Genomic DNA, 122,352 nt, shown 5'->3' with positions numbered 1-122,352 from the left:
GGTGTTATGATGTATTCCCCAGTATATATTCAAGTCATTTCTAGCCTTTTGATAAGCCAAAGTTCATTCAGTTCTCAGATCTGGTTCACTTAATGGTTTTACCGTCATAAAAAGACTAAATGTGAATTGAACTGATAACTCGATTAGATCTGGACCTCCACCCTTTAAGCATACAAGATAACTAACTAAAAGTCCTTGATCTCAAGGCATAGAAAAAAAACTTAATGTAGACTTAACTCATCTATGACAATCATTTGATAACAAGAAGTCATAATAACTTGGGGTTCAAGTAATCGGCTTAAACACACTTGTTCTACATCTGCCATACTGAGATGGCAATGGCACGCCTAAGCACTCAATTAGTTTTGATCGTGAGTCTGAAGGTCTACACCTAAGGCCCCACAAAGGCACCTTTCAGAACTAACTTTATCCTCCTCTTGCAGCATCTCGGCAAGCTGGAGCCCGACAATCAACCAAAGTGCCAACTCCTCGGGGAGCTGTGTGCTCAAGCCAGAGACCCATCCCAGTAAGATTTCCTACTCGAACATAGTTTTGGCACGCCCGGTAGGATCACAAGTCTTGTATATAAAGAAAACGAAAGAAAGAACAAACCTTCAAGATGAAGACAGAGCAGAAAACACCCAAGTGTACACCAAGATCTAGCATGACAAATATCCCCAAAGACTTGCAAGGGCCTGTCTTAATGGAAAACCCGACTCTTTCTGAGAAATCAGGAAAGAGGGTCATAAATGAAGACCTGCAGGCTACCATGATTGCTATCTTGAAAAGCATGGAAAAAAACTCTCTAGAAACGAAAGAGGAAATAAGCAGACATTGTTCCTTAACAGGAAATCTGCAAAGAAGGTTAGATCTAGAATATTCTACCCCTGAAAATGACCATATTAGAGAAATGATGAGAGAAGCCAGCCCTGTTGAGGAGCTAGTTATTCCTCTGTTTCATTTACTTGAGGAGAAGATGAATAAAACGGGCCAGAAATAAAGTTGTTGCTAGAAGAGCCACATGCTGATACAATGATGATATTGATCCCTTTCTACCGATCCCAGTAAACATGATCAACCTAACAAGGGCAGAGAAAAAGAAAGGGAAAGCCATTTGGGAAGTGAGAGCAGAAATGAGGCCAATTGAGAGACTAACTGAATGAGTTATCAAGCTGCCCGAAAAACCTAAAACTGCTATAATAAAAGTAGTGCTATACAGCAGGTATCAATGTGAATGTGAACAAGAAGTACCAACAGCAAGAACCATCCTTGATCAGGAGCTGATCAAGAGAAGGGATAAGGAAGAACATGAAAACCGTGTGAATGTCATGAGGGCAGCTAAGAAGGAAACCTCTAGCAACGTCTTCCAGAGGTTGGGAGGAGACACTCAGCCTAAAAACTTGTCAAAAGTATTTAGAAACTATGAAGTTTCAGAAGAAGTGGAGGACAATAAGGCCAAGACGCCAAGGTGGGTGGATGTGAGGCCATCCCAACTAAGTTATGCTGGTGGAGATATTAGGATGAAGGGAAGAACACAAAACCCAATCACAAAGAAAAATCTTGCCCAACTTGGGCGAAGATGGTATATAGTAGGAGGGGATGAAAGACCTGTCAATGAGATGGAAGCCTTCATGATCAGGAGAATCCAAAGGCAGCATAGGGCCCATATGAACTCGTTGAAAGTTCCCACTACTTTAGAAACCTCGGAGAATGTAAAGTTCAAAAATGTACCTTATGAAGGGAGAAATCAACCTCATTGGAGAAGTAAAAAGGAGGTGAAGAAGGCAAACAGTAAAACCGAAAAGGAAGGAGATCATAAACCACATAGCCCCCATCCTGGAAAGTATAGAATCTTGAAGAGAGCTCAGGAAGATATGATAATGATGTCGACACCTAAGTGGAGCCTGGAGTTAATCTGTTTAGGAACAATCTCACCCGAGAGAATGATACCTTCACAATTCTTAGTTAACACTATTTGTGAGAGCCTAGTGTAGGCACAAAACTTTGTCATAACTCAAGAAGAGGCGTTGCCTAAACTGATGCTGCCAGAAGAAGCACATGCTTGGTTGGATGAGTTTATGAACCACATTAAGGGCAAGGAGAAAGATTTACCCGAACCCAGTAACTTCCACGTAAGCATGACATATGTTTTATCAACCATGTTTCACACCGAGCATGATGAACATCCCACGATGGAAGGTGATTACTTGGCGACAGAACCTATAATGGCACATGTTAGTGTTCAATAAGCAGGAAAAAAAGAACCCAGCCAGGCAGGCTTTCCCGAGCAATCAATGAAGAAGCCTGAGAGAATATACTCAGACAAAATGGTATTCGTTCGCTCGAGTTTGGCCCTGGCCAACCATCTCAAGCCCATATATGTAACTGCTCACTTGGAGAGAGTACCCTTCAAGAGGATCTTGATTGATGGAAGGGCCGCAATCAATGTCCTGCCATACAAGCAGGTGAAGAGAATGTGCAGAGGTGAGAATGATCTTATCCCTACAGATCTCACAGTTTCTAGTTTCTCGGGAACTATCACCAGGACTCATGGGATACTGCCATTAGAGGTTAATTTGGGTTCGAAACAGATCATGCCGACCTTTTTTATTATAGACAATACTCCCACTTATAGGGGCTTTACTAGGCAGAGATTAGATTCATGAGAGTTTCTCTGTGCCATCTACCTTACACCAACAAGTGGTTGTCTACCATGAAGAAGGAGAAACAGAACCTGGGCTCTGGGAGATTGTAGAGGTCAAATCACGGCCATTCTTCCCTACAGCCAACGTTGCAGAAGCCAACTTCTACAATCCCAGTGTTGGGATTCTTCAATGTTCAAGAGTTGATAAGAAGGGCTGCCCAACTAAGGTGAAGGTCCAAAAGCTTCTAGAGCAAAGACTATCTCTTACAAAGGAATACTGAGATCGGCCTTTTATCATCCCAATTCCCCAACACCATTAAATGTCAAAAAAGAAAAAGAATGACCAAGTAGTTGCAGTTAGGTCCTTCATAAAAAGATTGTTGGTGTATGGGAGAGAGAGGAAACAAGAGAGGGAAAACTCAGCCAAGGAATAAGAAAAGTGAAGTGAAGAGGCTTCAAGCAACCGAGTGAGTAAAGAAGAATCTTTTGGGGAAGAGTTAAAAGCAACCATACAAATGGCTGAATGTATATATGATCTAGATGGGCCAGATGATTTACCCGAGAATCTAGAGTTGGTTGAGTTTTTGTGTGTAGAGCCTGACAAACCGGCCCCAGAAGTACAAGACCCTTTGGAAACCATTAATTTAGGGATTGAGGAGGATCCAAGACTTATATAGATAAGTGGTTTATTGGAAACCATGGATCGGGCAAGGATTGTCGATCTTCTGTAAAGATTGTTTTGCTTGGCATTACACCGAGATGCCAGGTTTAGATTCAACCTTGGTAGAACACAAAATGCCTATTAAGGAGGGATTTAAACCTGTCAAGCAAGCACCACGGAGGATGTCAAAAGAAATTGAAGAAAATGTCAAAAAAGAAATCGAAAGGCTGGTGAAGGCCGGATTTATTAGGCCTGCCAAATATGTTGAGTGGTTGGCCAACATTGTACCTTTTTAAAAAGCTTTAACTAAAGCAGTTAAATGTTATGTTGACTATAGAAACATTAATAGAGCCATGCCTAAAGATGAATACCCCATGCCTATGGCTGACCTATCCATAGATGCGGTTACTAAATACAAAGTTCTATCTTTCATGGATGGGAATGGTGGTTACAATTAGATAAAAATGGCTAAGGAAGATATACATAAAACATCTTTTTCATGACTTGATTGGCCATAGCATGCAGGTATATATTGATGACATCTTGGTAAAGTCCAAAACTGAATAGCAGCATTTGATGGACCTTAGATAAGCCTTAACAAGAACGAGGATCCATAAGCTAAAGATGAATCCAAAGAAATGTGCTTTTGGGGTAAGATCAGGCAACTTTTTGGGATTCCTTGTTCATCAAAGAGGAATGTAGTTCGACAAGAACAAAGCTCGGGCAATAATGGAGTCACCTCCCCCTACCAATAAAGTACAACTACAAAGGCTAATAGGAAAAATCAACTTCTTAAGGAGATTCATTGCCAATTTAGCGGGCAAGATTCAGCCGCTAACTCCTCTGCTGAGACTAAAAGACAAAGAAGAGTTCGAGTGGGGCCCACCACACCAAAAGGCTTTTGACATCATAAAAGCTTACTTAGCTTCTCCACTAGTGCTCATGCCACCTCAAAAAGTGAAGCCATTGAAGCTTTATATTTCTACATCTGAGAAATCAATTGGAAGCTTGCTGGCCCAAAACAATGAAGGTGGGAAAGAACAAGCCATATATTACCTCAGTAGAGTCTTTACTGAGGTAGAGACAAGGTATACTCCAATGGAAAAATTATGTTTAGCTTTGTATGTTACTGCTTGCAAGCTAAGGCATTACATGTTGCCTTGCCACATCCACATCATTGCCAAAACCAACGTGATCAAATATATGTTGTCAAAACCAATGTTGACAGGTAGAATTGGAAAGTAGATTCTCGCACTGTTAGAATTCATTTTTCAGTATATACCTCAAAGAGCGATCAAGGGACAGACAATAGCGGACTTCTTAGTCGAACATCAAGAAACAGGAGATGAGCTTATCAACATCTTGGAACTCTGAAGGTGGCTAACCTTTGGATCCTACTAAGCAAAGCCCTCTCGGGCAGGGAAGAATAGGTTCAACAGGAAGTAAAAAGGGTATCCAGCCTTTGGATTACCCCATGGAGGCTATATTTTGATGGATCTTGTACCCAAAATGCGGCGAGAATGGGGATTATCATCATTGATCCTAGAGGAACTCATCATTGTTATTCCTTCTTCCTAAATTATCAAGAAACTACTAACAATCGGGCAGAATCTGAGGCATCAATAATTGGCCTAGAGATCTTGGTAGAGTTGGGGGCAACTAAAGTCAAGGTATTCGGTGATTCAGAGTTAGTGGTAAATCAGTTGAATGAGGAGTACAAGTGCAGACACATTACCATGGCCGATTATTACTTAGCGGCCGCTCAATTGTTAAGCTATTGGGGCACTAAAATATCAGTCAGCCATATCCCTAGAGGATCAAACGCGATTGCCAACAAGATGGCACAATTGGTTTCTAGAGTACAAATCCAAAAAATGAGGTTTGAAGGGGATATCGAAATCCAGAGAAGAATATCCATTCTATCCTTGAAAGGGGATTCAATGTAGATATGTTAATTGAGGAAATAGAGATAGAAGATTAGAGAACACCTATTGTTCAGTATTTAAAAAACCCATCATTCCCCATAAATAAGAAAAATAGACAACAAGCAACTAAATACATCATGTGGGATAAATCTATGCTAAGAAAAACTCCAAACAGACTGTTATTTAGGCCAAGATGAATCAATGAGGGTAATGGCCAAAGTACATGAAAGGATCTTCCGGGCACATCAAGCTAGAACTAAGATGAGATGGCTGCTTAGAAGGTACAGTTATTTCTGGCCCAAGATGGAGAAGGATTGCAAAGTTTATGCCCGAGGGTGTAAGGAATGCCAAATAAATGGGCCTCTTCAACATGTGCCCTCAGTGCCTTTAAACCCCGTAGTCAAGCCTTGGCTCTTCAGAGGATGAGCAATGGACTTCATCGGGCAAATTCACCCATCTTCTAGCAAAGGACACACGTTCATAATCATGGCAATGGATTACTTCACCAAGTGGGTAGAAGCTTCAGCAGTGAAGACAATCACCTCGGCTGCAGTCAAGAAGTTCATTAAAACTAAGATCCTACATAGATTCGAGTGCCCAAGATGATTGTCACAGACCGTGGACCATCTTTTATTTCAAAGGAAGTGGAGGAGTTCGCAGGAAAGTTTAAAATAAAGATGATTCGGTCTAGTCTTTATTAACCTCAGTCAAACGGTTAAGCATAAGCTAACAACAAGGTTTTGGTGAACATTATCAAGAAGATGGTGGCAGAAAGCCCCGAAAAGTGGCACGAGAGGTTGGGAGATACTTTGTGGGCTTATAGAACTTCCAAGAGAGTAGGAACTGAAACTATTCCTTATGCCCTAACCTTCAGGCAAGATGTTGTCCTCTCTATGGAAATTAATGTGATTTCTATTAGGATTCAGCACCAATTCGGGCTACATAGTGAAGAATACATTCAAGCTATGTGTCAAGGAATTGAAGATCTTGATGTAGCCCGAATCGAAGCCATAGACAAAATCCAGGAGGTAAAGAGAGCTGTTGCCCGAGCATACAATAAAAAGGTAAAAATAAAAACTTTCAAGGAAGGAGAGTTGGTTTGGAAAGCTATTTTGCCTTTGGGAGCTCAAATCAGAGGCTTTGGAAAATGGAGCCCGACTTGGGAAAGTCCTTTCATTATTAACAAAATACTGGACAAAGGTGGATATTACTTAGTAGATGTGGAGGGAGGCTTACAAAAGCATCCAATCAATGTTAAATTCCTGAAGAAATATCACCCAACCCTATGGGTTGTTAGGGACTGTTACGTAGAAGAAGAAGTATAAGCGTCGCATGAAATCTAAAGTCAGTTTCGTGCTCATCATATATGGATCTCAAGAGGATGAAAGACAAAGTGATTTAAAGAAATCTTGTTCATTTCAGCGAATGTTGCCAGATTTAGCTCAATGGTTTTACATCCTTAACTAGGGAAGTTATTCGAAAAAGATGGGTTTACATTTTGCCCGACTCCTCTTAAAACATTATTACTAGTGGCCAGATATGTTTTAGTATGTCAAACCTTCATTTGTTGTCTTGACTTCTTCGAATCTTATGTGTCTTCGCCCGAAAGCCCGACCAAGTTGTGTAGCCAATCAAGTCGTGGTAGTTAATCCCTAAGCATACATATATGATGATGAAGTGACCAAGAAAGCAGAAGCTATGAGGAAGTCTAGGCTTGTGAATATCAGTGTAAGCGGGATCTACAGGTGCAATTAAGGTTGCTCGGTTACTCCTCAATGTTATAGAAGTCCTAAAGCGGAAGCGGGGAGTAATGCGCCTTTCTGAAGATATTATAAGAACTGATTTCTTATTAGGCATGTTATCTCCAACAATGATTGGGACCTGAGAAGTCCATGCAAATTCCAAGGGATGCACTCCTCCCTCTTTGAAAGAAAGCCCAGTATAAAGGCCTACCCTAGGACAATAAAGGCCATTAAAAAGGTGATGCATGGTGGAAATGTCACATCCCGACCCAGGCCCCCACCACTTCCTGGGCTCGACTCCACCGTAGCACAATATTGTCTGTTGTGAGCCCCGACCGCGCCCTCACGGTTTTGTTTCTGGGAACTCACACAAGAATTTCCCAGTGGGTCACCCATCCTAGGAATGCGCTCGCTCGAACTCGCTTAACTTCGAAGTTCCGATGGAACCCGAAGCCAATGAGCTCTCAAAATGCCTCGTGCTAGGTAGAGATGAGAATATACATATAATGCTTAGAGGATCCACTCCCCTAGGCGATGTGGGATGTTACAGAAAATCTTTTCACCATTCTCAAAGGAAAATTGGATTCATCTGGCTTCGGGTATCTTTGAGAAGAAGATGGGAAGAAAAGTTAGAATTATAAGGGTCTGAAAACGTTTAAAAGCTTTGAGAGATTCTGGGAAGATTTTGATAATTCATAAAGACTCAAATTGGTTAAAGTATTTAGCCAAATAATGGAATTGAAGGGAGTTTTATAGTGAAGGATCAAGTGATAGTTGGGATTCATGGGTTAGCGCAAAGGACCCAGTTCACAAACGGCTGCATTAAGATGGCACAAGTTCCGAGTAAAGGCTTGCGACGGTTGTTACTGAAAAGCGGCTGTTCAATCATTATTAGCACCTCAGTTTGCATGCTTAACAATGATTAAGGGGGCACTATTTGGGTTATTATTTAACTTTGGGCTTCAAGAAGAGAAAGCCAAAAAGAGCTCAATAAAGGAGATTTTGCCCGAGGCCCAGGGTCAAGGCCAGATACCCATCTTGAGACAATATGACGGCTCTCCATTTAATGCAAAGATTAGGTGCTTACAAGAGAAGTGACAACTGATGGAAATCAGTCCACCTACTATCGGCCCAAAAGCACTTTCTGAATGGCAGAACATGTAAAAATACTGATGACTCACTATCATTCAGTTGCTTTCGGGTAAGAACAGAAACAATACAGTTGGGTTAATTCGCCTATAAAAGGATGAAGATGGCCTAGAGACAATGACTCTCAACCAATCAAACAAACAAACATGTAACTTGCCTCTCAGTCAGACAAATACCCAGAAAACTGTGCTTTGTCTAGATTTTGTACCCTTTTAGCCTTAAACTCCTCTTAAAAAGACATATTTTGTTTAGTGTAAACGCTCTACTACCTTTTCTAAATGTTGTAATATCAATTCTCTTAGGTAAACCTGTTCACTACTCATCCTTCTTTAAGTACTCAACCCTCTGTAACTACAAAAAGAAAAGACCGTAAGACATTTAAACCTTATCCAACAAGGTGAAATCTTGCTCGACTTTTTTTTTTTTGTCTTTAAGTTAATAGATCTGGTGTTATGATGTATTCCCCAGTATATATTCAAGTCATTTCCAGTCTTTTGATAAGCCAAAGTTCATTCAATTCTCAGATCTGGTTCACTTAATGGTTTTACTGTCATAAGAAGACTAAATGTGAATTGAACTAATGACTTGATCAGATCTGAACCTCCACCCTTTAAGCATAAAAGATAACCAACTAAAAGTCCTTGATCTCAAGGCATAGAAAATAATTTAACGTAGACTTAACCCATCTACGACAATCATTTGATAACAAGAAGTCATAATAACTTAGGGCGCAAGTAATCAGCTTAAACACACTTGTTCTACATTTGCCATACTGAGATGACAATGGTACGCCTAAGCACTCCGTTAGTTTTGATCGTAAGCCCCAAAGCCTACACCTAAGGCCTCACAAATGCACCTTTCAGAACTAACTTTGTCCTCCTCTTGCAACATCTCGGCAAGCCGGACCCCAGCAATCAACCACAGTGCCAACTCCTCCAGAAGCTGCGTGCTCAAGCCAGGGACCCCCTCCTAGCGAGATTTCCTGCCCGAACAAGACCCATTTGGCGAAGTTTCACCAACTTTTCAGCATAATCGTCGAAATCGGATGGCCCAAACTCCCTGCAAAATACCCTGGTGAAATCCTCCCATTTAGGGTAGTTCTTGACACAATTCCTCCACTGGCACTATTGAAGAGTTTCACCCTCCATGTGAAGGGAAGCCATCTTAACCTTCTTCTCAATTAGAACTCTAAAGTAATCAAAATAGTGTTATGCCTTGTATATCCAACCAAGTAGGACGTCACCATCCCCAAATCTTGGAAAATCAATCTTCATCAACGGCGGTCACTGCTGAAAATTGGTATCTTGTCAATTCAATTGATTGGGATCTAAAGAATTAGGATTGGTTTGGGTTTCTTCAGTCGATTTGCTCAGAAAAATGACATAATTATTTTCTTGAATTTCCCAATGCAAGAGCTCATGACGAGTATCAATTTCATCTAGCCGCTCGAGAATGTTGGCGTAAGCAGCCTAAATCGCATCAGACTCTATGGCTTTCTTCACCGATGGCGTGATACCAATGTTAAAATGTGAAAATCGGTATTTTAAATATTATATATATATGTGTGTGTAGAGAGTTATAGAGAGAGAAATATAAGGAGTTAGCGAGGATTTGATACTTCGGGATTGGTATTTAGTTGTCTTGCCAAGGTTCTGATAATCGAGGTGAGTAGTTTATATAATGTGTTTCAAAATATTCTTATTTTCTGATAAATGAAAATCATGAGATTATCGTGGGTTTTGAGCTATTTTCAAATATCTATCTATTTTAAAGTCAAACATGTTGGATTTTGTGTAAACATTTTATGATGGGATATATATTGTATGTGAAATTACTTGAGATGTTTATGGAACATGAGAGGTGTTGCATTAGTCTGAGGGATAAATGTAAACTACACAAGGGGACATTAGGGTAGGAAGGCCATTTAGGGTCACATGTTGAGTTACAATTTATGAAGGATATAATGAAGACGTAAATGGATGATGTGATATGGAATTATGTGGCTAAGCTTTGATATTACTCTCATATTTTCTAGCGTGTGTAAAACGGCATCACTTGACTGCCATATTACATATTCTACTCACTGAGCGGCAGTGGTTGTTGCTCACCCCTCACCTTTATATTTTTCAAATGAGTTATTTAGCAAGACAAGTACTAGACGAGTTGAGGTTGTGATTGAGGAGACATTTCAAGATTTTAATTTATTTTGTACACCCTGTAAAGATGTTTGGAGTTATTTTTATAAAAAGAAGTTTGTTTTTCATTTTATTTTTATTCTTACTTGCGCCCGAGCGCGGAGTTGAATTTTCCATCGACCCCAGGTCCATGGCGTGACATAAAACCCAAGCATTCAACCTTGACTCATGCAAGAGATATTAACAACGGAACTTTCTTATTCACAACTAACTTTTACAATCAAATACATTTCCAGGTATATAGCTAAAATATCTCCTTAAAGTTGAGGTCAGTAATTAACAAACCAAATATCACATCTAACAACTTGTTAATTAGTGGGTGACCACTAACAAAATGACACTTGTACAACCCAGTTTCCTAATAGGATAACTCGGGACTGGCTGCAAAGAGTTAAAAGAGATTAATAAAAGGAAAATTGGGATGATTAAGTTACAGGGTTAATTTGTATAATTGAGCAATCGGATCACTACTGCAGAGGTAAAATGTATTGTATGAGACATACAAGTCTGTTTATTATTATAGGAATTAATGGGTTGGACAAATGACGTCAAGTTGCATTGCATTCATGCATTGTTACTGATAATGATTTCATACTTGATTTTATGATGCCATGACACTTAATTTAGTATTATCAATTTACGGTGGTAAGGTTATGTCCCTAATAAGCTTTTGAAGCTCATCCCTCATTGGTTATGCAGGTTTATGAATTAACAATCAAGAGGGTAAGTGGAATGAAACCGGATTAGATATGTGAGGTTAAAAGTGGTGTTTAATTATTTTATCCTTATAAAAAAAATTCTTGATTATTTGTACAAAAGGAATTTATTTCTCACCTCGTTTCAGTTTCTATTCTTTTTGTTTATTTTTAATTTTTAGCTTACCTTTCGTATTCGACTTTTTTTACCGACTCTGAGTTGGGTGCATCACAAAGATAGTCCCTTGCTTCCTTAATTGTAGCAAATAGTAAGTCATAGAATTTGCCCCCTTGATTTTCTGAAGATATACTTTCATTGGGAAAATAGAAGTTCGACGCACAGTAGAGAGTTGATCACTAAAGAGTTGGCCACTAAAAAGCTAACCACTAGAGTCGATCACTAGAAAGCTGATCACTTGGAAGAGGTGTAGTCTGTCACGTACCAAAAGGTTTCTCATTCAACGGTGACCCAGTTACTGATCAACTAGTCTTCCATCCAACGGTGATCTAGTTCCTGGTCAAAGAGTCTTTTCTCAGGATAATGACAGTGAGATTTGGTCGAACAAGAATCTGCGTTAACAAAAACAATTTCTCATGAAATGGAGAAGCAGCTAAGCGATATTAGTACATCAAATATCAAATAGTAGCTACCGTATATAATATATTTGTCACTCGAAAGGCTTGAAAGTTGGAAAATTATGGCATTATTCATCAATATGTAACTCGTTACATTCCCCAATCAGGGCCTTTTTTTTTTCTTTCATCAATGTTGTAGTAAACGCAGCCCTTGCAACAAAGTTTACCCATGGCGCCCACGCACTTTTCAAACTACAAAAATATACGAAAACCAAAAACTGACAAAAAAAAACAGTGGAAACAATACATATGTGAACTAGAAGCATATAAATAAATGGGGGTTTTGAACTTTAATCCTTGAAGAAGCTTAAAATTTAATAAAAACCTGGTGTTAAATTAAATATTTATTTTAATATTTTAATGTGTACTTAATTCAAATTCAAATTATATTTTTGTTTTAATATTTAATAGATCTAATTTAATATCATTACATTAAATTTTAAATTTATTATTATATACATTTTAATTCATTAATTTTATTTGACTTCTTCTAATTAGTGTATCTAAACGTCTGTATCATAATATATTTTACTAAATTAGTGTACCTAAATATCTGCACCTAAATATATTGTAGTACCTAAATACATTGTAGTGAATTAGTGGCATATAAGAAAATATGCAATAACATAAGTGTACTGAAAATTCCGTACCTAAATATACGATACTAAATTAATGTACCGAAAATTCAGTACTGGTTTGGTACTGAGGTGCTTTTGAAAAAAAACGAGTATAAAAAAAAGCTAGTAAACTTTCAACTTCAACTTTTTTTTCACAATTTTGAGTGAAAAAAGCCAAAAAACATAAGCAACAAAAGCTAGCTTTGAAAAACCGGCTTTTTTTGCTTCCACAGCTTCTGCGCAAACCTAATTTGCAAGAGGCACTGAGTCCCTTAATGAAACTTTCAAATACCCAAAATGGTCTTAAACAATTAAATAAAGTACACATAATACCAACTGGAAGATGTCGCCAACTTCAATTGGGAGATCATCCTCGTCGACTCCGCCACAACGCCTTTCATTCCTAACTTCAACAATCACCGTTATTGACCTTGGATTTCATACCCTACGACATCATTTCTGTCTCTGTCTTTTCACCATCTCTCGTTTATCCTCTTTCACTCCCACGCTGACAAAATCGCGCCGGGAAACACCACCATTTTTTTCGGCGATAACCAAACTTGAATTCAGATTCGATTTTGGCATCGCGGACTTGCCCAGATTTGCCAAATTGCACAGCTTATAGGAGACTGATCTTCGTATTTCTACAAATTGGGAGAGCCCAGATTGCCCAGACAGAGAAAATGAGGAAGAAAAATGCAGTGAGACAGGTGAGAGAGATTAAGGAACAACCCATCAAATACGGCATAGTCACGGCGTTGGCGCCTTCGGAATCCATGGAGATGAAAATAAAAAAGAAGAAGACGGACTAAGAAAATTGGGGTAGTGGAGGAGACTTCTAGAGAGATTTTTTTGGTTTTTGGAAAAGTCTAGTCGATGCAGATAGACAAAATAAAGGGGGAAGACTCTAGAGAGAGTATTAATAAATAAAATAATGAATAAAATTATTATTGTTTGTTTTTTATCAAATATAAATAAAATTATTCTTATTTTATATTTAATATCATAATCATTTTTGTCATTTGACATAGTCACAGCAGCTTTATATAAAAGTTTATCAAACACCCTTACACATAAAAGCATTTTTATAAAATAAAAAAGTTTACCAAACACTCAATTGCTTTATTTTACAGCTTTTTATTCTTATAGCACAGTAGAAGCAGTTTTTTTAAAAAGCACAACAATACCAAACTAGCTCTGATAGTAGTGTCTTCAAGCAGCCACGCTGTGAAGCACGACGGTCTCCACCGTGAGGCCAGGCCCAAATCCGAATAGTACACCCCATTCTAGTCCTTCTCCAGTTGTCTTTAGTCCTTTCTCAACTGACTTCCTTCTCACCTCGTCCAAAATAAACAAGACACACCCACTCGTCATGTTGCCGTAATCTGACAGCACTTGCCTTGTCGCTTCTAGTTTCTCTGGCTTCAATGCCAACTTGGCCTCTATTTGGTCCAGAATAGCACGGCCACCTGGGTGTGCAATCCAGAAGAGCGAGTTCCAATCCGAAATGCCTATAGGCTTGAAGGCCTCGTTAAGGCTCTTTTCGATGTTCTTCGAAATAAGCTCGGGAACGTCCTTCCGAAGGTGAAACGTGAGCCCTACTTCACGAAGATGTAGGTCAATAGCCCCATCACTGTCGGGGATAATGGTTTGTGCCGCCGAGACCAATTCAAACAAGGGCTTCTCGACTTCAGGCATTGGGTCGGCACCAATAATGACGGCCGCTGCACCGTCACCAAACAAGGCTTGACCCACAAGACTGTCAAGGGCAGTGTCACTAGGCCCACGGAAGATGACCGCGGTGATCTCAGAGCACACAACAATAACACGTGCACCCTTGTTGTTTTCGGCCAAGTCCTTGGCCAAACGGAGAACCGTGCCTCCAGCGAAACAACCTTGTTGGTACATCATGAGGCGCTTGACGGAGGGGCGGAGGCCCAATAGCTTGGTGAGCTGGTAGTCAGCGCCGGGCATGTCAACACCGCTAGTGGTGCAAAAGACCAAGTGGGTGATTTTGGACTTAGGTTGTCCCCATTCATTGATGGCCTTGGTGGCAGCCTCTTTGCCAAGCCTTGGGACTTCAACAACCACCATGTCTTGCCGAGCATCAAGTGAGGGCGCCATGTACTCGCACACACTTGGGTTCTCCTTTAGAATTTCTTCAGTCAAGTACATGTAACGCTTCTTGATCATAGATTTGTCACCTGAAAATTTAACATACTATTCAAGATTAACTGTTTGAAAAGAAAAAAAAAAATCAAGATCCAGTTTTCTAGACTTTTTAGTAAATTTATTGAATGCGTGGAAAATAAATAAAATTATTAGGTTTCCCAGTAAGTTCTTTTGTGTAGGGTTGTATTTTTACTCACCACAGTCACGTAGTGATAAATAAGGTGGTGAGTAAAAATGTTTCTTTTTTACAAGACAGCATGGAGTTTTGTCCCTGTTTAATTGGTGGTTTCCTTTTCGAGTTACTAGGTTCTTCATGCTGCTACTAATTTCACCAGAAAATACTATTAATTTCATTAAAGAGATTTTAATGAACAATAATATAAGCATAATTTTGAAAAATAAATAAATAATTAAAGAGACTTAACTACCAAAGAATACAATATCTAAACTACTTATTAATAAAATATTATTTATCAATTAAAATATGATGAAAAGACAATTTGGTTTTATATTACAAAATAAAATCGTGGCCACTAATGTAAATTTTCCCTAACCAAATTTTACTATTCTTTTTTCTTCATTCACCCACATGTTATTATAACATATCTCTAATTTTTAATTTAAAATAAAATAAAATATTGAAACATCTTCCTCATTTTCTCTCACCCTCTCTCTTTCATATTTCTCTCAAACTTCTCTCTTTCATATATTGTTTTACTTTTTAAATTTTTTATATTTACATACACCCAGTGTGTGGTACTTCATCTAATAACAATTCAAATTTAAAATTTAAGCCAACTGAGATCGCAAATATTAAGTTTTCTAAGGAAGAAAAAAAAATTTCTTTCAAAATATTGTAAAAATTTTCTGTTTAAGAAAATTCATGTATTGTGTTTTGTACTTTTTTTTTTATTTTTAATGAGTAATGCTATTCATACCATGTTCTTATGCCACATTTTTATGCCACCTTAGGTGGCATCTGATATGGACAGCCACATCATTTGAAAAATTTGTAAAATCCAAGAAAAGGAAGGAGAAAGACTCCTCGTATACCACAATCATCATTTAATTAATTAGTTTTTCTTAATTATTAGTTTATTAAATAATAAACTAAATTTAAAATTTTGATTAATTCAAATGATGTGGCTATCCACATCAAATACCACCTAAGGTGGTATGAAAATATGGTACAAAAACATAGTATGAATAGCATTACTCATATCAGGACAGTGTTTTGTGCTTATATTAACACAGTTGGCCACCCTTTAGATAGAAGTAGTTTACAGTGACAGAAAAGCCCTGAGCATTATTTTCAAATTTTTTTTTTTCTGTGTGGCTATATTCGTAGTTCTTCATTATTTACAAATACGATGATGTCATGAATAAACGTTAAGCTATATCCTATGCAAGATAAAGAGAGAATGTTTATCAAACACCTTCCAAAAATACATAGCGAAATCATATATAGCAGATATGCAAAAGTCATGCGTGGCTAGGCGCTAAGCGGTGAAAGATGATGAACAAATCAAATAATTATCAATGTTCTAAAAATTGATCTAGGTGGTGCCTAGGCGCTAAGTGGTGAAGGCCCGCCTCGATTTTGGGCAAATAATTTCGAAAAATCGGTCTAGAATTAGACGGCCGTCTAGGCGGTCCTAGTAGCCTAGACGTTAGGCCCCTGCCTGCCGTCCGACTAGCGCCTAACGATTTTTAAAACCTTGATAATTATTCGAAGAGAAATAAGAACAAAAAAAATATATGGTACATACACATGCGCTGGAATTTTTCTTTGAGTTCGGCTTTGTGCTCACTCTTGGTGATACGAAAGTAATAATCAGGGTATGTGGCTTGATCCACACAATTGAGAGGAGTTGCTGTCCCAATGGCGAATACCGTGGCCGGACCCTCAGCCCGTTGAGCCTTACGAACTTCCTCGACGGTCACCATATTTATTGGGTCGTCAAGAAAGATCAAAGAGAGACTAAGGAGCTAGTTGTGATGAGGAGTTACAGATGTTGCAAATTGCAATGGTAAGTAAGATAGCGGGAAGGGTGTGACAAAATGTGAAGAGAAGTTGTTAAATATATAACACCGAAAAGAGGAGAGGGCAGTGGAGGATCACGTGCCTGACCAATTCCTTGTCGGCAGTGGGCTTGCTGGCATGTGCATTTTGTGTGGTGTGCATTGCCTACGGACTTATCATGATTTGGAAGGTTTTTTAGTTAAAATGATATTATTGCATAATTTTTTATTTTGGTTTTTGAGATTTGAAATCAATAGAAATGGTTCCTGAATTTGTCTACTATTAATTATTTTAGTCATTTCTTGAAAAATCTCTATTAAATAAAGATAAAATAATAAAAACACCCTCAATTTTTGTCAAATCATTTTGGCTTATTGTTTATTAAGTTGAGGGTATTTTTATCATTTGGTCCTTCATTTTTTAAGAAATGATCAAAATGATTGATAATGGATAAACTCAGAAATCACTTTTATTGATTTCAAATATCAAAGATCAAAATGATTAATTATAAAAATCTCAAAAATCATTTTGGTTAAAAAACAGATTTGGAATGTGTCTGTTCTCTCGTCTTACCTACCGGACAAAGAGCAGGAAAAAATTCACATATTTCCCTTGAAATTTAATTTTTTGTACCTTCAATGAAGGGCAGTGATAAATGGGTGGTGCGCATGCATGCTGGAAACTCAACACTTACTGATTGTATTTTTTCTCTTGCGTTGTTTTTCTATCGGACGGATATCGTTTTGAAAAGAGTGTCACCAATAATTTGGAAGTGGGAAATGTACGTAATAACAATTTTGGGGCGGTACCGTACGTGGTGGGCAGAGTGACACAGAATAGCTGATTAGTTGGATGACTCAAGTTAGAAGGATAAAAATATTTATGGTTATTAAAAATTAAATCCTGAAGATCACATTACTTCTGTACTAAAACTGAGCGGATTTGTACTGTTCATAAACAGTGCGTGAATTATGCCCTTTCTTATTTCTGGTGCCGCGTGTTGGCCATCTTGACGATTTGACATCTACTAAAACTCAGCAGAAAAAGCAGTATTCATCTTGAAAGCGGACACTGTTCATCAACATGCCCAGCCTGCCTTCTCCATTAACTGTGGTTCTTTGGGACACTGTTCATCTTGAAAGCGGACACTGTTCATCAACATGCCCAGCCTGCCTTCTCCATTAACTGTGGTTCTTTGGGACACTGTTCATCTTGAAAGCGGACACTGTTCATCAACATGCCCAGCCTGCCTTCTCCATCAACTGTGGTTCTTTGGTTTTCAAAACTCAACCACATTTTTTAATCATTTTTTCCCTACAACAACTTTTTTTATAACTTTTTTATCTTTTTTGGCGCCACAAACCATGTGGCTGGGGTTCTTCAAACAAAAAAAAGGAAAAATAAATAAATAAATAACCATGTGGCTGGGTTTAACTTCTGACAACTTGATTGTTTTTTTTTTGTCCTGTCGAAAAACCAATGTCTTTATCCACGGGGCAAAACATTTGGTGATTGTTTTGTTTATTATATATGATTGTTTTTCTCATGAACTGTCTCTGGCTATTGCAACTTCTCGGATTTGGATCCTCTCCGGATCTCCTTTTTGGGGATTCCGAGGATCAAGGCACAAGAATCGTTCATCAAAGATCATACGTTCATAATTAAATATTTTTTACGCAAAACAAGATTACTTTATTTTTAAAAATATAAAAAATATTTAATTGTGACCACACGATCTTTGATGAACGGTCCTTGTGCCTTGATCCCCGGGATCCCCAGGGAGGGGATCCGGAGAGGATCCAAATCCCAACTTCTCTATCTGAAAGTGGTTTTCTTTCCTTTGTATCTTATTATTTTATTAGGTAAAGTACAAAAAACTACCTCAACTATTGGTGTCACGACACTTTCATACCTCATCTTTTAAAATTGACAATGTCATACCTCATCTTAATAATTTGTGTCAATGTTATACCTTCCGTTAGCATGACCGTTTATTTCTCAATTAAATGTTGATGTGTCTTGATCCGAGATCCATTTTTTATTAAAAAATTATTAAAAACTAAAAAAAATCATTTAATATTTTTTAAATATTAAAATAATAAAGAAAAGTTACTTAAAAATAAAAATAAATAAATAAATAAATAAATAAATAAACCAACATCACAACATCAGTTCGTCCCCTTCCCCCCTTTTCTCTTTTCTCCCCATCTTCATCTTCTTCCCCCTTACCTTTACATTCCCTATTCATACCATTTCCCCTTCACCTAATTTGTCTTCCTCACTTCAACCTACCATTTCCCAAATCAACCATTCTACCCCACCCTCAAATTCTACTATGACAGATCCAGAACCTACTCCCACCAATCCCATACAACCTATGAACATTCATCCCATGCAAACAAGGTCTAAATTTGGCATCTTTAAACCTAAAACCCTCACTGCCACTAAACACCCTTTACCTTTTCATCTCTTAATGGACTATATACCCAAAACATACCTTCAAGCCTCAAAGTTTCCTCATAGGCGCCAAGGAATGCAAGAAGAAGTAAATGCCCTTATCAACATAAGCATATGGTCTCTTGTCCCTAAGTCTTCATCACAAAATATTGTAGGTTGCAAGTAGGTTTTCTAAATCAAGAGAAAGCCCGATGGCACTATAAACATGTACAAAGTCCAGCTTGTTGAAAATGGTTTCAATCACCATGAAGGTTTAGATTACACTGAAACCTTCAATCCCGCAGCTAAACCGGTTACTATTAGACTTCTACTCACTCTTGCAACTCAATATGTTTGGTTTTTAAACCAACTCAATGTTAGCAATGCCTTCTTACATGGGACTCTCACTGAATCGATTTTCATGCAATAGCCACCAAGGTTTGAAGATTCCACCAAGCCCTCTCATGTTTCGTCACTTGCACAAATCCTTGTATGGTCTAAAACATGCTCCGAGAGCTTGGTATGAAAAGCTTCATGGTGCTGTCCAATCTCTTGGTTTTGTAGGTTTTAATAGTGATCATTCTCTGCTAATCAAAAAGGTTCCAAATGTGGTTCTCATCTTAATCTATGTTGATGACATTTTGGTTATGGTCCAAACTTTGCAGCTTGTCGAAATGTAATTCAGCAACTTAGCTTCATGTTTCTAATCAAGGATCTTGGCCCTCTACATTATTTTCTTGGCCTTGAAGTTAAGAGATCCTCATCAGGCATATTCATATCTCAGACCAAATACATCTTGGATCTGTTATCCAAAGCCAACATGACTGGTGCCAAACCTTGCAGTACACCACTCAGCACATCTAAACATGATCATGACTCTCCAGTGTTTGAAAAGGTCTTTGAGTATCGTTCATTAGTTGGTGCTCTCCAATACCTTATATGGACAAGACCAGATCTCAGTTTTGCAGTCAATCTTGTCTGTCAATACATGCATAATCCCAGAATTTCCCACTTTTAGGCAGTTAAGAGAATCCTAAGGTATCTTAAGGGTTATATCGATCTTAGTTTGTGGTTTTCAAAGTGCTCCACCACCCCCACCATCACTGCCTTCTCAAATGCCGATTGGGCTGGATGTGCTATAGATCGAAGATCAGTTGGAGGCTACTGTGTTTTTCTGGGCAATTTATTGCTTAGTTGAAGTGCTAAGAAACAACCAACTATTGCACGATCTTCCACAGAGGTAGAGTACATATCTCTTGCCAACACTGCCTCTAAGATCACTTGGATATGCCAACTATTGGTTGATATTGGTTATTGCTTGCCTTGTTCTCCCCAACTCTGGTGTGACAACATTTCTGCCATTTCTCTTGCCAAGAACCCTATTTTTCATGCTCGGACAAAGCATGTAGAAATAGACTATCATTACATTCAGAAGAAAGTCTTAGCAAAACAAAATTTTGTGCATTTTGTTTATAATCAAGATCTGATGGCTGATACTTGCACAAAGTCTCTGTCCAAGTCCAAATTTTTGTTTCTTTGTGACAAACTCAACTTCGAATTCCTCAGTTTCATTTGAGGGGGGATATAAAGGGCAATATTGTAACTATACCATCTAGAGATATTACTTAGTGGTTAAGAAATCTATTAGTTTGTTTGTTAGTCTGTTGTATTTGCTTCCCTTAGTGGGTCTAACATACTTGTATATATATACTAAAGGTGTAACATTATTGAGGTATGAAATGAAGTCATTTTTACGAAATAGGTTTACTTTGATGCTACTAGGCCGGATCACCGGGTGAAATTTTCATTTCGAGATGTATATATATGATCCCGACCATTGTATACGTAGGCAGAAATTTAAGTTTAAGCATTACAACTTAATGTCCATGGACAAATGATACAGATGGGACACGAATGTCAACTTTAAAAATGGCATGAGTTAAGGTTCAATTCTACAGTCAAATGTTTTCTTTGGTAATTGTTTGTCTTTTTTTCTTAAACTTAGTTGTTAAGAAAATTTGATGAGGACAGGAAGCGCTGAGAGCTTTATGGTACGCCACATTTCCTGGACAAGAGCTTAATGGTTTATATCTGATCGATGGAAAGAGATGGGATGGCAAGGAAGAGATCCGTATACCGATTTCAGGTTTTGTTTACATTTATTTGTCTATTGTTCCGCAACTTTCGGGTTAATTTCTTCTGTCAATTTGTGTTGTCATTCTCTTACTTGCTTAGCTTGGATTACCTGACAGAGGAGCTGGATTCATTTCTTTGGAGAACCTGCCGTTCTTTGCAAGGACATTTTCGGTAAGATTCCAACCTCGATATGCAACTAGAAAGTTTGAAACATCAAGAAATAGGTTTCGCATACTCTCCCAACATAACAAAAAACTACGGAGCTTGATATGCATGTGTTTTGTATGTATATTGGAGGGCTAATGCACTCGACTGGTATAAACTTAATGTTCCAACCATTTTAACTTATGCTGTCTAAATATGTTTATTTATGTTGTTGCAGGCATCTTTACAGTGTCTATTGAAAAAGCAGAGAGGAAAGCGAGCTGCTTGGGAATATCCTTTCGCTGTTGCTGGTGTCAACATCACGTTTATGATCATGCAAATGCTTGACCTTGAAGCCAGTAAGTGTCAAGGGAGCTCCTTTTGTTCCAAGTTTCGAACTTAGGATATAAAATGTTGCCAGTTTTTCAAATGACAGGTTTTCAATTTCTCTAGCACAAGCTTTGGACAGATAACTCATGCTTGTTTATGTGGCAGGAAAACCCAGGACTTTCATAAGAACAGTTTTCTTACAAATGTTGTTAGGTAAGATAACATCCGAGTTTAAATCTTACTGCACAACAGCACCACAAAAATGTTGATGGTTGCCTAACAGAGACCTTGTCATTCTCTAATGTTACTGCAGAAAATGAATGGACCTTCGACTTGCTGTACTGCGTTGTGTTCATGGTAATGGACAAACAGTGACTCGAGAGAAATGCTACATACATGGAGTTCAATGTGAGAATATCCTTGATCTGCATACCATTCATACTCCCCAAGATTATACATATACGTACCACACAGGGCTACGTATGTTGGAGTTCAAACTTCATAGGGTTTTGATTCAATTTGAATGTGTTGGAGGATGTTTTGAATTCGACGCGAGCTCAACCGGAGAGGGAGCTGCTAATGGATGATGTGTTGCGGATTGAAGACATGCCTTCTTACAGCCTTCTTTGTTGATGGGAACCAACCTAGAAGCTCCCCAAGCGCATACTCTTTCGTTCCTTTTAAAATCCATGACTAACCGAAAAATTGTACAATTTCTACCTCCCTCACTCGGAGCAAGCAACATCAATAGGGACAGTTGCGACAGTTTCACTGCATACTTGCTCGTATACAAAATTTTATGTCGACTGAAATTATTTTGTCTTGAAGGGTCCAGGAAAGGAAATTAACTGCTTGTTTCGTTATATTATTCGGAAGTGAAAGCTTAGATGTATTCGAAAGGACAATACAGCAGATTACTTGTAAACGTAGAAAGTTGTAACAAGGAATCACAGGACTCACAACCAGTATTCATAGAGGTGAAGGCGTAAAGCAAGGCGTTCGATGTCTCACAAATCTTGAGGCATTGAGGCGTAAGCCTTGAGGCGATAGGCTTTTGGAAGTCCGATATAAATTTGATGTAAAGCTGTGAGATATATAAATTGTCCCTTTGCAGCTGACATGCATAATTTGGCTGCTTTGATTCTTTAAAAAATGAAAAGATTAGTGCAATGTTTACCTTTATGGTTGTTTCCCCATTTTCTCCTTGCATAGCTAAAAATGAATACCATCTTGAATAATAGCTCCATTCTCAATATTTAAGATGGATACCTATTTCCCAAATGATAATATAATCAAATGATAATATAATCAAATAACAGCCCCATATACACCACAACAAAATGGTGTTGCCGAACGAAAAAATAGGACTTTTAAAGACATGATCAACTCCATGTTGAATAGCTCTGGGCTTCCACATAATTTGTGGGGTGAAGCCTTACTTACTGCAAATAAAATTAGGAAAACCAATGAAAATGGCTTGAAAACTTTGAGTTTTAATAATAAGGACAAAATAAAGGGTAAAGTAAATAGTACCAAGATTGACTTTTTCGTGTAAAAATGTGGTTTTTCGTTAAAGTGAACAATACCGTGGGTTTTTCGTTAAAACTCCCAATAAAATTTTGTATCGAATTCCACCTAAAACAAGAAAGGAGTCACCATATGAATTATGGAAAGGAAGAACCCCCAACGTTTAAATTGTTTAAAGTGTGGGGTTGCCTGGCAAAAGTACAAGTCTCATTGCCAAAGAGAACAAAATTAGGGCCTAAAACTATAGATTGTGTTTTTATTGGTTTTGCATCTAATAGTTCAGCTTATAGATTCTTAGTTTTTTATTCCGAAGTAAGTGATATACATGTCAATACTATTATAGAATCTATAAATGCAATATGTTTTTAGGATATATTTCCGTACAGAATGGGCAAGTCTAATTTCTTGAAAAAGAGATTATATGATGATGTATCTAAGGTTAATGACAAACCTAGAGAACATGATGATGGTTGATCCTCGTCTAGAGTTCGAGAAGAAGAAGAACTTAAACCTAGAATGAGTAAAAGGACAAAAATTCAAAAAGACTTTGGGCCTGATTTTGTGACTTTATTAACTGAGACAGAACCTCAATTATTTAAGGAGGTCATGTCCACTCCTGAAGCTCCATTTTGGAAGGATGCAGTTAACAATGAAGTAGATTCCATTATGCAAAATCATACATGGGAATTAGTTGAATTGCCCCTTGGCAATAAGCCAATTGGGTACAATTGGATCTTTAAGAAGAAATTAGAATCAGATGGTACAATTGACAAATATAAGGCTCGTTTGGTAGCTAAAGGATACCGTCAAAAACATGGTTTGGATTTCTTTGATACATACTCGCTTGTAACGAGAATTACTTCAATAAGATTGTTGATTGTTATAGATGCACTCCATAACATGGAAATACATCAAATGGATGTAAAGACTGCGTTCTTAAATGAAGACTTAGGTGTTAATTGGCTAATTTCAAATAATTGAGGGAGTTAACTTACCAAAAAAATAGTTCATAGAGTCAATTTCAATTAGGTAATAGTTCAAGAGTTAAACGGCAATTTACTCCGCTTGCAATCTCCAATTTCCGTACACAATAACACTTTGTCTTTTAAAACTATCAGTAAATTTTTTTTAAAAGGGCAAGTGTTTGTTAACCTTTCAATGCCACCGAGGACAGGAATAGGGCCATGGTTTCGTTAGTAGAACAAATCCACCGGTGTCACGTACGACTCTACTAACGCCGCACGTGGTGGGTTCTTCATGAAAATGCTCCTGCACTACTCAATACAGATATAGCGCAAATTAGAATTAACAATTTCTTGCTAATAATACAAGAATACGTTAAAAAATTAAAAATATATTTTTGTATTATTAGCACAAAATGTTATCATAACAATACAAGTCTTCTATGTGCATGGAGAGGAGTCTGGAATTATTATTTTATTTCCTTTTTGGAATATTTTGTATTTTAATTTTCGGACAAAGATGATGATGAATGGTGGTGAAAATGCACCTCGTTGTCTATTGAATTTTCTGATTTGAATTGTAATATATTTCATATCTTAGAAAGCCTTATGGGAAGGCATATTTATACACAATACAAAGAAAGCTTCGGATGCAAAAGCACACATGCAGCAACCTCCCTGCTGTCCATGAGTCAGCAATAACATGCACCCATGCTTGCCATGCTGTCTGTAACAGCACACATGCTTGCCGTGCTGTCTGTAACAGCACACATGCTTCTTCCAATACTCCCCCTCAAGCTGGATCCAGTAGGTTGATGGATCCAAGCTTGGAGAGGAGTCTTTGAAACTGATGAGAAGCCAGAGGTTTGGTGAATATATCAGCCAGCTGATCGAAGCTTTTTACATAATGTGTCTGAATCACCTGCGACTGTACTTGTTCACGGACATAGTGACAGTCGACTTCAATATGCTTCGTCCTCTCGTGAAAGACGGGGTTTGATGCTATGTGCATGGCAGCCTGGTTGTCACAAAATAAGGTCATTGGTTGAGCTGTGAACACACCTAAGTCACATAAAAGTCTTTTTAGCCATATCAGCTCACATGCGGTTGAGGCCATTGCACGATATTCAGCTTCGGCACTTGATCTAGCGATGACAGTTTGTTTCTTGCTCTTCCACGTGACCAGGTTTCCACCAACAAAGGTACAATAACCAATGGTGGACTTGCGATCGATTGCGTTTCCTGCCCAATCAGCATCACAGTACCCCATGATTTGAGTGTTGTCATTCTTTGCCATGAGGATGCCACGACCAACAGACCCTTTTAAGTAACGTAAGATTCTTTTGACAAGGTTCAGATGCTCGATGGTGGGAGAGTGCATGAACTGACTGGCAATACTTACTGAATGTGAGATGTCTGGTCTGGTGATCGTTAGGTAGATCAGCTTGCCGACAAGCCTCTGATATAAGCTGATATCCGAGAGTGGCGTGCCTCCCAAGTCAAGCTTGAGCTTGCTATCAAGAGGGGTAAGTGCAGGCTTGGCATCACTCATATTGGCATCTTTAAGTAGGTCCATGACGTACTTTCGTTGATTAAGAAATAATCCCTTGTAAGAAGATGCCATTTCGATTCCAAGAAAATACTTCAACACCCCAAGATCTTTAACCGCAATGTTGTTGAAGTGACTGTTTGAGTGTGGTGATTTCAGCAGCATTATCACCTGTAATTATTAAGTCATCCACATATATCAACACAACTAATTTGCTTGCAGCTCTTGTGCGAACAAATAATGATGAATCTGCATTACTCCTTTTGAAACCAATGCTATGAAGAACGGTACTTAGTTTTGCATACCAAGCACGTGGTGATTGCTTCAGTCCATAAATTGACTTATGTAACTTACACACCAAATTAGGCTCTTGGCTTTGAAGGTGTCCTGGTGGCAATCTCATATAGACTTCTTCTTCAAGATCACCATGTAGAAAGGTGTTCTTCACGTCCATTTGATACATAGACCAACCTTTATTGACGGCAACAGACAATAGAACCCTTACTGAGTTCATTTTTGCAACAGGAGCAAATGTTTCCTTGTAATCGACCTCAAATGTTTGAGTGAATCCTCGAGCCACCAGCCTGGCTTTATGCCTCTCAATCAAACCATCAGAATTAAACTTGATCTTATAGATCCACTTACAGCCCACTGCCTTTTTTCCTTGTGGAAGTTTGGTGATGCTCCAGGTTTTGTGTTGGTCTAGTGCTTTGAGTTCATCTCTCATTGCTTCTTTCCACACAACTTGATTATTAGCCTCATAAAAGTTTTGAGGCTCACTGTGACTTGAAATGTTGTTAAGAAAGGCAGCATGAGATGGAGTTACCTTTTGATACGACACGCAATTTGAAATTGGATGCCTCGGTTTATATGTGACAAAATCTTGAAACCTTGTGGGAGGTTGTCTATCACGCCGAGGATTGCGTCGAGGTACTAGGAGGTTTGTCTCATCCTCGTTCAAATTGTCATCAACACTTTGAGGATTTTCTATGTTGCCGTTGTCATCATCATGCACCGAGTCATCATCATGCACAGAATTATCAGGATGAGTACCTTCATTATTGACTTCAATGGGAGGTGTAGAAGTACAGATTCTTGGTAGAGGAATTAGGTCTAAGATGCACTCCCCCTGACTTGTGGCTTCATGTGATTTGCTGAAAAAAGGGTTAGCTTCATGGAATCGTACATCTTTAGATACAATTATTTTTCTTAGTTGAGGATCATAGCACTTATATCCTTTTTGTGTTGATGAATAACCAAGAAAAATACATTTGAGAGCTCTAGGGTCCAACTTATCTCGATGGTGTGACTGTATATGAACAAAACAGACACAGCCAAAGACTCTTAGATGTGAAAGGTCGATTTTTCTTCCTTTCATGACTTCAAGTGGAGATTTAAACCCCAAGACTCGGCTAGGAAGTCTATTGATGATGTACACAGCCGCCATGACTCCTTGTGACCAAAATCTCTTTGGTACGTTCATTTGTAACATTAATGCTCTCGTTTTTTCCAGAATGTCACGATTTTTCCTTTCAACTACACCATTTTGTTGAGGTGTGCCGACACAACTTGTTTGATGCATGATACCATGCTTGCTCAAATATAATGACATGATATGGGACATATATTCGGTGCCATTGTCAGATCTTAAGGTTTGAATTTGAGAGGAAAAATGATTCTTAACAAGATTGTGAAAATCCTTAAAAACTTCAATCACTTCACTCTTAGACTTTAAAAGGTACAACCATGTGGCTCTAGAGAAATCATCGACAAAAGTTACATAATACTTATAACCATCAAAAGATTCAAACGTTGGTCCCCATACATCTGAGTGAACTAGTTCGAAAACTTTACTAGTCCTAGATAAGGATGAGGTAAAAGACAATCTGGTGGCTTTAGACAAATGACATGTTTCACACGAAATTAAATCATTCCCTAAGTTTGGAAACAAGGAAGACAAAACAGGTTGGGAATGATGAGCTAAACGTTGATGCCACAATTGACTATCTTGGGATGGACTGGACTTGGCTTGAAATCCTCTGGGACTGTTTTTTGATATGTAATAGAGGCCATCTAGGTAAAACCCTTCACCAATCGTCTTCTTGGTGAGGCAATCCTGAAAAATGACATTGTGAGGAGAGAAAATGGCCAAACAATTTAAGGCATTGGTGATTTTTCCCACAGATAGAAGTTGAAATGGAAAAAAAGGAACAAATAAGGCTACTGACTCAATTTTGTCCGATATTAAGTTGATATTTCCCTTCCCTAAAACCTTAGAACTCTCACCATTGGCAGTTGAGACTTGAGACGGTTTTGAAAATTTTTCAAACTTGTGAAACTTAGAAACATGGTTGGTCATATGATTTGTGGCACCCGAATCAACAATCCACAAATCATGCATCATATTTACATTAAGAGTAGTTTTAAAAGCAGTCATGATACCTTGCATGTCATCTTGGGCCATGTGTTGTGTTTCTGTCAGAAATCCAGCAAACTTGCCTAGCAAAGCTATTGAATTTCCATATTCAAAGCCGACCGTTTGGTCACTCTTAATCCTTTCTTTCTTGCTTTGAAGATACACTGCAAACTCATTTATGAGTGCAGCTGGATTTGCAGTGAAGCTCTTGAGTGCATCAGACCTATGAGAGGTTGAGGTAGTTGCATTGTTGGCTCTATGTGGTGCACGGTTCAGTCTTTGTGAGCCCTTGTTATCCTTCATGAACTCTGGCTTTAATTCTAGATGTAAAATCCAGCATGTCTCCTTAACTTGACCAGTATAGTTGCAGTGTTGGCACTTTAAGTGTGGATTCTTCACTTTGTATTTTCTTTCGTTGGCTAGATAAGCCCTTGCTTCAGTTACACTGGTCTTTGTGCCAGTGTTCATGACTTTCCTTCGTACTTCTTCACGTTGGATTGTTGCACATACGCTGGTGAAGGAAGGTAGTTCGGGGTTCATGAGTATGTGGCTTCGTAGGTCTTCGTATCCTGAATCAAGACTTAACAAGAGTTGGAATATCTTGTCTTCTTCTGCCCTTTTTAGTAGTAAAGATGCCTCAGTTGTGTGAGGCCGATACATTTCCAGCTCATTCCACATGCTCTTCATGCTGCCTAGAAGTTGAACAAAGGGCTTTCCTTCTTGTTGTATGTTGGAAATGTTCTTCTTCAATTGAAACACACGTGCAACATTGTTCTGGCTGCCATACATCTCCTTGACTGTCTCCCATAGTTTGTATGATGATTCAGAATAACTGAATATTTCAGCTAATTTACGTTCCATGGAATTTAGGAGCCATGACATAACTAGCTGATCCTTGCAAAGCCAGATTTCATAAGTTGGTGAAGAAACATCAGGAACTTCGATGCTTCCATTTATGAACCCTAGCTTGGACCTTCCACCTAGGGCAAGACTCACTGCTCTCGACCAAGGTAAGTAATTAAACTCATTTAACAAGACCGAGCTTAATCTTTGATTTGGATTGACATCCACCTCAGACACGGTTGAGGAGGAAGGTATCTGGGAATTTTCATCTCCAAACGAATAAGAATTCTCTTCCGTCATGTCGGAGATGGAATACGATCAGCTGGAAGAAATGCAGAAGCAGGTTATTTTTCCTGCTCTGATACCATATTGAATTTTCTGATTTGAATTGTAATATATTTCATATCTTAGAAAGCCTTATGGGAAGGCATATTTATACACAATACAAAGAAAGCTTCGGATGCAAAAGCACACATGCAGCAACCTCCCTGCTGTCCATGAGTCAGCAATAACATGCACCCATGCTTGCCATGCTGTCTGTAACAGCACACATGCTTGCCGTGCTGTCTGTAACAGCACACATGCTTGCCGTGATGTCTGTAACAGCACACTTGCTTCTTCCAATATTGTCATTTGGGATAATCTTTGTTTTTTTTTTTTTAGGGGGGGGGGGCGTGGAGAATTCCACAAGCAAATTATACAAAAAATATGCATGCGAATAATCTGCATTTATATGCTAATGGTGTAACCAGATGAATACTCGGATTAAGTAGTTCCATTAAATTACCTAACTTCCTCAATAATATATTCAAGTTGCAATGGTCCCTATTAACAGAGTAAAGTAAACTTGGAGAATAGTCTCGAAGAGAAGATGGATGGATTAATCCCTATCTTACATATTAATAAAATTTTCTTTGTAAACCAAAAGATGATAAAAAGACAATGTACTTTTGTATAAATCAATTTTATTTTTTTTCACTCTCTTACCCACATGTCATCATACGGTGTCTCGATTCTAAAATATAAAAAGTATAAACATAAACCTCTCCCCATTTTCACAGTTTCTCTCCTCTCCAATTCTAATAAACTAGTAAAAAAATTGCTTCACACACAAAGAGTGTGAGGTTAGGCTAGCATAAATTAACCTATATACAACGGTATATTTATACACGACTTTCAACCGTCATTCTCTACCAGCCATATATTTTACAAAAATAAATAAATAAAACAAAAAACTACACGCACATGCAAAGACTGTGAGCCATAAATGTGAAACAGTCCAACCAGCAGCAACTATCAAATAAAAGGATAGAATTTTAATTATGACGGGAATACGGATGATATACTATGTATTTTTATGTAAGTGATGAAATTTTTTAATTTTTAAGTTATTAATCTTTTAACACACATAACTCATCATTTATATAAAAATACATAATGTACCATCTCGTATGACAATCATATTGAAAAATTTCTCCAAATAAAAATGCGAGGCCCAATCCACCCTCCGGCACGCTCTTTTCTTTTTTGGCCAAGCTGCCACCTACGCCTTTCCTCTCCCAAAATCCCAATATAAAATGCACAACGCACCCAAATTCATGTTTCACAGCTATAGAAAACTAGAAACTGAAGGAATAAAATATTTGCTCCTTTGTTGTTCACTCAGCCATGTCAGAGTCAGAAGCCAAACCAGAGAGGAGAATACTCAAAAACCCAGCACTTCTCAAGGTACACTCTCGTTTTCCTTTTCTTAATGTAACCCCATGCTTCACCTGATCAAATCAGATGCGCTTTTTATGAGAGTGACTCACATGAAACGAAAATGTTAAAAAAATTGTTTTAGATTTATCACGCATTTTAACTTGTTTTACATAGTGTTTCATGATTAGTTTGCAACACTACCATCTTTACCTTCTGTTTCATATAAATCATTCTCTCTTCCTAGTTCTTTCTCGTTTTTCAGCTTTGGATTGGAGTTTTCACCATTTTCATTCTATGTTTTTTTAATAAAAAATTTTCGTATTGCCCTTTTTTTTTAAAAAAAAGCGACATTTTAAATGTTATTTCTTTTCAAATCAGGTACTTTATTATTATTAATTTTTTCAACGAGGAAATCAGATTCTTCTTTATTTCGAAAGTATGAGATGGTCGTATATAATGATGCACAAGTGTCATGCATCATGCATGATGTACAACTGTCTCTGTAGTATACATGTTCACTTACAACTTAGAAGCTGCATGATGCACAAGCGTCTATGTTCTGCATAAAATATTTCCTTTTTCACTTTATTTTATTTTAGAAAAAAAAATTAATTCAAGAATGACAAGTTCGCAATTAATTTATTCTTTTAGTGTAGATATATGGTTGAACTTGTATCACAAGTTCAAAACAGGTTGAAAGTCAGGTTTACATGTCCACATTTTGTTGTTGAAGTAGTTGCAAACTAAAGAAACACAGCGTGCTAATTATATTTTGCGTTAATTAACAGCCTTAATTTCTCGTAATACAGTACATCTTCGAAACAAGCTGCTTTCCAAGAGAACATGAGCAACTGAAGCAACTAAGGGAGGCCACTGTCGAGAAATATCCCTTCTGGTAGGGTTTCGATATTTTAGTACTTTTTTTCCTTCGATCGTACGTGGCTTAAATCCCCTATCGGTGTACTATTTTGATTGTCTAATAAATTTCTTTGAGATAGTAGTTACTTGACCCTGAAGGATTACATTTCGTCGATTTTGAACACGAACAGGAGTCTTATGAATGTGCCCGTCGACGAAAGCCTGCTTCTCTCGATGCTTCTGAAGGTGATGAATGCGAAGAAGACGTTGGAGCTCGGTGTCTTCACTGGTTATTCTCTTCTCACTACTGCTCTTGCACTACCTGCTGATGGCAAAGTATGTAATACTCGTATATTTATTTCTGATTTTAATTTTTAATTTTCCTTGAAATAATTATAGACTTCTCATATTTTATATCTATTAGCTAGCGAGCTATACTAATATTTCAATTTTCAGATAACGGCAATCGATGTAGACAAAGAAGCCTATGAGGTTGGATTGCCATTTATTCAGAAGGCTGGGGTGGAAAATAAGATTAACTTCTGCCAGTCAGATGCCTTCACGGTCCTAAATGATCTCATTACCAAAGTAAGTTAATGTTTGTGATTTAACATAATCAATCATGTTAAATATCAGACTTAAAGTAGGTTAGGCCATAATAATACACGGTGGCCCATTGGAAGTTGTACTTGTGTGGGGTTGTAAGGAATCCATATACAATGGAGCTGTTTCCCTTGTTAGAGTACATCGCCATTAAGCTGATATCTAAGTTTTTCTCTAAATTTAGAGTGAAAAATGCAAAATTAGGGAATATGAATTGCAGTTGTCTTAAAAACAAAGGGAAAGTTATATTATGATTGCGAATGTTATTCACACTCTCAAATTGTCATGTCGCACTTCTTTTGCGACTATTTAATAAATGTTGATTCGAGCACTTAATGGCGAATTGTGAAGGTAAGAAGAATTATATATCATCTAGATATTTAGCTTAAGTAATAAGTATCCAATATCCTAGTAGACAGAATGTTGAGTTTCTACCCACACGTTCCAGATTCAAAACTTCCTCTCCTCTAAATTAATGTAACAGTTTAGAACTCTCCTCTTTTTTTTTAAGAAGAAGTACTATTAATTGATATACTATTTGATTTGGAGAATTAAACATGGAATTAATTAAGCAGGGAAAGGAAGAAGGGAGCTTTGATTTCGCATTTGTGGATGCCGACAAGGACTCCTACATGGAATATCACAAGTTGCTGATGAAGCTTGTGAAGGTTGGAGGAATCATAGCTTATGATAACACATTGTGGTTTGGGACAGTGGCGGAGCCTGAGGAGAATGTGGAAAATTTTGCAAAGCAAAGCAGAAAACATTTGCTGGAACTCAACAGCTTTCTCGCCGCGGATGACCGTGTCGAGCTAGCCGTTGTTTCCATCGGAGATGGACTCACCCTCTGCAGGCGTCTCTCTTAGCTTGCCCGCATGAAACAACTCCCATGTTGAAGTTGTCTAAGAATAAATAAGACAGTTTTATCTGTGATTTAAACCGTTTAATGTTGGGAGATTTTCTATTCCAATATTTAAAGATAAATTAAGATGGGTTTTATTTTATTTTGATTTTTGAGAAAGTTTTTGTTTTTGTTTTTTTTTTTTTTTTTTTTAAACAAGAAAGTCTGTGTTAATTAAACTTGGGAAATGCTTGTGATTTGCTGATGGCCTGTGACCTTAACACGAGGTTATAATAAATTTAGGAGTTTTTTAATTTTAATTCTTTAAGAAGCTTGAAATTTAAAATAAACTTGGTGTAAGATTATATATTGACTATAATTCCTTGATGTGTCCTTGATTCAAAATAATTAATGTGTATTTTATTTAATGTGTCCCATTAAATATTTACATGTATTAACATACAAATTTTATTTTGTTTTTGACCAAAAAAGAGTTTTTTAATTTATTAATTTTATTTAACATTCTTCAAACTTGAAATACTCAATTAATGTATCTAAATGTTAATACAGAAATGTATTATATTGAACTAATGTATTTAAATGTTAGTACCGAAATATATGCATTGAAATGTATTATATTAAATTAATGTACCTAAATGTGTGTATCGAAATGTATGCACCGAAATGTTAGTACCGAATTGTATTATATTGAATTAATGTACCTAAATGTTTGTATCAAAATATATGTACTTAAATGTGTGTACCTAAATGTATGCATCAAAATATATTATAATAGGGTAAATTACACAATATTCTCTCAGGTTTGAAGTTTATTACAACTTCATACAACATCTTTAAAACATTTCACTTTCATACCTCACTTACTATTTTATTTCAAAATAATACCTCTGTTACATTTTTCATCAATTGATCCGTTAAGCGCTGACGTGGCTGCCACATTTGTGAGCAAAAAAATAAAATTTTTTTTATTTTTTTTAAAACCTGAATCTTCTTTAAATAAAATAAAATAAAATAACTTAGAAAATGCAGAACCCACCCCCGCAACCTCTCCCCACCCCTTTTCTCCCTCCCAAGCCTCACAACCACATCCCTCTCCTCCACTATCTTCATGTCACATCCCGGCCTGGGCCCCCACCACATTTCGGGCTTAACTTCACTGTAGCACGATATTGTCCGCTTTGGGCCCCTACCACACCCTTACGGTTTTGTTTCTGGGAACTCACACGAGAACTTCCCAGGATGGGTCAAATTGTCACATCCCCACCCGGACCCCCACCACATCCCGGGCTCGACTCCATCGTAGCACGATATTGTCCGCTTTGAGCCCCTACCACACCATCACGGTTTTGTTTCTAGAAACTTACACGAGAACTTCCCAGTGAGTCACCCATCCTAGGAATGCTCTCACGCACTACTCGTTTAACTTCGGAGTTCCGATGAACTCCAAAGCAAGTGAGCTCCCAAAAGGCCTCGTGCTAGGTAGAGATGGGAATATACATATAAGGCTTACAAGATCCACTTCCCTGGGCGATGTAGGATGTAACAATCCACCCCCCTTAGGGGCCCGACGTCCTCGTCGGCACACTTCCTGCCAGGGATTGGCTCTGATACCAAATTATCACATCCCGACCCTGGCCCTCACCACATCCCAGGCTCGACTCCACCGTAGCACGATATTGTTTGCTTTATTGTCCGTTTTAGGCCCCTACCACACCCTTACGGTTTTGTTTTTAGGAACTCACACGAGAACTTCCCAGTGGGTCATCCATCCTGGGAATTCTTTCGCGCGCTACTCACTTAACTTCGGAGTTCCGATGAACTCCGAAGCCAGTAAGCTCCCAAAAAGCCTCGTATTAGGTAAAGATGAGAATATATATATATAAGGCTTACAAGATCTACTCCCCTAAGAAATGTGGGATGTAACACTTCACCTCCCCTCCTATCCAAAAACCTACCCGACCCCCACCTTCCCCGAGCCCTTTCTCCTCTTCACCCCCACTCATTTTCCCCCCGCACCCACTGTAACATCCCACATCGTCCAGGGGAGTGGATCCTATAAGCCTTATATGTATATTCTCATCTCTACCTAGCACGAGGCCTTTTAGGAGCTCACTGGCTTCGGGTTCCATCGAAACTTCGAAGTTAAGCAAGTTGCACGAGAGAGCACTCCCATGATGGGTGAAGCCTTTTGGGAGCTCACTGGCTTCGGGTTCTATCAGAACTCTAAAGTTAAGCGAGTTCACGCGAGAGCAATCCCATGATGGGTGACCCACTTGGAAGTTCTCGTGTGAGTTCCCAGAAACAAAACCGTGAGAGCGTGGTTGGGGCCTAAAGCGGACAATATCGTGCTACAGTGGAGTTGAGCCTGGGATGTGGTGAGGGCCCGGGCCGAGATGTGACAATTTGGTATCAGAGCCAATCCCTGATCGAATGTGTGTCGACAAGGACGTCGAGCCCCTAAAGGGGTGGATTGTAACATCTCACATCACCTAGGGGAATGGATCATGTAAGTCTTATGTGTATATTCTCATCTCCATATAGCATGATGCCTTTTGGGAGCTCACTGGCTTCGAGTTCCATCGGAACTCAGAAGTTAAGCGAGTTCACGCGAAAGCAATCCCATGATGAGTGACCCATTGAAAAGTTCTCGTGTGAGTTCCCAGAAACAAAACTGTAAGGGCGTGGTCAGGGCCCAAAGCAGACAATATCATGCTACGGTGGTGGAGCGGGCCTAGGATGTGGTGGGCCCCGGGTTGAGATGTGACACCCACCCTCCCTCTGCACCCACCCTTTTCCCTCCTCTACACACCCTAGTCATTAAATCCACACCCATTCCCCCCATTTTCACCCCACAAACCCGGCAATGGCGGCGTAGACGGGATCTAGGTTTTTTTTTTTTTTTTTTTTTTTCTAGGTTGAAGGTAGGGGGTTGGGGGAAGAAGATGAAGATGGGGGAGAAAATTGGGGCGGAAGACAAACTGAAGATTTTTTTTTTTCTTGGGTTGCAGAGGAAAGAAGATAAAGATGGGGGAGAACAGATGAGGAGGAGAAGGGGGGAAGACGAACTAAAGGGTTTTTTTTTTTTTTTTTTTCCTGGGTTGCAAGGGGATGAAGATGAAGATGGGGGATAAGAGAGGATAAGGAGGGGGAGGGAGGTGCGTCTGCTTGGGTCGTGGGGGGATAAGGTTTCTAGGTTTAGGGGGTTGCGGGGAGGTGTGTTTCAGCTTTTGTTTTTTTTTTTTTAATTTTTTTTATTTAGAAGATTCAGGTTTTTTTTTTTTAAATTAAAAAATAAATAAATAAATTTGCCACGTGGCACACATTTGGGAGCCAGGTGGCACAAATGTGGCAACCACGTCAGCACTTAACGGATCAATGAATGTAAAATGAACAGATGTATTATTTTGAAATAAAATAGTACGTGACGTATGAAAGTGAAATGTTTTAAAGATGTTGTATGGGGTTGTAATAGACCTCAAACCTGAGTGAGTATTATGTAATTTACCCATTATAATAAATTTAATGTACCTAAATGAAAAAGACAAAGTAAATCGAAATATATTGTATGATATATTATGATAAATGAAATAAAAATGAAAATTATAATGAAATAAAATTAATACATTAAAAATTAGGAAGAAAGAAAAATAATTAAAAAAGCAAAATATAATTAATAAATGAAGTTATTAATGTATCAAATGACTAAAATTAGATTTCAATCTTACTCATGGTTTTAATCTAAAAGTCATCTTTGTCAAGGATTAAAATGAAATTTTCTAATAAATTTATTACTCCTTTAATTTATTTTTCATATAGTCAATTAATTGTTTAGTTACAAGCTTATTTACAAGGATCGACAATTTTTTTAAAATATATTAAAATGTGGGTTGACTCGAAATACAAACTGTTTATTAATCGTGTTGAATCAACCGACACGATTATTACTAGACTACGATTATGAACAACTCGAACTCATTTAATTTTTATCACTTTTGAGTCGCATAATCGTGTCGTGCCAAAATTATTACTGATTATGGGATGGTTTGAGGTTGTGATGCTTCTAAAACAAAACAATTTATTAAAAAAATTGTAACACCAAATGTGTTTGGTAAAAAAATAAATAAATAAAGCTTTTTCTTAAAACTGCTATCAATGTCAATAGAATAGCAGAAGCAAGGTGTACCACATTATCTATTCTAAAACTAGGGAGCAATTGACTGTTCATTGGGCTACAGTCAATTGTTTGCCCCTCGATTTCACGTTATTTACAACAAAACCATCAGATCTGGGCTGGGTTGGGAAGGTAATTCCCAAAAGTTAGGGGGTAATTTTGTCCGTAGGATTGAGCCGAATGTCGACCATCGTAGAAAGGGTGGGGGATGGAAGCAAACCCGATTTTGTTCCAGAGATCTCTTCGACAAGCCCATTTTGCTCCAGAGCTCTTCAACGACAAAGTCGATTCAGCGCCTCACCGTCGCACACCTCGCCTTCCCCTCGCCGTCGCACACCTTGCCTTACCTCGCCGCCGCACTCCTTACCAGAACTCGAATCAATGGTAACGTGCCAATTGTATATATTTTTTGTCGATTTTTATCATTATTCTGGAAATTAGGGTTTGATCTAAATTTGGTGTGGGAGGATTTGTGGACGGATTTCAGGGAGAGAGGCGTGGGATGGCAGGGAGGGGAAGGGAGAGGAAGGAGTGAGGCTGCCAAAAAGGGGGTTAGGGTTGATTTTTTATCCTCAAATCAATTGTTGTTGTCGGTGATTGAACGAGCATTGGTTAGAGGGGAACTTTCATTTCCTTTGTTTCTGAACCGGAATGGGGTCGATGGGACCATGCTCTGTTGCACGTTCAGATGAGTGATTTGAGGGATTTGGGGGTAGGGAGAGTGATTTCAGGGATTGGTAATCCCATCCCGTGTTTTTCCCTCATCTCTGTCACACTCAACCTCTCTCTAATTCTTTCTCTTTCTCTCTCTTTTAGACTCTTCCTTTCTCCCAACTGTCCATCTCTCTCAACTTTAGTGCTAACCCTAATTTGTTCTTTCATTCCTCAATTTTCTCCATCCGAGCAATGAAAAATCGAACTGGGTTTTCAGATTATTGATGCTTCACGGACAGAGAATGGAGAGAGTTGATTGAGGGAGTTGGTGAGTATGGGCTTGCACAGAGGGAAGAACACAGAAAGAGAGAGAGAGAGAGGGAGAGGGAGGGAATGATTGCACAGAGACAAGGAGAGAGACAGAGAGAGATCGCAGAAAGAGGAGGATGACAAAAATTGAGGAGGAACCCATGTCTGCAGAGAGTGAGTAAGTTCTGAACCAAAGCTTATTTTCTCTAATTTTTGGCTATGCGACAACAAATTTCTGAAGCAGAAGAATCAAGGAACCTTGCGTTAGAATTTAATCCTAATTTTTTTTCTCTTTGCAGGACAAAAAACTACCAGGGAAGGAGGAGACTGCCAGGAATGTAAAACCCAGACAGGAGAAGACAAGCAATGGCGGAGGAACCAAGGCTGTAGATCTTTGATAAAAGGTATAAATCCTTTTCGTTTGTGGTAGTTTACCCTCGCCTAAAATGTGAAATTTAATATGGTGTTGATGAGTGTGTTTGAAGGCGAAAGAGCTGATCCTGTAATTTGATTGCTTTGTCACACTCGAAATCATTTATCAATTTTATTAAGTAATGTTTATATCTGCACCATCTTCTAACTTTTTTATAAATGTTTTAACCTTGATCTATTGTTTGATGATCGTTTTGTAGCACTGACAATATCATGCTATTTCCATTCCTTTATTTTTTGGTCAGTGCTCACTTATTAATATTGTTGTTGCTTTTAGTTTTTAAATTTTATGAAAAATGCAACCTTCAAACCCTGTTGAAGTCGATTTGGTATCTCAAGATTCCAAATTATTGTTTGCAGATTAGGGATTTGCATATTGCTAAAAGAGAGGAAGACATTGGCTATTGTGCTGGATATGTAGCTGAGTTGATGATTGTCGCTACTTACCTTTTGTATTCTTCACCGTTTTGTTCCTTAACAAGTGTCTTTCTTTGAAGGGGCTTCATAGATGCTTGGCAGAGTCCTAACATCAATTTTTTAGGGAATGGTGGCTGATATTGACTCAGATGAAGCCCCTATTTATATATCCTGATCATTTTTATGTTCTATCTTTTCTGACTTGGATGATATTGATCAAATGAATGAGTTAGAAACTGAAAGTTACATTTGTTCCATCAATATGTTGATCAAATGGATGAGTTAGAAGCTGAAAATTACATTTGTTTCTTGCTACTTTTTATACTGAACAGATTTTGTGTATGTATAGTGCTTTATTTTCAAGGTTATTTCTCTCAACACCATGTGAATGTACAAATAGTTCTTTCCCAATTCAACCAATTTAAAAATTGGGATTTTAACTGATGTTCGTCCATGGTTCCTTACTTTCCAGATATTGAAACATGCATAAATTCACCTGGAAATTATACATGTCAATGTCCCAAAGGATACAAACATGAAGGCATGGATGAAAAGAGTTGTATCAAATACAACAAATGGTCAAAGGCCATTCTCCTCATTATTTCATTAGGGATGCATGTTTTTTTTCTCATGTTAATATATTGCATATACAAGCTTAAATTTATTTTATTGGAGCCACTTTTGGATCCAAAATTCTCATAAAGTATGTCATTGATGAAAGTTATATTCTGGTGTCTTTTAGTGATCTTCATGTTTTTCGTACAAAATAAGATTGTTAGCTTCTATGGTAAGCAATGTTAACTATCAGGGATTTGTTTTCATATTGCATGAAATTTCCACTTTTTTCATCTTTGAATAGTCTTAAGCACGGTAAATATAATAGCACTAGAAAGTGAGGAAATCCACTTTCTTTGGTCAGGTTGGATTCTCTACTATGACTACCATTTTTATCTCTAAACAAATTTTTAATGGTATGTATGATATAAAAGGGTAGATTTAACTATTTTGGTTTCTTTGTTCTCACGCTTTAGTGCCTCGAGTTTTAATTTTTCATAGTTGTGTCTGAGTTGTTTTCCAGTTACAATTCGGGTGCCATTGGCAACTTCTAGGGGACCAAAATTGTTTTCAAGTCAAAATACAGGAACCAAATTGTAACTAGACTAGGAGATTACATTACCAAAGTAGGAAAGTTCGGTCTTGATTCGTAGTTTGGCAACATAAAATGTATGTAGGATGTTGTTTTGGAACCGCTTGGTAAGTGTTAAATATATCCTATAACATGACTGACTAACAAGCATGGCCGTTCAGATATACATGCAATTGAGATCACTGATTAAATCAGATTTCTTTTAAATGGAAGCAAATCTTGCCTATTAGGTGTTTGTGAAAATTCCCCAGAGAGTTAGAAACAAGGATATGATGCAAATCTGAATGTAGGCTGTTTTGGTATGTGTGTGTACGTATAGGGGGTGTTATATTGATATGACGTGCTGCCTAATTTATCTATTTTTCGATTGTTCGATCAAAGAAGGAAGTTCAATTTATCAAGGATCAAGGTTTGGACTACTAGACAGCACGCCGACTTCGATTTGAGGTATGGAAGTCTCGAGCTTGCAATCTTAAATTTTTGGTTCCCGAATAAGAAATATGCTCTATTTGATCCCGAATAAGAAATGACATAGGTTTGTGGCTTCCATTGTTATTAAGTTGTATCCTTTTCTACTTGGGTTCCAAGAAACCATTATAATGAATTAATCAATTTTTTTATTCTAAGGAAGTATGTATTCATCATTGTTTTTTTTTTTTTTGAACAATTTCAATTAATATAACTATGACCATTTGTCTACTATTTTATATCTTCTGTTCTTTTTCCTTTTTGTAGACTCCCATTGCCATGTTGTTCTCTTGCTGCTAACTGATTTAGTTGGGGTATCTTAACAAGAGTGCTGTCTTTACGAAGTCTTTTTTGTTTTTTGTTTTTTTTTTTTTTTTTTTTTGTGGTGTTACTTTTTACGGTCGGGATATTCCTTAATTTTTTTCTTTAAAGTGAGGAAGATTTAACAACGCGTTTTTTTGTTTGTTTTGGTGGTGTTACTTTATGAATTTTTAGTTAGGAAGATTTAACAATGCCTTTTTTTGTTTGCTTTACTTTGTTATGTCTTGATAAACGCAGGTTCAGCAACATGTTGCTGAAATGATCACTTATATAGCCTCTACTGCAAAACAATTTCCTAAGAAATGTGTATTACTTTGTCTTCTGGGTGAGCGTTCTCTAATTTAGATTAGACATCGGGACTCAAAGCTTGGTTTGTTTTCTGTGTCTCCTTCACTGTATCTGTTCTGTGGATGAACAGGTAGATGTCAACTCTAGCATTTAATGGTGTTGTGCACTTTGACAGGTATATGTGAATGGCTCACAGAGTTTTTCTGAATCTGTAGATCCAGTGGGCCCTCATGACACTGTTATATCCAAACCAAAGTTTGGCGAATTTGATATATGTTGGATACAGTGGCAATCCTGCTTCAGCTATCCATGTTACTAGAAGAAGATCAGAAGATCATAAAAGGCAAAAAACAGAAAGAAATGTTAGCTGCTTCGTTTTTTGTCCTAAAAATGCAGAAAAATCCCCTCTTTTAAATTCATTCATAGGAAGGTATGACTTTCCCCCTTCACTATACTCAACATAGTTATTGCTCCTGAAACTACCCAATTTTCTTTTCTTTTTTCTTTTCAAACTGAGACAAAGCTCACCGTGTCTGCTATCCCTTTCCTGTTTGACTCTGGTCTATCTTCCATTTTAGAAAATATTTGAGGTGACTAGATTTAATCTTTCATTTTGCTTTGTTAATTTGTTGTTGCCAATTTTGACCTCAGGCCTTTCTCAAAGAGCGAGACTATACCTACTGGTGAGCGTTATGCAGTGAATGTCATTAACCAGATTGGGGTGAGTACTATCATATATAACACTTTTTGCTTTGAGAAAGGTAACGGGTAAGGGAGGTATGGGTATGGGTTTTTAGGGCCGGTTTCTAGGGAGGTGGTCTGGTGTCAGTGCCTTCACGGGATGGGGGTGTGTGATATGGGGGAGAGAGGAGAGGGTGTTGGTTCTGAAAAAACAAAGCGACATGTGGATTTCTGTCTTTCTATATCATGCTTATGTTGAAATGTTATACCTGCCAAAACCATTATGTTGAAATGTTGGATAGGTAAACGTTTTTTGTTGTTCTGTTTTTAGGACTTCATTAATCGTTTAGAAGCGCAGCCAATGATGTGAGAGCGGAAGGGGAGCAAGCATGTGAGGTAATTTTTTGTGTTGAATTAAGTGGTTTTGAATTCAGTCGAACATTTGTGTGCAAGTTTGGTTTCTATATCTATCGCAATTCATGCTTGCAGTGATATTATTGTAACATCAAATCCTAAAATGTATTGTGTGAAGAACCACTAAAAGGAATGTAATGTGTAAGTGAGTTTGATTATTCAAATGCAAAATTTTTAATTTTTAGAATGAGAGTTGCAATTAAAATTAACGGAGTGCTGAGCACAAGTTTAATTAATTCAGTTTTGATAAATGATTGAAGGTTGCTCTATGATTCTTTTGCTGTTTTGATAATTATAAGTTTAGATAACGAAAGGGATAGAACGAAAATGAAAGCTTAGAATCTGGTGAATAATATGTTGGCATGTGTGTGTGTTCTCTTCAGGAGGATCGGTTGATGTTTTTAATTGTATAATTTATTTTCATTGGTCTAAATGCACGTCCGATTGCTTGCCTTCCCATAGATGGGTTAAGTTGGACATCCAGAAGAATTTGTTTGCATAGGAACTTTTTTTCTTCTTTTCGCTGTGATCTGTTTTGTTAAAGGTGATGATAAAGATTTATCAACATTGTTTGTTCGGAATTAGGTGGAAATTGGGAGGGAGTAAATTGTGATTCTAAACAGGACCATCGTGAGTTATTCTTTTAAACTATGATTTATATTCTTTGCTATAGTGCGGAAGACTTAGCTGCTTGAACAAGAACGACTGCTGCAGGGCCTTCTACATGTTTTTGGCTTTCAACATTTTTGCTTCAAGACTTAGCTGCTTGAACAAGAACCAAACACCATCTTAGCTGCAAGGCAAAATATGTGTGGACTGGATGTTACTTCTGTTTCTTACTGAAACAGGCGTCCTGCATGTTTTTAGCTTTGCACGTTTGTGCTTGAAAACTTTGATGCTAGAATAAGAACGAAACAGTTTTTATGTTGCCTAACCTATAGGATATATATTTTGCCACATTGACTACAGGGGCAAGATTTGTGTGAACTGTATGTTACTTCTGTTTATTAGGGAACCAAAACGTTCAGTTTCGCCCTGTTCATTGTACAATGTCTTTTCATGTCAGCTCAGTTGAATGTATATAAAAACGAAGCTGCATATCGTACTGACCTCATTCACTCATCTATCCCTTTCTTCATTTATGATTGTGTTGAATTTATTCAGATGAAATGTATCTTATTCATGTAGTTCAAGGTGATGCATTCAAGTCCCGCAGCAACGCGCGGGCACATTTTCTAGTATACTTCTAAAAAAACGTTTTTTTTCGTATTTAATGAAAATTTATAATGATAAGTATACTTCTGCATATTTTGTAAAATTACAATTTTTACCCCTTCATTATTCTCTTTGGAATTATTGTATTACGTTCAATACCTTATTTTTTTAATAATTTAACATATTCACATCGATTTATATATAAGTTTACTAAACATTGAGATATTATTTATTTTTTTGTTAAAAGCACTTTTACAAAAAAAAATAATAATAAAATTAAATTACCAAACACTCACATATTTTCACAAAACAGCAAAATCAGTTTTTTTTTTTTTTTTTTTAAACACAAAATTTCCAAACTAGTCTTATAAATAGTTGTAGTTTTTATATCTAGTAAATTGTAGAAATGGCCTCTCAACTTTAATCAAATTGAGCAATGGTCCTCTAACTAAAAATATGTTACCATTGGTCCCTTAACTCATCAAAATGTGTAGCTATGGTCCTTTTCGTCAACTTCATTAAAATTTTGTTAAAATAAGTTATGTTAAAAGGACCATTATTACAATTAGGGTCCCTCAACTCATCAAAACGTGTAGTTATGGTCATTTTCGTCGGATTATGTTGGAATGACCATTGATAGAATTGTGTTAAAGTTGAAGGACCGTTTCTCCAGTTGGATTAAAGTTGAGGGACCAATGGTAATAGATTTTTAGTTGAGAGACCATAGTTGTACGTTTTGATGAGTTAAGGGACCAATAGTAATGGATTTTTAATTGAGGATCATTGCTCCAATTGAGTTAAAGTTAAGGGACCATTGTTACAATTTACTTTTTTATATCCAAGTGTTGAAGCTCGCATGGATGACAATCTAGAGAGATTTTTTGGTGTGATCGGAACACGATGTGGTACACCATATGTCACTCTATAAATGGTGGATATGTGTGTTAAAAATTTAATAATCTAAAAAATAAAATTTTCCACCACCTATATAAAAATACATATTGTATTAACCGTGTTTCGATCATAATAAAAAAATTATCGATGATCTAGATTCTTCTTGTTGGCAAGTGGGCAACAACCAACCGACTGTATATAACATTTGTCATCGAGGGCTTCTCAGATTCCACCGCTTTTTGTAGTGTAATTTTTGTCAGTCCTTTTAACCTAATTGGACAGCCTGCCATGTGGTTTCACTCAACTTGGACTTTTGAGTCTTTGACCGTCCTTCTCCTACTCTCTCTATATATAAAGATTACCAAATTAAAACTGGCTTCGGATTGGAATCTCCGAAGATCGAGATGATGAGAGTGGTTAGGAGTACCAGTGGTCCTCAAACTCTCTCTCCTCCCCCTAATTCCTCCTCATCCTCTACCATCTCCCGCTGCGCTCCTCCCACACACACGTCTGCTTCCATTTCTCCAGGTTGTTATCTATCTTTTTTCTAGCACCCTTACTTAAACTTCTTCAATATATCTGCTGCTAAATTTGATTCATTTCCCAGAAAAATTGTTCATTAATTTAGCAATGTGTTTTCTTGTTATGTGCACCAAAAAGATAAGTAGCAAATCACAGTTTGATATATGTACGGAAATATCTAATTAAGAATTACTTACGTGCCTAATTATGAGTCGTGATTGACATGTATCTGATTCTTATCTAGTATTTTCTGGCAAGTAATGTATATGCGTACTATACATGCCAATATAGAATAGTCTTACGACATATGTAGAAAAAGAATCCAAGGTCCATATACGATACGCATTCCGACCATATTGGATCAAGTACTCTCACATGGCCAGCATATGTCTCCCACGTGGTAGGATGCTGTTTAATGTCGCAGAGCGGCGCGTGATAGTAGGTTTGTCGGGCTTAACACAACAGTACACACTCCGAATATAGAATACAAACTTAGTACAAGCGCTCGAGGCATCTTTCGCAAAAATATGAGATATTAGTAGTTTCATCAATCTTATAGGTTGTGAGTATTCAAACTCTGCATTAAGAGAAATGCTAAGGAGATGCACTCAAAAATGCATCTCATATTTTTTGCACAATATTTTATAATATGACACGTGAATTTACATTAAACTGTGAGATAACAGAAAATTCATAATGAGTCACACTTTAACAAGACCCCTTAGCATTGCTCTTGTATTAAAGTTTGTTTATTCCGACAGTCTTATCGAATATGTCTCGTCAATTCACTACATAAACTGTCTACTTCACTACATGACATTGCACATACATAAAAGAAATGCATCCAGAGACAAATATCATTATAATTTGGATTGGCAGATTGACTCATACTTGGTAGATGGGGGTGTTTGGATGATAAGGATTTCAAAAAAATCTCCGCGTTCTTTTCTGTTTGTTTCAATCATGACACAATAATGGTGTTTGGCTATATTACGATGATCTTGATTGTTTGGAAATTAATTCGGAAGAAGCAAAAATCTGTGGAAATCCACTGAACATTTGCCGTTATGAAATGCTTTCTTGTGGATCGTGTGCTACTGCCTCCAGGTTGCTAAGATTTTGTCTGCTGTACTTTGTTTGTGTTTCTGGCAGAAATTAACGACGTTGTGTAATCGATCATGTTCCATTAGTACACTGTTTTTATCGGGGAATTCTCTTGGTTTTTTTGGTTGTATGCAGATGATGAAGCTTGTGGTTCGCCTAAATGGATCGGTAAGGGTCTCACTTGCGTTTGCTTCAAGCGAAAGGGAAATTATCAGCGGATTTGTATGAACTTGACACCCCTTCAGGTAAGTATTTAAGTTAATTAAACCACCAATCATTCGTTAAGAGCTGATGACAAAGACAGAGAGAATGCCGGATTGCCATTTAGAATCATGTTTTTGGTAACTGAGTAGAGTATGAAGTCGAGTTTGTTTTTCTGTTTCTTTAGTTCTTGCCATGATGATCTATCATTTTACTCTTTCACTCTATTTTACAAATTTGTTCGAAAACTTGCAGGAAGAAAGAATGGGGCGGTTGAAGCAAAGAATGAAGATTTACTTTGATGCTACTAGGCCGGATCACCAGGTGGAATTTTCATTTCGAGATGTATATATATGTCCATCACAACTTAATGTCCATGACTCCATGGACACATGATACAGATGGGACACGAATGTCAACTTTAAAAATGGCATGAGTTAAGGTTCAATTATACAGTCAAATGTTTTCTTTGGTAATTGTTTGTCTTTTTTTCTTAAACTTAGTTGTTACGAAAATTTGATGAGGACAGGAAGCGCTGAGAGCTTTATGGTACGCTACATTTCCTGGACAAGAGCTTAATGGTTTGATATCTGATCAATGGAAGGAGATGGGATGGCAAGGAAGAGATCCGTCTACCGATTTCAGGTTTTGTTTACATTTATTTGTCTATTGGTCTGCAACTTTCGGGTTAATTTCTTCTGTCAATTTGTGTTGTCATTCTCTTACTTGCTTAGCTTGGATTACCTGACAGAGGAGCTGGATTCATTTCTTTGGAGAACCTGCTGTTCTTTGCAAAGACATTTTCGGTAAGATTCCAACCTCGATATGTAACTAGAAAGTTTGAAACATCAAGAAATAGGTTTCGCATACTCCCAACATAACAAAAAACTACGGAGCTTGATATGCATGTGTTATGATTGTATATTGAAGGGCTATGCGCTCGACTGGTATGTTTCAACCATGTTAACTTATGCTGTCTAAATATGTTTATTTATGTTGTTGCAGGCATCTTTCCAGTGTCTATTGAAAAAGCAGAGAGGAAAGCGAGCTGCTTGGGAATATCCTTTCGCTGTTGCTGGTGTCAACATCACGTTTATGATCATGCAAATGCTTGACCTTGAAGCCAGTAAGTGTCAAAGGAGCTCCTTTTGTTCCAAGTTTCGAACTTAGGATATAAAATGTTGTCAGTTTTTCAAATGACACATTTTCGATTTCTCTAGCGCAAGCTTTGGACAGATAACTCATGCTTGTTTATGTGGCAGGAAAACCCAGGACTTTCATAAGAACAGTTTTCTTACAAATGTTGTTAGGTAAGATAACATCCGAGTTTAAATCTTTGCACAACAGCACCAAAAAAGGTTGACAGTTGCCTAACAGAGACCTTGTCATTCTCTAATGTTACTGCAGAAAATGAATGGACCTTCGACTTGCTGTACTGCGTTGCATTCATGGTTATGGACAAACAGTGGCTCGAGAGAAATGCTACATACATGGAGTTCAATGTGAGAATATCCTCGATCTGCATACCATTCATCCTCCCCAAGATTATACATATACGTATCACGCAGGGCTACATATGTTGAAGTTCAAATTTCATAGGGTTTTGATTCAATTTGAATGTGTTGCAGGATGTTTTGAAATCGACGCGAGCTCAACTGGAGAGGGAGCTGCTAATGGATGATGTTTTGCGGATTGAAGACATGCCTTCTTACGGCCTTCTTTGTTGATGGGAACCAACCTAGAAGCTCTGCAAGCGCATACTCTTTCGTTCCTTTTAAAATCCATGACTAACCGAAAAATTGTACAATTTCTACCTCCCTCACTCGGAGTAAGCAATATCAATAGGGACAGTGGCGACAGTTTCACTGCATACTTGCTCGTATACAAAATTGTATGTTAACTGAAATTATTTTGTCTTGAAGGGTCCAGGAAAGCAAATTAACTGCTTGTTTCGTTATATTATTCAGATGTGAAAGCTTAGATGTATTCAAAAGGACAATACAGCAGATTACTTGTAAACGTAGAAAGTTGTAAAAAGGAATCACAGGACTCACAACCGGTGTTTATAAAGGTGAAGGCGTAAAGCAAGGCGTTCAATGTCTCACAAATCTTGAGGCATTGAGGCGTAAGCCTTGCGTTAGGCTTTCGGAAATCCGATATAAATTTGCTGTAAAGCTGTGAGATATATAAGTTGTCCCTTTGCAACTGACATGCATAATTTGGCTGCTTTGATTCTTTGAGAAATGATAAGATTTTGAGTGCAATGTTTACCTTTTTGGTTGTTTCCCATTTGGGCTTTGCTTTTGCCCTGTTTTCTAATGATCATTTTCTCTGGATACCTATATCTCAATTTTCTTTTGTTAAACGTATACTAGCGGGGACATTTTGGGTGTGATTGGAAATATATTCGCTTACGTGATCAGTGAGACACTCAAATGATAATATAATTTCAATAATACGGTAATATCTATCTAAAATAGGACGAAGAGAGTTATAAGGAACATGTTTATCATCATCAACGAGTCTCGAACCACTAATACAAGGTCATGTGTAAGACTCTTTCAATATAACCTTATAAAAATGGCCCAAAACGTCACAATAACTGTGAACTTGTTTCATGTAACTTCTTTTCCAAAATAGAGATGAATTGCTATTTTGTAGGGTTTTTCCCTCTACTTATCCACCATAAAAGAAAACCAAATTTCAAGTGGAGTAGAACAAAATACTCCCCAAATTTAATTTCCCATGCTCTCTAGGCTGAAAGCTGACAAGTCCACCTTGCGTAATATGAAGAGAGATTGGGTTGCTTTTGTAAAGATTAGTGTAAGTATCAATTACTTGTCAATTAAATCACTTGATTCTCGAGTAACTTATTATCTAAGTGACTTGATATTTGAGTGATATTACAGCCCAATATAACTAGAATAATATAGTCTTAACTCTGATTTAGGATTTAAGGTTAGGGTTTGGAATTCAAGAGATAAGTTTTTTTTTTTTTTTCATTTGATTTATTCAATCTGTAATCATAATGTCTTGTTGTTGTGCTTTTCAGAATATGTCTTACGGATCTACTTCTCTCCTTTTTTTCTTTGACCAGATCTTGAATTAGCTTTAGTGCAAAACTCAGTTTCAATTTCAACTTTGTCTCCTTTGGAAAGAGCCACTTCAGGTATCTTATCCTCTTTACAAGCCAAAAGATTGTTAGACTGGTTTTGCTAATTAGCTGTAGGTCCGGTGCTGATCATCCTATTAAGAATTAAATCTCACACCTAATGCAGGTTAGTGAAATTATATTTTCTCATCCAAATTAGAGAGACAAATGTTACCTACTCATTTGTCTCTAGTCGTATTGACGATGAGCTACCAAACCAAAATCCCACAATTAATCGAGGATTAGTGTATGATTGATAATGAATCAATCACTACCAACTAGACCTATTTGGGAATGGCTAAGCGCTTTCAAATAATAAAAAACACATGTGATAACATTTTGCAAAAAAAATAAAAAATAATAATAATAATTTCTTGTTCTAAGACTTTGGAGTGCCTTTTTAGTGAAGTACGAGCACTTTGAGTTTTAATAAACTTTTTAATGCACTTCTAATGGAAATATGTTTTACTAAAAGTGTTTATGAGTATAAGTGATTTTTTTATGAGCGTTTTTAGTTGGATCTTAAAGTTTGTTGAGATGGTATTTTGAAGGGCTAAATGACGCTTTCCAATGAATAAAGACACTTATTACGTAGAAATAATACAAAAATATATATAGAGAAATTAAAACCAAGTCAAGATGATACGGGTCAACTCCTTGCAACAAAGATCTTGCCATTTCCGAATAATATGGATAAGCATTTTAAATGAGTTTTGTGGTACCTTCTCTCAAATGTCGGGAAAATGTCTGAAGTTCGAATTACCTTCTCGTTAACAAAAAAATAACTAAAGATCAATCAAAACATTTGCTGTTGATCAAATGTTCCTAATACAAAGTATAGAAGCTAAATAAAGCATGGAAAACAGACTAAAACAGTGAAAGGGCAAAACCATATTCTTCTTCCCCAATCCACATGGATTTGATATTGCTTAGGAATTAAGTCAAAGCTTGGTCAGTGCGGTGCAAGAACAGGCGTGCACATCTTTGAATAAGAAACCCTAACTGCAACAATTTCTCCTCAAGTTTAAATTCAAATAATCAAAGAGGGAAAAAAAAAGAAAAGAAAGAGCAAAAGCCACAAAAGCTGAAGAAAGTGCAGATCCTTGAACTCAAAGCTTGGAAATTACCTACCTTTTTCCACACTTGTCTTTTAAGCAAAACTCACACCCAAGAGGTCCACCATATCACACTCTGCCTTATCAAGGAACTTCCCACTTTCTTTCTGTTTCCACACCGCCCTTAACTTGGCTTTGTTCTGATCACTGGAGAACACAGAGAAGAAAAACATTCAGATGGGTTCGTTTCAGACGCCGATTGGAATGCGAAGCTCCACGCTTTTGGAAACTTCGTGCGGATACTTGCTTCAGGAATTGCAGGCAAGATTTCCTTCTACATTTATCGGATAACTAATGCATTTGAATGATTCTCGTTCTGAAACTTTTGCTTTTCTGAATTTACATGAAACAGAAGATTTGGAATGAAGTTGGACAAGATCAGTTTGAAAGGGAGAAGGTGCTGCTGGATTTAGAGCAGGAGTGTCTGGAGGTTTATAGGAAGAAGGTTGATACTGCAAATACCTCGAGAGCTCGACTGCACCAGGAGTTGGCTGAAGCTGAGGCTGAATTTACCCATCTTCTTCTGTCCCTTGGCGAACGGTCTCTCCCTGGACGGGTACATTATCTATCAATCCCTGTTAACTCAGTAAATTAATATGGCTATTAATCATTGCATGCATGTTAATATAGGATCGGAATACAAATGTGAATACTGAGAAAATATAAGAACTCTTACTTTCTTGGGCTGATTTTTTTATTACCTCATCAGCCAGAAAAAATGGTGGGAACACTGAAGGAACAGTTGGATTCACTCACGCCGGCATTGAGGGAGATGAGATTGAGGAAAGAAGATAGGATGAATAAGTTCCGAGCAGTACAAGGGCAAATTCAGAAAATTTCTGCCGAAATAGCAGGTCAGTCAGAGTACGAAGACTCATCATCGAATGTCACGGTGAATGAGAATGATCTTTCACTAAAGAAACTAGAGGAGTATCAAACAGAGCTACAAAGACTCCACAACGAGAAGGTACCATAATGTAGTTCAGAAACTGTTTCGTGGACAACAAAAGAATATGTACTTCTAATGAAAATACAAATCTTCTTTTAAGTTCTATGTTTGTCTTGCAGAATGAAAGGCTCATGAGGGTCGAAAAATATATAGATGCAGTCCACAATTTGTCTTCGATATTAGGAACAGACGCCTCAATGGTTATCACCAAGGTTCATCCAAGCTTGAATGAATTATGTGGGATAGCCAAAAATATAAGCAACAGTATTTTGGCTAAACTTAACAGCACAGTGGAATCCCTTGAGGAAGAAAAGCAAAAGCGACTCGAAAAGGTGACAATTACTTGTGCAGTTGTACCAGTAACGATTCTTTAGTTATACACTGGGATACAATTACAGAAAGAATGACTAAGTAGCCTAAATTATGGTAACTAAATTCTATGGTTTTGGTATTATTTCGATTTATCTCTTTAAATTTTATTTTCCCCTAGTTTCTTTGTTTTCCATTTTCAACATACAAATCTACTCTTCTGGGAAAGATGCAAACTCGCTGGTTACATAAAGCATCAGTTTGATTATTTCTGCATATACATTTTCAGCTTCACCATCTTGGCAAAGCATTGACAAACTTGTGGGATCTCATGGACACACCCTACAAAGATCGTCAATCGTTTTCCCATGTTACTGGCTTATTATCACTTTCATCAGCAGAAGTATCAGATCCAGGAAGCCTAACCCTAATTATAATACAACAGGCAAGTATAAAATTTTGATGGCAATTCAATGTATAGGAATTCGGAAAAGAGAAATAACATCATTCAAATTCATTTTAAAGGCTGAGGCTGAAGTCAAGAGACTGGATCAATTAAAAGCAAGCAAGATGAAAGAGCTATTTTTCAAGAAACAGAATGAGCTCAAGGAGATACGCAATAAATCACACATGGAGATTCCTTTGCAATCAGAGATTGATAATCTAATTAACCTCATCAACTCGGGTGCGATTCAGTGATTTTCATTTTTTTTCATAAAAAAAAAAACCTGTCTTAATTTGTTTGTTTATGGATAAAGTAGACAGTTAACTGACCTAGATGTACAACAGGGGAGATCGATCATGCAGATCTCCTAACGAGCATGGATCAACAGATATCAAGAGCAAAAGAAGAAGCTTCTAGCAGAATGACTATTATGGAAAAGGTGGAGAAGTGGATGCTAGCACGTGATGAGGAGCGTTGGTTGGAAGAATACAGTAGAGTCAGTATATGGATCTACATTTGCAGTAGGCTCGTACCTTTTACACACATAGACTTCACTTTTACTAATCAAACATGTCTTTTAGGACGAGAACCGGTACTCAGTCAGCAGAGGTGCACACAAGAACCTGAAACGTGCAGAACGTGCCCGAGTATTAGTCAACAAAATCCCAGGTAAAATCAAGAACTGTTTTCTTAGCTATACGCATTCACTCACAACAGAAGCGGGATTCTCATATATACGAGGTCCACAACTCAGAGTGTACATACAATCAGTAAACTTTGTTGCAATATGCAATGATAATAAAATAATAAGAATATCATTAGCTGGATGAGTTTGAGTATTCTTCCAAAACACCAAACAAAGGAAAACAAAAAACTTTAATGTATGTGCTATGCTTTTGCATCATACCGTTAATGGCATCCAATAAAGATAAGTTTTCTCACAATGCCACAACATGCAGCTTTGGTGGATTTGCTAATAGCAAATACTAAGAGTTGGGAAGAAGAAAGAAAGAAAACTTTCCTGTATGATGAGGTACGTAACATACAGCTCTGCAATATTATAAAACAATCTTCTCCTATTTAATTCTGAATCCCTGATTTGTGAATAGCATCCGAGTCCTGACCGATACAATTTAATACACTATGTTATACTGTATTGAAACTAGAGTAGAGAAGTTCAAGTTCAACAAATTTCCATAATCAAAGAAAAATCACTCAAAAGAAGGAATAATTGGAATTTCAGAATCTGAATCCAAAGACTGGTGTTTTTGGGAGACCTTTTTCCACTCAAACATTATATATTTTTCTCAATTTTTGGACTAGTGGGACCTCATTAGATGAATGCACATACAAATGTTAAATGCCACCTCTTGTTTCATAACTATTATCTTTAAAAAGCAACCATTGATCGATGTGATAAGAAGATAACAAAAGCTGGAAATATATGGATTAAGGATGACAACGAATTATGAAACTATTGTTCCAGGATTCTATGAATGTCTCACAGTTTTGTACTTCAACGGAATATCACGGTATCTACCTTCTTTACACTGTACTGATGGGTGTCTTAAAAAATATTCCATGCTCTCTCTCTGGCAGACTGGTAGTGCAGTCAAATACAGTTCATGAAAAACATGTCATGCAGGTACCTCTCCTAGCAATGTTGGAAGAGTATAATGTGCTAAGGCAAGAAAAGGAGGAGGACAAGCAAAGACAACGGGTTAGTTTTATTTTACAATACAATGAAAGGTTCACGAAAGTGTTGTGTCTTCATTCATATGTTTGTAGTTTTCCAGTAAGACATCTAGTCGCATGTAACCCGAAATAACAATTTCTCATTCCACAATGGTCCTCTGGCCTGTGTTTTTGGAATTTCTTACCAACATGACGAGGCAAGCTTTCCCTCACAGGAAATGAAGAAGGTCCAAAGCCAAGTAGTAGTCGAGCAAGAAAATTTGGTCATAACCAGGCCAAGCACCAGTACAAGGCGAACTTCAATCAGGAGTGTGAACGGAGGTTTTAGCAACGCCATGCCTCTAAACAGAAGGCTTTCACTGGGCCTTCAGCAATTGGGGCCACACAGCATAAACTCAGCTACTCAAGGCATCTCCTTTATAAAGGAAGGTAAAAAGGCACATAGACAAAAGTTGTTCGCTCGACCTGGCCTTGTTTCTCACCTTAGAGATGAAACAGCTTCGGTGGTATCAACATTTTCTGGCCCACAATCTCCCTGATTATTGTGTCTGAGTTGTCAATCGTCTTGTCCTAAGGGAGGACAAAGAGCAGAGGTGTGCGAGAGTTAGTAGCGCGGAAATACCTAACAGATCGTGCAGAAAAATAAGTTCAGTTCAGCATTTCAGCAAGAGCCTGTATTTAAAAATCACCCCTGTACCAGCAGAAATGTCTAGAGCTTTTAGACATCTGTAATTGCAAATGCAAATAAATAAGTTCTAAGATTGTTTTCTTATTACTACCATGTACTGCAGTTAGAAAAAGTAAAATATTAAGCATATTTTCGGTAACCTTCCATATTGAAAATGAAAAGAAAAGAGAAAGCAAATCAAAGCTATATGAACACAGGCCAGAAAGTAAAGAATTCTGTTTTGAACTACGCACAAACATACATGGGAGCAGAATGGTAGAGTTTTTCCCCATCCCCACTGAACGGCATTGATAGTTATACCTCATAACTTACGAGTCTATTGCGAAATATGTGAGCAATGTAGGGCATGCCTTGTGCTTTTCTCGTCTCTTTGACAGTCTTCAACAAAGGTTTGTCCCTGTTGCTCATGCACTAAATTAATCTAATCTATTTGCTCTGTTTTCGATATCATATACATAGAAAAACATGAAACTCAATCATTTCTCATGAACAAAACTAAGAGACGAAATATCCCCTTCCAGTTTCAATACCCCACTTCTCATCGACGATGATGACAAGAAGCAAATCGATTAAAACATCATATAAGACTTATAGAAAAACTTGCATACAGCACATTGTAATCAATATCCGCCAAGATCAAAATATCAAATGCATTGGATAATTAGATAAATAATTACAAAAATTGGAATCAGACTCCCTGTTTCCATGGATTTCTCACCATTACACAACCTGACCAAACAAAATGTTTCATTTTTCGACCAACAAAGACCTGAGATTATGACTCGTGGATCTCAATTGGGGCTCCGTGGGTCTCATTTAGGGGTTCTTCGTTCTCCATTGAAGCTTCGTCACTCTCAATTGCGGCATCATCGACCTCAATTGGGACATCGTCGCTCTCAATTGGGGCATCGTCGCTCTCGATTGGTGCTTCGTCGTTCTCGATTGGTGCTTCGTCGTTCTCGATTGGGGCATCGTCGCTCTCGATTGGGGCATCGTCGCTCTCGATTGGTGTTTCGTCGATCTCAATTGGGGCATCGTCGCTCTCGATTGGCGCTTCGTCGATCTCAATTGGGGTTTCTTCTGTCTGAATCGGGGCTTTTTTTGTCAGCTTGTGAAAGAAACCATCGATCCGACGAGTGCCCGCTGGGGCTGGTCTAGCGGCAGCGGTGCGGCTCCGGTCTCGTTTAGCTGGGGCTGAACTACTGGCGACAGAGTGACCTTGACTCCGGTCGATTGCCGGATGATCGAACGGCTGAGAGGGCACGGGAAGCTCATCGATTAGGAAATCGCATGTCGGGCGGTGCCTCTTGACCGCGACTCGCATGTGCTCTAGCTTCACGACCTTGCGCTTCCTCTCCGTCGCGACCTCCGCTGACCGCTCCGCCAGGAATTCGAGGAAAAGCTGGGCGGAGTACGAGACGAGGAGTAGGGCTTCCGAGTTGATCTTGTTGATGTCCCTGTCCAGCTTCATTATCCTCTTGACCCGACCGTTTGGGAATTCAGGTCGGATCCGATTCCCGTTCCCTTCTTCTGCTCCTACCTGCCCTTTTCCCTTTGCCGCCTTCTCTTTTTCTCGTACTGGGTTCTCTTCTTCTTCTTCTTCTTCTTGTGCTGGGTTCTCTTCTTCTTCTTGTGCTGGGCTTTCTTCTTCTCCTGCTAGGTTTTCTTCTTCTGCTGCTGGGTTCCCTTCTTCGACTGCTGGATTCTCTTCTTCGTCTGCTGGGATCTCTTCTTCGTCTTCTTCTCCTGCTGGGTTCTCTTCTTCGACTGCTGGATTCTCTTCTTCGTCTGCTGGGTTCTCTTCTTCGTCTTGTGCTGGGTTCTCTTCTTCTCCTGCTGGGTTCTGTTCCTCTCGTGCTGCGATCTCTTCTTCTGCCATTGGTGGCGGCGACGCTCTGGTGGGGATTCGGGAATGTGTATTCGAAAGGGAGAAAATGATGTTTTAGGGTTTTGAATTGGCGGGAAACATTCAGTTTATCATATTTAATAGACGGTATTGCACTTGCATTAGAGGTTATATTACTTTGTGTGCCACTGCGCCGTGACCAGTTCATAGTTCTTTGGAACTTTAATCGATGGCTATTTGGGTATAACGTTTTGTACCCGCCATGTGAAATATCGTTTCCGCCAAAAGTTTGTTTTTGTTGTTTTTTCATGAAATCGTAATAATAAACAATTAACTAGGTTTGGTGCCTTCTGATTCGTGAAGCTTAGCTTGCTTTAGCAGCCACGTGATGATTCAAGTTCGTGGCAAGCGTAGGGGCTGAGCCAGGCGGTGAGCGTAGTAACTTCCTCGAACATGTTCTTTGTATAACTAAACGAAAAGTTAGTAAGGATCGGAATAAATGAAAAAGGTTTTTTAGATGAATGAAATACTCATTAACAAAATTAATCTTTTTTTTTGTCGAAACAAAATTATTTAATTTTTAGTCCCCTTATAATACGACAGGACAAAAAAAAAGGATTAATTTTGTTAGTCCCCATGTAATATGACAAGATGTTGTGATTACGACGAAAAGTTTCAATTAAGGATGAAGTTGATTGATTTATTTAATTAAATAAAAAATTATTTGATTAAATCCAAACGGGTGTGAATCAAGTCCAAATCAAGTCTTGATTCTTTCGTTAATTAATCATCCAGAATCAATTCCGAATAAAACCTCAATCAAGACATGGAAAGGCCTATAACAAGGCTCTAAGGCAAATAAAGACCTCTCACATCCACACACCCTTACACGCTTAAACGCCAAAACACTCGTGTTCTTCATCAAACTCATGAAGAATCAACAAGCACAACAAATGCAAATGTTGATTCATCAACACCAAAGCAAAAGACCACCCACCACGTGAAACTCCTCGCAGTCCCTCTCCGTTTAAGATCAAGCTTCAACAGCCCTCGAAGAAATCAAGTCGTATTCAAGGTCAAGTTTTTAGGACCCTTGAATCAACCACACACACATCTTCAGAGATCAAATAAGAGGATCAAGTCTTATACTCAAACGTTGTAAAGCATTGTGTTACTACCAACTCTAATCTAAACGCAGCCGATGCGGCCATGGATGTTTGCCACGCACATTTGCAACACAGGCCAACAATCTCTTCGTCAATTAGCCTTAATTCCAACTTATTCCACCGCTAAATCCTCACCCTAACAACCATACACAGCCGCACACCCAAACCCCATTTCCTTCTTCATCGAGAGAGAGAGAGAGAAAGAGAGAGAGAAGACAGAATACTAGCTGAGATGATGGCCCTGGAAGGCGCTAGAGTAATTCGTGAGAAAATTATGGAGAAAGAGCTAGGTAAAGAATGGAAATGAACTAATTTAAATTAGGGGTGCAATTCGGGCGGGTTGGACGGGTTGGAAGGTCAACCCAATCCTAACCCAACTTTTACAATTCGAGCTCGGGTTCGAGTTAGGTTTCATTCGGGTTTATTTGGGCTTGGGTTTAATTGGGTTATGGTTTACTAGGGTTGGGTTCAGATTGTCCAACTTTTTCAAGTTTAATCTTGTAACAACTTAGTTTCTAAGAATTCATAAAAAAAATATACCAAGTAGCGTCAAAGCTAGCTAACTTTAATTTCATAAATCCATCTACTATAAAGCTTCTGGATTTAGAGATTACGAGTATGGACTGACTAATTAAAGCCTCTTATTCCCTAAAAGCTTAAGTAATTATAAAGGGTAATTTATTAAAAACAAAAAAATTAGAAAGTGCGTTGGTTTTTGGATTTGGCTCGCTTAGGTGTAGTATGAGCACTAATTGATATGGGTTACAATCTGGTTATATTGGGTTTGGTTAGTCGGGTTAGGTTGGGTTAGGGATGGACGGGCAAATGATCAACCCAAATCAACCCAATCAATGAACTAGTTGAAATTGGGTTAGGTTCGGCCAGGTTATAACTAAAAGAAAACCCACTTGTTCGGGTTTAAAGTTGGGTTGGACATGGGTGGGTTCGGATTGACCCAACCCAAGTTGTACCCCTAATTTAAACATTGCATTGGTAAATAAAGGAAATGAAAAGGCAATACTTTAAACCTATAAATAATTAAAAAAATATTTCATAATTAATTAAAAATTATTTGAAGTTGTTGTCAAATTTGACAGCAACCATCTTTACTGCCATTTCATGTCATGCCACATAGAAATTGACATCTTGGTTGGAAAACACTTATGTTATGCTTTTACTGTTATTGCTAATGTGGACCTTTTTTACATCTCCTTAAAAGATACTTTGATTCGACATGCTAAACGAAGCCGTTGTGTATATATAGAGTTAGACAAGTTTCAAAAATTTTTAGATATGATTCAAAACATTTAAATTCGTTTTGTATTTTTTTTTTTAATTTTAACATTTCAATTTCAAATTTAAAAGAAGTAATATTTCAAAACTTTTCGAATCGAAATTGAGTTATCACATTGAGATCAAATCTTATGCGCTTAAAATGGGTGTGACCGCCATGCGACCCTAATAAGTGTCTAATATGTGTTTATTATTTTACATTTTGTTGTCATAAATTTAATATGCGTCAAACACTTATTAAGGCCACAGAAAAACCGCACTTATTTTGGGTGCAGAAGATTTGATGTCATCCTTAGTGATATATCTCACGGATTTGGATCACATCTGGATCCAAATTGTAGGAATCCTCACATCTTAGCCATTCATCATGCATCGTGCGGTCAGAAATCATTTCACCTTTTTTTATATAAAATTAAACACTAATAGTACTTGATGAAAACTGGTCGCACGATGTACGATGAACGGGTAGGATGTGTGGATCCCTACAAAGTGGATCCGGAGAGGATCCTTTTCCATATCTCACGTCGAATGGCTAGTTTAGAGTTGATGTGCCGTGAAAAAAAAAAAGTGTTGTTTTCAGAAGCAGGTGTAGAGCTGCTTTTGCTTTTTGCTGTTTTGAACCCATGATTTTGACAAAAAGCATTTTTTTTAATTTACTAAGGGTTTTTTTTTAATAACACCCCATAAATTGTTGAATACACCCCCCTTAATATTTAGTGTTAAATGGCTTGTATAAAATGACTATTTAAACCCTATTTTTCTCAAAAAATAAAACCTAAAATTTAAAAATATAAAAAAAAGCAATTATTTTCTTCCTACACCCCAAATCATGAAAAAAAAAAATCCTAAAACTACACGTAAGTTTATTTATAATTTTCTACACACCTACACTCACAATGTCTTGTCATTATGTTTTTTTAATGTTAAGTATTTTGCAACATAACAGGCAAAGATATATTCTGAAATATTCAAATCTTCTTTGAGATAGTTTAGTAGTGTTTTTTTTTCTTTCTTTAGCTAAATTTTTTTAAGCATGTTTGCTGTTTATTTCTTAGGATGGGTAGAGGTGCAATATCATTCAAGCATGATTGCAGAACCGAATTTTTAACCTGGGAATAGCAGGGTATAAATGGTCTCTGGTAAAAAAAAGATCTTCATGGCTAAATTGGTTGTGGGCACTGAACTTTTCGGATTTGACATTTAGATAGATTAGTAAATTATGAGCTCTAATAAAAAAAAATGATCTTCATGGCTAAATTGGTATTTAAACAAAGCAAGTGAATACCATCATCCACAACCAAGATGCCAACACCCAGTCACCGAGAGGAGATGGTTCAACATGTTAAATAGAAGCAAAGGAGAAAGTCAAAGTAGCAAAACTATCTGTTGGACAAAAAGAAGGAAACAAAAGATCATGGGGTGTGATATCTACACATTCCGTTTTACTTCTCATACGTCTTTTGAATTTTTGGCCGTCGGATTAGATGAATTGAAGAAGATCAACGGACAAAAATTATCAAAGGATGTGTGAGAAGTTAAATAAAGTGTGTGGATTAGATGAATTGAAGAAGATCAACGGACAAAAATTATCAAAGGATGTGTGAGAAGTTAAATAAAGTGTGTGGATAGTACACCCAAGATCATTCCATGGAAAATAATAAAAACCACATGAGCAAGAATATAAGCTCAGATCAATTTTTTATAATGTTTTATTTAAGGTAACAGATGCATCGACTAACAGAACTTTAACATAATAAAATTTAATGAATGTGGGGGTTGCATGTGAAAATGTAAGTTGTATGTTGAGAATGTGGAGTGTGAACGTATTATGAAGAAATAAGTGGAGTGTGTTAAAATAATTTTTAGTTGAAAAAGTAAATGTGAGATGTATTAAGCATGTGAGATTTATTTAATAATATGTGGGGTGTCAATATAATAAACCTTTTACTAAACACAATTTGAATCCTAATTTAAAAAAAAAATTACTTTTAAAATAATTTCAGCAATGTCAAACCAGTCCGAAATGAATCAAGTTTTCCTAACTTGGAAGAAGAACGGACAGATTACACACGTGTCAACCGCGAAATCCTGCCGTGGTGTGTCGCTCGAACTCAAAGTTCTCTACTTTTCTTCATCCCCCTTCGAAAGAAAAAAAGAAACAAACGCAAGAACCCTAACTCCCTCCTCTGAGCCAGAGAGTGAGTCACGGTAACCTATTTCGCACCAAAAATCGCCGTCATCCACCTGAATCAGTCGCCATGCAGTTCTCTCAGGAAGACTTCGATCGCCTCTTGCTATTCGAACACGCCCGCAAAACCGCCGAAGTTAACTACGCTAAGAACCCTCTCGACGCCGATGTTCGTACTCTCTCTCCCCTCTCTCTCTCTCTCTATCTCTGTCAAATTTTCACCTGGTGTGCATTAACCGTGTCGTTTTTTACTGCAGAATTTGACGAAATGGGGAGGAGCGCTCCTCGAACTGTCGCAGTTTCAGAGCATTGCGGATTCGAAGAGCATGATTACTGGTAATTTTTTATTATTATGCGTTCATAAACCCTAATTAGTAGTTGTGTTGGTGTTTTTTTCGATTGGAATTTGTGTTCTGTAATGAGTATTCAATTGAACGTAAAATTTTGATTAGATTGCATTTCGAAGCTGGAGGAGGCTTTGCAGATAAATCCCACGAAGCATGATGCGCTGTGGTGCCTAGGAAATGCCCACACCTCTTTTGCATTTCTCACCCCTGATCTCGACGAGGCAAGGCCTTATTTAGATAAGGCCACTGGGTTTTTCCAGAGGGCGGCGGATGAGGTTATATTATTGCATATCCGAATTTTCAAATTGTATTATACTTGAGTATTCTAAAATCCAAGAGAGCATTAACAGTAGGTTTGATTTTGTAGGACCCGGGTAATGAGCTTTATCAGAAGTCCTTAGAAGTCACATCTAAGGTATTGCTACTGTGATTCCACTTGCAGGCTGTTCTGTTGGTGATATTGTAATATTGTATTGTGAAACGGTCGTACATTGACCTCGAAGATTTTTTGGCTACCTTAGATATTTAGTAGGTAATATAGTGGAAAGAGGAATTTAGTAGGTACTAAAGTTAAAAGGTGGGGGCTTTGTAGACTTACGATAATTCAAACTTGAAAACAATTCAGAAATGATCTGTTGGGCTATGACAACCTTCAGATTAAGGGTCACAGATGCTAAATTGCAGCCAGACATGGATATATCTAAGTGGTTATGGGTATGAGTGGGCAGAAGAAGTTTTATTTCACTTTGTATAAATATGATTTGGTATATTGTGGCCAAAGGCCTAAAAAACCAAAAAAGAACAAACAGACCTGGGACCTGAGTTAAGTCATCCCATATGAAGGGATAATAGTTGGGAAGGATTTTCTCATGTTATAGATATAGTTAGGTACCATGCACAACTACTGTTGGCGGGCGGATATGAGGCGGCGGTTAACTAACTATAGCATAGGTATCAGGGCGAGTGTTTTGAAGGTCAATATCATTTATCAGGAAATGTCTTGTGTCTTTATGTTTATAGTAAGAAGCAATCGTGTTCTGTAAATTGGATAATTTTAGGACCTACTATCGAGTTCAGTACCAACAAATTATTTTAAGAGGTTGTTATCATAGTTAGTTTAATACCCTTTTTATGTAATTGCATTAATTTGAATCTACATTGCAAGTGCAACGGAGGTAATTGTTGGTCATGTATTCATAGGCACCAGAATTGCATATGGAGATCCATAAGCATGGGCTTGGACCATTGGGTCAACAAACTCTGGGTGGGGGTCCTGCTCCTTCTTCATCCAGTGCAAAGGTTAGATTATCAAATTAATACTTTATTCTAAGTGCATTCTGTTCCAACATGTTTGTTTGTCACAAATGTTTCTGTGTTTGGTTGTCAGCTGGCTGTATTTGATATTGGTATTCAATTACTTTGTTTGTCACAAATGCTTCTTAGTGTATAGATGCAAGAAAACTTCATTTGTTTTCATTGAACTTCTAATAAAATTGTTATTTATTCCAGAGTTCCAAGACCAAGAAGAGCAGTGATCTGAAGTATGACATATTGGGATGGGTTATACTTGCTGTTGGCATTGTTGCATGGGTTGGAATGGCGAAATCCCACATGCCACCGCCACCCCAAAGATAAGCTTTATTATATATCGTAAGAATGAAGTAACCCTGCCAGTGCATTTGGTTGAAGGTTAATATTTTCTTTAAGATATTCATCTGGTTGAGTTGTAGTAATTCAAGTAAATCATGTAATATGCTGGTACATGTTGATTTTGGCCATAACTTTTTCTATGTTGCTATGATAATTAGGAACATCATTTTTAATATGAATTATTGTTTTCTCTTCTGCAAATATTGGATAGTCTATGTTGGTTTGTTTGCATATGATCCCATCGAGCTACTTGCTTTGCCTTGCTCTTTGGTATCCTCTAGAGGTTTTCTCAGGATTTCTCTGTTTTTTGGTTGTATGATAAATATGTGTCCTAAGAGGTCTAGTCTAGAATTCTCTCTTTTATTTTTAGTTCCAAATTAGCCAACCTTATAAAGGATGCAACTCTAGCCAACTTCACTGAAACAAAATACCCTTAATCTGATAAATCACCATCTCTGCCCAAAATTGCCTGTGTCTTTGGATGTGTGCTCTAAACCCTCCACAGACAATCTCTGCCCAAAATTTGAGATGATTTTTTATGAAAAAATTGGCAGCATGACCACTTTTCCGCAACCAACTACTGTCTTTCCCTCCCTCCATTGTCTTATGTTTTTGCCATTAGTGTAGCGGTGACTGTATTAGTGGAAACCTCCTTAAAGAGAACCATTTGAGAAATAATTATATGGTTTATCTTGTCTTATTACCCCCAGGGTTAACCATGGAAGAAATGTTTATTATTCAAACTATTGTTTGAAGCTTCCAGTCCTCTTCTTCGGTTACTGCAACATAAAAGCCGAGTGAAAACATGTATCTGTATCCCAAATTTCCAGTTGAATTTTCTGCTGCTAATATGGTTTTACCAACATGGCTCTAGCAATCTGGTGTTGGACATTTTGGATTTCCACCAATCTATAATTATTAACTAATTGTTAATATATCATCCATGTTAAGTGCCCAAAGCATATAAATTGGTAAATACTTTGTTACTTCCTTATGATGATGAGCTTGACCCAATCATGATAGACCTAAGTCAGATTTTTTAAAAGAAGTTGGAACTAATGGAAATCATGTTTTTATTTTTTTCAAATATGATTTATTCATGGAAGATAATGCACTATAAAATATTCATTATAATCTTTCACAATGAAATGTTCCTCTGCATGAATCATTAGATGTTCTCTTAGAAAAGAAAAATCAACATGTTAAAACACACGTAGGGAGGCTGACACTTACAAGTGGTGAATATAAAGGGATTTAGTTAACCATCTTTAATGAGATGAAGTATAATATTGGTCAGTTATTATCTCAAGCCATTATTTTGGTCTGAAACTCTTCCTATAGGCTAAGAGTACGCCTCTCATGTTTTACATGGTAAACTCCTATGTGGGTACATACTATAATGTTCACTTTGATCATTGTACTTAGAGGTGGCAAATCAACTCATTGGGTTAATGGGTACCCATTAAGGCCCGTTTAATTTGACACCCCCATAATATAGAGGTGAGATTGGTAGTGGTGATGATGGTGTAAGGTGAAATCAAACTAAATGGGTCTTAATGGGTACCCATTAGCCCAGGGTTGATTTGCCACCTCTATGTAACCAATAGAAATCTCCCACTTCCATGGAAATAAAGTTCTTATGCTTTTCTTACCAGTTATTTGGTTCATTATGTGGAAGACCAAGCCCTGGGAGCTAAAATTACAGGCAGAAATATTTTGTGTGCTTGAAAACTTAAGTTAGCTTCGTAATCAGTTCTTTTACTTGCAAATCTCAATCATTTCTGAGCTATAAATCTATTGTCTTAACACTCAGTATCCTTAACAATTGAGTTGACTGCACTCTGGACTGAATTAATAATAACTCCCTACTCGAGATGAGAATTATTAGGGTGTATCTGGTACGGGAAGCGATGTCTAAGAAAAGTAGTGATGCAAAATCCTTAGAAATAAAACTGTGGATAATCTGTTGAGACCTACTTTATTTCTGGTGCTCTTTCTTTTGGCTCATGGTTTGGTCACTGTAGGAACAAATTTGTTGGGAATGCAGCTTCTTTCCTCTTTTAGTAAATATTCTATATTAAACATTCAGTCTTTTATATTAACAATCATTGACCTTCAAAGTAATGATTCTCTTAGTCTAAACTATAATTAGAACATTTTGAGCCCCACTCTTTGTGAAACTTTCATGTTCTTGTCCTCATAAGTTTGCAGTTGTAGTGCTTTGTTCTAGGCTTGGGAAATTTTAACTTACTGTTAGGCCGATTATAAAAATCTTTGTAAACCTAACACCGTTCTTTTTTCTTTTCTTTTTCTTGGTTCCCCTTCTTTGGTATGTATTTTGTGGCCTTAAAGTTGTTTAAATTGTTTATTGAAGGTCAAAATCATCTAATATTTTGAAGGCCATTTGCTTGCAGTTGTGATGATAGAGATGAAGTTGTTTTCCTTTTTTAGTGAGAAAAATTAACTAGAATCAAACTCTTTGAACCAAACATATTAGCATAGAGTATATTATTCTTATAGCTCACTCGAAAGATCCGCATACCAAATAGGTGTCATGTTCGGAAGCTTAATAGATTGACTGGTAAAAAATCTTTGAAAGAACTGGGTTGAGTGATTGAAGCGGGGTGCCAATAGGCAAGGTTCTAAAAGATGCTAGGCTCTAGTCGTGCGGCAGGCTGGGGCCTAGGCGGATTAGGCGGATTTCAATAAATTTATTGTATATTGTTTAAATAAACACCTATTTATACTTTAAAAAAAAAAAACATAATTGTATTGGAATACATAAATTGCATAATAAAATGACATATAGATTATAAAGTTTTAGAGCATATTGAAAACATGGGGAACAAGCATATAATGAGTGTTCATCCAAGTATTCAACAAGCCTTTTACATTTTATTGAAAAAATAAAATGCAAAATGAAAGTTATCGATTTTCTGTCAAAGTGGGAGTTGCGACCTAGGCGGACACTTAAGCAGGTCTAGGCGGCCTTTTTCAAACGCCTAGAGGCTAATCGGGGCGGTGCCCAACCTCCTAGCACCTAGGCGGGAATTTTTAGAACAGTGCCAATAGGGATGATTTGCAGAATCTAGGATGCATCATCGTGTTTAATTATTAAAAAACTTCCTCCCTGGTCTGCCGCCAGTTTCTCTTATTGGTGTGGGTAAGGTGGCATTTTCGCGTTGGCCGCCTTGCCGTTAGTGGAAGCAAAAGATGCTCTCAAGACCATAATATGGTATTAGTCCCTAATATATCCAGGCTGGTTGTTGGGTGGATGCTAGGAAAATACTTTGATAATGTTAAAAGCAGCAATAGTTAGCTAGGCATTCCACTTTCGTTGCCTTTTTTTAGGGTTTGTTTATTCTTTCGATCCTCCCAGAAGGGTCTGTTAGTACTGGGGAGAGCCTTATAGGACTATGGAAAATATATTGCCTGTCGCAAAGACTCCCTACTTTTTGTGTATGTGTGTCTTTTGTTTTAAAATAGGGTCCTCTTTGGTCGATCCCCGTTGGTTGAACACCAATTGGTGGTCTCTGTCTGAGATTTAATTCTTTTTAAACACTCCTCATAGGCCATTATAATGGCTCTTTTCACCAATAAGGAGATATTAGGTTGCAAAAGTTTTTATTGATTTGTTTAGCATCTGCCTTTCATGCTTTGTGCAAAGTAGAGTCCTCATTATCTTTAATAATTTCAAAGTTTAATGAGACTTTGCAGGAGGACAGGCGCCATGCTTCTTCCTTCGGCGTTGTGGGATTTCAATTTGGTTTACTTTATGGTCATTTGCTTTGCCTCCTTTATAGTTTATAGTTTGATGTGCAGCATTGGTGATAGGCTCCAATGATATCGGGTGCTTTAGGATTGAGAGCAACCTCCAAATTGATTGATAGATCAAGTATTGGATGCTTGCGTCGGCTACATCCTCTCGAAAACTGGTTTGGTTAGTACATGTTTGTATATTATTTTGATAGCAAATGCATTATATTCTCTCTGTTTGTGGTTGGCAAAGGGAGGGCAAAGTTTTTGGCTTTGGATATTAAAGTCTAAAGATGGTTTTACTTTGTTAATTAGTTTAATTAGTATGTGGTTTCGTGGGGTCCGCTACGTATGACGGAACTAGAGTGTGACGGAGTCATAGTTGATATTATACTTGACAGTGGATCTTTGCGTATTAGACATCTTGCTGGATAGATTGGTTATTATATTTGGATTTGGAAGCCTTTATATTGCGCATTGATGAACTTGGGGAATTAAAGTAAGGGAGGGATGGATATCTCTTGTAGTCTTTTCTGTCTACTCTGTGTCTCTTTCAACAAAATGATGTATGAAAACTTGCTTTTTCTGCACCTGTATTTTACGGGAACGGGAACATATCATGCTTGTACCCAATGGTTTCGCTGCAGTGGAATTGAAATTGCATCAATTTGTTGCGAGAATATGCGAACTTTTTAATCGCACTTACTTTTTTACGTGGGTTCTGAGACTGTTGATCTGAATCACTGATCATATGAGCTGTTCCTCTAAGGGCGAGATTTATAGATTAATAGTCTAACATCATAATAAGTTTTGGAAAAAGAATGTTAGATGCTTGATTGTCAAAAGATAAATAGCAACGTGATCATGGTTGGGACACTTGGATTGGTCATCCGGCAGGCCTTTAGGGGAGGAGGAACCTCTTATTTATTTTTATTTTTTTAATAATAAAAATGAGATTAGTTGTGGAGTGCACATCACATCGAATTTTAACGACCTGAATTGTTTATTTATCAAGTTGCACCTCAAAGATTATCTTTCAAAATATTAGTTAAATTGGAAGTATTCGAGGCATATAATGAAGTTTAAAAAAAATTGACGAACAAAGTGTTGAAAGAGAAACATTGAAATTTTTATCGTGATTATTAAATGGGTAAATGATTTCTGATTGAATTGATTTTTACAAGGATGATCGAGACTTACAATACATGTAGTTCATATCGTTGAAGTTCGATATGAAATGAGTTCCATAACCAACTTTCATTTTTTGAATAAAATGAAAATTCATTCCTTTAAGGGGCCTGAGGTCATCCTTATCAGGTTAACTGCTGGGCTCATATCAAGAAGGGGTTGAAATTCTACTTGAATTACCAATACAGCACCCTACCATCTTTCACTGCCCACAATTTTACTTTTGGCCCAGAACATAATTTTGGCATCGACTGGGGTCTTATGCTGCTATGGTGGGATATAGGAGAGAGAATTTGGCAGAGTTGCCCCTATTATCGAATGGGATTAAAATAAAAATACTTCGCAAGAGGGGTCATCTCCCAGTTCTGAAAATTCCTAGCTAGAGCCACCTAGGTCTCACTTAGGCATTAGATGGTTGGGTACTGTGTTAATTAATCTATAATTGTTTGAAATTTAAGAATTGACGTTTAGAAATGCTAAGCACTTGTCTAGATTGCAACTCTCAATTAAATAGAAAACAGATCTTGATTTTAATTTTTCAATAAATTGGAAGAAACGTATTGAATATTTGTATGCTCCCATTATTTCAATGTGTTCTAATTCTAATACTTTATTATATGTTATTTTATTTTGCAATTTACGTGTCTTAATACAATTATATATATATATTATATATTTTTTTAAGTATAACTAGATATTTATTGATATATTCTCTATTAAATTATCACAAAAATTGTCTAAGCCCCTCTTATGTCCCTCCTAACTACCGAGGCACCAGCATCTTTTAGAATTTTTATGGAGTTTTATGTCAAGAAATGCACGGAAACGAGTCGGTGGTGGCATGTGCACTGAGACGCAGAGAAACATAAGGCCTCTGTGGTCCGCAAATATGTTGGGCGATTTGGAGTCCACGTGTAAAACTTCAGATTTGGTCTCAGAATCCGCCGGAAAAACAAGGGTACTTTGGAGGTTTCCTAACTATTCTAATCTGAATTGGCAGATTTGACGTAGTACGAAAAGCAGATCATGGTCTGAGGCTCACCAAACAACGTTAAAGAAACCCAGATTTATAAAATTATTGTGTTTTTTGTATAATTAAAAATGTATTTTGTGTAGGCGAAAAATGTGGCGGCGAACCTCCCGAGTCCCAGCGGGCCAGCACACAACCACAAACAGAGCCGTCGAATCAAGGGTTGAAATTTGAAGCGACTGATTTAATTTAATTAGTTGGGTTTAAGTTTAAACAAATCAGAACAAATTGTTACCCACGAATTTGTTTGAGATTGTGGATGATAGTTGTATAATTAGACATGTTGGCATTGATGCGTTCCAGCTGCTTTTGCCTATTCTATGGACTTTGGCTTTCATTTTCACATGGTAAATGAGTTCAACAATATTTTCCAACGTGACAACCGGCTGTTTCTTGGTGTGCATTGGTTTCACGACAAATTTTCTGTGTGACCGTGACATTACATGTTGCTAGTATTTGCGAAAATCGAAGGAGGCCATTGGGAGAACCTTGTTTGGTAAAAAGCCTTCGAACGAGGAAAAAAAGTACCACTTTCCTAACAACTACAAAATTTAGTTGATCATATGAGGTGTTTGCCGATTTCTCACAACAAGGGAGAAAATTGGCGAATTATAAAAGTTTAAGGACGATAATTGGCTAGAGTTAACGTTCAACGAAAAAATTGACAACTCCTTGCAAATTTGATGGAAAATCGACAAATACTAAATTAACATTATTTAGAAGCCACACATGACCATCTTTTGACCAGCAAAATAACCCTCTCGCTCGCACTGTAAAGCAAGCAAAGCTATGTGCCACCAAGATATACACTCTTTTGGCATAAAATTAATGATATTTCCAATTAATGGTGGTTTACCGCAGTGGTGGAAAACAATCACACCTATGCATCCTGGTGCAAGTTCAATCCCTTCTAATTCTCCTCTCCTAACAAACCAACCATTTAATCCACTAACTTTATCGTTCTACTCAATGATATTTACAAAAGCTTTTAACAATATAATCTAGAATATCATATACCAATGTACCAATGTAAAATTTCAATACAACCTTAAGCACATACAACTCCATCACAAATACTGATAATTACTCATTAGGCGCAAACATCGACACACCCATATTATAACACGAGATAAACAGCACAATAATACCATATAATTGTCACATTTAAAACTTTATCATGTTTCATGAGAACAATAAATATTTTGTGTTGGAACAAATATATCTTCAAACACATGCTCGTTGCCCTGAATGAATACATTGAACAGAAAATGTATGGTCGTTGATGGGATCTTCTTGGATCTTCAAACGTCAAGTTGGTTCGGAAAATCAACAAAAACAAAAGGCTTGGATTCGTGATTGTGATTTTGATTTGGAGGTGGGATATGCTTCCAAGTGTGGGTTTCATTCTTGAACTGACATAAATTCATTTTTTATAATTTAACCTTTTCAATTTTTAGATTGTGTATGGCACAAAACCCTTATGTGCACTAGATAAATTGTCAAATATTATTATTATTCTACGTGTTATATACATGAGTGGGCATATTGTTGATATGTTTTCACATTTATGGTACACCAACAACCAATTATGAATAACATAATAAATAACAATTGAAAGAATTCAATAAGGTCGAGTAACATTTTTCAAGATGAATAATATATAAAAAAAAATATTCCATTTTAAATCTTTACAAGGACAGAAATGGTCCTTAGTTTGGGTATGCTTAACCATGGTTAACAAACTGACCTAGACCCTTAACCCAGTGAACTTTCCACATACTATATATTCAAATCAACCCACATTCTATCTTCATGACAAATGTCCATTTCTAGGCAACTCTACTGGCTTTTAGAATTCCCCCACTTAACTTCAAATAGTTATGAAACTCTTCATGCTAGCCACCCTTTCAATCATAGTCTTTTGGTTTGGAGCTACGACGTCGTACTCAAACTCTCTCACTCTCACCCTCTTCCTCCTCTCATTCTTCAACCTTTTCCTCATCTCCCTGGGCCACTGGCTCGTTCCCGGAGGCTTTGCATGGTCATGTTACAGTCATGACCAAAACTCTCAAAACGGGTCAAGCCTTCGAGGACCAGCTGGGTGGCCTATAATAGGGTTCCTACCCCATCAAATGGGTTCTCTTGCCCATCAAAAACTCTCCAGTATGGCAACATCCCTCAAGGCAACCAAACTCATGGCATTCAGCTTAGGCACTACGCGTGTCGTCATCAGCAGCCATCCGGACACTGCTAGGCAAATCCTCGGAGGCTTGTCGTTTTCCGACCGCCCGATCAAGCACTCAGCTAAGTTGCTAATGTTTGAACGCGCCATAGGGTTTGCTCCTTCAGGAACATATTGGCGCCACCTGCGCAGGATAGCAGCTGTGCATATGTTTTCACCGAGGAGAATCGGAGGCCTAGAAACCCTAAGGCAACAGGTGGCTGATGAAATGGTGGTGAAAATTTGGGATGAGATGAAGGAAAATAGGGTTGTGGGATTGAAAGCAATATTGCAGAAGGGTTCTTTGGATAACATAATCCAGAGTGTATTTGGCACTAATTATTTAGGTTCAGAGAAGGAGGTTAGCACCAATCGAACGCTAATGTTGCTAGTTCAAGAGGGGTACGACTTGATTTATAGGTTTAATTTGGAGGATTATTTTCCCTTGAGGTTTTTGGACTTTTATGGTGTGAAGAGGAAGTGTCACAAATTGGCGGCTGAGGTGAAGTCTGTGGTGGGGCTAATTGTGAGGGAAAGAAAAAGAGCAGGAGATTTCGGTGGCGGCAGTGACTTTCTCAGTGCTTTGCTAGCTTTGCCGGAAGAAGATAAACTAAGTGATTCAGACACGGTGGCTGTTTTATGGGTGAGCAATCAAAAAACTGTCTTAATTTTAAATTGTTCCTAATATAATTCACTATATTTTCTCAATATATATGCAACTATTTATATATATATATACACACTTTATATAATGTTGTATGCATCATATAATATTGATGACATCTTCAATAAACACAAATTCATAAAATTAGATATATAAAAAATGTATATGACATTTATATAAGTGAATAACTATCAACTGTTGATATGCATACACTAAAACTTATTAACTTTCAAATTAACGATTATCTATATGCATGTGAATAATTGTTGGGTTTTTTTTTCCTTTCAAAATGTGAAAAATTGTTGTTAAGTGACAGATCAATAATTATGGGGGATAATTTTCCCTATAGATCGGACGACTTTATGAAAAGTGAGAATCCAAAATCCTGCTGACTTAATCGAGTCAAATTTTAGCAGCAAAAGCTATTTAGTCATGATTGGTGACATAATAACACCATACCCTAGCTAGATAACTTGGCAAGATTCTAAATTATATTATTGTTTTATTTAGAGTCGGTTTTTCTTGAATATGTTTGTCTCAACATTGATACATATTTGACCATTAAATTTGATTCAATAGTCTTTTATCACTTATTTTTAATTATTGAATCAAATATATATATATATATATATGTCAACATTAAATGTTTGTAAATAATCAAGAAGATTGATTTAGATTCCGTTACCATCAAGTTCAAATAAAAAATGAACCCGATAATATGATGGGAAACCTTTCACAAATTATTTACTATGATTAAATCATATTCCGTACGAGTTTTATCTGACAATATGACCTATCTCTCTTTAATGCTCGACACGTTGATCTCCTTTCTATATTCTTGGTGGAACATACACATGCATAGTAATAATATTAGGTTAAATTAATATAATTAAGATTTGTTTCCCTAATAGTTTTGATCTGCTAGCTCCTAGTACAACCATAAGATTTTATGTGCATAAATTAACGAAGCCTATTGTCTTTTGGTTTTGTGACATTGTCCAGGAAATGATATTTAGAGGGACAGACACGGTTGCAATACTTCTTGAATGGATTATGGCAAGGATAGTCTTACACCAAGACATCCAAGCCAAAGCACAACAAGAACTTGACACACACGTGGGGAACAAGAGGCACGTGCGAGACTCCGACCTTCCGAACCTGCCGTATCTACAAGCCATAGTCAAGGAAGTTCTCCGAATGCACCCTCCGGGCCCATTGCTATCATGGGCCCGTCTCGCGGTCCATGATGTCCACGTGGACAAAGTTTTCATCCCAGCTGGCACAACTGCGATGGTCAACATGTGGGCCATAACCCACGACCCATCCATCTGGAAGGACCCAATGGTGTTTAGGCCTGAAAGGTTTATTGAGGAGGACGTGTCAATAATGGGCTCGGATCTCAGGCTTGCACCATTTGGGTCGGGCCGGAGAGTATGCCCGGGTAAAGCGTTGGGTTTAGCTACAGTGCACTTGTGGCTTGCTAGGTTTTTGCACCAATTCAGATGGTTACCGGCAGAGCCTGTTGACCTTTCGGAGTGTTTGAAGCTCTCTCTCGAAATGAAAAAACCACTCACATGCCACGTTGTCCAACGCAGTGCATTATGAACTAAAGTAGCTAGCTAAGCTAGTGGTTATGAATAATTAGGGAAAATATATATGCATTGCACTGATTAAAAATTGTAGAATGGTGTGAGTAGTGTTGGAAGTAGGTAGGGCGTGGTTTGCATAGTGTATCTGGGGCCAGTAAAATGGGGTATTAGGAAAGGACTCTCAAACCCAACATAAAAAAGTAAGTAAGTAAATCTTGGCTCATGAACATTGTAAAATAATGTTTTGACTATTTATAAAAGCTTGTGGATTGAACTTTTGCATAAATGTTCAACATGTTACTTTATTACAGACTATATGTTTTCTTTTATGTTCTCTTTTTCTTTATAAAAAGAGGACTAGTTGGTGATTTTTTTGTGACATTCTATCTTTTTAGGATTGAAAAAATTAAGAAATACATTTTTACCTCTTCCTGTTTAACATCATTTGATTCATACATTTTTGCCTCTTCCTGTTTAACATCATTTGATTTACCTGCACCGGGACTCAAATCAAGACGTGCTAGCCGCCTATATATTCATAGCGCTTTATAAAATTTTCTTTTCTGAAAGACTGAAAAACATGGTAATTGGAACATATCCACACGTCAGTATCGTTGGTTTTTACTTTAGAATTTTAGTCTATGTCAATAAACAACTTTAATTTGACATAAGTTCACAAATATTTTATGTCACCACAACAGTCAATTGTAATTAAGTATCAATTTTACTACAAACCGTAAATTGAATATGAGATTACTTTCTCCAACCAAGTATTAAAGACACTACCGTTAAACTTCTATAAATTAATAGCACTGTAATAAAAAATCTATTAATTTAGAATCGAACTATTAATTTATCGAATAATTAATAACTTATTAATTTATCGAGGTTTTCCTTATTTTTTAAAATATTTGTACATTGTATTTGTTTCATGTTTTACGAACTAACAATTCTAGATATTCGTTTAACCAAGTAAAATTCATGAATCTACTTAATTGTTCCAAAAATAAATGTACATTGTTTAATGTATACATCCACATCATTTGATTTACAAAATTTGGTTTAGAAATTTAGCATTACCCTTTCATTTTATGAAAATTTAACCAAACAAAAACTCTATTTAAATAAACAAAAGTCATAGTAACACAACATATCATACATACAACAGTAGCGATTGACTTCTCATATCAAAACTGTAAATAAATAAAAAAATTATTAATTTATATATTACATGAGACCTATATAAATTTGTTATAATATATTATCTTATAAATTTAACGAATTAATCAGCAGGTTAAGCAAGTTAAGGAAAGAAACCGAATCTTGGTTTTTAAAGATTAGTTACATGATTAACAATCACACATGACATTGACCACCATGTCCACTAACCATTGTTAAATTAATTAAGTCCGGGTAGGTACGTGCGTAATCCATATGTAGATGATACGATCTAAACTGTAAATCCATGCATGGCTTTGGTTCAGTAGTCTTGTCATTTCGATTCTAATTAATTATAATTAAACTTTATGTGAAAGATCACGAATCTTTACTTTCACCTAATTATATCTCACCAAAACTTAAAGTCGAATAACTAGTTATAGTTTCCACTTAATTGAACCTCCTCCTTAATTAATTAATTAATTTACCTTCTAATCGAGCCACCTTGCAAATTCTCTTTTGGTGTAAATTGAATTCAAAAACAGATTACATCAAAATCGTTTTCAAAACAGCTTATAGTGGAGTCGAGAAAGAGTCTTTAAAATCCATCAACCTAAAAAGGAAGGAACAGCTAGTGATGAGTTTTTGAGTTGTCCTCGTAGCAAATTATTATCCACCAACATCTGCATCAATACAATCTTAATTTAGTGTGACTCATTATATTGTTGTATAGACAAAAATACCGAACATGCTCGTTTTGCTTGTCCTTATCAATAGCAATTGGAAACAACAGTCCACCTAGTGACATTGTTGGAATTCTCACATTTATATATATTTTGATTGTGGGGTTTTTTTTTTCCCGAAAAAGGAGACCAGTTGGTGGCTGGCATCCATCATTCTGGTGGCTGGCATCCATCAGCTTTCCTCTGGCCACTATTGTGTGATTAACTAGAGTTAGAAATCGAATTTAGGACATGCTATGATTGTAAGGTTGTCAATAATATTGTTAAACAAACATATTTTGTTAATTAATCACGCATAAAACTACTTTTATATAACATAAAACTACTTCGAATAATGTAAAAAGTCTCACATCGTAAACATGACAGAATAAAGTACAACTTAAACTGAGTGTTTCAACTTCTATTTGAACTGAGATTATTTTTTGTTATAAAAGCATCATGCATGTGTTTGGTTAGCATGGGATTAAGGAACAATATTTGATGTGTGACCAATTAGTAGTTGGTCGTTGGCCCTCTTCTATGAAATCTTGACAATTATTAGTTAAAATCATGCCTATGATTTTAATTATGGAAATAATTTAGTGGAATTTACATGATTATAAAGAAAATATATAGGTTTGTGTCACCATCTCAAATCTTAGCCCCAAAGGCATTCTATTTTTGCTAATTAATCAACCCTTAATTAGTCTGCTTTGTTTCGTACGGATTGATGACTAAAGATTGTAAACCACTAGCTGATCAAAACAAAAATGTCTCTTCTTTCTATGATGAGAGAGAGAGAGAGAGAGAGAGAGAGATTCGGAGTCCCACGAAAACTTGCTGTAATTAGTCATTAGGGTTTTCAAGTGGGATGCATTTTGTTGATGGATATAGATGGATGGATCATGCAGAGAATATGTCTTGTGGACCAACCCATATTCCTTAAACTTGTACATAATGGTAAAGATATTTCAAGGCATGTCCCAAAGTTTTGGCTTTTTAAGATCCAAATCTTTAGCTTTTGTTTAAAGCCGAATCGCTTTAGCCCACGTTTGCTTTCCCACACATTGCATATAACTTAAAATTGCCATATGTTGATGCTCCACAAATTCAATTGGGACCCCCCCCCCCCCAATACATGTCATGTTTGTTCAAGTTCTTATGTTTTTCATTTTTCATTAAGCTTCTTCGACACGTTGATATTGCTAAATTGGCTCAATGTTTGAAGGTGTCTCTACATGTAGTAGAGTAACATATTTCTTACTTTCTCATATACTTTTAGGGTTGTAACTTGAAGTACTCGTCAGCAATTTTAAGCACAACAACTTATCTTCTTTGTGATTTCTTAACAGTGAGAATGCCAGTAAGATTTTGAGTATGTCAACTCACAAGAAGATGAGACTCAAACGTCATAGGTTTCAACCCTGCCAGTGAATTGCCCTATGCGACAACCATTATCTAGCAATATTTGAGATGTGTACGCATATGCTTAAAATACTCTCTTATTGATCCATTCATAAATGTAAATAAACTATAGAAGAATACTGAACTCAGAAGTTTACTTAACATAGTTATATTAGTCAAGTTGATTTCCAATGTGTAAGGAACTAACTAAGGATATGTATATCTAAGGGGTAGGCAACCATGCATGCGCGCATTCCAGTAAAGTTTAGTGTAAAGGAGCAATATGATCTTAATATATATATATATATATATGATGGAGCAGATTTACGTCACTATTTTTTTCACACAATTTTTGACACACGTTTTCGTGAAATGTTTTTTTTTTTTTTTTTTTCCGCAAGTGAACTACAAGCTACTTATGTATACAATAACTTGCTTGGCTATATTGATTCATTCCATAAAAGGAACTAATTAATAATTTGGACATTAATTGAGAGGTTTTTCTAAGTTGTGATTAAGCGAGGAGTACTTAATTCGTTTCTAAATTAGATGATGATCACTTGCAATTGTAGCATTTGGGTGCGTACGTGGGGTTGTTTTTCTTCCATTAACAGAACAGAAAGACAACAATAATTGAACAAAAAATTCATTAATTCTCTGCATGCAAATGAGGGATAATGGTTTATACCTCAGGGTAGTGCTTTCACAGTCCCCCCAAAATACCATATAACATTGTAATTTATATACATGAAACAGATCTGTGACACCATTTTTTTATACAAGTTTTGGCACGTATTTTTGTGGGATCTGCTTCGTAATGTATTTAATGATCCAAACCATTTATCTTTTAGGTCTTCCTTCAAATATTATGTCTATAAAAAATACCCAAATATGAAATCATATGATCGTTGGACTAAGAGTTTGGGGTTTCTTTGTAGAATTATATTCATTATTTTCTTCATTACAAATGTATGTCTTAATGATTTTGAATTTGTCTAATTTTTATGCAAGGAGGATCTATGATTTCAAATAGTTGAAATACACATAGTGAACCTCACAAAAACGTGTCAAAAGTTGTGTAACAAAGTGTCACAAATCTACCCAACATATATACATACAGTAAAAATACTTCAAATAACACTACTAAATTCTACACATGTTAGTCACCTTAGTGTGTTAGTGCCTTGTTTGGTGGCCTAGATAATATGAATTAGACTTTGAGTACAGTACATAGTTGGATGAGACTTTGAGTACAATATATATTGAATTAGACCCCAGTTGGATTTCGACCCAAGGTTCGTGCCCTAATTCGAAATATATTTAGGCCGACTAAATAGCGGCCTTGCCACTCGACCAATTTAATTGGACTTGCCATCCTGTGTATTGAACGAACTCTAACTCTTTCATTCATAATTTTTAAAATCAAAACGAATCATATCTCTTCAAAATACCAATCAGTTAACAACTGTTCGATTTAATATTGAACAGATGAGGTTTAACAGGATATGAGATTTCATAGAGTTGGATTCCCTCTCAACCCACGACCAATATAAAGCTCACTTTTCTCAAATGTAATCTTAAATTTAAATTTGATAACTTTAACGAAAATCTCTTAGTATTGTTCATTTTAACGAAAAACAACATTGTTATACTAAAAAATCAATCCTGGTACTTTTCACTTTACCATTTATTTTGTCTTTATCGTTAAAACTCAAAATTTTCAAACTCTTTTCATTAGTTTTCTTTTTAAATTTACATGTCTAAAATTTGGACAGGTTTAAAAATCCATAAAATTAATACAAAAAAAGAAAATACAAAACCCCAAATCCAATATCATTTTGGGCCTTAACTCTAAAGTTGAGCCCAAATACGAAGTGGGGCCGCCGTTTGATGGGCCCCTTCAGTTGCACGTCGTGGCAAACACGTGGAAAACATCAATTTAATATGAGGGTAGGTGGAGCTTCCGTAGTCCTCCCAAAAGATGAGGTTCAACTTTCAAAATTTTAAAGAGATTCTCTCAACGAGGTACTTTATAAAACAATATTTTACGCAACAGGCCTCTAACTTTTTAATTCTCAACAAGTCGCCCAAACAAAATGCAGCTGAATTGTATTAAAGCTTTGGATATTTTTCCTTCTTCTCTTTTTGGCCAATTGGTCACAAACATACAATCCTTGCTCAGTTGAGCGAACTATATAATATGTTCTTTATTTTATACAAGGATATATTTACACAATGGATAAGAACTTTATTGGCAATATCAATTTAACTTTATTTTTTTGGAATATAGATCCATTCAATTTTTTTCGTGTTTATAAACTACGACTAAATTAATAATTTTTTTTTTTATAATTAAATCAATAATGTTAAATGGTGTGGTTTGATTTAGTTTGAGTCAAGGATGGAGCTAGAAATTTATATAGGGCTGAACTAATTTAGTGACCATTGTTGGGGTATTAGACTTAATTTTCCGTAACATTCTTACTTGAACACCAAAAGTTTTGGTCGTTTTAAACTTAGGGTGTACTATAGACTCTAGTTGGCTCCACCCTTGGTTTGAGCTAAAATGAGCAGATAAATCAAACTAATATTGGATGGTTTAATTGTGTGCTATGCCACATATGAAAAATACATCTGAAAAAGAAGTAACCACCCAATTAGCAACTGACCTTGGATATTACATGGTCAATTGCTACTTTCGCAAGTTAGCAGATTGGGTCATGCAATATTTTATTCAAAATCATTGTTTAATAAAGAGTATGAAAATATAATTTGGATCTCATAAGATAAGATAAAGTTAAGATATTAATACTCGCAGTGAAAAATAAAATTTGAGGACTTGAAAATTTGAGGCCTACCTAGCTTTTTTCATATGATTTTTAAGGTTGATTTCATCTCTCATGTTTTGCTTCATTATCTTGTTTTGTTTGATTTCCTTTTTAAGTGCACTAAAATAATATTTTAAACTAATGATCTAGGCATGAGTTTTATAGATCAGTTGGTTAGAGTATTCATCTACAGTTCATGACTAATTGGTCCATGGACACCTGATTTCCAATTAATTATAAGAGGTTTGATGTTTGATTCACACTAATGAAGACAATATGTATTTTCTATTCGTTTGATAGGAACACAAGAGTGAGAGGGCAAACTAGATTGAAATGGAGTAAAAAAACGTTATGATGAAGCTGATGAAGGTTGAAAGGGAGAGGAAAGTAGAGGTTTGGTGAAGTGCCTAATTTGATATCTTAACGTTTCCAGTAAGCTAGATCTAGTAGCTCCACCCGTCCGCAATACATGGAAGGATTGGGGTGGCTGATCAGGAATCGGTTGAAAAATCCCAATTACCAAGGAGCTAATTCATTCAGAACTCAGTTGACTGCTTCTATAGATAAGGCAAAGTGTCATTGGCTCAACGTTATAGAACATAGGGCTTCGACGATACTACAGTTCAGCTCCCTCATGAATTTGTCTTGAATCGGGATCTTTTGGCTCAACTTAATCCCAATTTTGCTGAAGGAGCAACTCCATTTTTCAACTTGAATTGGTCAAAATTTATAATGAGTTCGATATTAAGATTGTATCATATTGTTACTTTTTAGTTGTTGACAAGCCGTTATAAAAATATATTTCTAAATATTACATCTCTTGACACGAAAACATATTTCTTTTATCTTGTTTCATACAAGACTTTACTTATTAATAATGATTAGTATTAAAACTCATTACTCCTAATTCATATTAAACTTGTTTTAACAAGCGAAGACGAAAAATGGAAAAACGAATATAAAATCTCCAATGCAAAGATAAATATTCTTAAGCAACTGAACGACAATGCAAAATGAATGTTAGAAAGTGACCAAATGCAATTAAAAGACCACAAAAAGACAGGGGCCATGGTGGAATATCCAAAAGTCAAGCGTAAAGTTTACAAATTCCGAAAACTGACGTACCTCTGTAAATGAAATTAAGACAAATACCTGGAAAACGATAATACTATATGTCTCCATCTTCGAAATTTCAGCAAGAAAAGCATAAAATAAAAAAAAATATATCTTCCCCACGTGCACGTCCCTCACTACACACCAAAACGAACATACAACCTACATCTTCACCGTTCAAACCCACAAACCCGCCACGCGTCAATCATCCAACAGAGAGTACGTCCCGCACCCGCACCGATGAGTACCGAACCTTCCCCTGTGCACCCCATAAGAAAGTCCTCGACCGATCAAAAAATTTCAAAAATTCAGAGAAAATTTTTGGGAGAATTATTTATCACCACATCCCTCTGTTCAGACAAAATAAAATTTTCGATCCCTCCGACTTTTCCCTCTCTTTTCCCTTGGAGGGAAACCTTAGAAATCCAAAATCCCCTGCTTCAACTAGCAGAGCAAATTAGGGGTTTCATAAATGCTTAAGCTTCACTGACGGCGATCTTTCTCTCTGCTGATTCACTGTTTGGTTACCGGAATAGCGGCGGCGGCGTCCGGCGTTTGGTATTCCGATTTGATTTTAGCTCAGGTACGTAATGTGGAGTGAGAGTGTTTGGTTCTTGGTTTAGTTTGAGTTTGTAGCTCTGGTTTTTGTAAGGTGCATTTCTTGAGCTGAATTTTAGGGTTTGTTTGGTTTTGATGTTTTGCATGTTGGGTTTGTGGGGAAATTTGTGTTATTTGCGAGTGAGAAGTGGAATGGAGTGAGTTAATTTGATTTGATGTGGTTGTGTTTTATGATTTAGCTTTGTGATTTTGGTAAAATGGGTTTTAGGGTTTAAGCTTTACTTCGGACTGATGATTAATTACATAATTTTCTACTAATTGAGCTTAGTTTCGGGGGCACTCTAGCTGCTGATTGATTTCTTGGTTCTCGTTGAGTTTTTCGATTTGCGGTAAATTTTTCTTGAACCAAATGCTGAAAAAAGGTTGCATTTTTCATTCACCCCAAGTTTTGAAACCTTGAGCTGTTTGAATTAGAAATAGTTGATTCGCCGGTATAGAGTGATTAAGCCTCGGATTGGAAGTTATTATGAATGTAGGATGCTTGACTTATTAGCCGATTTCTGAAATTTGAATTCTTTCTTCCAAAGTCAAGTAGGCCACCTTCAGCCCTCTCAAAATTAAGCTGTTTAATTCAAGTCAAAATGCAAACGAAGAAAAGAAGTTCTGGAAGAACTGCTGTGAGAGAGCACGCTTGTCCCAAGGTTACAAGAGCTCAGAAGAAAGCATATGAAAGTGTGCAAGTTGTGGAAAAGAAAGTTGCTGACCTAATTACATCTTCAGCAAGGAAGCAGAGAATAGGTAGGTTACCTTCTTATTCGTTACGCAATAACCTCGGGAAATGTTCCCCATACTTGTATGGAATATATTTAGTGCACATTTTACTTCTAATTGTTAAATGGTGACATACATCCCCTGACAAATTTCTTTTGGTAGCATACTTGTATCCATAGTGGCAATTTTGAAACTTTTTCTAACCCATAGAGGCAGAAGAATGGCTTCCAATTTCTCTTTGTTTTTTTTGTCGTCAAGATTCTATCCAGTTACTGTTTTTAATTGTCATTTTTATACCACAACTTTCAGATGGCACTCATAAAAAGAATGGGGGGCCTGTTACTGCAACCAATTCAAATTTGAATTATGACTCAATGCGTGATGGGACTGCTGACACTTGTTTGGGGCATGATGCTATGCGTGATGATTGCATAGATATTAAGGTAATTAACTAGCTATGCCATGCCCAGCTCAGTTACGTTGCCTATAAAGCAAAAACAAAAAGAAGAAGAAACGAAACAGAGCATTCAGTAGTGAAAATTTTCTCAAATTGACCATATCGTATCATACTGCAGGATTGTAAAGAGGGAACTACTGATTGCGAAGCAGAAACTATATTTTCTCCTGCCTTTCACATATCTAAACATGCCGAAGGGGAATCTGATAATGGAGGTAGATGAACAAACATTTTTTATATTTTATATATGTATTTCACATTTATGATTATGTAATCGTGTCTCTTTCCTTCTCTATTAATGGTTAAAAAGATCTTACCGAAAAGTTTTGTGGTTTTCTTGAGACTGTTGTGACCTTACGGTTTTTGTTTTCCTAGTTGATTTTGTTAAATTCTTTGGAAATGGAGACCACAGTTATCATCAAGATTGTGAAATAATGTACTCAAGGGTTGATGTGCTGAATGGTCATGTTGTTCAAGAGACTTCCGAATCCATGGTTAGAGATGAGAGGAGTTACTGTGAGAACACATTTTCTTCAGTAAATATAACATGTCCTGGTAATACAAATGAAATGAAACAAAATGTATGAGCAAAATAGAATGCACAAAAACTATGTGGTATGTGGCACAACTAATGTGTATCCTCATTTTAATGCAGTTGTGGATCCAGCCACTATTTCTTCTGAAGTCTCAGCCATATATCTTGCCATGAAAAATTCCAAGTTGGAATGTGTGGATGAACATGGTCACGAGCCCATGTCAACTGATTTATACACAGATGATGACGAGTATGAGGAAGTTGATGACTTTGATCCTTACTTCTTTATCAAGAACTTACCTGACTTATCAGCAGTTGTTCCAACTTTTCGGCCGATGCTTTTACCTAAACAGACACGGCGTTGTCCTCCTACTAGTCTTGTTTTGGACTTGGATGGTGAGAATAATGGCAAACCGTTGTATCATTTTTTATATCCTTATTCATTAATTCACATGACTCTCAAGTCTCAACTTAGGAACGATTTGTAACTATACATCTCATTGTTTATGGACTGTTCATGGTTCATGAAACTAAGTGTTGATATGTGATAGGGTGTTGCATTGAGTTTGAACTTTTGCCTGTTTCTTCTGCCAAAATAATCTGGATGTGTCTGAAGACAGTAACTTCCTTGTAGCATGTTTTGCTTTTGTCATCTTTATGATGAGAGTCAAAAAGAACATTTGTTGATAACATTTATCTTCATTTCAATTGTTATTGCTTGATTATTGTAGCTGTATGGTAGGACGGGGGATCGGTGCATGAGCATTTTCTCATAGCTGTTTGTATTCTGATGGAAGATCTGATTAAATTGTAGTCCACTTATCTGCATTCGTTTTTCCTTATAAGGGGTGCCAAATGTGTCTTTTTCTAGGACACAGGCATGCATTTTTATCTCACTATATTGTTTATATGATGCGACATTTAGTCCTTGATTTCTATCATTCCTCGCGTGTTGATGTTTTGTTTGAACTATTGGTTAGATTTGCATGCTAAGACTGATTTTGATCTGGCAGAAACCTTGGTACACTCCACACTAGAACCTTGTGCTGATGCAGACTTCACTTTTGCCGTAAATTTTAACCTCCAAAAGCATACAGTATATGTCCGATGCCGTCCTCATCTCAGAGATTTTCTGGACAAAGTTTCCAATCTTTTTGAGATCATAATATTTACAGCTAGTCAAAGTATTTATGCAGAGCAACTTCTAAATGTGCTGGACCCAAAAAGGAAGATATTTCGCCATCGTGTTTTTCGGGATTCCTGTGTTTTTGTGGAGGGGAATTACCTCAAAGATTTGTCAGTTCTTGGTCGTGATTTGGCACACACTATCATAATCGACAACTCTCCACAGGTATGCTATTCCAACCTTCCCCGCTCTGCCATTAGCAGTTATCTGTGCACTAAGCCCTTGAAGGTGATTTATTGAATTTAATGTGTCTAGGAGCATATTTTGGCATACTTTTTGGAGTGTCTTTGTTTTTCCTTGGATCAGTGAGTTTCTGGATAAGCCTAATATGGTGATGAATAAAAGTGAGTTGAAAGAAGCTCCATCTAGCCTTCTGGTGAAATTTATCAGCATTATATGTTTCGAGTCAATGGTCGATCTTCAGTTTTTTGCTTGTAATGTACATCGTTAGTGGGTTCCCTTGCCTGCTTGTGGAATCAAATGTAGTCGGTCCTTTCTAAGCTTTTGGTGAAGCCATGTTTGGAGCAGTTTCAACGGGATGTATCAGATTTCATTTAATGAACATTTACGACACGGATCTCAGATTTCATTTATGAACATTTACGACACTGGATCACTTTGTCAGGGACAACTGAAATGTGAAATATGAAACACGAATACAACTTAAATTATGCTAATTTCAGGAGGAAACCCGTAGGATTATGTTTGTCCTTTCTTCAATACTATTAACTTTGTTTTTTCTAGGTGTAACATTTTGGCGTGTTGGCTTTATTTCAGGCATTCGGGTTCCAAGTAGACAATGGAATTCCAATTGAGAGCTGGTTCGATGATCGTTCTGATAAAGAATTACTCTTCTTACTTCCTTTTTTGGAGAGCTTGGTTGGAGTAGAAGATGTTCGGCCACTAATTGCAAGCAAATTCAGCCTTAGGGAGAAAATAGCTGCAGCTGTTTATCCTCTTCACTCAAACAGAGGCGATCCTTTCGAAAGGTAAGCCTTCAATGTGAATGATCAGTTTCACAGTTTGAAATCTCTTCTGGGTGTATTTTCTGTACTTTTAGAACCAGAAACGCTGTTCTGTTTGTTGTGAAGTTATGTGCTTTCATTGAGAAAGACGGAGATACAATTGGGGTGCAACATGGGTCAAATGCAAGGAAGACACATAAACTTTTGATAGAAAATTTGCTTACAAATAAGTTTCCTACTAATTTAAAGGTCTTATACATGTTTGAAGTGTTGGAAGTGGAATATTGTTTGCTCGCTGTATTGATTGTTAAATTTTTATTTATGAAGCTTTGGCTTCGTATTTTAGCTCGAAAAGTCTTTGTTGAGAGATTAATTAAAAAAGAACAGAGAATTTGTGAAAAGTGTTCTTCAGTTTATAACATGAACATCTTGTGACCTTGCTCGAACTTTGCTCGGATAATCCACCGTATACCTGAGTTCTGATGGCGAGTGTTAGAATATAGACTTCCTGGCTTTCGACATTATGCTCAATGAGAAGTGCAACATCAGACAGAGGCTCAGCCGTTGTTAAGACTTAAGGGTCGCCGTTTGTCTCTTGGTTCTGTGAAGAACAATTCTAAAGCATTTGGGTTGAAATCTTCTGTCTCTGTATCTGCAATGGCAGTTTGCAAAGTGAAACTGGTGGGACCAAATGCTGAGGAGAATGAGTTTGAAGCTCCAGATGAGGTTCACATCCTTGAGTCAGCTGAAAGCGCAGGGCTGAAGTTGCCTTACTCTGCAGGTCCGGTGCCTGCTCTACTTGTACTGGGCTGTTGGTTTCAGGGTTGGTGGATCAATTGGAGGCGGTGATCTTGGATGAGACGCAGATGGAGCAAGGATATGTGGTCACCTATGTCTCATACCCGACCTCCGATTGTGTGATTCACACACACAAAGAAAGTGATCTCTATTTGCCAAAAAACCACAATGAGTGAAGGAAGAACTTCCATTTGCTACACTCGCCCGGTCAAACATCTTTTTTGCATTATTTGAAAGTGGTTGTAGCAAAAGAAGAAAAAACTCTAGTAATTAATTAGTAATTACCATATAAGTTTATTTGACACTAAGAAGTTGGGTTTTCTTTTGAATATGGTAGAATTGTGTACCATTTTTCCCTTGAAATGATATAAGAAAGAAATTAAACCTGTCCGTTTGGGGTTGATTTGGTACAGCATCTGCTTTATCAAAAAGTTTTTTATTACTACGCTATTTGGTAAAACTGTGGTGTGGAAAAATTGTTGTGTGAGAAAATTAATTTAAAGATAAACTTCAAAAGTAGCTACGGTGCTACTTTCATTTCGGTTCACACATGTTCTTAATTTCACACACATACAATTCAAAAGTAGTTGAGAAACAATAAGAAAATGAAGGCATTCTCGAGCAACTTCGAAAGTGATTTATACGAGAGTAATCTAGGCAAACAAACTTCTATTATACGTTCAGAGTCGGTTCTTTTAAAAGTTATACGTGAATTAAAATTGAGACATTTGTTTACCAAAAAAATATATAATAATAAATAAAATTGAGACCTCTTTGACTTGGTAGGGGAATTGAGGCCTTTGTTAAGTGGGAACTGATGCGTAATTAAGTGCCAGCTAATCAGGTGTTACTGTTGGAATTGGCGCGCTCGTTATCAAATCGCAACTATTTAATCATTAACGACTAGTGATTAGGGACTAATACAGGCACGGCCTCCGTGAAACCGAGGCCGTAACAAACTCCGATTTCCGTTTTGGGACACGTGTACGGAAACCGATTCTCTATCCCAGCTCGACGCGTTTTGCATGATCTGCAATTCGTGAACCGTCGCAAGTAACTTACAAATTTCACCGCCTCCCGCCACTTTCCTCGTTTGTAATAATTCAAATTTTCGTCCAGCTAGCAAGTTTCTTCATAAGCAAACTCAAAGCTCTCATTCGCTCATTCACTCTCTCTCTTCTCTCTCTCTACTCTCTAACTTCCGATTTTCATTTTTCTCTCCGAGAAAAGTGCAACAATGGTGAACTTCTCAGCTCTCTGAACAATTCCTTTATACTCGACGATCTTCGTCAATCTGCTAGTACCGATTGTTGAAATCTATCTGAATCTCACTGCAACTTCTTCGTTTCAGGTCGTCGCACAGAAAGTGAAGGAAGCAGAGATCACCGAGCAGGACTCGCTTCTTCTGGTAATCCTCGATCGCTCATCTACTAAGAATAATCGTAGCGGTAATTTGAAGTTGTTAGTGATTCTTCTCAATTTCTCAGCAGATAGTATTTCGTTTTCTAAATCTGATCGGTTTTTGTTTCATTAAATTTTTTCTCATATGTGATTGAATTTCTCTCTTCCTCTCTCTCTCTCTCTCTCTCTCTCTCTCTCGATGAAATTTGTTGTGAAATATTGCATAACTCTGAAAGTTCTGTTAGAATCGTTGACGGATTTTCAAATATAGACCATATCTGGACACCGAGGATGATGATACGAGTTTTTGACAAGTAATTAACGATCAGTATGAAGATCTGAAGCTTGTTATTCATTTTTCAGAAAAATTAAATATACGTAGGATTATGTCTTAGCATGAGTAAATTTGATTGAAGAAACGCGTTAGATTTCATAAAATCTAAATCGCAATGTTTATACGATTTTGATGATGAATTCTTCGATACTTGTATGAACTGATTCTGAGCATTCAATTTCGTTTGATCTGAGCTCAGACTAGGAACTTGCTTCGTATTGCTATATTCAATATCAGTTACATCAGAGGCCTGTTTCCGGAGAAGTACTTCAATGATAAGTCTGTTCCTGCTTTAGGTAATTGTTTAATAATCTCAATTTGTTGTAGTTTTTGTTTTAATTTCAAATGTTGGTTTGTGATTTTTCTTTGGAATTTTGAAATCTTCGATAGAGATGAAGATCAAAAAGCTAATGCCAATGGATGCGGAATCTCGCAGGCTTATTGATTGGATGGAGAAAGGTACAGATTGTTGAACTCACTGGTCATTATTTTTTTTAATTTTATCTCATCTCGTTGATTTGAAATTTGGAATGTGGTTTCGGTTTCGATTTCTTGTTTGGCTATTAGTTTTTATGTTATTTTCAAACATTTGTAGGTGTATACGATGCATTGCAGAAGAAGTACCTGAAGACGCTATTGTTCTGCGTGTGCGAGACAGTTGAAGGACCAATGATTGAGGAATACACTTGTAAGCTATTCACGAAATTAATCATCTAAATCACTTTGCAAAATTTGATTAGGTTCAATGCTGGTTGATTTTGGAGTGTGAATTTTAGTCTACATTTGTTTGCCTCAGTTTTGGAGAATTGACTTGTTCTAATCGATCTTCACCTGCAGTTTCTTTCAGTTACCCAAATTCTGAAAGCCAGGAGGTTTCGATGAATATAAGTCGCTCTGGGAACAAGAAAAAAGAGGGTGGAACATTCAAGTGCAACTCAACAGCAGAAATAACTCCCAACCAGATGAGGTAACTTTGATCGAAATTCGTTCCAGATTTTTTTCCCATCCTGTTTGGCAAATTTGTGAATTTTTGTAACTATGTTTTTCCAGGAGCTCTGCTTGTAAAATGGTCCGCACATTGGTTCAATTGATGAGAACTCTCGATAAAATGCCTGAAGAGGTAGGTAAACCTATAATTTGCTACCTGCAAATTTTAATTCATTCTGCAATTCCTGGAAGAGTGTTTCTGTGTTGGTCTGGTATTTAAAGATGATTGAAACTCTTTCTGTTTCAGCGGACCATATTGATGAAGCTCCTATACTACGATGATGTGACGGTACACCATTTTTAATTTCTTTCTCGTTTTGTCAAAAATATGCTTTGTTTGCCAAAAGATGACAGTTATATTTTTGACATTGCAGCCAGCGGAGTATGAGCCTCCATTCTTCAGGGGCTGCTCTGAGGAAGAAGCTCGTAATGCATGGACCAAGAATCCTTTGAGAATGGAGGTTGGGAATGTAAACAGCAAGCATCTTGTATTAGCGCTGAAGGTAGGGAATTGAGAATGTTTTTGGAATGTCTGATATTCAAATTCATGATTTGTGGTCCAGATTTCACTTTGTTTTACTTGTTACGTGTACAGGTAAAAAGCATCCTTGATCCTTGTGAGGACGAAAATGATGATATTCAAGATGATGAAGTGAGCTTAGGAGCTGATTCTATGCAAAGGGATGATTATTCGGGATCTGATTCTGACAGTGAGGTAATATTTTATATCTTGTTTGGGTTTAGAGTTTCCAATGAGCTTAATGGTGCTAATTGATGTCATTATTTTCTTTACAAAATAGTTTACACATGAAACATGATATGGTTTGGCACTACTTTCAGGTTAACCAATCACAAGACGATCATTATATAGTAGCTCCAGTAGGTGAGGGTTCTGAGTCTATTGTATGGTTTGGCTTTGCACTGTAATTCGCACCTGCTTATCTGTTGGTCTGAGTTGTTAGTGGAAGTAACAATGGCTTTCTTGACAGATAAGCAACAACCACAGAAAGATAACAGTGCACCGCAGGAAGATGACAGCATGGTTGATGAAGGTAATAAAAGCATTACACTTTTCTAAGTTAGCAGACCAATTTTGATATCACAGTGAGAGTGACACAAACAAGTTTGAACTTGAAAACTGTGCGGAATGATGGGTTATTTCTTGGCTTTAATTCCTAAACTAATTTTCCTGCAGTACTAACCCAACGGGTTTTTTATATGATGTGTAGATAACACTCAGGATTCAGTGCAAGATGAACATCAATTGGCTCGGATAAAGGACTGGATCAGTAGCCTCCACCTTGACACTGTTGAACTTACTGATGTTCTCTCAAATTTCCCGGACATCTCAGTGGTAAGTATTTCAACTTATCAAGTCTCTACCGGAAAAACTGTGTCAAAAAACCTTGCTCTGTTGGTATATTGTAGTATACTCATAGACTCCATCTCACCGTTCTTATATGCTGCAGGTTCTGACTGAAGGTAAACTTAAGAATGCACTTAAAGCTGCTGGTTTGTTAACTTATTTCGTGGGTTTTATAACTAGATTTGCCACTTTTCAACCCTATTTGGCTGGATCACAGAAATTATGGACAAGCTTGTCATAGAAGGTGTTCTATCAAAACCTGCAGGGGACACTTACACCATCAACAGGCCGAAGGTTTGCTTTATGTTCTCCTTTTTGTTTCAATTCTGAGGCCATATTTTATTGCTTTTGAGTCAAACTCTTTTTCCTCGATGCAGAAGTCAGATTATGAGTTCACTATGGTGAAAGAAGAAATGGATGCTCAAGTACCAGTTGCTGACAAAACTTTAAAGGTTAATGATCTCATGTACATAAAGGTGATTGCATTTCCTGTCTCGAAATTTTCTGTTCTCTGCAGTCTCCTCAAATATCTTGTCTCCCCAAGTACCTGACTCTATTTGTCCATCTCAGGCGCTGTATCATGCCCTCCCAATGCAGTATGTGACAGTTACAAAGCTTCAGAACAAGCTTGGTGGAGAAGTGAATCAGACTACTGTGCGTAAGTTCATCGATAAAATGGCACGAGAGGGTTTTCTTGAAGCCAAAGGCAACCGAAGGCTAGGTGTGTGCAGTTAATCCAGTCTAAAATCCTTGTATTTGGCGCTTACATGGGATCAAATTATATCTAACTTACCATTTTCATTTGTTTACTAAACCAGGAAAGCGTGTGATCCGTTCTAAGATCACCGAGGAAAAACTGAATGAAGTGAAGAAAGCTCTGAACAATGATGCAATGGTATATCTGCAAACGTGTCTGCATCTTTCTCAAATTTATTTCCATTTGTTTTCCCTTACATATTTACTTGGATTTCTTACAATGAACAGGATGTCGACAACACTGAACCAAATAACAAGTCCAGTCATCTAGATCTCCGTACAATGGGTAGAAGACTTAAGTGCTTTCAGTACATAATAATTTACTCAAGTCTCTGGCTACTTTTTAAATAAGCACTTAAGGCCTAAAATCTGCTTTTGTTATCAGGAAGCAGCATCAGGGACACATCCACATGCGGTGCCCTCCACTCCATCGGATCAGATCTCACACGCATGAAACTAAGATCGAACGGGCCTCAATACAGTCCAATGAGGAGTGAGCAGACTGCTTCAAAGACAAAGGAGCATCCAAACACTCCCACAAGCAGGGCCGAGGCGAGTCTATTAATTTAATCCTCCACCCTTCCACTTCATGTCATTCTTCTCTTCCTCCAACTTGACTGTTTATACCAAGTTTAAATTTTGTTTGGATATTCTGCAGCCGGTGACTTCAAGGGAGAGCTTCGTGCCGGGAAATGATAACGGCAGGGTAAATGGCAACACTGTTTACTGTGATGATGGGGACAGAGTGATCTGCAGTGGGAGGTCTAGCCAAGACAAGCGGTCGAGGAAAACAAGCACGGTGCGTATGACTCGAAATCCTCGCTATAAAATTGCCAGCTGTAGTTTTTGTCACCAGGAAAACGCTAGTGAAAAAAAATGGTACGATTCTAATATATTGCAGTTTGGGCATTTTTCCTGTTGTACAGGTGAAGGAGCCAATTCTTCAGTACTTGAAGCGCCAGAAGTCTCAAGCCGTCTGAAAATTTCCAGCATTTGCTGTCTGTCCGCCGGACTTGATTTTCCGATACTCGCGGAAAGTTAAGGTGTAAATTTTTACGGTGATTAGGAGTATGATGTGGTAAACTGGGAATTGGTTTTGCCCATCCACACTTGCATTTTCCTAAACCAAGGTCTTTAAGGATATGACGATGATTGAGTGGAATCGGATGGCTTCATGGTAATTAGTATAGAACAATACTTGCATACTCAAAAGAAGGACCAGGAGTTCCTACTCAAAATTATTCATTGTCAATTGATAAAACTTCGTTTTTATAATCAAAACCATTCATATTATAAATCATTCTATAAAGATCATCTCTGTAAAAAATCAATTAAAATTCAGGTCGTTTAGTCATCGAACTATATAAAAACAAATGAATGAAATTGATAAAAGTATTACGAACTGTCTATATATTTGTTAGAATAGATTAACTAAACGACCTTAATTTTAATTCATTTTTTACAGATATGATTTTTACAATGTGATTTACAATATGAACGGTTTTGTTATAAGCACAAAGTTTTGTGAGTTGAACACTTAGAGTTTTAAATAGGAGTTCCTACTCGTCTTTGAGTAGTTAAATCTTTTTCATTAGCATATATAACGCTGCTGTGCGTTTTGCTCTATCGTCTCTTTTGGTTGTGTTTAAGATTTGTCCTTGCATTGTCCCACAGAATATGCTTAGCTTCCCTGTTATAATAAGGACGATAACACATCAAAATCAATCATAACAGTACGTACGTAGTGGATTATCATTAACACAAGTATATATAATATAATAACCCCGATTAAATTTTTTAAAGGAATAATTTATTTATTTTCTCTCGGATAAGAAAATAATTTATACACATGACATTTTCTTTTTGTTTTCTTTTTTCTCTTCAAAGTTTAAGATTAAATAAGAATAAGCCAAGGAAAAAAAAATCATTTTGAGAGATTTTTTTTTTTTTTGAATAAACGATATTATCTATGTAAAGATAAAAGATAGACTAAACCTCATAATATGTTAAAAATAACATAATTAAAATTCGTTTTTGACCACCTCTCATTTATAAATAAAAAAGAATACATTTAAATTGTACTGCTAAAAAATCATTTTTTTGTGTAATAAATTTAGGACCTACTACTTTAAAGTGGATCTCTCCCATAAAATGCGTACGCTAGACTTAGCTCCGGTGGTTTCGTAGTGGGCCCCACGTAATAATCACTAGGCTCACACAAAGCATTTCAGCCTCAAACTCGGACTTGGTGGGGGCACTCGCCACGAGAATCCATACGTCAAGCTCCTTTCCTGAAAGTTCCACAAACATCCCTTCCCTGCTATTGGATCCGGAGTCGACTGACCCTCTGGGCCCACTCAAAACAAAACAGATCCGACATCCACCGTCCATCGCCCGAACGCACAAGATTCCTTTCGTAACTGCTGCCACTATAAATTTACCCTCGAACCAAAAACCATCCGTATTTTCTGATCTTCCAAAGCCATTTCCTCTTTCAGTCGCGACTTCCCGGAATCTCAAAAACCGCCGCGAAGAGAAAAGAATCTACAAACGATGGCCACCGTCGACGTAATTAAATTTGCGATCATCTCAATTGTCGTTTTGTTTATCTTTCTCGATTTGTTTTTATGTTATATTTGCCTGGATCTTTAGCAACTTTCTGATGTGTTGTTGCAGAAGGGAGTGGAGATCAGCAAGGAGAAGGAACTGAAGCACCTAGGGTTTCTGAGGGTGGCGGCGATTCAGACGCTGGTGTGCGTTTCGAATCTGTACGATTACGCCAAGCAGAACTCCGGGCCGCTCAGATCGACGGTCGGGACTGTGGAGGGCGCAGTCACCGCCGTCGTTGGTCCCGTTTACCGGAAGTTTAAGGGCGTTCCTGACGACGTCCTCGCTTTCCTCGACGCCAAGGTATTCTCTTCTCTTCTATTTGTGTTTTTCCTGATTAGAAAGAAAGAAACTGAAGTTGTTCAGATTGGGAAATTTCTCGAATTAATTTGGTGAATTAACAGTTAATAATTTGTGAAATTTGAAAGCTGTGTGGTGGTTATACATGATTTTTCTTTTGCTTATGATCTATGAAGGTGGTTTTTAGTTGTGTTCTGCCTGGTTTTGTACCCTGACGCCGAAAAGGCCCGTCGGAATCCATTTTAATAAGAGACTTGAGACATCATTCATGAACTCCTCCTTAGTTTTTTGGCTGGTGCCGGATAAAAAGACCGCGATTTCTACATCTCGATGGATAATGGATGCTTCTTATCCAACTAGATTTCTTTGTGTTTTTGCTAACTGGGTTTGTGAGCTACTTGTTTAATGAGGTTATAGTGTACATGTTCAACAGTTTTATGATGCTCGTTTGTTGTGTTATGCCCCTTGTGAATGCCCTTCATGCATGAATGATCGATGTTGATCGAGGCTTGATATATTCATTGTTCACAGGTGGATGAAGGCAAAGACAAGTTCGATAAGCATGCTCCTCCAGTGGCTAAGCAGGTCGCGAGCCAAGCGCACTGTTTGATCCAGAAGGCAGCGGAAAAGGGACAGAGAATTTTAAAGGAGGTTGAAACTGGCGGTCCACGCGCAGCTATTCACTATGCAGCTACTGAGTACAAGAACTTTGTCTTGAAACAATCTGTGAAGTTGTGGGTCGGACTCAACAAGTACCCTTCCATCCACACAGTGGCACAGAAGGCTGCACCAACCGCTGCGCACTGGTCTGGCAAATACAACCACACCGTAAAGGACTTGACCCGTAAGGGCTATGCCATCTTCGGCTATCTACCCCTGGTTCCGATCAATGAGATATCCAAGGCAGTCGAAAAGGGAGAGGCGGAGAAGAAGGAAGATGCGGCTGCACATGTCGAGCACAAATCGGATTCTTCTGATTCTGATTGAAGGAATGTCTGCCTGCCTGCCTTTGGTGGTTTTAAGTTTGGCCCTTTAATTATACTAGCTGTCCTGTTTTAAAGAAAAGCCTAATATGGTAGGTTGGCGGGTGTGGATGAACTGAAGAAATGTGGATAGCTACTTAGCTTCGCTAGCGTCTATGTAAATTTACATCTACTTTTGTCTCAGTTTGTTAAAGACCTTCACCGGCTAAATTTAGAATAAAAAACATGAAACTTGCAGCAATGACCCAAACATATAGCACAAAGCTACCGCAAACGCCAATATCAACTCTCCTAAGGACGTGCCTTGGAGCAATTAGCATGAAGACATATTCAACCTACATTATCTCGGAAGCGACTGACAACAATACAACAACTTCCACACAGTTCGAACGATGCATTAGAAACACAGAATGGCTTCAAAACAGTAAAAAAAACAAACTTTATACGCACTCAATTAGTTTTGGGGGGTGACGGGATCATAGCTGTGTTGGAGGAGATCATCATAGGGGTCCCTCCGGCCTGCAACCTGGCTAATCTGGGCATCCCAACGGAGCTGCGAGTTGTGGCGTTCAAAGGTCCAAAATCCGTAGGGACGGAGAGGTAGCGCCCACATCTCCTTGGTCTTTTGGCACCGGTCTTTCACCGCATACACGTGCTCCCTGAACTTCCTATCCCTCTCTTTAGGGTCCTCCATAAGCCTCAGTACCAGATTCTCAGCAAACTCCATGATAAACGCCATCTCTCACCCCTTGACAACGTTAACCTAAAAATCTTAGCTCTGTTCAGAGTTCCACAAACCCTAGTTTATACGAATTCAAAATATTCATAGAAAAATCGATTCAGCTATTAGATTATTCTATTGGGATTCAATAGGGGAAATATAATTTCAGATACACTCGCGATGTGGAAGGAAATTGATTCAATAACCGATCTAAGCTGCGATCAATCTGAATTATAAAAAAAAATATTAAACAAAATTATCAACAGAATTGAAAAGGAGAATCGACTGGTTCGTTGATTAGAGCTTTCCTGCGCAGATCACTGTGTATGGCGAACGATTTTTGGGGTCAAGCTGTCAAAGCAGCAAAGCAGTTTCTTTTTCTTTGCAACTCTTTAATTTGGGCCTGCCAAGATTTACCCGCTTTTCCTTCGCTTTTATTTGGGACCAAGGCCTTATCAACTTCCTTTTTCTTTTCATTTTTTTAGTAAAGGCCCAATTTTGATGATTTTGGCCTTGCACCAGATTTGAAGCCTAAAACTTAAAAGGATAATACTTGCTTTCCTTCTTTGGGACGAGCTCATTCTTTCTTGCGAATAACGTATCTTGATTGTATAAAAAAAGTTTATGATCAACACTGTTGAATTTCTTAATCTTCATTTGAAGATCACCCCTACTGTACAAAAATTCATTTCAGTCGGAGATCATCTAATCATTCAAATGTATAGAATAAATCGACAGTGTAGGTATCAAATAAATATTCATGATGAATTGTCCATTTATTTGATATGTTTGGATGATTAAACGATCTACAATTCAAATGATTTTTGCAGGATTGATTTTCAAATAAAGATTAATAAATTTAGCGATTCTAATCATTGATTTTATTCGGTCAGAATACGTTATTTGTAATTTATGATTTTTTAGCGAAAAAACTTTAGGAATGTCTTCTCTAATCTGTCAAAAGTAGAAAATCAACATAAGAATTATTTTTGTTCACCATCTCATTAATTACCCTTGAGTGGCTATCATTTAATGTATCTGCTATAAGAATTTCGAGATTTAAATTCATCTAACAATAATTGATAAGGTGGAAAATATCAGTACAACTAAGAAATGGTGAGCACAAATTCTCTAATCAACAGATCTTAAAACGCTATAAGTGTCCAAACCGAATTTAGAGTTAGAGCGGACAAAACGAACAAAGGTTATAATTTCACAAACCAATTTCAATTGTTTATTAAAAGTGTTGATCGATCTCAAAATACTATTTTTACTAGTACAAAGGAAGGAGAATGATAGTCGAATTCTCTCTACTAGTGGTAAAGTGATCTACAATTGAAGCTGTTAATCACACGCTCGTAGACAAATATGATAAACACATATGTTATGTAATATGCTTTTTTTTAGAGAAGTGTTATTAGCATTCCAAAAATTTTATTTTACACTCCTCCTAAGCGTATTTTTCTTTCCTAATATAGAAAGTTTGGAGAGTAGAATGAGATTTTGGAAGATAATAATTCTTTTTTTTTAATACATACAAATATTGAAAGAAGAGAAATCGAATTTAGAATTTCAAGTGCAAGGTGAACATTGTTCATCAACTGAACTAAAAGCTCCATATGAGTCAGTAAATTTGCACTTGAAGAATTTGAGCTGAGCTTCTCAAGTGCATATAATACCCAGAAGCTATTATCTAATCTACTAGCTACCTTTTTGGTTGTACAACACAAAAGCACTTATTTAACCAACAACACAGCCTTCGAAAGAACCTGGTTTTTCTGCCCTTCCACTTCTCATGCACTCTCATTCCCTCCTATTTATGCGATCACGGTTAAGCCACGTCAATATTTTATATTATTATTGTTTTTTGTTTTATTATCTCTATAAAAAAAAAATACAAAATGTTGACGTGGCTTAACCATGACCGCACAAAATAGAAGGGGATGAGAGTATACGAGAAGTGGGAGGGCAGAGAAACTGGGTCGGCCCCCTTCAAAAACTGCTTATTTGGGCAGTCAAAACTCAAAAACAGGAGTTGGAGTAGGCAGAAGGCAATTGAATGAGCGCCATTTTTTGTAGAAACTGGTTGCCGCCGCCGCCCCCCCCCCCCCCCCCCTCTCTCTCTCTCTCTCTCTCTCTCTTTCCTGCTTCACTAATTTACAAAAAAAAGCAATACAAATTTAACTCCAACCAGTTTAATTCATTAAGCATAAACGAAAGAGAAAGCAAAAATTGCAAACAAAAACAATAAGGATCCTTCCCAGATTCTTTTATCGTAAATCGTACGGTTAGTTTTTATTAGGTATTGTTTATATTTAATTTTAAATAAAAAAATTTACAATAATTTATGATCACACGATATACGATAAACGAATGTGATTTAATGATCTCCAAGATTCTTATAAAAAAAAATCCAAAAAAAAAAATCCTCCTTCAAATAAAAAAAACATGGTGACGTTTTTATGCATGATCCATTTGAGACAAAAATTTTCAAAAGCTGACATCCATTTACTAAACATTGTCTTTTTTCTTAATTTTTTTGGTTTTTTTTGGATTTCCAAATTCCAATGCAAAGGTGGTAATAATAATAATAATAAGATGAACTACAAATTTAAGATCCGGCTTTTGTGCAGCGACGCATCATCATCATTTTGTACTTGTTTTCTAGACCAAAATTCAGAGGTGGAAGCAATGACTCTGTGGGCTTTGCTTTAACACTTTGGAAAGCAAGAAACTGGATCAGGTCTATGCTCTCTGGGTTTTCACCAGCTATTCTTAAATGCCTAGCAAACATTTAGCTAGGACTTCAACCACACATGTGACTATTGACTAACAAGTAAAGAAACAAAACTTTTAAGTATAAGCGTAAGTACTCTTAACCACTTTAGCTACAAGTTTTGTATCGATAATATGACCCATGGCCGAACTGCATCCTAATTAAGCCTAATATCCCACCCAAGTTAAGCTCAATAACTCTTTATCAACTCAAGTTTGTATGTCACTGGGCATCCTAGAGATATTTGGTCACTCAATTAATGAACACAATCTTTGAGTAAAACATTTGCTGCTCTAATTTTTAGTTTTAATGCGACTTTCCAATTTTTCTTGCTTTGGCGTCAATATTAATGTTAGCATTCAACTAGCCACATTATGAAAATGAGGTAGCCCACCCAGTTTAAGATTAATTGTTCCACACTTCGATCTAACGTGTAAATTGTTAGTTTAATGTGAGTCGAATTTAAAATTTTTCATTTACCGATCAAAAATAAATATCACTACCCTAGACAATAGTTGTGGTCACTCTATTGGCAACATTCTGTTTGGGTGAATGTAAAAATGAAAAATAGTCAAAATATTTGGGCTACAGTTGCAGTTGGGTTTGTAAAGAGTAAATGGAGCTGCTGAGCTATAATTTCACGCCCATCTGATCTCAACTAATGTGTTTAATGATTTGGGCTTGGACCACCGTAACTCAACGTCGAGTGAATAACAGAAATTTTAAAAACGACTATTTCAAAAGTGAAATTCTTTATAAATTTTCTGTCACGTCATGTTTTTAACATAATATTTTATAATGTTGGTATAAAATTAAAGTTAAACTGTGAGGTGACAAAGAGTCGATAAAAAATCTCACTATAAGAGAGTTTCCTCATCATTCTCCAATTAATAATATCAACAACAATGATTTTATTTTCTCTTACTAAAAGAAAAAAGGAAAATAAAATAAAAAGTGTTAAAGAGAAAAACAAGTGCGCCTCCCACCAGGAGAGATGCTGTTTTAATTTTGGGTTGTTATTTTCTCCACTTGATTTGGTTTTGTGAACATAATTGACTCATCCCGAAAAACAACAATGGCCGCCACTTCCCAAATTGGACATCTTTTTTCCCCACTCCCACTATTTCTACTCCCCTTTCCTTCTTCTCATTTTTTTCCCACTAAAACAACCTAAAAATGGATTAAATTAGGTCACACAATATGTTAGTATTATTAACTTGTAGTCATATACTGAAGTCAAATCTAAGATCTACTTAATTATAGTACCAAAAAAAAAAAAAAAAACCAACACTTGACTACTCAAGAATGAGTAGGAACTCGTATTCAAAATTCTTCGTGTTTGAACCTGTTGACTCAAAAAATTACAAAACCTACGTGGCGCGCAGGCCGAGTAACTAGTAAGCTAACTACGTCCTTCGGTCGAATGCGAGGCGTGCCAACTCGTCGGCCGAGCTTGGCCGAGGAGTAAAATTTGTTGATGTTGCGTTGAGCGCGTTGTTGACTTCTATCTTGCGATTGCGACCGAGGAAGGAACACTCTCGGTCTCTGGGTCTCTGGGTTCTACAGCCTGAAGACAAGGCTACTAATTCTGCGAAGTTCACAAATCGTCGGAGCCCGATTCGGTCACTGTGATTATATTCGTAAGAGTATAAGCACGTCGAATCGAGACCAAACTATATGGGCACAGGTACTCAAACGTGATGTATGTTTTGATGGTAAACGTAGTTCGGCCGTCGGAATGCCGAACCCTAAAACTTACTTGCGAGTATCCAATCATAAAACCACTCGGCGTCCAGCACGCCGAGTAATGCAATTCGTAACACCTGACTATGCCGGGAAGGCTAGTAAGGTGACCTCTGCCAACAAAGGTTCGAAAACCCTTCTCGGCCGAGACTCAGATAGATAACTGGTCGACCTCGACGCAGTGCTGTTTATCCAAACTGAAGGTGCTTCTCGGTCGATTGATTCTGCGGCAGCAGTGCTGTTTATCCAAACTGAAGATGCTCGCCGGGTGCTTCCACAGTGCTGTTTATCCAAACTGAAGGTGTGTCGGCAGGAAAAGAAAAGGAAAAATCTCAAGATGTTTGAGAGGTTTTGCGCAAGGCAATTGTATGCTGATTCTGAAGGGGCTTTTTTGTTGCATGATTTCTTGTATTTATAGCACCCCATTCCTTGAGACCAACTCTGATTTAGATTGGGAGTCCTTGTCTCATTTTGACTCTAACTCGATCAAACCTACTCCCACTGGGATTCTGAATTTTCCTTCTTTTCGAGGCTTTATTCTTTGCCGGCCGAGAATCCTGGTCGCACCAGGACTTCCTCGACCCTTTCTATTTACCCGGACTACTTAGGATAGTACTTGGGCGACCCTGCCAACTGGCCCGGGATGTATTATTCGGCCCATAGTATTTGTTATCACCTTGGGCCGAGCACATCCTGTTGCTCGGCCCAACAATAGTATTTTGGGCCCAAACAGAACCACATAGTTTCGTTCATATGATTAAAATCATTCATATTATGAATCACTCTATAAAGATCATATATGCAAAAAATAAATAAAAAATAAGTCTTTTAGTCAATCTATTGTAGCAAATATATAGACAGTTCATAATGTTTTTACCAATTCCGTTCATATGTTTTTATACAGTTCGATAACCAAACGACCTTAATTTTAATTGATTTTTTTTTCAGAGATGATCTTTATAGAGTGATTTATAATATGAACAATTCTAATCTTAAACACGAAGTTATAAAAATCATCAATGAAAATCTTTTAGCGGGAACTTTTATTCATTTTTGAGTAGGCAAGTATTATTAAAAAACAATATAACAACATTGTAATTCTAATAGCTTTTTGTTAGTTTTACTTTCCCTTCCTATTGTTCTTTGCCAATCACTTAAATGTGTGTTCTGACCCTTTTTTACCACCTAAAAGCAAGTGCGATGATCAACACATCCTTTGGGTGTCTGCCGCATAAATTGCTCATTGCTTGTGCTCTTTCTATCTTCCATTCTCCAAATCCAAACCCTCAACCTCCACTCAGACACCACCTTCGACTCCCCTTCATCGCCGCCTGCCAATCCCTCCGCCTCGTATACTTAGCCTTTCATGCACTTCCAAATCCTAATCTATAAACCCCAAGTTTTCACCTCAAAACAATCACGACTTTAAAACATGCATGCATGCTCATGTCGTCAATTGGGCTATCTATACGATATTTACATGCAATACCCATGTCGAATTTGGTTTTTGTTTGGGTTTTAATATATTATTATGTTTTGTTATTTAGTTTTATGGTTTAGTGATATTCCTCTTCACTTGTAGAAGAGAGATCTTAAGTTCAATTATCGCCAAAAGCGATTTTAAACAATATTAAACTATTATGAGACTAAGTCCGCTCTCTTTCCCCTTAATGTAGATAGTATATTTTGTTCAAAAAAATTTTCATGTTTTTAATTTTTTAAGAACATTAATTTTTTGGAAAGTTTAACGAAAAGCTTCCGGTATTAACGAAAAACCTTATTTTTACACTAAAAAGTCAATCCTGGTACTATTCACTTTACCCTTTATTTTGTCTTTATAATTAAAGCTCAAAGTTTTCAAATCATTTTCATTCATTTTTCAGCTTAATGTGTAAGTGTATTTTACATGCGAAAAAATAGTGAAAAAAAAGCAGAAAGAAAAGATATTTAAAAAAAAAAAAAAAAAAAAAAAAAAAAACTAGCATTCCTCTTTTCTTTATTTGACATCAAGATAAGGAACATCTTTAACTTTACCTTAAAGTCGAGCCAATTCCTCACCCCATAAAATCACATTTTCTACCAATCTATGCCCAAACAATAGATTTTTCAAACGAGAAAAAGTTGACCTAGTTTCCTAAGCATAAATGAGATTTGTTGTGTGTTCATATCAAAACTTAGAAATGGTATATGTCACATGACCAGTTACTCAAAGACTGGAAATTCTGTACATATAAACTTAATTAAGTTGACTAAAATAGTATGCATAAAAATTTAATTTACATCTTCGTAAATTAAAGAATTTGAAAATTTAACATTCCCAAAGATACATGACCTATTTGGCACCTACCAGAAGACAATTGTGTAATATCATTTAGAAAACCAACTATGTATTTTGCAAACGTGAATATCGTTTAGAAAAAAAAATCAATGCTTGCATACGTAAATTAAGCTAGATGTATCTTGCATATGTAGATTAAGTCAGTTGATCTCGATTGTGGCCACCAACTTGGATCCGAAACCGGAACATTTGAAATTTGTGTGGAAATAGGGGAAAAAAATGTACAGAAAAAGAATAAGAGAGGAAAGATCATTTGAATTTTCATAAATTTGGAATTTTTTTTTTTACCGAAATTAAGGCTAAAGTTGCTCTATAGTACAAAAAAAGAACCCAAAAAACACAGAAAAAAGAAAATGCTCCCTTCAAAAGACCCCCCTCTGTGTTAAAAAAGGTGAACAAAATTTCCAACGGCCATGATTATCTTAACATACATTTCCACAAAACGGCCCCGTTTCCCCTTTTCCTTTTTCCGTTCGGTCTTGATTCACATTTTCCTGCCGTTACCGTCACCGTCACCGTCTAATTCTTAACTCTCGGCCATAACGTCATCACCCCCATTGGCAGCTCCGTCATCGTCCGCACCCTCACCCTCCTCATCCACCCACCGCTCAAAGGCAGTACACTCAGCCTTGTGGCTTAGCTTCCAATCAAGCGCCTGGCACGCGCGTGAACAGTAATTGACGGCCCCACATACCGAACACCGACGAAACTCGTGTCTCCTAGTCTCAGGCCTCCCACATCCCACGTGCGAGCAAAGCCTCAAACCCGGTCCAGGCGAACCGTCCCGAGCAGCGAACCACTCTCCCAAAAATCGGTTCGCCGGATGCACCTCTGGGGCGGGAACGTTGCACCCAAAGTCGCTGAGCAGCGGGCAGCCCGACCCGATCAGGTGCCGCAGCTGCGGATGAGGATGAGGGTGCGGGTGAGGGAGTGGAGTCCACGTCAGTAACTGGCGCATGGGGACTCCCGAAACTGCCGCAGAGGATAGAACCGCCGCGAGTTCACGTGCGTTGGCCTGCACTAGAAACCGTCGCCCTTCCGTTATGTTCTGACGCACTCCGTAACCGTCCTGGAGGCAGTGCCCAAGCTCTCTCAGCGCGTCGATGTGGCCGAGAAAGGCGGCACGCGCGCATAGCGCCACTCCGGCCCGGAGGTCCTTATCGTTTTTGGAGCCTCCGCTGCCGTTGAACTGAATCACGGCGAGAGAGTAAAGCGCCGGCGCGTGCGAGCCAATCGCCGCCTTGGCCATGAGCGAGGCTCCGCTTCCTCTGTTTTGCAAACAATAGAAGCGAATCTGCAGAGACAAGCGAATAAGAATGATTAATAAATAATAATGCCGCGAAACGTTCATAAAAACGCGATTAAACAAGTAATCAAATGAAATTAAAAAAAAATTGAATGAGAATTATGGGGGTTTCGGAGTGAACTGACCATGCCAAGAGTGTAGCAAGCCTCGGTATTGCCGGCGTCGGCGCAAAGCTTGAGGAATCGGTGAGCCGACTCGGACCAGTTCTTGGCTTTCAGGATAAACGTTTTCGGATTAGCCTTGGAGAGCACTGGAGAATGGAGAGCTAAGCCGTTCAACCGCTTGCATCTGTTAATTATCCATCCAATCAAAGCGTCAGTTCCGTTCGATTTCAAAACATACTCCCACCACGTTTCTCTAACTAACCGATTAACCTCCAAACTTACACAAATTAATCAAATTTAAATAAAAATTAATGGAAATTAGAGCGTACGTTATCAAGACGTTGATGAAATCGGCCGGCGAGTTGGCGGTGGCGCTGAGTTTCGAGAGGATAAGAATGAGGAGGTCGTCCGGCAAAGCGTCGAACGAATCGGGAGCCGACGTGGTCGTCGTCGTCGTCGTCGTGCCCGGCGAGAATCTATTCCTTTTCCGGCAGACCGTCCGCTCTCCTCCGGCGAATTCCTTCTTCCTCTTCCTCTGACAACACACATCACCTCCGCCTACGACTCCTCCGCCTACTGTCGGATAACAAACGCCGCCCCTGGTCCTCATAATTTTCTCTCAGAAATGAATAAAAAGCGGAGTGAGGGGTCTTATATACGAAGAGAGAGGGAAAAGCGAAGAGGAAGAAACACAGAGCCAAATGCTCTCCAACAAATTAATATATATTTCTCAAGCGACCACTAAATCACACATTTAATAAACATAACGTCCTTTTTACAACTTCTCGCCCCTGGACTTTACTGTATTTACGGTCAAACAGGGTTGACCCAGATCCGTTCGTCTGTCCCCCGTCGGGACTCGGTTCGTTTTGGCTTTTCAGTCCCTCTCCGTAGTAAAACGCACAAAATTTAAAGTATTCGAAACCCGACCCGAACCCGCTGAGAGAAGAGAGAGAGAGAGCCTTCTTCCCTCTCTCTCTTTTCTAACTGTTTGTTCGTATTTTTTTTTTCACTCCTAAAAATACATATTTATCTTCCGAATCGTTACAGCGGCAGTTAATTTTGTTACCGGTAAAAACACCTAAACTTGGTTAATCTTCTGTTATTTTCAAATTTCACCCGATGTTATAATGCTAAACTCACGCGTCGGTTATAAGTTTTTACCCCCTACACAACTATATTTTTTTTGTTTTTAGAAGCGTCAGAGGGACGCATTGGGTGTGCGTGTGGGGGGTGAACGTGGTCGTTTCAACAAACTCAGGTAGCAAAATTTGCGCACCCGTAGAAGACCCGGCCAAACGAAGGTCAAACGTATGAATCAGCATTCGTACAGGTTCAGTTACTCTTCTTTTGTTTTACTTGTCTTTTTTGCTTCGAGGAATTATCTCTTCTTTTTTTTTCGATTTTTTATTTTTTGGTTGACGTGCGTTTCTTTGTTTTGCTTGCGTTACGAATATCTTCCATTTTAGATATTGTTTTTCCAAGACAATTGAGACACAGTTGCTGACATGGTGCAAACTTGTACCTGTGGTGATATTTTTGGCAATGGTATTTATCCGGCTTACCCAAAACTTATTCACTAAAGATGAAAAGATATACTTAATGTTTTGTATGAAGCATTTTAAATTCTTTTAGAATTTAATAATTTTTTTATTAAAAGTGCTTTTTCGAAAATGTTTGTGAATGCATTTGCTTTATCTTGAGATGGTTTCAAGTGCTGAAAACAAAAATACAAACAAACTACGTGAGGAATTGAATATAGACAAATTATAACTACATAAGTGATTTTAAAATAATTGAAACCGTTTTTAGAAAACATTTTTTTGGGTTCTAAAAGAACTTGAAGTGCTTTTATTAGAATTAGTTGCGTTTTTACGAATGATTGGTTCTAAAAACATTTTCATCAAAATAACTTTCAATCATTTTTTTAATTTTAATTTTTTTAATATAATTTGAGTAGTTTAACAGCTTATCTTACAGATCCTCTAATTACCACACATTTCCTTAACCCTTTATCACAAGAACAGAATTCACCTGTAAACACTAAACACTTACTTTTATAACTTACATAGTAATGGTTTTGGTTAACCATCAATGACACCGATAAGAGAGAAAATTATAATTTAAATCGTTATGAGCGTTTATCTATATATTCGAAGTAATGCAACTTTTTTCATATAAAATTTCTTAGGTCAAGCTGTGAACAGGAAACTTCAATCACAAGCTAAGCCCAACAGTCTCTCCCACCACCCTACGTAAACAGCAACAGCGCCGTAAAACTGCAACAAAACTAAATGCCTACGGCAAAAATCGGAGACACAATCCCCATTCCTCCGTGCACGGCCATTTACATGATTACACACCTTACAGCTGCTGCTATTCTCATGTCAAGTCAATGCCCATGTTTTCACACTTTCACCCTGCATGTGCAACAATTTCACATTTATTTTCACTCGTGAATTAAGAACTTACATATATGTAATGAATTCATTGTGAACGTTATTATTCAATGTAATAATATAATGTCATGTTTTAATTTTTATCTATGTAACTTAGACCAAGACGTCATATGGCGTTGAACAATTTTCTCCTGTTTTTACCCCACCAAAAAAGAAAGTTAGAAAGAAAATGAAATTTGATACTGGAATAGCGATTATTTATTTTTATTTTTTAAACAAATGATATTTCTACACTAAACGGGTGGGGACTAAAATTGTGGTTTTAGTTGGAGGCTTTCTAGTAACAAGACATCCAGCAATAATCACGTGGCACGTAATAAATTAATGCAGCATTCTGGTGCGTGGTGTAGGTCTCAGAATCTCAATTCCAAAGTCAAATATTTGGCACTCGTATTTGGACATTTATGTATTGACTGAATCATTAGACGCCCCTAATTAAAGTGATTAAACTGATAAGCACAACTTAAATCATAACTCTTTTGGAAAAATACCAGGGAAAGAATCTAGAGAAACGGAGATTTGTGGTCGCATAAGGAACGTAGAAACGTCCAGATCAAACCAAAAGAAAACAGAAACGAAAACGTAAAAACCAAAAGTTTCCTGCAATTAATTATTATAATCTCAAAAACGTAAACTACAAAGCGATTGGGTTTTGTTGATGATATGTAAAAACTAATTAATCACCGTGCCTAAATATTTTTTTTTCATTTTTCTTTGTCATCTAACTTCCAGTTGATGAAAGTTGAGGTTCCAAATCTAAACTCAATTTGAACGAAAAAAATGACCCAGCTCCATAAAAATCATCGTAACGTTCTTGACCTTCTCATGTAGGAGAATATTTCGCATCCAAGAATGAAACTTGCATTCTTCTAATCCATATATATATATATATATATATATATATATATATATATATATATATATATTGAATGCGTAAACTATATGTCATGATTTTTGATTAAATATCTGACACGTTATTTAGATAAATTACGAATTTAATGACGCATTCTAGCATGATCTCACTAAATAAATTTTTTAATTCACACCTCGATAACGTAATGAATCTATATTTGACATATATAAGGAGAAAAAGAAACGAACCGGAAAAACTAAAATTAAATTCGTGAAAGTCCTGGCAGGCGTGACATTTTTTTGAGGTCGACTGTTCAAAGAGGCAATAACAGTATCAATCAATTCAAAATATATAGTTGTACCTGTATTTGTAGTTGTGGACTTGTATTGTATGTGGCGTAGTGGGATGGTACCAGTAATCTTCTTAAACCCTAAACCAGAGAGGCCCCGGCCGCCCTCCTAATCAAAATTAATACAAAAGGCAGTTTTAAAAGGGTGGATTAAGTTGGGAAGTGACGTGGATCTCAAGGAGGTGATGTCGACCACTCGTGTCCATTACTTTCGGAAAGGGATACTTTTCGGATCATTTGGTGCAAGGGATCCGGAGAGGATCCATTTCCTATTACCTTCGAAGGTGAATTGTGTGCCCTCCTGTTTGGATGCTCTTCTCATCCCCTTTTATTTGTACGGTCACGGTTAAACCACGTCAACATTTTATGTTCCTATTATTTTTTGTCTTATTATCTCTATAAAAAAAAAATTAATATAAAATATTAATGTGACTTAACTATGACTGTACAAAATAAGAGATGATGAAAATGGTATCTAAACAGAAGAACAAACAATCTGCCTCCGTTACTTTCACCATGGTAGGACCTACGTGTCTCCTCCTCCTGCTTGGGCTCCTTCTGAAAGTAGAAAGTAGAAAACTACAGCAAAACTTACATAAGTGGAGTGGGGACGTGGGAAAAGTTTTTAGGATGCCAGCAATATGATTCAGTGTACTATGTAAGTGGTTGAATTTTTTTAAATATTTTTGTTTTAAAAGACCCACAAAGGTTATAAGTCTGACGTCCACACTAACAACGAGTTTTGAACCTAAGATTTCCAGTTTTTAGTTTGAAGGAAGTCTTACAATCTACCATTTATCACTGGATCACTAGCTCATGATTATTTTTTTAATTAATATTTAAATATTAATGTTATAATACTTAATGTATCAATCTGTATTATTAACACACTAAACAAATCTCTCTGAACGTGGGATCCTAATTTTTATCATAGGTGTTGGGGTGAGTACACCGTAGGGACGAAGGATGGGCTGTGTTGTTGCCAACAAGCCAAAAGGTGATTGTGGAGTAAGGGTTATGGGTGGCAGCGGCACCCGCTATCAATGAAGCCGATAGCGTTCCAGAGTTTGGTCTTTACATTTTAATGTTGATCATAATCAAGATATAAAAGAAATCTTAATTGTCACTTAGTATTACGGTTTAGTATTATTCTTCTTTATTTGTAAGTAAAGGGTCTTAAGATTCGATTTTCGCTAAAGAATAATTTGAATCTCATTATTATGATCAGCCCAATGTGAGGATTTGCTCACTCCCTCAACTTCTTAATATAGATAATATTGTTTCTTCAAACACAAAATAGAAATGTAAGCCTTAATGTTTCCAAGTAGTGGAGTTGGCCGGGTCTTTTTTAAGTTTTAGTGTTCAATGTACGTAGGTACAAAATATTAATTTGAGGAAGCTAATTAGTTTATATTTGGCCGGCTGGACCGGATTAGCAAAATGATTTGACGTTAATTATTGTACTTTAGTTAAATAGTTTTGTAGCCACAAATATTATCAAAGTGGTTGACAAAGCTTATAGTTCTAGGTGATAAGCATGATCTCCAAATTAATGTTGGGAATGGGATTAGCTAGTTGGTTACTTAACTTACAAGGAGGGGAGTTGTGCGTACGTAAATTAATTATTTCCGTAAAAATTCAATGTCTTCAACTTGAAGCGGTCAAAGACAAGCCATGTTTAAAAAATTCACGAAATTGTATTTATCGAAATATTCAAAAAATTCAGGATCAATGTAAAAAAGATTGAAATGCAAATCTCACCTATATCAACAAGATATAGAAAAATGAATGAATATTGATATCTACCAATTCGTTACAAAAATTTTGTCTTGAACTCATTGTAGATTTCAAACTTTTGAATTTCTTTTGAATTTTTTTTCCCTAATTTTGACTAAATGTGAATAAGTTGATATACCAATTTATAGTAAATATCCATAATTTCTATCACATGCAACGATATCGATGTATGCATTAATATTTTTATAAATTTACATATCGATATTTTCAGTTATATTTTCATTCTCGAGTCTTTTTCACCATTTATGTTACTATTTTCATCCTCGATATTTTCACCATTTGTGTTAGTATTTTCATCCTCGAGTCTTTTTCTTCGCTTTGAGTTCTTTAAGAAGATTTATCTGCGGATTTTGTTCTAGTTTCTTTGTCTCTCGGATGGGATGGCTAAGGTCCTTGTTCGATGATTCTCCATTATTGTTGATGTCGTATCTTACTTTGCTACCTCTCTATATCTCGATCGATTGCTAATCACTCGTTTTAAATAGAAAAGCGGCTTGACTCCTAGAGTTTCTGGAGTTTCTTATTCTTTTTGTTTTTTTATAAGATGGACAACTGGTGGCGAATTATAATTATTCACTCTTTCAAACTCAGAGGAGGTTAATTGATAATTGCAATTTACTCATTGCCACGATCAAATGGACTCACAATTTATAAAATTTGAATTTAGGATTCTTCCTTTTTTTTTTTTTTTTTTTTATAGAACTGTTGTTTGCACTTTTTTACTGAACCACTTATCGTGGTTTAGGATTTGAAGTTTTGAATTAGGGAAACGGTGAGTCGGATTACACGAACCAAAGATTTGTATAAGCATTGCAATGTCCTATCTGAAAACAATGTTTTGTTTTTTTATAGGAAAGGAAAAAAAGTTACAAAGAGAAGTTGCTAGAGCAAGAAAAGCTACGAAGATTCCAAAACCGATCAGGACGAGCATCATACTTTTTGTTAAGGGGTTTCTCTCATTGCTTAAATTAATAAGCTTAACAAAATTTAAAAAGCACTTGATCAGTTGGTGAAGCGATATTTGATTTCTAGCTACTTATCTTAAAAAATTATAATTACGAGAATGATAAATATATTTGTAATGAGGTCAATATTAAACTTGTAGCTCACTTTAACTTATTATGAATTGATCGACAGTCCGCTGTAACGGAATTTCATAAATTTCTTGTCAAGTGTGAGGATAAAAATTTTAAAAAATTGAATTTAGTCTAAAGTCTTTGCTATTGGTCTGGATTTTTTAGTCCGTCAGTTTTAAAGTATGAGCTCCGAATAGGATCTCAATCCACTTATTAGGATATTAATATATTTCCACTTGAATGTAAAAGATAATATAAGTTGCAATATTTTGCTTGCATGCAAGTTGTTCGACGTTGACTCCTTTTCATATGGCACGACAGATATTTCATTCTATACGCTGGATTTGGATTAGGCTTTTTGGGCAAACGACACGTGGCGGGTAGCCGTGAGAAATTCCTCCGCTTTGGCTAAGATAACACGAAGTAATTTGGATTTGAAAGCAAAGGTGCAGGTGCAGAGCTATGTGAGGTGGCCTCCTTCTATCCTTCCCTCCTCCCTGGTTTGTGATACCTGTTCCACACGAGATAAAGTGTGATTTAATATGCATATTTCTTTGTCAATAATTTTATTTGTACACATAAAATTAAAAACATTTTCTGTATATTTTCATAAAAAAAAAAGAAAGAAAAAAAAAAGAAACCATACCATTGTACGTTAAATTTTACCAAAACCTGTGCAACAAATTTTGCGTTTAAATAGCATTATTCTCTTTTATTCCAAGAATATTAACAAAAAAGCCAACCCCAAATTTTTATTTTACTAATTAAAATGTTGTATTTTATGTGCAATTAGTCAATTACCAACGCCTTTTATGTTTTTATATGTTTTGGGATATGTATTGAGGTGGCTTGAGAAGCAAGTAAACGGAAAAGATGTAGTAAAATAAAATTTACTAAACGTATACGCGACGAGACATGCAAAAGGCAAAAGCAAAGGCTCTCCTCTAAGAGAGTTTTTTTCAGCTTGTCGAGAAAGCACGGTGGTACACCACGTGTTATGAGAAACTTTTGTTAAAAATTAATAATTTAAAAATAAAACCTTCCTCCATTTATAGAATGACACGTAATGTATCACCCGTGTTATGAGTACGGTGAAAAATGTCTCCTCCTCTAAACTCTCCAAGCATGCATCACGTGGGAGTAGGATTCTCGCCCCTTCCCTCCTCTCCTATTTGAACAGTCACGGTTAAGTCACATTAACATCTTATATTAATTTTTTTATAGAAAGAGAAAGACAAAATTGAGAATGCGAGAGAAGGGGATGGAAAGAGGATGAGAGAGAATCCTAGTCCCATCACGTGATAGCCTTGTCTCGTAGTATGATGAAGTTAACCAGCGCAAGCTGCCGTGCAAATTAAACCACAAAACAAATTAGCCTCCTCCCACATTCCACTAGAGCCGGTGATTTCATTCACTCCTAATTCACGTTCATGGTTTCATGTTACTTTATCTTAGAGTGCATTTCAAGTGTAATTCCACGTGGCACCACAGTGTCGATCCCCATATTTGGTTTAATAGTAGGTTAATAGCAGCAATGAGAGAACGTACGTGATGTTATTTATCTACTCATATAATAAGAACATGATAAATGTATTACGATGGAACATGCACATAATAACAAACCCTTCAATACCAAAAGTATATTGTATTGACTCCTTACAGAGTAATTTTCGATGCACTAGAATAACATTCATGTAGTGTTACTTTTAGTATATTGTACCGACTCCCTTTGAGAGGAGTGGAAGGGAATTTAATCTACCATCTTCCAAAGAATTTGAGAGGAGTGGAAGTGCTCTAAGGCGTGGAGGAGATGGTACACGAATGGGGAATCCATCGTTTGCAAGAGCATACCCTTCTGTTAAGGGGTGTGCTATCCACATACTTTATTCTTTTTACACATTTTTTGATAATTTCTATATGATGATCTTCTTCAATTTATCCGATCCAACGGTCGAAAATTTAAAAAATGTGTGAGAAATAAAATATGATGTGTCGATATCATAACCCTTCAGTTAAAATTGGACAGAATCTGTTGAAGGCGGAGCTGTTACGGTAGGACCCCCTTTGTCGGGTGTTACAAAACAACTAAGTTGTTCCCTCCAGCTGATGCACGGCTCTTCTCTCCCCTCGACACGTGGGAGTCCTTTTGGTCATCGATGGCAAAGTGTTGGCACGTGCTTCAGTTGCCACGCAAGTAAAGTTTGAAACTCAACGCATATGTGTCGCAATTCGATCATAAAAGTAGTTTGTTCTGCTTTCGTGGAAATTAAATTAAAAATTAAAAATAAAAGATGGAGTCAACTGGTCAACGTATTTAACCGTACGTTAGGTAACGCCGTTTGTATTTGGCTGTGCTGGTTGAATTCTTGTCAGGGCACCGCAGAGAAACCTCCCGTGAAGCTTTTCACTGAAAATAAATTGTTTTACATAACAGTTTGTAGCTCCGTTCGTTAAAATTTTCAATTTAATTTTTACCTCATCCAAGACAGGTTCTATAAGAAACGGCAAGAAGAACAAACAAATTGTTGCATTATTTATATTTAGCGAAAAATAAAAACCGAATGACTCTGAACTTTTATATTTTCGGTTAGAGATGAAATGATATGAATTTTAATTAATTCGACAATGATATTTAATCACTTTTTGATTGCCTAACAACAAGGTTCAAGTATTGTGCACAAATACTGATTAAATTAATTAAATGAATGCAATTTTAATATTGGTTTAATTGTAGAAATAGTTCATGAATTTTACCCATAATTTAATTTTAAGGAAAACTAATTAAAAGGGCTTGAAAACTTTGAGTTTTTTGAGTTTCAACGAAAATGACAAAAAAAATGGTAAAGTGAATAGTACCATGATTGATTTTTTAGTGTAAAAATGTGGTTTTTTGTTTAAGTGAACAGTATTAGAAGTTTTTCGTTAAAGTTCCCTTAATTTTAGTCCTTGAATAGTTGAATTCTCATATTAGTTTCTTTAATCTTTGAACGTAACAATGTGTGGCACAATTTGTCATTTTCACTAACCTCGTTTTTCTCGCTAAATCTAGAGATATAATAGGAACTTCAACTTAAAACTAACAAAAATCAACTTAAAACTAAAAACAACAATAGAAGAAGCTAAAAAACAAATGAATTTTTTTGAATTAATATCTAAACAAAGTCGGCGAGGTCGCCAAAGAGGGAGCTTCGAGTGATGGGTTGTCAAAAATGACAAAATAAAGGGTAAAGTGAATAGTACCATGATTAACTTTTTAGTGTAAAAATGTGGTTTTTTGTTTAAGTGAACAGTACTATAAACTTTTCGTTAAAGTTCCCTTAAGTTTAGTTCTTGAATAGTTGAATTCTCATATTAGTTTCTTTAATCTTTGAACTTAACAATGTGTGGCACAATTTATCATTTTCACTAACCTCATTTTTCTCGCTAAATCTAGAGATATAATAGGAACTTCAACTTAAAACTAACAAAAATCAACTTAAAACTAAAAACAACAATAGAAGAAGCTTAAAAACAAATGAAAAATTTTGAATTAATATCTAAACAAAGTCGGCGAGGTCGCCAAAGAGGGAGCTTCGAGTGATGGGTTGTCGAAGAGCAAAAAATAGTCACTCCAAGCTCTGCCCTTTGCCCCGTGTTGTCCCCCCCTTCGGTTACCCCCACCCAATAGGCCGAAAAGCTTTAGCGTTGCATAAAATAAAATGAAATTTGAACTACAAACATACAACATGAAAATGATTGGACATTGGCAACTTGTAAATATTAGGCAACGTGAATTTAAAATTGGTAGTTGATAAAACTATAGCTGGACTTAAACAACTAACTAATCACATATTGAACTATTAAAAAAAATTCTTATGTATTCAATTTTCTTATTTCTCATTTTTAAATTCATTTGTAATGATGTGGGATAAGGTTCCTAATATACTGGTAAATCTAAAAAAAAAATAGACAGCATTGGTAAAAGTGACCAATTGTACAATACATTGTTAAGTTTAAAAATTAAAGAAACTAATATGAGAGTTTATGATTAAAATTAGACTACAGATAAAGTTCATAAACCATTCTTATAAATAAGGGTTTAATATTATATGGGACCACAAAAAGCCCTTCTAATTCCAATAAGGACACTTGGTGGCTTGCATAAACACACTCTTACGGAACAATTTATGGCTAGAAAAACACATTTTTGTTTTCATGGCAACCCTTAGTATACATGGAGTTAAAGACATGAACTTTTAGGTGCAAATCAAATCCAAGGATTTCCAAGTTATCCATTTCTTGTGATATTTTCTTTTGCCAATTGTGACTCACTTTTGGTACCACCAAAAACATGAGTTGATGTGGCAAACTTTAGTACACGCAGAGGGAACTGAAGTGGTTGTGGCACAACTTGCCGTGTAGGTATAAGTATGAAAAAGAAGAAAAACAAATTCTAAATTTGGTTGTAAGAAAAGAATATAGCTAATTGACAAACTAAAAATCTAAAATGAAACTATATATATCATATGATAACGAACAAATTTTTATGTATATATGAAACACTTGTCATGTAATAAATCATTTTACTTAGTATATTGAGTGTGCGACATACAGTTGATACGTTCTACTTCTAAGTTATGAAAATAAAAATATACACATTACAATTTGAATAAATTAAATTACATGGTTGCGTATCCTTAAAAGAGAAATGCTAATTATACTCTTCAAAATTGTCTCTTTACGGACTCTCTGTGATCTCACAGTTGAATGTCAATTCTCATATCATCATTATATATAAAACATTGTGCTACAAATTTGAGGTAGCAGAAAATCTTACTTTTAAGAGAATTCCTTTGCATTTCTTTAAAAAAAAAAAAAAAAATCTTTTCATATATAAGATAAGAATATCTAGACTCACAAGCCAGGTCATCTCATGAACTTTGGGTTATATGGAGATATTTTAGAGAAGATGGGGTTTGACGTTGAGAAATGTCAATCTTATCTTATTCTTCATTCCGTACATCGGGAATATTAAAAAATCAACCAACTTGGTTAATTAAATAGGAAGTCTTAAAAAGAAAGAAATCTAATTAATTTATTTGTAAAATAAAAAGAGAAAAGAATGCAAAGCATATGCACCCACTGACTAAACTGGGGAATTTGAAGGAGGCAATGCAGAGGATGTTGCTTAACGCATTTGCCACAAGTTAGGGACCCTCGTAATCGTAAATGGTGTTGAGTGAGTAGAAATGAAAGGAAGTGAAATATTGAAATGCAAGGCATGGGCACGTGACGGTTGAGTTTTGCCACGGTTGAGTATGGACCAAGCTAGTATTGCCTTGTTTAACATGTGTACTGGTTGTGGATAAATTGTTAATGTAACGATGATGTTGTTATTTAAAAAAATTTAAAATTTTACTGTAAAACTAATTTGTATGCAAATATTAGCTCAATTTTATGTACATATATACAAAATTCTTTATTTTTTAGATGTGAAATATATACTTTTAACATGTCTATCATCAGCTAAATAGCCTAATGAATAACACTTAGAGAGATGTGGATAACCATCTCTCAACAGTTACGCGGTGTTATATATATGTTCATGTATTTTACATATGAACCTTCGACAAGATTGACACGTAATCAATTAAATTTTAGTATAGTCAATACGTATTATGAGGTGAATAATTCAGAAACATCATGTGACACATTTGTAGATTATTCGTGGGGTGACCTTGAAAATTGCCGACTGATAATTTCTTTATGGATGACTGTGATTGAAGAATAAGATTGTGTACAAGAGTCGCATTGTAGTCAAGTCAAATCCTTCAATCGTGGTTTATGTCGGGCATTCTCATGCATCCTAGTTTTGTATCCGAAGCTTATGATTACCCACAATGGATAAGCCTCTCTCTTACGTTCCAAAAGACTACAACGCCCTCTGTGGCTCGAGTGGATTTGCATGTTGGCCGAAACCCTAACTGGAAGTTACGGTGGATTTGCCAAGCACGTGTAATGCGAGCCGTAGATGTAATCATGTAACGTACACTTGATTCTAACACGTCAATGGATATTTTCCCAAAAGTCAAAACTGACAGGCTTTGACCGTGCTTTTAGACTATCTGGGTAGAGTAGAGTGGTGGCCTTGCTTTCTCTTCTTCTTTCTTCTTCTTCCCGACAAGTGACACAAGTTGGAAGCTAAAATTAACATGTATATATGCATTCACACGCCACCTCACTCACGCCTATCCTGAGGTGCAACTCTTTTTACGTTGCCTCCTCCTCATGCCACTTCGTGTTGGGGAGTATGATTCTTTTCCCTTTTTCTTTCTCTTCTTTCCTCCTTTCTTATTTGAACGATCATTATTAAATCATGTTAATATTTTATATTAATTTTTTATAGAAGGATAGAGGCAAAATAGAGAATGTGAGAGAAAGAAATGAAAGATGATGGAAAAAGGAGAGGAGAGAATCCTACTCCCTTCGTGTGACATATCATCACACTACTATGACTAAGCTCCCTCTCTCTCTCTTTGTTTTAATTGACAACTTTTTATGAGAAATGGGTACCTTGGATGGGTTTTGATCGTCCGGAGTTGAGGAGGTGAACTTTAATATATACACCGCTGTTTGATCATTTCTGTTGTATAACATTTCTTACAAAAGTATGACATCTTTTGAAGTTTTAGTTTCATAAGATTTTACGTTGATTTCACTTGGTGTGAATGGTTTGTGAAATGATAAAAATATCTTTGGATGGATATCGATCTTTGCAGTTAAAGACAAAAAATTTAAGTTTGTGAAATGATAAAAATATCTTTGAATGGATATCGATCTTTGCAGTTAAAGACAAAAAAATTAAGTATCCGACTATGTTATCTGTATAGCATATCACATAAAAACATGAGATATTGTACACATGTTGCGATTCCGCATGACCCCATGCTGATTCCATCCCCAGTCGTGCAGCCTTCTCTCACCGATAAAGAGCAGGGGTTGTATTCGAATTTTAGAAAAGGATTAATATTCAAGAATCTTGCAAAATCCACCGGCTCGCTGCTTCGCCGTGCAAGCAAGGAGTACTGGGTTGCTTTATGCTTCCTAGTTCTGGGACAAGTACAATTTTGCCTTTACGTGCATGGTAAGTGAACTTCAAAACCAAAAAAGAAAAAGGAGAAGAAAAAAAAATACCGAACCAAAAGAAAAGGAAAAGAGGGTGCACAGTGGTCATAATGTTCCCACAAATCTTATGGCCATTCTTATTTGTTAAGTGTAGTAATTACTGTCTCTCATGGGGTCGACTGGGCTCACCCTAGCTATACATATAAGTTATCTTTGATTCTTTATCAGCCAATCGAATCACTCCACGCATGAAAAATAAGAATTAATTAGATACAAAGCTTTTCACCCTTTCACTTCAAGAATTTGGTGATGTACTCCCTGTTTGGTTTGCTTACAGATCAGATAAGATTGAGGATGTGTGGAGTGGGTGGAACACAAATCTTTTGATCTTATCTGTTTCTCATCGTAGGGTAGAGAAGGAGTTTCATGTTTGTATATATCCAAGTTATATACTTGCCAAATGTTCAACTAATACAAACCTAAAGTACTTTTAGCTTATTACAATTTATATAAAAACAACAATAATTCGAAGTAATTTTTTCTGTGAGCTGTTATTAGTCAGTTGGTACTCCAAAAAAAGGTTTTCATGCACTCAGGTTTTCACATTATCTCTTGGAAGCATGTTTTTAGGAAAGCTAATTTTGTTGCTGATGCAACTAATTATATAAGTTTTAGTACTACAAAGCTCTTATTTGAGATTGTACTATCCCTTCTTCTACGGCCCAACCTCTAAACTCTGACAGTGGTGACTGGATGTACTCGTGATTTTTCTCTTACTTCATGTTTTTTTAGAGGAAAAAAAATATGTTGTCCCAACCACATAAGGGAAGTACTATAACTTATGTCCATAATAAACCAAAATGACATGCCACCCTCCTAACCACTGTAATATCTGATTGTTCACGTTTTTATTCTCTTGAGGTCTAAGTTGATTTCCAACTAAGAAACTTGTTTCAGTACAAAAAAAAAAAAAAAAATCAGAATTTATCCTTTTCCATCATAAGCTTTTGAAAACAAAGAAGGGGGATTAAAACGTGGGGTTTTTATAAAATTATAAGTAGCTGTATGCATGTGACCGCAATCAAAACCCCATGCATGCATTATAGTTTACGATAATAAGTTTAAAAAAATGATTTTTCCTGAATTAAAAAACAAGATGGCAGCTTAAGGTGGAGTAAAATTCCATCATTCTCTAATTCCTAAGACAATTAATATTGTGAAATATATATTTTAGATATTTAGAGATTTGTGAAAATTTAGCGTAACGAACTATAAATGGGATTAGAGTGAGAGAGGAAACTAAGGATGTTGCTTGAAGCATTTGGCATCTCTCTCTCTCTCTCTCTCTCTCTCTCTCTCTCCAACTTCTTCTTCACTGCTGCTTTGGGTTTGGGGTCCCTTAATTCCTTTCCTTCCATGGAGAAAATTTTCATTGTGACGGAAATATGGATGGTACATCACATGTTTTTATATAAATGGTGGGAAATTGTATTTTTTAAGTTATTAACCTTTTAGCACACATATTAGTTGTCACATCCCGGCCCGGGGCGGATCACTTCCCGGGCCCGCTCCACCACCGTAGCACTATATTGTCCGCTTTGGGCTTACCATTCCCTCACGGTTTTGTTTTTGGGAACTCACGAGCAACTTCCCAGTAGGTCACCCATCATGGAATTGCTCTAGCCTCCTTCTCGCTTAACTTCGGAGTTCCTACGGAACCCGAAGCCAGTGAGCTCCCAAAAGGCCTCGTGCTAGGTAGGGATGGGAATATACATTTAAGGATCACTCCCCTGGGCGATGTGGGATGTCACATTAGTAACACATGGTGTATCACCTCGTGCTCCAATTACACTGAAAAATCTCTTCCTTCCATGATTCCATCCACCCTCTCCCTCCCTCCCTCGTGCCTCGTTCGCTGCGCAAGATCTCAGTCGTGAGCTACTGCACGTGCTGCATGCTCTAATATACATATGATATATGTATGTGTATATACGTTGGAGTCATTTTTAAGCCATGTAACATTCTCTGTTCCATTATATATTTGATTAGTTATTCTTAAAAAACTAAGTTAGTTCAATTAAAGTATGTAAAAAACTAAGACTATAATATATATTCTTTTGTTACCCTTGTGGAAGACTCTTGTTTGGTCAAACTCAAGGAGACAAAGCTAGACAAAGTCCAAGATCTTTGGCCAACAACGCCCACTAAACTGAGAATTATACAACGCCCACTAAACTAAGTTTATACAATAATTCTCCACAAGGCCAATAATTTTGAAGCCTTTGTAACTTAAATGGTTTTTTTTTTGTCAAATTGTAACTTAAATGGTTAAAAGTATAGGTAATGTTAGGTTTTTTTAGATCAAATTTGTAAATTAAATGATGTGCCACAAATAGAAAATAAGCACGTTAATCAACACTTAAATAATAATCAAATCATATCAACCATGTCATATAGTTTACAAAATTTAGTTTAAAATTTTGGTTTCCTTATCATTTCCTTAAAAGTATTAACCCATGCACTTTCAAGTTTTAAGGGGCAAAATGAGATCAAAATCGAGTTTTAGGGAGCAAGGAGAAGTGAACTTTGAGTTTTAGGAAATAAAGTGACGATTTTTGAGTTAGAATGAGCAATTTAAGATTAAATTCGAGTTCCATTCCAAAGGGCGTAGCTAAAAATAAACCTCAAAACTGTGTGTTCGATATTCCATTTTTATCGCCTACATGTAGTTACTAGCATTATAGGAAAAATGTCTTACTTTCTTTGTTTTGTAACACAATTCTTTCTAAACCTTATTACTTTTCAATATATATATATATATATATATATATATATATATATATATATATATATATATCATAACACTCAAATATGCAATCAGAGGACATGAAATCTTGCTTCTTGATGTTATTTTATGGAAAAAAATTTAAGGATGACATCTTTGATTCACTAAAGGAGAATGAAACAAAACCGTTCAGGATCTGACACTATATAGTATAATGATGATCGTGAAGAATTTCTACATACATGCCTCCACTTTTCTCATTTTTTTCTTTTCCATGATATGATGCGCAATTGCATAAGTAACGTTGATGCGAACAACATTAATGGACTCAAATTTCAAAGTTTGAATAAGTATACGACGTGAAGAACAATGGTGATGAAGTGGTAACGTTGCCTTTTGCTGGCTATTTGTGCGACACCCTTTGTGACCCTAAACCCTAAAAATGCCCCAGATAATTAAGTGAAGTTGGCCTCCACTCTTGTCATCCAGCTCAAAGACTCCTTCGTTGAATTAGGGTTTAAAGCAATACAGTTTCTGCATATGTAGGGTTTAGGACGATATATGTTCTTTTAATTTTTTATTTTATTTTATCAAGTTAAACACATTTTGACGTTGCAAATGTAAGCCACAATATTTTTGTATTTTTTTTTCTACGGTCATCTATCAATGATTATACGTCCCATGTATTCCCTTGCTAATTAAGATCTCTGCATTGGTCTGAAAAATCAGGAAATCTGTAATAATAACTCGGAGAAAGAAAATAAGAAAAGAAGTTAGTTAGCATATCATCATATCCACAGGAATTGATACATTTCAACCCGAAAAGTAGGTCATTATTCACCAATATTTGTTCTCTCATGCTTGAACTTTTTTTTTTCTTACCCACCATAACCCCCCACCCCCCCCCCCCCCCCCCCCCCCCCCCCCCCCTCCCTCTCCAAATTGGGGATTGAGGACAGATCTGAGTAAAAAGTTTGAGGGGAAGAAGTTCCACCACAATCAAATTTCGGGACCGAAACTCGCTTGTGGGGATTTCTCAATTAGAAATGTCAAGAGAAATGTCGTAATTTGGTTTTAAGTGATGTTTTCTCATTAAGTTTGGGGGAGAGCTTACATGAGAAGTCTTGGACGACATGACAAACTCATAACCAGAGCTCAACAATATTAACGTTGAGTTCTTGAAGGATTTAGGTATGTAGAGTTCTCTAATTAATTTTTTTTTAAATGTTTTTTTTTTCGGAAAATTGATAATATATCAATGGTTAAAACCGAAGGGAAAAAAACTTGATCCGTGTCATGAGGGATTAGACAAACTAGACTACATATTAGGGTTCAATCCGCGTCTAACTATGCAGCCTAATCCTTCCCCTGGCCTAGGTTATATTACATTTTAATATCATTCTGATATAACAGTTTCTAGAAGTGAATTAGCATATAACATCAACATTCCGAAATTGTGACATGTTACAAATAAATAACATATATATATATATATATATATATATATATATATATATATGCGTCTCTATCTGAAAATTGTTTGTGTGTTAGCATAAAACCGTACGTCATTATATAAAATCAATTAAAAACGCAGACTTTCTAATCCAAACTCCAAAGCAAAGTTTAAAGATTGATTAGAAAAATGGTTAAGCTCAAAGCTCTAACATATGGCAAGCACCTAAAACACACAGTTTCCATATAAAAATAAGAAGAAAAGCACGATAACACTGTTAAGGTGATCTTTCGGGTTGTAAGATATGCATGCACCTTTACGGAGTTCCGGCTGCACGTCACGGTTGAGAGCTCCGTTTTATCTAACAAGTTTGTTTGCTTCATTTTTCTTTTAATCTGACTTGATTACAAATATAACTCACACCAATTATTAACTAATGATTCTGATTAACTTGTTATAATATAAGGTTGACTCCTGACTACGGGCGCCATCGATCGATCATCGATGACGGAACATACATATGTAACATTATGAAAGTAACAGGCCGTCGAAAGAGCCGACAATGTGATAGTATATTGTCATCAACTCATTAAGAGATATAAAGAGGCAGAGATTAGGTGGTGTACAAGAAGCAATGGTTGCATCATTACAAATAATGCATACAAAACCCTGGTATTTGGTTTTGGTCGGCATCTAATTATCTTAAGTTTACATCACCAATGGATTACGACTAGATTATGACCTGACCCAAAACCAAGTCCTTTTGGTTTACTTCATTTGCTCCTCTGCCTTTACGTACACATTTATATTTGATAAATCGATATATTTGAATCAATAAGTCACTTCTCACACATCCTCTCAATTTTTAGCTATTGTGTCGAATGAATTGAAGAAGAGAAATAGCA

The 122,352-nt window shown here is 36.9% G+C and overlaps 14 protein-coding genes and 1 long non-coding RNA gene across 22 annotated transcripts; 10 read left to right on the top strand and 5 right to left on the bottom strand.

The window, feature by feature from the left end:
• Positions 1–13,331: 13,331 nt before the first annotated feature.
• LOC137737512 (polyketide synthase 1) lies at positions 13,332–16,494 on the bottom strand. The gene is made up of 2 exons (XM_068477019.2): positions 16,206–16,494; positions 13,332–14,468 (listed from the first exon to the last, which is right to left on the bottom strand). The coding sequence occupies exons 1-2, from the start codon at positions 16,381–16,383 to the stop codon at positions 13,477–13,479; spliced, it is 1,170 nt and encodes a 389-aa protein (XP_068333120.2). The 5' UTR covers positions 16,384–16,494; the 3' UTR covers positions 13,332–13,476.
• A 4,394-nt stretch (positions 16,495–20,888) lies between these two features.
• LOC137736257 (uncharacterized) lies at positions 20,889–22,370 on the top strand. The gene is made up of 5 exons (XM_088683138.1): positions 20,889–21,041; positions 21,148–21,202; positions 21,414–21,534; positions 21,671–21,718; positions 21,819–22,370. The coding sequence occupies exons 1-5, from the start codon at positions 21,004–21,006 to the stop codon at positions 21,878–21,880; spliced, it is 324 nt and encodes a 107-aa protein (XP_088539264.1). The 5' UTR covers positions 20,889–21,003; the 3' UTR covers positions 21,881–22,370.
• A 4,870-nt stretch (positions 22,371–27,240) lies between these two features.
• On the bottom strand, positions 27,241–29,207 carry LOC148691984 (uncharacterized). The gene is made up of 2 exons (XM_088683502.1): positions 27,986–29,207; positions 27,241–27,659 (listed from the first exon to the last, which is right to left on the bottom strand). The coding sequence occupies exons 1-2, from the start codon at positions 29,100–29,102 to the stop codon at positions 27,631–27,633; spliced, it is 1,146 nt and encodes a 381-aa protein (XP_088539628.1). The 5' UTR covers positions 29,103–29,207; the 3' UTR covers positions 27,241–27,630.
• Positions 29,208–30,395: 1,188 nt separating this feature from the next.
• Positions 30,396–32,968, top strand: LOC137736493 (flavonoid 3',5'-methyltransferase-like). The gene is made up of 5 exons (XM_068475755.2): positions 30,396–30,530; positions 31,313–31,398; positions 31,553–31,697; positions 31,818–31,949; positions 32,540–32,968. The coding sequence occupies exons 1-5, from the start codon at positions 30,471–30,473 to the stop codon at positions 32,828–32,830; spliced, it is 714 nt and encodes a 237-aa protein (XP_068331856.1). The 5' UTR covers positions 30,396–30,470; the 3' UTR covers positions 32,831–32,968.
• A 4,279-nt stretch (positions 32,969–37,247) lies between these two features.
• On the top strand, positions 37,248–43,377 carry LOC137740994 (uncharacterized). 3 transcript variants are annotated; one of them, XR_015954647.1, is made up of 8 exons: positions 37,248–38,134; positions 38,260–38,364; positions 38,758–40,403; positions 40,983–41,070; positions 41,209–41,463; positions 41,685–41,754; positions 42,046–42,110; positions 43,317–43,377. It is a non-coding gene; the product is annotated as an uncharacterized LOC137740994 (long non-coding RNA). The 3 variants fall into 3 exon arrangements; XR_015954646.1 differs by lacking the exons at positions 42,046–42,110; positions 43,317–43,377 and having other exon boundaries at positions 41,685–42,008; XR_015954648.1 differs by lacking the exons at positions 41,209–41,463; positions 42,046–42,110; positions 43,317–43,377 and having other exon boundaries at positions 41,685–42,006.
• Positions 43,378–44,599: 1,222 nt separating this feature from the next.
• On the top strand, positions 44,600–48,021 carry LOC137737788 (ELMO/CED-12 family protein). Of its 3 annotated transcripts, none has more exons than XM_068477343.2 (9): positions 44,600–44,765; positions 45,999–46,108; positions 46,320–46,388; positions 46,594–46,709; positions 46,816–46,870; positions 47,070–47,190; positions 47,327–47,374; positions 47,472–47,566; positions 47,693–48,021. In XM_068477343.2, the coding sequence occupies exons 1-9, from the start codon at positions 44,642–44,644 to the stop codon at positions 47,789–47,791; spliced, it is 837 nt and encodes a 278-aa protein (XP_068333444.2). In that variant the 5' UTR covers positions 44,600–44,641; the 3' UTR covers positions 47,792–48,021. The 3 variants fall into 3 exon arrangements, with proteins under 3 accessions (XP_068333444.2, XP_088538315.1, XP_088538316.1); XM_088682189.1 differs by lacking the exon at positions 44,600–44,765 and adding an exon at positions 45,581–45,866; XM_088682190.1 differs by lacking the exon at positions 44,600–44,765 and having other exon boundaries at positions 46,082–46,204.
• A 2,071-nt stretch (positions 48,022–50,092) lies between these two features.
• On the top strand, positions 50,093–54,500 carry LOC137735904 (65-kDa microtubule-associated protein 8). The gene is made up of 11 exons (XM_068475256.2): positions 50,093–50,591; positions 50,683–50,886; positions 51,040–51,297; positions 51,399–51,611; positions 51,878–52,033; positions 52,114–52,273; positions 52,378–52,529; positions 52,615–52,702; positions 52,993–53,066; positions 53,679–53,753; positions 53,944–54,500. The coding sequence occupies exons 1-11, from the start codon at positions 50,508–50,510 to the stop codon at positions 54,265–54,267; spliced, it is 1,788 nt and encodes a 595-aa protein (XP_068331357.2). The 5' UTR covers positions 50,093–50,507; the 3' UTR covers positions 54,268–54,500.
• Positions 54,501–55,052: 552 nt separating this feature from the next.
• Positions 55,053–56,374, bottom strand: LOC137738407 (uncharacterized). The gene has a single exon (XM_068478045.2). It carries the CDS (start codon positions 56,293–56,295, stop codon positions 55,192–55,194), a length of 1,104 nt encoding a protein of 367 aa, XP_068334146.1. The 5' UTR covers positions 56,296–56,374; the 3' UTR covers positions 55,053–55,191.
• A 4,420-nt stretch (positions 56,375–60,794) lies between these two features.
• On the top strand, positions 60,795–63,107 carry LOC137737688 (mitochondrial import receptor subunit TOM20). Its single transcript, XM_068477234.2, has 6 exons — positions 60,795–61,078; positions 61,167–61,245; positions 61,362–61,531; positions 61,624–61,671; positions 62,457–62,555; positions 62,766–63,107. The coding sequence occupies exons 1-6, from the start codon at positions 60,980–60,982 to the stop codon at positions 62,889–62,891; spliced, it is 621 nt and encodes a 206-aa protein (XP_068333335.1). The 5' UTR covers positions 60,795–60,979; the 3' UTR covers positions 62,892–63,107.
• A 7,585-nt stretch (positions 63,108–70,692) lies between these two features.
• On the top strand, positions 70,693–73,640 carry LOC137736432 (cytochrome P450 78A5-like). Its single transcript, XM_068475699.2, has 2 exons — positions 70,693–71,744; positions 72,768–73,640. Exons 1-2 carry the CDS (start codon positions 70,761–70,763, stop codon positions 73,368–73,370), a joined length of 1,587 nt encoding a protein of 528 aa, XP_068331800.2. The 5' UTR covers positions 70,693–70,760; the 3' UTR covers positions 73,371–73,640.
• Positions 73,641–80,849: 7,209 nt separating this feature from the next.
• On the top strand, positions 80,850–86,239 carry LOC137736817 (uncharacterized). 3 transcript variants are annotated; one of them, XM_068476092.2, is made up of 8 exons: positions 80,850–81,162; positions 81,725–81,935; positions 82,218–82,351; positions 82,484–82,580; positions 82,741–82,920; positions 83,021–83,296; positions 83,914–84,251; positions 84,864–86,239. In XM_068476092.2, the coding sequence occupies exons 2-8, from the start codon at positions 81,779–81,781 to the stop codon at positions 85,077–85,079; spliced, it is 1,398 nt and encodes a 465-aa protein (XP_068332193.1). In that variant the 5' UTR covers positions 80,850–81,162; positions 81,725–81,778; the 3' UTR covers positions 85,080–86,239. The 3 variants fall into 3 exon arrangements, with proteins under 3 accessions (XP_068332193.1, XP_068332194.1, XP_088538982.1); XM_088682856.1 differs by having other exon boundaries at positions 81,021–81,162; positions 81,730–81,935; XM_068476093.2 differs by lacking the exon at positions 82,741–82,920.
• A 529-nt stretch (positions 86,240–86,768) lies between these two features.
• On the top strand, positions 86,769–91,874 carry LOC137738422 (meiosis-specific protein ASY1-like). 2 transcript variants are annotated; one of them, XM_068478059.2, is made up of 22 exons: positions 86,964–87,089; positions 87,201–87,257; positions 87,784–87,880; positions 87,975–88,043; positions 88,180–88,272; positions 88,422–88,551; positions 88,635–88,704; positions 88,819–88,860; positions 88,946–89,074; positions 89,167–89,286; positions 89,412–89,454; positions 89,561–89,623; positions 89,801–89,925; positions 90,041–90,053; positions 90,155–90,231; positions 90,315–90,413; positions 90,508–90,658; positions 90,756–90,832; positions 90,922–90,979; positions 91,079–91,245; positions 91,352–91,492; positions 91,620–91,874. In XM_068478059.2, the coding sequence occupies exons 1-22, from the start codon at positions 87,087–87,089 to the stop codon at positions 91,671–91,673; spliced, it is 1,878 nt and encodes a 625-aa protein (XP_068334160.1). In that variant the 5' UTR covers positions 86,964–87,086; the 3' UTR covers positions 91,674–91,874. The 2 variants fall into 2 exon arrangements, with proteins under 2 accessions (XP_088538513.1, XP_068334160.1); XM_088682387.1 differs by lacking the exon at positions 90,041–90,053 and having other exon boundaries at positions 86,769–87,089; positions 89,801–89,929.
• Positions 91,875–92,797: 923 nt separating this feature from the next.
• Positions 92,798–94,824, top strand: LOC137736818 (Rubber elongation factor protein (REF)). The gene is made up of 3 exons (XM_068476094.2): positions 92,798–93,261; positions 93,370–93,603; positions 94,132–94,824. Exons 1-3 carry the CDS (start codon positions 93,247–93,249, stop codon positions 94,585–94,587), a joined length of 705 nt encoding a protein of 234 aa, XP_068332195.1. The 5' UTR covers positions 92,798–93,246; the 3' UTR covers positions 94,588–94,824.
• A 138-nt stretch (positions 94,825–94,962) lies between these two features.
• Positions 94,963–95,468, bottom strand: LOC148691983 (uncharacterized). Its single transcript, XM_088682857.1, has one exon. The coding sequence runs from the start codon at positions 95,320–95,322 to the stop codon at positions 95,038–95,040; it is 285 nt and encodes a 94-aa protein (XP_088538983.1). The 5' UTR covers positions 95,323–95,468; the 3' UTR covers positions 94,963–95,037.
• Positions 95,469–102,396: 6,928 nt separating this feature from the next.
• On the bottom strand, positions 102,397–104,570 carry LOC137737805 (F-box protein At1g67340). The gene is made up of 3 exons (XM_068477365.2): positions 103,901–104,570; positions 103,593–103,755; positions 102,397–103,455 (listed from the first exon to the last, which is right to left on the bottom strand). The coding sequence occupies exons 1-3, from the start codon at positions 104,179–104,181 to the stop codon at positions 102,688–102,690; spliced, it is 1,212 nt and encodes a 403-aa protein (XP_068333466.1). The 5' UTR covers positions 104,182–104,570; the 3' UTR covers positions 102,397–102,687.
• Positions 104,571–122,352: the final 17,782 nt, after the last annotated feature.

The sequence above is a fragment of the Pyrus communis genome, chromosome 13 (assembly GCF_041283825.1).
Source record: "Pyrus communis isolate YQ-2024b chromosome 13, ASM4128382v1, whole genome shotgun sequence".
In the NCBI taxonomy this organism is placed as follows: Eukaryota; Viridiplantae; Streptophyta; class Magnoliopsida; order Rosales; family Rosaceae; genus Pyrus; species Pyrus communis.
Note: the sequence above shows the minus strand (reverse complement) of the source record. Positions and strands in the feature narration are given on the sequence as shown.

Bases quoted from the DNA above. Each gene is read 5' to 3' on its own strand.
- LOC137736432 (XM_068475699.2), top strand. From the start codon at position 70,761: ATGAAACTCTTCATGCTAGCCACCCTTTCAATCATAGTCTTTTGGTTT. The intron at 71,745-72,767 runs GTGAGCAATCAA...GACATTGTCCAG, and splicing joins ACACGGTGGCTGTTTTATGG to GAAATGATATTTAGAGGGAC.
- LOC137736257 (XM_088683138.1), top strand. From the start codon at position 21,004: ATGGGATGGCAAGGAAGAGATCCGTATACCGATTTCAG. The intron at 21,042-21,147 runs GTTTTGTTTACA...ATTACCTGACAG, and splicing joins GATCCGTATACCGATTTCAG to AGGAGCTGGATTCATTTCTT. The intron at 21,203-21,413 runs GTAAGATTCCAA...ATGTTGTTGCAG, and splicing joins TCTTTGCAAGGACATTTTCG to GCATCTTTACAGTGTCTATT.
- LOC137736817 (XM_068476092.2), top strand. From the start codon at position 81,779: ATGCAAACGAAGAAAAGAAGTTCTGGAAGAACTGCTGTGAGAGAGCAC. The intron at 82,352-82,483 runs GTAATTAACTAG...ATCATACTGCAG, and splicing joins ATGATTGCATAGATATTAAG to GATTGTAAAGAGGGAACTAC. The intron at 84,252-84,863 runs GTATGCTATTCC...GCTTTATTTCAG, and splicing joins TAATCGACAACTCTCCACAG to GCATTCGGGTTCCAAGTAGA.
- LOC137738407 (XM_068478045.2), bottom strand. From the start codon at position 56,295: ATGGCAGAAGAAGAGATCGCAGCACGAGAGGAACAGAACCCAGCAGGA.
- LOC137736493 (XM_068475755.2), top strand. From the start codon at position 30,471: ATGTCAGAGTCAGAAGCCAAACCAGAGAGGAGAATACTCAAAAACCCA. The intron at 30,531-31,312 runs GTACACTCTCGT...CTCGTAATACAG, and splicing joins AAAACCCAGCACTTCTCAAG to TACATCTTCGAAACAAGCTG. The intron at 31,698-31,817 runs GTATGTAATACT...TTCAATTTTCAG, and splicing joins CACTACCTGCTGATGGCAAA to ATAACGGCAATCGATGTAGA.
- LOC137735904 (XM_068475256.2), top strand. From the start codon at position 50,508: ATGGGTTCGTTTCAGACGCCGATTGGAATGCGAAGCTCCACGCTTTTG. The intron at 52,530-52,614 runs GTCAGTATATGG...CATGTCTTTTAG, and splicing joins GGTTGGAAGAATACAGTAGA to GACGAGAACCGGTACTCAGT. The intron at 53,067-53,678 runs GTACGTAACATA...CATGTCATGCAG, and splicing joins AAACTTTCCTGTATGATGAG to GTACCTCTCCTAGCAATGTT.
- LOC137737688 (XM_068477234.2), top strand. From the start codon at position 60,980: ATGCAGTTCTCTCAGGAAGACTTCGATCGCCTCTTGCTATTCGAACAC. The intron at 61,079-61,166 runs GTTCGTACTCTC...TTTTTACTGCAG, and splicing joins AGAACCCTCTCGACGCCGAT to AATTTGACGAAATGGGGAGG. The intron at 61,246-61,361 runs GTAATTTTTTAT...AATTTTGATTAG, and splicing joins TTCGAAGAGCATGATTACTG to ATTGCATTTCGAAGCTGGAG.
- LOC148691984 (XM_088683502.1), bottom strand. From the start codon at position 29,102: ATGACGGAAGAGAATTCTTATTCGTTTGGAGATGAAAATTCCCAGATA. The intron at 27,660-27,985 runs GTATCATGACTG...GTCATTTTTCAG, and splicing joins GGCCCAAGATGACATGCAAG to GATTGCCTCACCAAGAAGAC.
- LOC137737805 (XM_068477365.2), bottom strand. From the start codon at position 104,181: ATGAGGACCAGGGGCGGCGTTTGTTATCCGACAGTAGGCGGAGGAGTC. The intron at 103,756-103,900 runs GTACGCTCTAAT...GATAATTAACAG, and splicing joins TTCATCAACGTCTTGATAAC to ATGCAAGCGGTTGAACGGCT. The intron at 103,456-103,592 runs GTCAGTTCACTC...TTGTCTCTGCAG, and splicing joins CTTGCTACACTCTTGGCATG to ATTCGCTTCTATTGTTTGCA.
- LOC137737788 (XM_068477343.2), top strand. From the start codon at position 44,642: ATGATGAGAGTGGTTAGGAGTACCAGTGGTCCTCAAACTCTCTCTCCT. The intron at 44,766-45,998 runs GTTGTTATCTAT...GGTTGTATGCAG, and splicing joins GTCTGCTTCCATTTCTCCAG to ATGATGAAGCTTGTGGTTCG. The intron at 47,191-47,326 runs GTAAGTGTCAAA...TTTATGTGGCAG, and splicing joins AATGCTTGACCTTGAAGCCA to GAAAACCCAGGACTTTCATA.
- LOC137736818 (XM_068476094.2), top strand. The intron at 93,604-94,131 runs GTATTCTCTTCT...CATTGTTCACAG, and splicing joins TCGCTTTCCTCGACGCCAAG to GTGGATGAAGGCAAAGACAA.
- LOC137737512 (XM_068477019.2), bottom strand. From the start codon at position 16,383: ATGGTGACCGTCGAGGAAGTTCGTAAGGCTCAACGGGCTGAGGGTCCG. The intron at 14,469-16,205 runs GTATGTACCATA...TTAAATTTTCAG, and splicing joins AGAAAAATTCCAGCGCATGT to GTGACAAATCTATGATCAAG.
- LOC137738422 (XM_068478059.2), top strand. The intron at 88,705-88,818 runs GTAGGTAAACCT...TTTCTGTTTCAG, and splicing joins TCGATAAAATGCCTGAAGAG to CGGACCATATTGATGAAGCT. The intron at 88,861-88,945 runs GTACACCATTTT...TTGACATTGCAG, and splicing joins TATACTACGATGATGTGACG to CCAGCGGAGTATGAGCCTCC.
- LOC148691983 (XM_088682857.1), bottom strand. From the start codon at position 95,322: ATGGCGTTTATCATGGAGTTTGCTGAGAATCTGGTACTGAGGCTTATG.